The sequence below is a fragment of the Lepisosteus platostomus genome, chromosome 9, assembly GCF_059453375.1.
Source record: "Lepisosteus platostomus isolate fLepPlt1 chromosome 9, fLepPlt1.hap1, whole genome shotgun sequence".
NCBI lineage: Eukaryota > Metazoa > Chordata > Actinopteri > Semionotiformes > Lepisosteidae > Lepisosteus > Lepisosteus platostomus.
In genome coordinates, this window is record NC_142619.1 from 31,095,879 (window position 1) to 31,210,420 (window position 114,542).

General features: G+C 37.7%; 1 protein-coding gene across 2 annotated transcripts; it reads right to left on the reverse strand.

Moving 5' to 3' along the window:
* Positions 1 to 6,244: 6,244 nt before the first annotated feature.
* Positions 6,245 to 113,222, reverse strand: phf21b (PHD finger protein 21B). Of its 2 annotated transcripts, none has more exons than XM_088644703.1 (15): positions 112,729 to 113,222; positions 112,290 to 112,322; positions 111,954 to 112,019; positions 50,785 to 51,042; positions 25,793 to 25,885; positions 22,212 to 22,556; positions 20,925 to 21,056; positions 19,582 to 19,633; positions 18,374 to 18,450; positions 17,870 to 17,924; positions 16,482 to 16,504; positions 14,708 to 14,866; positions 13,252 to 13,324; positions 12,318 to 12,421; positions 6,245 to 11,419 (listed from the first exon to the last, which is right to left on the reverse strand). In XM_088644703.1, the coding sequence occupies exons 1-15, from the start codon at positions 112,780 to 112,782 to the stop codon at positions 11,165 to 11,167; spliced, it is 1,779 nt and encodes a 592-aa protein (XP_088500829.1). In that variant the 5' UTR covers positions 112,783 to 113,222; the 3' UTR covers positions 6,245 to 11,164. The 2 variants fall into 2 exon arrangements, 1 of the variants encoding a protein (XP_088500829.1); XR_015941142.1 differs by having other exon boundaries at positions 11,401 to 11,419; positions 12,967 to 13,324.
* Positions 113,223 to 114,542: the final 1,320 nt, after the last annotated feature.

Here is a 114,542-nt window from a genome sequence, read left to right on the forward strand (position 1 = left end):
CTCTGTAAAGAATGAGAAGTATGTATCATATCCCACATAAAATAAAGAGTAGCCTTTTTTCTCCTTGACATCTGGATACACAGATCCCACCCAAAACCAAAATAATCCAGGGCACTTTTACTTCACCATGACCTGATGAAACACTGGAAATAAGCTACTTTGGGAAAATGAGCACCTAATCCCCACATAATTTGTCTTCAAGTAACAACATTCAACATTAAAGCCTCTTGTATCTTGCTAGTCTAATATAATCTGTTGCTCTCCCTGTCTCCTTTTCAGTCATTTATTAACAATAAATCAAGTTCTGGAGTTCAAAATGTAATATTACATAGCTTCATATTTTCACTAGAATCTGACACATCTGCTGTGATTGCTCGATACGCAGTACTTGTTTTAGTCAAACATTTACAAATACGGGTGGCATGGTGGACAGTGGTTAGCACTGCTGCCTTGCAGCAATGGGGCCATGGGGTGCTATCAGCGTGGGGTTTGCATGTTCTCTCCATGTTCGTGTGGGCTTCTCCCAGGTGCTCTGATTTCCTCCCACAGTCCAAAGACATACTGCTAGGGAAATTGGCTTCTGGAAAAATTGGCCCTGGTGTGAGTGTGTGTGCCCTCCAATGGACTGGTGGCCCATCCAGGCTGTTACTTGCCAGGTTAGGTTACGATTCTCCATAACCCGGTACAAGATAAAGCAATTAAGAAAATGGATGGATGGATTTACTAAAGCCCTTCACCTTTACTAACACACTATCGACTTTCTTGAACATTTTATGAACAGTAGGTCTTTAAAAAGGAGAAAGGAATTCCATTAATGAATGTATGTGAATTATGATGAGATTGTCTATGCTTCATTCCATTTTCCACTTGAGTCAGCTAGAACACACCTTTCCTATCTAATAGACCCTTTAGATTCACAAACATTCCACACAAAATGAGGTGTTGTTTATCTCTAATGGAAATTCAAGCAGCCTGCAACTCACAACTGGCAACCCACTGAAGCTAAGGAGGTGTGAGCCTGGTCAGTACCTGGATGGGAGACCTCCTGGGAAAAAAAGGTTGCTGCTGGAAGAGGTGTTAGTGTGGCCAGCAGGGGGTGCTCACCCTGCGGTCTATGTGGGTCCTAGGTGGATGCTGCACATTGGTGGTGGTGGAGGGGAGTCCCCATTACCTGTAAAGCGCTTTGAGTGGAGTGTCCAGAAAAGCGCTATATAAGTGTAAGCAATTATTATTATAATTAATGCCCCCAGTATAGTGATGGGGACTCATCCTTTGGATAAAACTGAGGTCCTGACTCTCTGTGGTCATTAAAAATCCCAGGGCATTTCTCGAAAAGCTTAGAGGTATAACCCTGGCGTCCTGGTCAAATTTCCCATTAGCCTTTACCAATCATGGCCTCCTTATAACCCCCATCTATGAATTGGCTACATCACTCTGTTCTCCTCCTCACTAATAGCTGATGGGTGGTGAACGTTCTGGCGCACTATGGCTGCCATCGCATCATCCAGGTGGATGCTGCACATTGGTGGTGGTGGAGGGGAGTATCCATTACCTGTAAAGTGCTTTGAGTGGAGTGTCCAGAAAAGAGCTATATAAGTGTAAGCAATTATTATTATAAATGCCCTGAAGTTGCCTTACTAACTGAGCACATGCAAAAAAAAACAGCTATTAGAAAATGTTTGCCTAACAACCACTGAAGTTAAATATAACATTGTTCCATGTCATGTTAGATTGTACATGTATTAGAGGATAAAAATAAAATCAAGAAGTCATTTCATAAGTGAGCCTGCCAGTGATTCATATACATGAGCACAGTAAATGATTGCCTTGAAGTAAATGAATGCATTTGCTGTAAAATTGCATGCATGGAGTGCCAGGTGCTTATAGCTTTTTACTTTTGGGAAATAAACTGAATTCATCTAATCCCTTCTAACCTAAAGGTATTTTAAAATGATTAATATGTTCAATAGCAAAGTATGCATGGTCTTGGTATTTCTATATACAGTAAATAGGTTTGTCTATAAATATTCTTGCCTCTGCACACCGTAAGGAAACATTTAAATTATTGCATTAAAGTAATGTCATTTCCACTTTGGCCATAACTGTATATTAGACACTAAAGGACAGTACTGATGTGTAAAAATTGTGACATCAGTACATTTGTCAGTTCACATGAAAAGATTTCCTTTACAAATTAAATAGAATTTGTGTCCAGAAATGTGATATATAAGTATAAGGATTAAGATGGTTATTATACTATTTGAAATATTTCACTTTCGCTAACTAAAATGTAAATCTATTGTATTTCTCTTAGTTGAAAAGTTATAAAAAGATATAATGTAAGGCATATTAAATGTCCATAGTTTAATATTATATAGCATGTAATGATGTAAAGTAGTATAAGAGCACTTACTGTACAGACAAATACAGGAAATCGTCCCATGAAGGAAGCAAAGTAAGACCCAGGACTTGAGGTTAATATTGCTGAATGTTGCATCTCTTTTGTTTAAATATGGAACAAGAGCCACCTAGCTTGGTATTAACACTGCTTACAAAGAAGGCCTTAGTTATTAAAACACTGCCAGAGGCAAATGGACACCGACTTTATGTCACCAAAGACATAAAATGTATGCGTTGCACAGGACTTAATAACTGCCATCTTTCCCCACTTACCTTCTGGTTCCACATCAGAGGATTACAAGCACAGCTAGACCGTCACACAGCATTAGGAAGGCTACACCAGCACAGGCTCAGACAATTCAGTTCAGCGCAATAAAAAGAGGCTAAAGACTCTCGGTTATCCAGGACGTTGCCAATTGGCAAGTGAAACTGGAGGATGCGTCTCAAACAAAGTTATATATCACTCCCTTTCAGTGATGTCTCATTTTGTTCAAAACATAATATGGGGCACGCTGGTGCACCCTGCTGTGTTCACATGTCAATACCACCTGTTCATATACATACACACTGTTGTACTTTGAGGATGGACAGGTGTTTGTGCCCAAATTGAAATGATGAATAAAGTCAATGTTAAACTCAGCTAAATTGTTAACACTTGCTTTAAGGCAGCATTAAAATTGAATAGACTGAAAAAAAAAGATTGCAAAGATGGCATTTTGGCCCAATAACGGGAGCACGTGGCAACTTTAATTTGAGTCTAGAAAATAATTTTTAAAAAGGCTGGAAGACTAAACTACAGCTTCAAGCCCACAGACTTTGGGTTCTTCAGTTTGAAGATAAATCTGTATGCTCTTCACCTGGGGTATCAAGTTAAATTGGGTATTTCTAATCTCACTTATAGTGCCTTGGCAGCATGAGTGCCTTTGGCATATGCTGCATGATAGGGATATATGAGACATGGCACTCCTGTTTAGGCTGTTGGTGCCAGGATAATACGGCTTCATCATTAAATATTTCATGCGTGTCTGACACAAGAAGTTTTTGTGTTTCAGATATGTCCATATATTTAGTGCTAATACATGTCATAGGAGCACCTAATAAGTATCAGGTTCTATTTTGAATTCCCTTGCTTTATCAGATCTATGTGAGATATTTCGTGTGCAAGCTATCACCTGCACCAATAACTCAAATAGGTGTCTTATACTATGTGTACTCTGCTGTGCTGAAGTCATCTTTGTCACAATGACAATACATGTATATGTTGTGTATGTGTTATAGAATGTTTGTTATGAACACCAGTAATTTACTGAAAGCCTCAAATAGTTTTCTATCAGAGCAACATTAACTCTTATTACAACAGCTGGGTCTGGTTGAAAAGAAATCAAGCTTGCCATTTAGCGATTCTACATTTATTATTTGGCAAAAACACTTTATCAGAATCTTTGAAATTCTGATCACTGCAACTCAAGGTAAACTAAACATGAGCAGCCAATATTACATGGTGAGTCATTAATGAGTCAGATGTTCCTCATCATTATCATTATCATCAAAGCTATAAGGCTAGATTTTGTAAAAAAAAATACAGATCTTCTGGTAAACGTAAATAGGATTGTAAATGATCTTAAAATGGCTAAACTTTCATTAGAAAATTGATACCATAAAATTGTTTCTGCATAAAGAAAGAAAAAAAATTGAAAAATTAGAATAATGCAAAATGTCTAGGACATTTACACAGTAGTGTGGGTCAAAGGTGCTGATTTTATTTTACCGGGCACCGTACTTTAAATTAGGAAGAACAAAAATAAAAGTCATACATTTCAGGTTAGCACAGAATTCTTAAGTTATTGTAGAAATGTGTCCACATACTGTATAGTAAATGAACAAACGGTAAACTCTGAACTTCACTCTTAATTCAAGATGAAAAAGGATGTGTCTATTGGGAAGTACTATGCATTATTCCATACAACAGTCCGTTATCAGATTTCTGCCTATTCCTGGTACGAATCTCGGAAGTTCGGTATTGATCCCAGAAGCACAGGGAGCAAGGTGAGACTATGGATGCAGGATGAATTGCCATGACAGATCATGCATTATATTTATTTTTGTCAACATATTTTTAATTTTTTTAAATTCAAAATCCCTGTGCTAGAAGAATTAAATGTCTTTTGAAATCTTCTGAGCAGGCTGCAATGGCCTCTGGATTTTACTAATTGTCCTGTCGGTTGCTAATAGAAGAACAGTCTGGAGCAGTTGGTGAGATACTCTTGCTTTTAGTTCTGTTTAATTCACTGCATTAATTTGTGCATAGCTGTCTTTTTTTGTTTAACCGTAAAGTGCCTTGTATTATGAAATTGTTTAATAAACTATATATTGTCAAATAAATAAGGTGGGTAGCTGCATCAGCATGCGTAGTTTGCGAAGGAAAAAGTAATACAGTAGGATTAAATCATGCTGAAAAGTGAAGAGAAAAAACACAATGTTGTGTTCACACCTGAAGAAGGCTTCACAGCCGAAACATTGTGTTTTCTCTCTTTTCAGCATGGAATAAACCTATTACTTGTTCCTATATAAAATAAATATTATTGTTTAACAGTCAATGATTAGAAGCCTTGATATTACCTAGCCCTAAGCTTAAAGCTGCAGACATCTAATTTTTACATTCGGTCAACACTATCAAACTATTTGCTTGATTTTTAGACTGCTTAGCAGCCATATCACTCTCCAACTCTCAACTGACTACCCCTTGAAGCTAAGCAGGGTTGAGCCTGGTCAGTGCCTGGATGGGAGACCTCCTGGGACCCTATGGTTGCTGCTGGAAGTGGTGTTAGTGGGACCAGAGGGGGGCGCTCACCCTGCGGTCTGTGTGGGTCCTACTGCCCCAGTTTAGTGACAGGGACACTCTACTGTAGTGGGTGCCGTCTGTCGGATGAGACGTTAAACCGAGGTCCTGACTCTCAGTGGTCATTAAAGATCCCTGGGCATTTCTTGATAAGAGTAGGGAGTTATCCCAGTGTCCAGGCCAAATTTCCCCCCTTGGCCTTCAAATTGTCTACATGTAGGATTGGCTTGCACTTACCCTGCCTTGCCCTTGTTGCTTAGACTCTGGCTTCCCATGACACCGTATGGTATGAAGCGGTTTGGTAAATGACATGACATTATTTAGACTGACAGCACAAGTACAGTAGGTCATGTATCATGTTCTGATTTCTATTCAGCTTTGCCAACTTATAAATGAAAATGGAAGCTAAGGCTTTAAACCCGATTAGGGCTGCTCAGACGGGGAAAATTGTTATTTTCCTTTTGGTTTTATGAAAAACAAACAGCAATTTTAAGTTTTTCGTGTAAGGGGATTCCATTGATAACCTGTTCAACATTTTGTCTACATTTACCTAAAGCATGGAAAGTAATAAATGTCTTTAAAAGTGAAAACAGACATCGCCTCTCCACACGGTTTGAAGGCTTTCCTCAGATCTTTCTTCAAGGAGTTAAGATTATGTGAAGAAGTGTGCAATGTGTTTGTTTGCACACACAAATATCTGTTACAGTGGCTTAAATTGTTTAGTTTTGATAAGACAAAACAGGACAAACTGAGCAAAGATTTCACAGCAGGATGCTAAGCACAGATGTAAAAGCAAGGCAAATTTACTGAATAATGATTTTGTAGTTGTGCTCGTTGCAGCCTTAATACATGGTTTCTCAAAATAAAAAGCGAGCTGGGATAAAATGTGGATAACAATGTGTTTTTTAGCACACACATTTAAACTCCAAAATCTTCCAACGAAGGCGTTTTTTTATTTTTTTAAAGAACTTGGTACAAAAAAGTAAGACTACTCTTAACCAGTCACCAACTTCCATCAATCAATTTTAATGCATCATAAAGAAGAAAAACTACATTGGCATATGTAAGACAAACACTTTTTTTTCCTATACATACTATCCACTGGACAGTCCCCTTTTAGTTAAAAACAAAATAAAAAATAAAAAAAACTACTTTAACAGTCCCAAGACATTTTCATCTAAATTTTCAGTGTCATCTAATTCCATGTCTTTCTCCTCCACTACTTTTCATTTCATGGCAAAAAATACATTGAACATTGCAAGCCACGTCAGAATGCATAATTGGCAAACAATAACCATAGTATTTCAAATGTTTTTTTTTACCTTTTTTCTTTGTTCATTCATAAAAGAATATAAAAGAATTTTGTTCAACGTAGTGTCAAGTGTATTAAAATAGATCTGTATAGTACTGCACAGTTTCTCCCGGAGAATGCTGAAAATGGAGCTAAGAACTGGCCTCAGACAGACGATGCTTCAGGGCACATTCTCATTGTGACATGGAGCACTGATATGGTTACTTTGTTTTTATTGATGAATGGGCTCGCCTCATGTCACAGCAACCGGCGCTTCAGTAGGTCTGACTTTTGGAACCTATGCAGTATCCCTTTGATGGACTGTGTCAAGAGACCCTACTGCTGGCAAAGCATTCAAAACAGAAGCCAGTTCATCTTGAATCATCCTTGAATCAATGATATGTGCTGAGTACCCAATGCATCCCCCACATAAGCTTTGCCTCTGTCCCTACACCATCTGTTGGGACTCTGTTACAGTGGGCTAGAAAAAGTAGTATCCAGGACTGCGGTTTAATATTACTATGCAATACTGCTATGATTGAATACTATTGTGATGAAAAACGTACTGCCTGATTTGCACAGCATAAAGGCTGTGCCTGAAAGCTCCTTAAACCCATTTCTCACTGACTAGGCTGTTCCTGAACTTTTTCTCCAGTAGGTTTTGGGAATCTCTCAGGTAAGTAAAGATTTTCTCTCTTTGTTTAAAAATAGATCAATTCTTTGGATTCAGATTCCACTTTGTGCACGGCACCAGTGTCTGCTAACAGGTGCTAGAAGCAACACAGTTGAAAATGTATTGTCCAGCACAAAGTTTAATAGTCTTTCTGTAAGAGTCAGTCCTGTTAAAAAATGACAAACCTCTCTGCAGTAGAATAGTCTTAAGTCTTATATGGGAGTAATTTGTCACTGCAGACGTCACGTAGTGCCTGCTGGATATATGCAGTTATCCCTAATTATGAGCATATCAATAAGCCTATGAATGTGTGTTAGACACCAATTAAAATGAGGGAGTAAAATACCTATAATAGAAGTTTTTATAACATATTTATAAAGTTCTTTTCAGCAAAAACTGTTATTTTGATTTGAAAGTTGTATCACAAAATGGAAATCACAGGAAAAAAAAGGGTTTCACATTTTAAGACATTTATCACTCTTAAACCAGAAACGTTTTTCTTTTGGAAGACCAGAAATCCTCTAAAGCTCTGTAACATTATATATAAACCTGTAACTTTTGTCTACACATACTCCACTTTTAATTCAATCAGCTGTAAAGTCTTAATGCAACATAACAAAGGGGGGGATACATCTTTGTGAAGAGAAACCCACAACCTACTTCATTTACTGTGCCACAAACGTCTTTGTGGGTAATGGCTTAATGACAGTAAAGCTTTGAGAGATAACCCTGTGTGTTCAATTAATGCGCCCTTTCTTTGCATTGTTTCTCAGTGGTACTTAATGAGATCGATGCAGAAATGCCAAGGTACTTAGCTCTCTTTGGCAGTGATGTAGCCATTACTTAAGGTATATTGTATGTTGTCCCTCTAATTTAATCTTATTTCATTTATTGCATATCTGACCTGAAATTGTTTACTTGGAGTTATTTTAATTGTATGCATGTGACTTAGGTGTAACTGACTCCGTGTGGGTTCACTCCTCACAAGCACTGGAACAATCACGTCATGTTTCTGTTATAAAGAAGGAGATGCTGTATAAACAAATGATCTACATGAGAACTAATTAAACTTCTCAAAAAAATCAATATGTCTTAGCAGTCAGTGCAGCACCTACCCAAGAGTTCCTGTCTCACAACACACAGGTGAGCATATCTGCTTTTTCACGCCCTGACCTCCTTCTCTCCCAGAGAATGTTTAAGCTGAGTGTGATTTTCTTCTGTCACACACATCCCATAATATTTCAGTTGACTGCACCTACTACAGGGTGTCAGCCAGGTCAGTTCATGACTGAATTTAAACGCCAGCCAGTTGTGTCCAGCGTTATACATCCTCTTGGTATTAATAAAGCTTCTAAAGCAGTTTCCCTTTCTTAGTAGAATTCCAGTCAGATTTACAGGTGTTTTAACAACACTTTCCAAATATAAAGCAAGGTAATATGAAAATCACAATTATCACAGCAAAATTAAAACAAAATGGTATATATGCAATATGTGGTTCAAAACTGAATCTAATGGATATCTGTGAAGTACTGGCAAGGTCTATGTCTGTGTATGTACAGTACCTCATTCACACATATTCCTATACTTGGCATTGCTACATTCTGGTGGAATCTGTTGTCAGACAGGGATAAGTATCAGGAATGGCAATCATTACTACCATTAGAGAAGCAGTAAAGACTACCATTGTTTGTTAGTTTAGAAAAGTGAAACAATTTAACAGCAAGAACTACTCTATCTGCTCAGAAAGACAATTCTATAGAAAAAAGGTCGAAAATGAATGCTGTGCAGCAATATATGATAAATATATATACTAAGAGGCATTAAAAATTAAACAAATCAATACTCACTTGTTGTGTTTTTAATGTCTCTTATTATATATCTTTTATACGTGCACTGATCAGCCAAAAGATTAAATTCACTTTACAGCTGTTCAAGATAGGAAGCCTATCAATAAATCATACCTGCCAGCTTCCACAACAGTACAAACACAAAATAATGGTCTGAAATAACTCAAGAGTTAACTCTTCATTCTTGGCGCATATTCCAGTTTTCTCCACAGTACTTGACTCATTACACTTATCTTTTCTAAGGAAAGGCTGCATCGATTTCTCACAATAGCTTTAATTTCAATATAAATTCTTTATCCATTTATCTGTATATTTGAAGGAATGGGTGGATGTTTATAGATCCGAATATTCTTCTTAAAAAATGATGTATATACAAATGTCTATTTGAATCTATAATGTCCATTCCAACATCTACGGGACAGACAGACAAAGCTTTTGCAACAGAAGCATGATGGAGAAGATCACTGCATTTCTTTCTCTTGTGATATCTGTGTTCCTATACAGACTTCTCAAAGACAACTAAAATCACACAGGAGGGGTAAAATGATCCTGCGCAAGATGGCAGGATCTTTCTTTTTTTATTATTTTGCACCAAAAGGGATACTGCATTACCTTCATGTCTTCATAATAAATTAACAAGAAATCAACCAACAATATTGTTAAACAATTCCAGAAAGAAAAGAAATCATTACGACTTTAGATGTCTTAACACTCCCTGCCAAGACAGGCCCGGTGTAACACTGACAGGCTTTTTAGCAATACATGCCTGCAAAATAGAAAGGAAAACAGACTTGAGACCTATCGAGAGGCCAGTCAGTCCCTTTGTTTAGCAGGAAGACTAACTATTTAAATAGTGTTCACTCTTAAAACTGTCCCATCAAGAAGAAAGTAATCAGGTCTCTATTTGTCTGTGTAAAAAACTGATATAGTAACAAACCCTCAAAAATTCTACTTGAGGCAGTGGTTGTTTGTACTGTCTAGCCGATATACAGTATATATATAGTTCTTAACAAGTGGTTGTTCAGCACTAAAATGTTGAAGTCATATATTACATTTCCTTAAAAAAGCAAAAATGAGAAAAAGAAGAAGGAAGTCAAGACAGCAAATCCAGTACAAAAATGTAAGTTTTTTTGGCATATTTTCTATACTGGCAAAGAAAACAAGAAAATAGCAAAAAATGAAAGACCCATATTAAAAATAAATGGCCCTTGTAAAAAAAAAATCTACTTTTGGGTGCAACTGGAAACAAGAACATCACATTTATATGATTCAATAATAATAATAATTAATTTAAAAAAAGTAACAGCAAGAACCAGCAAGAACAGTAATACAACATCTGTACAGCCATCCCCCTTTAAATACTTCACTCCCCAGGCATCAGCATGAAAATACTTCATGTTGAACTAGAAATGGTAAATTCTGTAGTGTCATTTTAAATACTTTAAAGTTCTCAACAATAATACTGAAAAATTATTCTGTTTTGTTTGAAGGCTCAATAGATTCATACATACACACTGAAAGCGTTTCCTCATCCCACTTTCACCTGAATAAATATGGCGAACATTGTTCATAAGAGAATAATAACAATTCTACTCAGATATATCAATGTACAGTTGAAAATGTTCTTTCAGTTTTATATTTTAATACCTTTTGTAACTACTGCTACTAATCGCTAGTGTTGTTGCTTACTATATGCTGAACATTATTCTCCTCTAATTTTGCTTTAAAAAACATTATTAGGTTTTTCATTATTTTTTGGCCATATGCAATACTAGATTGTATTTCCATATCAGCCATTTTTTGTTTTTAATTCATAAATACATTAAGGCCAAGAATATTAATAAATAATAACAATTATAATTAAAAAAATCTCGTAAGCACTGAAGGTGTTGGGTTTACAAAATACTCATCACAAACTGCTTGTGGGATATCATTTTGCCACAGCAGATCTCCAAAAACTGCATTGGTTATATATTTTTTTTTTGTTTTAAATTTGTTTCGTAAGTTTCTATGGTATTCCGACTTATAAAAAAGTTTATTGTTCTGAAGAAGATGTGGAAGGTGTTCTGCACATTTGGCAGGTCGCAGGTTGGCTCAGTGTGGGGTGGTGGCGATCAGTTGTTGCCCTGGGCCTGAGACAGACCTTTCTGCACATGCGCGGAAGTACCAGCAGAGGGCGAGCTTGCGCTGCTGGGAGGTTTGATCCAGGGGAGGGTGAGAAGGGCGGCCCCTGTGGTTGTGGTGGCAGTCATGGTCACCTGAATCATCTGGTCCCTCTGGATGAGTCTGATCAAAGCCTTCAGTCGATCCAAGGCAGACTGAGTTTCCTTCTGCTTTCCCAAAAGGCTGTTTTTCAAATCTACACATTTCTGTGGAGAAGAAGAAATGGCCGTGTTGAGACTTTGTTGGTATGAAAGTTGAAGGAAAGTTAGAAGTACTTCTTAATTATTGAAAACCTGTGACTGAATGCTTTGCTTTGACATATTTCTACGATTACGAGACCAAAACTAAATCATACAATCTATGAGAACATTAAAAATGCAGCAATATCACTCTACACAGTCTTTTTTTATAATACAAATAGCAATGAAAAGAATATTAAAAAAACCTGAAGGGACATCCATATGCACTGTTTCAGGTCCTAAGAAATATAATATAACTGCCAAGAAATATTGCTTCCGGATTAATACTTTGTGTTGTAAAAATCTTTCACTAGGACCTCTGCACATTCTGTTCCTGAACAACACATTTTCACTTCATTGAAACAGTAGGGCGTATTTCTGCAGGAGAAGAGCCTGAGTATGAGCACTTTGTAATCTAAAGATATTTCATTACCTTAAGGCTGTACTGCTGTGATGTTTAACAAACTCAAGGACAGTTAAGAAAAGTAAGAACAACTAAAGGGGTACACAATAAAGAATATGCGTGTGAAAATAAAAACTGACACTGCTACTTTACATTACTCGTTTTCCTTATTGTGTTCCCTCTTTGAAGACAAACACCACAGAGGATTATGGGAAGGAAGCAAAGGAATGGCACTGCCTCCTTTTGTGTGGTGTTCAAGATCATTTGCACTAGGAAATATAGCACATATTCCATCTGGAAATATAACCTCAACCTTGTTGAGAACTCAAGGCTGGACCTATTCCAGAATACATTTTCTTGCAATACAGCAGGAGATACTCTCCTGTGTGCTTGCTGCAGGATATTTGTGCCAAAGGAAAACCACCTATTGGGTTTTAATGGAGCTGTGGCAGGGGATCGTACCGCCAGAGAATCACTCAGCTGCTGCTCCCTCTCCTCCAGCTGTGCGCGCTCACTCTTCAGCTCACTACTCCTCTTCAGCAGCTTCCTCTTCTCTTCCTCTTTCACTGTGCAACAAACGCAAATGGCATCACCACAGCGGCACGAGAAAGCTTCTCTAGTCTTCACCCCATTACATTTGAGAGAAATGAAACCGAGCTTTCGAGTATATGACATAATAACCTGATTTGTTACATCTGTTTCCACACTTATATGCTTGAAGTGCTCTAAACCGTCATTTACAGTCTTAGAGATCGTACAGTGACTTGGTTACAGGGAGTTCACGCTGAACCGGACACATCTGGAAGTACATGTTGTGTGAAATCCCTCACGGTACAAAAGATTCACTCCCGTCTATTGTGTAAGAGTAAAAATTCAATTTTTGACATTAGCACGACTTTCAGGTAAAACATGGTATTTTTGGTCAACTGCTTTATTCACGGCTCACAATCATTTCTTGCTTTCTCAACATCTCATTTCTCAACAGAAATTAATTTGTAGCCACTTGACTGTTTAAAGTTATATATTGACAGAATAAAGATTAAGTCTAGGAAATAATGAATCTCTTCACAATCGTGTGAAGCTTACAGGCACATTAGCTATTTAGAGTCACCTTAGTCTGTTTTTGTTCCCAGTAACTCATGTGACGATGATTGTTTTCCACTCCTCTCTCCTGGTTGAGCCAGATCCATGGTAGAGGCTGTCTATGCTGTAGTAAGACCAGCTAGGAGGCTCTTTGGGTCTCTCAGCAAGTGGTCAAACTTTAGAACGGTAGATATTTGACTGTTCTTTACTTTGCCATAAAAACCTTGTTTTGTTCAGTATGTGGCCAAAATGGCTTCTGAGTCACGAGTAGCTGTAGACAGCTGTAGACCTGCCATTTTTCACCAAGGCATACCTGTTTTGTGTGTTATGTAAGACTGGACAACAGCCAAGTTCTGAGGCCAGGACATGCTGTCTTTGTTTAGTACCTGGAAAAGAAAAAAACTTCATGTGTACATAACAAGTTGTGAACAGTCTTGTATTGCTCTACAGATTCTTCTTACAAGGAAAATATTTTTTTCTACCAACCTGCAATGCCAAAATGTATGATTTTATTTCAGCCACGACTGAGCACACAACACTATACCATAACACTGGAGTAAAGGGGGAATTTGCTTAATGGGGGATATGATAATACATTTTTCTAAACACTTATATATGTTCCTTAATTTTAAAATCTTAAATTGCTTGGTTTATGTTGATTTGAATAATAAAGACTCAAATAAATTTGACACATATACAATTTGTTTTACTAATTTGATCTCTTTAACAACAAAAATCACTTTAAATAAAAAGCTTTATTATTCACAATCTGATATCATCAAGAATAATATGGTATCTGCCTTTATTTCAGAGTATTTAAATACAAATGTGAAGAATATGCAAAATTTAGAAACACTTTATTTAATCATTGTTTTGACAATAAATTAAATATACTTAATAATCCCATATATTAAACATATTAAAAAGGTTACTGCACAACTTTCTCCCCTTTAAAAAGTTCATTTTAAAATAACAGACATGTAATATTGTGTTTCATTATCAAGGGTGCTATGCAACATTTTTGTTTGACAATACTTTATTGAAAACTTAAACTAGCAACCTTATAAAAGAAAAAGAAAAATTAATAAAAGAGTCTAGCTGATGCTAAATAACAATCTTGCAAAACAGCTGACAACATTATTTCACTTTTATTTTCTATATAATTACTTTAATTTTGTAAAAAGAAAATACATAATACTAAGAAAGAGACAAATGGGATTTACATACTGTACACAGCTGGAAACTGACCTATCATTAAATGTTTTGGGAAATTTATACTGACTGGTCTGTTCATCTCATTTTTGTGTATAATTGTCCTCAACTCTTGGTTAGGAGGAATAGTGCTTGCTGGGTAATAGCATCTTAAAGAGTTGTTATGAGGAGCTGGAATATGTTATAGTGACCAGGAACTACAGTACATACAGCAGGCTTGTGGTCATTATTGCTATGGGAAGAGCCATAGGCAGGAAGCAATAGGCTCTGCTAGGGCCTCCATAATCTAATTTTAACTGAGGGATTCCCTGCTTCCTGAACCAAACTCCTTTTCACTTCCATTTCCAGTCATTCCTGTTTTTGAAATTAGATGGTGTTTGTTCCTTTTTTTGTGTACGTGTGAACTACTTGCCAATAATAAGTAATCCTAAAAGGACAAATTGTTTAATGGCCTGAAGTTTGCTTGCGGGATGAAGATGGCGTGATGATACACAGGCAGCGTGCTGTACCACACCAGCACAGCAGTTTCTGGGCTCATGCCTTTTGAGCTCACTTACCTTCTTGTGGCACTTTGGGCACACCCACACTCCCTTGGGGGGGGTCTTTAGTGGGGTGTCGAGGCAGTCAGGGTGATAGGCCCGGGGACAGCTGTGACACCGCTGTAACTCTCCTCTTTCCTTGCATACAGCACAGTGCTCATCGTGTACGATGTCATCCTGAACGAGTACAGCAAACACACAGACACTCAGAAACCAGGACTCCTGCCGAGTGTACAGACATGCTCGTACTGAGGTTTCATGCTGTGATTCAGTCCTCGGCTACTGCAAACTTATTTTTGTTTTGGTCACTTGTCTTCATCTACTGGACTGGTACTGAAGAAGAATCCCTTCTAAGAGCAAAACAGATTATTTGAGCAGGAAGGAAAGACTTTTTGCTGTGACTCACAAAAGTATCTTTTCAAGTACAGTATGTATCGTATCACTGTCATCACACACACTAACATTATGTTACATTAAACACGTACCTTCTTTTACAACTAAGATCAAAACTAGCAAATAAATTATAAAGAATAAGAACTGAGGTTTGTATTTTCAGCTTTATATCCTATTTAACATATAGTGATCATGTGAATATGTTAAAACATCGTCAGCAATGCCCAGTACAGGCTTTTTGAGGTATGAAACCGACAGCACATCATGCACTTCTGCCTGCTGTATGTACATTTATCTATTACAAAAAAATATTAAAAGTGAATAAAAATAATTAGATTCTGGTGCATAACATATTGTGAAATTGAAAAAATGCATAACTAATTACAGCACTCATTTGAAATAAGTGCCTTAAGATGCGACACTTCAAAAGAGTTGCCTTTCAAAATGGTCCCTGACAAACAAGTTCTCAAGTTCTGATGGAGAAAGGAGCCAAAAAATAACAAATATTCAATCTATAAACTTTAAAAAGAAAATCTGTTTTGATCAGCCCACAGAAGGAAAAAAATAAACTTTTACTTTAGGGCAAGGTTGTGTTGTTCTTCCAAATTCTTAAGAGTTAAATATAGCAAAGATGTCTTATTATATAACGGTATGTTGGGCCTACAAGTGGAAACCAAGCAACAGCAGATTAAGGTCGGAGGGAGGGGCGCTTTTCACAATGAGCGTTTCTTTTATTTGAGGAAACCACTGACTCATACTGATAGTAGCAGTGTATTTGAAAATTTCATTTGGACTATTTTCAATCTAAAAAGAACACATAGACCTCAGAATAGCATTTGTAGTACTGGCACAAAATATGTCTTTGAGGAAAGCATCGATATCCAAACGGTTAAAAAATTAAATTAAAAATTAGCCAAAATTAGAACATTCCAGTTAGGTAAACCTTAGGTAAAAGTGCAGCTAATTATCATTAATTTAATTTTAAAACCAGATAATTGTGCTACCCAATGAACACAATCATGGCATAAACATTGCTCTTGATAAGTTTAGCACAATAATGGAAATGCAGCTGAATCTCACTCAGTGATCACTGCTACAACAGTGTGAAAGAATACATTAACAACCCCCTGATCAAAAACATCAAATCTATCATTTCTTAGGGACTGAACAGCTCTTTATCCATTTTCAAATTTACCTGGTAAATAAAACCCTAATTAGCTGCCAGTTATTTTCAGTTTCAACTGTGCAACCATTCAATAATTCTTTTAGTCACATCTCAACTGTGATTTATCTGGTCACTTTCCTCCATTTATACTGCAAAACATGCACCACCACAGGATAACTCCCATGGCAGCTCACAAATAATACCTTGAACAAGGACTAAAAACACTGAACATACCTTCCAACACAGGTCCTCATTGGCTAGCATGCAAACAGGAAGCAGAGAACATGTTAGTAGCCGGCATTAGGAAGTTGTTCAAAGGGAACAGAGCTATGGGTAAGTAATAGCCATGCACTAGGACCAATCAGGCATGAGACTGATTTTTAGAAGCCTCACAATATACAGTATGATGTCTTGAATTTGGTAGCCATGGGTATAAAACATAATTAATCTTTCCAAAAAATACATTTGGTTTTGTTTTAAAAAGTCTGGAGGTCATTTTCGTTCTCTCATGCATCATTTTTTAAGTGACCATGGTGATCAATTCAGGCTAGATAGTAAAGATGTCCATTAGTATTGTAACGCAACGGGGGCTCAGGCGGGCGCCCTTGCCGCATCTGGTCGGCCCCTGCACCCTCGGGGGCTCGAACCCGGGACTTCCGCGTCTCTCTGCAGCGACCTAGCCCCGTGAGCCAAAGAGAGATCTCTCCACAGCCCAGTAGCTGTGGTCCTGCTATCACAGGGAAGGGCGGTGACGTCACCCGCTCTGGTACGCCGGCTCTTACACAGCGCCCTGTCGGCCGTAAGCGTTACAGTATAAACAAAGAAAATATTCCTCAGTCCGTCTACATTTTGCATTCCTCGTTTAAACACATCTTGTTGTATGTATGTTTGGTGGGAAATAAACCTTGAGGCGCTGTGGTGTTCATTGTTAAGCAAAGCTTTGGTAAATTCTCTGGTATTAACACAGCTTAAATAAATGTTTTGCTCATGCTGGTTATATTAATGTGATGGTAGTATGCTGTAAAAAAAGGGCAGCCAAGGGCCACAAGACACATAACACATGATGAACTATCCACAAACTGGGCAGTAAAACAACCAAGGCATTTCTCCTGAGCTCGTGAAGACGTCATCTCTTTCACTAGCTTGGGGAATTGGGGGTGTTTGTTTCTTTGTCATTCTCACCTGTATCTGTTCACTCATAAACTGATCACCTATTAAGAGCTCTTTAGTCTGAAAGGAGGCAGCAACCTCTTCAAATCAGGATGAGGAACCTTAAAAATGATTTGTCCTGAAGCTGTACTCCTGAAAAGTTTTTGAAACTGGGGGCCTAGTGCAGAAACCACTACAAAGAGCAACAGATCAATTGATGTCATCTATTTTCTTAAGAGATTTACAGCTCATCTGGCACAAAAACCCGAAGACACATGGGAAGCCAGGGTGTAGTCCTGACTCGGCTCAGGGTGACCTTCCAAGAATGAAACCCTTGCTGAAAATGGATGGATGAGTGGATGTGATTTTGGTAAAAATCTTTCTCCAGAGAGGCTCTATTAATTTCCAATAACACACTGTCCTGCCTGTTGTGCTCAGCTCTAATTATGTTAAATCATAACAAACTGGTTTACCTCTTGCTGTCAGGAAAAGTGGATGATTTAGGTAATTTGATGCAAGTCGTTTGCGCTGGAAAGCAAAAGAAGAAGATATGATAAGTGCTTTCAGATAATCAGCTATTACTCAGTTCTGTATATTATTTGGTGATTTATTTAGAGATATAAACGACACAGAGCTACCAAATTTAAATACTGGTATGCCACGTTTACTCAACAGATATCCAGGCAACTGTATTTCAATTTTTTGCAAGCTAGTTTTTCATGGTTACATCAAATAAAGTGTATTCAGAATTTTAATACTCTGTTTTCCTATTTTCTATTCAAAGTGTAGTCTTCAAGAAAACATTATTTTTCTTACACCAGGTGTAATAAAATGCCTCAAACAACTCAAGTCACGGCTTTGAAAGTCCTTGTGAAAACAGAGGACGCAATCACAGGATCCATCTTTCATTTAGTAAGGAAGCAATTTCAAGCCTGACTACAGCTGCAGCCAATTCCACAAGTTGCTCTCCATCTTACCTCTGGCTCAAACAGTCCACTGTACGCTGGATTGGCTGTGCTTCGTCTCTTCCTTTCTTGACGTTTGCTCTGGATTTCTGTGGCCATGGGAATAAGTCACTTAGTGTTACATTCTGCAGGATATCTGCAGTGACAGATTCATTTGTATGTGCAAACAATCTTAACTAGATTGCAGAAACAACTCTTGGTAACTGCCTTGTAGTCTGAACCCTGAGCAATCTTAAGAACATCTAAACCTGTGGATAATCTGGGCCGGAGCTCCCAGTACTTCACAATTGGACGAGTACCTCTCTGTGACATGAAAAATTTAACATGTACATTTGCCATTTAAGAACCATTTTGGAGGTGCTCACTGTTTTACTGCATTAATTCCTTATTTACAGTTGGAAGGAAAAATCTTCCTATTATAGAACATCTTAAAAACATCATTAAAAAATGGAACAAGACGTGGAGCCTTGCACTTTACTGCTCTGTGCACACCCTGTCAGCAATAGAATGGGAATGACAGGAGACCGGTTTTGCATTCTAATGTTGCTTAAACATTTAACAACACATTTCCTCAGGAATCAGGAGAAAAGTGTTTGAGAGGATATGTTTTGAGAAGGTACAGGAGGTACGCTGCCTTCCTAAAATCTGGCGAATGCTAGTTAAGGGCTCGTACTTGGATCCACAAAGTGCCTTATTAGTGTTATGGGCCTGCTTGGAAAACAATAAAGAAGATGCTAATTTTATCACCAAAATAAACATTAATGGGGGTCATACCGTCAGATTTGGAAATCCTACAGATCAGACAACAGGTCCATCCGACTAGACGTGTTTCCATAATAGAGCACGCCTAATCGCATTTGATTGTGGTATTAAAATAACTAAATCAAAATGTTGTTTGGTCAACCTTTTTAGCTTGTTATCGACACCAGTGGCTTCGAATGTGTTAAGACGGTGTGTGTGTCATAGTTTTGCACTCCAGTACGCCGTACACACTGACCTCCATCACCTCGTCATGTACAAATTAAGCACCGATATCAACCTCGGCTCACTAATTATTGATTAAACTGTTTTTTTAGCAATGAAGCTGTGAAACAAGTTAACCTAGCTGAATCCCGTAAGTCACGGACAGCTGTCCTTCATCTTTGTCTAGCGAGATGCTGGATCTCTCGGGTTTGACTGAAGTCTGTCTCTTCACCGCAACTCACCAAGTGAGAACTCACCTTCCAAGTGCTCTGTTGTTACCAAGCCAAGGGCCACCATGAAGGCAATTTTCTGAGGGAAATGAAATAACCAGAAGGGATAAGATCAGTAAGGGAAGAAACAAGCCTTAAAACTATAACAATGTGACAGCTGTAAAAGGCTGTCAAAATTCCAATTTGGTTAAATATGAGACAGTGATCATTAGGTGTAAAAACAGGTACCTTCAATATGGCCCTAACATACTAAAACAGTCTGGGGTTTTTCATTAATTCCTTTTTTCTTTTGTTGCAGTGATGACACTAAAGGCCACCTAGATCTTTTGAGACAGATCTCTTTGCATGGAGACAGCTTTGCTTGAAAAGTTGAGCTTTAGGAGAGACTGAATAAATAACTTCACACAGTGTAGTTTATGAAGGTACATGCTTTTAAATAAGACTACAAGTGAGCACTTTTTTACCTTATTATTTCTATGACAGTTGTTTTGCATTTTATAACACTGGTATGAGTATTTCACCCTCTCTTTGTACATACTGTAAAAGGGATTCAAATCAGAAAATCCTGAATTCTCTAAAGAGACTGTACTAACAAGCAGAACCTCTGTATGTGTGAACAAAATACGATCAGGCCAGAGTATGAGCTGGGCTATGTAGTGAAGCAGTTTACTTCACATGACCCCACAAAGGCAGCTGGAGGTGGGGTTAACACACATATTAAAAGAATAGGAAAGATATTATTTTAAGCTGTGTAGTAAAAGTGCAGTTAGGGCTCTTGCCTCATCTGTGTGTTTCCTGTTTTTCCTTTATACTGTTCAATTACTGAAAAACAGAAAAGCTCAAGCTTTGAATTTTCTTTTGGAGAGGTGAGCCTGTGTGCTGCTAAACAAGACTTTTTGATATATTTGATAAATGGATTTCCGGGACCTTTACACAAGGGATAGCATTTGTCAGATGCTCAAATAAGGAAAAGGAGGGTGAAAGTTGAGGATGAGATGGGATAAACAGGGATTAGCTAGCAGGATAATGGGATCAGTTAAATGATTATGATGAGATGGCTCAGAGAGACATTTAACCGCTGTAGCTGTTAGCCTGATAAAGATTTTCATTAGCATTGCATAATACATAATTTTACATGAAAGCAGTTTTTTTTTTAATTAGTGGGATATGGGGGTTTTTATGTAATATTACATACAAATATTATATACAAAAATTCAGAGAAAGAAAGGACATACGAAACAGAAGGACATTCAAAAGGGAAATTTTCCACTTTCTAATGCTGATTCTTATACTGTCAGTGGAAAGGGGCTGAGAGACTACAATCCCAGCAGTGGGATAATTAACAACAAAGGTGCTCAGCACCTATTTACCTCAGGATCCTCTTCTCTCTTCTTTTTAACAGGAGCAGGCGATGTCAATACGGGTTCTTGGGATGGAGCCTCAGCCTTTGGTTCTGGCTGTTTTTGAGGGCCCGACTGAACCTGGGGCTGAATTATTATCACCTGACAGGGCAATGACACAACACCACAGATGGGGGGGAGAGGCAGTGATACAGACAGATTAGGTATTTGGTTTACTGTCAATCAACAAGTGATTTTAAAATCAAGCAAGGTACTGTACAAACCTGAAATTTTCCCACTTTTAGGGTCATGTTACTCTATCAAGTTTTGATAAAAAAAATTTAGGGCTAGTGGATGCAGTGTTTAAATTTCAGACCTTCTAACCTGGACATACTCAGATCTGAATTGTACACGTTTTTTATTTCCTTGCATTTTTCCTACAGGTATATGTTAGTCTTTTTAATTTAAAACCAGCGAATTATATATTGTTATACCCTCTCAATTAGAGCCCTCCAATTGTGTTTTTCACATCTTCACTCAGGGATATGAAGCCTGAGACCGCACACAGGGGAGAATGAGGAGGTACTGTATAGACGGACTCCTCTGACACAGCCACTTTTGAGCCACTGATTTAATAACATATTACAGCCGGAGGCTCTGCTCCAATTGGAGGAGAAGTTCATTCCTCACTAACAACACCACATGTCACATGTGCAGGGTCACCGTGTCAGAAAACTGGGTGAGTCCCAGCTGACTATTCCCACCCCAGCCTCAGCAGCGCTCAGCCGGTACTGCTCCACCACTTGGAGCATCCTGGTCACAGTCAGCTAGTGACAGGACCCAGACTCAAACCCGCAATGTCAGGATCACAGACCTCAACCCACACTGAGATGAGCACCTGAACCAGTTGACCCACACGGAACGACACTCGTATTTAGATCTTGAACCTGTTCTTTTTGGAATTTTTAGGTTAGAGTCATACCTGGCCTTTTTCCTTACCTTTCTAGCAAATTATGGAAGTTTTAGTACTGATACAGTGTACATTTAAAAATGACCAAATTTGAACCCTTAAGTGCAGTTCCATGACTTATAACATAGAAGCCATGACACACGAGTCGCCGAAATGTGAGTTCCTTATCAAACCTAATAAATCATGAAATATTGTCACCCAAAATGTAGTCCATGCACAGACTATCAAACCACTGAGGAACAACTGACTCTGATATAAATATTCAGGCCCTGACTGCCAGGACTGCGGAGACGAGAACAAAGGGAGTATCTGCGAGCCTGTCAGAGCGGCACAGGCAGGAGACCCACCTTGCTATCTGCACTGATGAGCAGCGGCTGCACTTTGATGGCCTCATTGACCACAGACACCGCGCTGCCAGAGCTGTTGCTGGGCGAAGTGGAGATAATGGCGTAGGCGACACCCGCCGTGCTGATGGCTGTGGAGACGGTCGGGGGCTCGGAGAGGCCCGGGGTGGCCGACTGGCCATTTGGCAGCTGGACATGACTGACGGTGTTGTTCGCTGTCGGGAGGGCGGGCCCAGGGTTCTTGATGCTGACCACTGTAGCTTTCTGGAGGCTCTGCGGCTGGCTGGACATCTGCTCTTGGCAGGGGCTGTGGGGAAGGCTGTCCGGGATCAGGGTCTTTGGCCTAACCTGGGGAAAACAGTCAAGCCCAGACGCTCAGGAAACACACATATCTAAGTCTAACGTCATCAAGTCCACTTTATTACCTGGAATATTATGGGGAGACAAATGGCCCATGAAAATTATTTTAAAAAAACAATCAAATAATTAAAAAAAACAATTTAATACTGAAAAATCACCCCAGCTGGCACTATGTCCAAACATAAATGTACTAAACAATTAAGAAATAAAGCACTTTTGAATAGTCTTTAAGAATATTATTATACAGATGATTTATATAGTTATTTTAAGAGTTTTTCATCTAATGTATCTATATAGAGGGATTATTTTTTATTTCATGTTTTATTTAAAGTGTGAAAGAAGCTGTGAAATGTTAATTTCAGACATGCTTTCTGCACTCTGACGAGCTACTGCTGTTGAGGTGTGGTGCTTGTAAAGGTGTAGGGTGCCATCCAGTGTTTGAAATAAGAACTGCACACACTCATCTTAGAATTTGAGGTAATTAAATGAAATGCAGTGCAGCAATTTCAGTAGTTTGAAAGCGCCCATGAAAACACATCAACACAAAAATGATTTTGTCAGATGGTATGTTTTCAATCCAGCAGACACTGGGTTATTTTAGGATTAAAGAATTAAGATTTCACAAACTGCTGAATAATACAACACTGTGAAACTGATTCTGTACTTCCACATTATACCTTGATAGATCATCAGATACTTTTTATACAGTATCTAAAAAATATAATGTTTTTCATATTAATGAAATAAAATAATGTACTTACAATCCCTCTATATTGAATATTGAATAAAAAGGGCTTGTTGTACTAATAATGTAGTGCAAGTAATGTGAAACATATTTTCAAATTAATTGGACTACACAGAAATGTGTTCCCTCAAATGGCAATCATGTATTCAAAATAAGATGGGCTACTCGTACAAAAGTTTTGTAAGCCTTACTTTGACACCTGAAAATATTTAATATGCAATAGAAATTCACAGGGAGACAGGTAAATTCTCCCATCTCCTCCAGTCATGAGCAATTCTTTTGTATTTGAAGCTGTCTCCTACTTAAATGTCTGGCATAATATCATATTTCCTGCATGGACACAATTAGTTAGAATTCAAATCTATGAGTGTTTTTAAAACAGGACCAACAGACACTGAAGTCCAGGCCCATATAGAACCATACACTATTAAAACACTGCATGAAAGACTTGGTACCAGCTGAAAGTAGAGAAAACAAGACTTTAGCAGAGCTACTGCATATTTACACGGTTAAGAAGTGTGTTCATTGACTTTTATTTACATTTCAGAATAGTCACTCGGAATGAGATGCCAGGTTTACACAGTAAAAATGATGTAATGGATAAAGGAACTGTACAGCAGTTAAGGGAGTGGCAAGTAAGACTCTGAAGCGATTGGGTAATTGATTTTAATACCAGGGGAACATCACCTTTAAGCTCAGTCATCCTAAAATTCAGCCCTCCATCATGGTTCACTTCCTCTGTTCGCCACATAAGAGTGCATTAGGGTGCAATCCGATGCTTCTGGCTCTGAGCTAGTGGCGTCACTGGATCCTGGCGGGGGAGGGGGGCTTAAGTGTCCAGGGAAAGATATGAGTGGAGGAAGGAGGGGGCTAGGTTACCACTCCCTTTGTTCGAGGTCTTCTGCACTGAATTTATAGTATACTTCTTGTCAGAGCTATCAAAAAGTGGGACTGAAGGAAACTGGACAGTACGGTTTCTTCTTGTAGCTTGACCGGCACACTACGAGCTTGGCCTGACCTTTGCCTTTTAATATCACAGCCTCCATCAAGTCAGACCCTTGAGTCATGTCTGTTCTGCTTTTGTGATATGATATGACGACTATACTCTGGGGCCTTATCTGCAAACACTAAACTGAGTTAACACTCTGTTTTACAAAGAAGCAAGTCCTCTTGGAGGCCAGTTTGCCTCCAGGTTGGGGGAAGGAGGTGTTATGTTTCTAGTGGAATTAGCAGAGCCCCGATAAAGTGGTAGATGGCAGCTATTAGTCCATTTTACCAACAGTTATCACTTCTGTGTTACAGTATGTAACTGTAAGCATTTCAGCCACAATCCTGTTGTATCCAAGTAAAAACATGGGTGTTAAAATCTGAACCACTTATTAAATACATAAAAGTTCACTCTCAGCTGGCTTTTGTAATGCTGAAACCAAAAGGGCTTTCAAAACTGGAGCAACAGACACCGAAATCTGGGCCCAAATAGGACTGCACATAATGAAAACACTACATGAATGATGAAGGCACTGGAAACTAAACATTACTTTGTTTAAAAACAAATTTAACGTTTAGCAAGGTGCTGGTTCAGTTACAGAATAAACTATGAACTATCAGAAAGACTCAAGAATGCTTTGACATTGAATGTGTGTTTAAGGTCATCGCAATGCCTGCAGATGAAGGATTGTTTCTGTATATGTTTTATATAACAGCTTGATCATCTGAAAATTATGGCAATTATTACACTTGAAACCTTTGCCCGTACTTGAAGCACCGATGTCCACACGTCTGTAAAAAGGTGATTATGTTTAAAACACTTCTTTTGTGAACATGTCCTTGTGAGTCTGATAATGCGCAGACTGCAGGTAGCTACAAAAAGTTTTTGATAACAGAAAGGTGAGACAGGAAAGTCAAACAGCTGCTGGGAGAGGGGCTGTGTGGGAATGAGAACTGTAACTTCTGTTATCTGTCTATAGAGAGAGCTCTGCCAGGGGAATGGGCAGAGAAAGAAAAAGGAGAGAAAACTTTTCCTCTCATGCTGCTGTATGATGCCTTAACTACAGCTGAAATAAAGGCCTGATGATCGTTTCACCTCTATCACCAGGACTCGTGATTCTCTTCCCGGTCTCCCGAAGAGGGATTACCCTCACCCATCTGCCTTCACAGAACAATATATTAAATTGTTGTTCTTTCAATTCCTAAAAGGGCCCAGGATTCCCAGAGTTCCCTGCTCCTCTACCTGCCTTTGTCTTTTTGAATTCTTGACAGGGGGGTAGTAACCATAAAGCCACCGGTCAGGCACACAACACTGGCTGGCAAAGAGTGCAGGAGTTCACATGCTAATGTTAAGACTTGGAAGGCAAAGCAAGCAGCCAGAGAATGGCACGAAAACCTGGGGGGAGGTGTAGACACTTGTGTTAAAGTGTCACCACCTCATTGCAGGGGTTGTCCGTGTGAATGCAGGTTGTATTGAAAGGTTTGTACCTACCTGAGGTAGCACTGTGGGAGCCTGTCCAGCCAGCCGGTGCAGCGAGCTGACCTGAGGCACCTTGATGGGCACGGCTGTGATAGTTCCCAACATCTGTGGAGGACAAACACAAGCAGTTCAACAAGCCATGTCCTCCAGAAGGATTGTGATTAAGTTTGAAAACCATTTGATACAAGACTTGCTATTACTTACTAATATTATAAAACCAGCTGTCATATGACATATATATATATTAATGAAAAATATTTTCTTCCTGTAGTTAGCATTGCTGCCTTTAAGTGCTGGGCCCCAGGGATGCTATCTGAGGGGAGTCTGTATGCTCTCCCTGGGTTCGCATGGATTTCCTCCAGCTGCTCCAGTTTCCTCCCACAGTCTAAAGACATACTGGTAGGTTCATTGGCTTCTGGGAAAACTGGCCCTGTTGGCTTCTGGGAAAACGTGTTTGTGTTTGTGTCTGTGTGTGCTCTGCAATGGACTGGCGTCCTGTCTAGGGTGTATCCCGCCTTATGCCTGTTGCTTGCCAGGTTAGGCTCCAGCTCCCCCACAACCTTGTACTGGATAAAGTGGTTATGAAATTGATGGATATATATAGTGTTCTTAAACCCTCATTTTATGAATTTCTGCTTAATGAATTCCATAGAAGTGAATACCCTTTTTCTGCTTTCTTTCACAAAATGGTGGGATTAGATCCAAGTAATTAGTGACTAGAAAAAAACTAAAAGGTTCAAATGGTCTCCTCTTGTTCGTGAATGTTCTGATGTTTATATGCTTAGTTTGAGATACAATATAAGCCGAAACAAGAAAAAAATAACTAAGAAATAATCAGCAAAGTAGCCCAGCATCCTTTAACGGCTGCAGGCTACACTTCAAAAGGCAGAAGTTGCTACTTTGTGCCCTGCACTTAGGAAATTAATAGGACTGCTATTGCTGTGTTGTCAGCTCTTCAGTAAGAACTACCTCAGCCTTGGAACATTTTTTTCCACATCAGACACACCATGTTACTAAAACAACAGCATGTCGACCAAAGTTCTTTGTGAAAAGTGACTCTTACTTTCACTGCCTCTATAACATATTATCATCATTAACCTGGCTTACAGAAGATTTTTTACAAACATTTCCAAATCTTGTTGAATTATTGGCTTAATTATCTTAGAGAAGGTATTTTACAAATTTTGGAATTCTACAAAGCTTGCATTTTTACAGCACAACCTCTGCCTGTTTCCTTGCAATGTGCATGCTGACACAGGTCCTCACTCTGACCTTTCACCAGAAATTCAGGCCATGTGCCAGGCTCTACAATGACACCTTATAATTGATGTTATTATTTCATTGGACATCCAAAGTGAAATGTCTACACATGGAGAAGCCACAGAGATTTTCTGACTCTTATTTCAAATTACTAAAAAGTAGGTCATAAAATGATTTGTTACCAAAAACAGATGAGCACAAAAGAGCTTATGTATATGTATATGAATGATTACATTTATTTTCCTTAAATACATGATAAGTTTCTCTGGAATACACAACAGGATTCCAGTCTCAATTTGATTCCCGAAAATGAAATCTTCCTACACCATCTGCGCATTCCTTTTCATAACTTGTCAAAGAAGACTTGATGTAAACTCCAGGCCTTTTTAAACAGCAATCCCGTTTTGAAGGTGTTATTTTTATCACTGGCAGTAGATATTGCTGTTCAGCTGGAAGCCACTTTATAGTTTGAGGAAAGCTAGGCCTCCCGGCTGGCAGCATACCTGAGGAGAAAATGTATTTAATTAAATCGTTCCCCGACTTCTGTGGGAGGAAAGGATATGTGCTCCAAAGTGCGTATCTGAAGGAGACGGGAAGAAGATCGTGTTCTTTTGCGCGAGAGGTTATCATGCCAAAAATGCTGATAAACGAGTATGTATACACTACAGGTCAAGTGATATACAGGAGGAATGGGGCTGAGAGCTGTCTCGTTCCTTGATTCAGACCCCCTTTTTGTTTTTACAACTTCTCAGTTGAGCATTTAATAATTTGGGAGGACAAACTCCATTTTATAATTTTTAATATTAACAGTAATTAAAAAATGGTCAGAAAGATATATCAAGTTGCCCAGGAGAAACTGCTTTTTTCCTGTAGATTAAAATATGGAGGCCTTCCCCTAACTACGGACCACTGAGGAACTCTACCACTAGAGCTTTAGGAAAAGTCCTCTGTAAGCCACGTGAACAGGACTGCTGTAAGCCATGCACCAAAGGGAAGCAAGCCCTTGCTACGCTTATGCATACATTTCTATATGTACATAATTATTATAATAAATGATGGAGAAGACCACAGAATAGGAACCACAGCAGTGAAAACAACAGTGTACAAATGATGAACGTCTCCTTAAACAAAAACATATCAGCAAGAAGGCTCCACAGCCGAAAAGTTGTGTTTCTTTTCTTCTCTTTTCAACGTGGAATAAACCTTTAACTTGTTCCTTTGCAGTCTATGCATGCTGACGCAGCTATCTACTTGAACTATATCAGCAATATGTTTATTTTCTGTAAAAACATATCAGTTTTTATGGAGACCAACATCAGAGGGAGGCTAGAAAACAGAGTGCAGGGAGACTTAGAATTACGCATACGAAGCACTTCTTTCCAGTGTCCTTTGGTTCTTAAAACAACAGACTAACAAAGATTATGAATGTAATGATCTCTCGTGGTTTTCTTCCATTCTTATTTTCCTCTGTCAGCAAGGAGCCCCTCTACTACCTCATTTGCAGCTCTGCCTATTGAAAATCTGTATGTATATGAAGCACATTACCTGAGAATCAAAACAATGGGCACACTTGTAGTTTATGCTGCATCCCTGGCTCCAGCAGCAAGGGCTTAGCTAAGTGATTTCTGCCCTAATCCAAACTTGTTTTATATGCCTCTAATGCAAGACTGAAAGGCGTTTGTGCTGCCCTGTATCATAAGCAGCAGAATTTTCCAAAGGCCTTTATTAAATTCCCAGCTGTTTGCAGAAACAGTGTAGATTTTGCTGCCGATTTTTCAATACTACAAACCTTGACAGAAACCGGTCAGACTGAAAGAAAATGCGGTCATTCCAGTATGCCAGTCTTGCACGACATGGTACCTGAGACATGAAAGTACCCAAGATTTATGAGCACACAATATTCAGATCAGACTTGGAGTACCATAACTAGAACAAAGCCCTACTAAACCTGCTGACAAGCTGCATGACTGCAGCGAGCAACACTGGCTCTAATGTGTATTTTATACAAATACTGATGCATGTCCTTGGGGCAATTTGTGTGGAGCAAGCTCTACAAAAATTAGAAGGAGACTGCTATAGTTAAATGTTTTATGAGTAGTACAGCATATGTTTTCTGTTTAACTAATGTACAAACCAGTGTTGGATATAAAATGCTGTACAGGGAATACCGAGCGACTGTATTAGAAGGCACTGTTGTTGACCTTGCCAAGGTGACTCTTCTGATTCTACCCTCTCCTGTGATAATTATATACAGCTATGGCCATTCCAGCACATCCTCACTCCAAACCCACTCCCTGGTTTCTCACCGCATACGAGGAGACAGTTACATGATGCCTGCCGCCTGCTCCTTCACTGGTTGTTACATCACATAATCGAAAGGTACCGATGAAAACGCACCAGGAGCTTACACTGCAAAGCGAGTTAAAATCCCAACCCCGAAGGAAGCGTGGCAAAAAATTCTTCAGACATTTTCCAGTTTATTTCTAAAGAACAACCTGTCCACGCTTTAGATTCGTAGCACTGTAGAAAAACACGGTCATCCTTATTAAATAGAAAATACTTAAGGAGGTGGTTTTAGCCTCTAGACACAGCTGGAGGTATAGCCTCTTACTTCGGTAACGTGGAGCTGTAGCTAAAAATAACAAAACGGCTACCGTATGTAGCCTTTTTCTGATAAAACAGATTAAAGAAACATTCAGCATCCAGGAACAGCAACTCTATAACAACAAAAAAGTTAGTGATTTCTTCCATGGATTTATGCTATCATTTCTTGTCACCAGAGAAATCCAATCCAGTTAGATGCCTTTCCAAACTCAGATAATCAGTTTATTCAGACAATTACTGTATGAATGCAGCCGAATGAAAGGCAGGTATGCCAGAGTATGACAATATAAGGGCCCAGGCAAGGGTTCTTTGAATTACATGGGATTTTTGACACGAAGTGGTGATACATGCAGTATCAGTACTTTGGTAATGGTGTTATACTTGATGGATTTTGCTGACAATGTTTTTTTGGTTAGCATCCACTTAATGCAAAAGGTAAGGTACAGTTAGAGAATGAAATTTCATACGGAATCAAAGGACTTAGCTATGTGAGTGTGCTACAACAACAGGGGTATCTTTTCAAACAAACTCTGTAAGCCCTTTTGAGAGAGTGAGTAATTCTTTAATAAAAATGTACACAGTCTATGGAGAAAAACATATTGCTGGCCAGTCAGGCGGTAGCTCACATACCCCATTGCTTTTAATATAGGTTTCATATAAAAATACTGACATAACAATTGACAGAGGAAATGGGTTTTAATATTATTCAAATAAAGTAGCCAAAGACCATGCATTGTTCAGAATAAAAAGTGAAATGAATGATAATGACCAAGGAAAAAACTGGAAAAATAAATGTAAAATGCCCTGGAAGACAAATTCTACACTTTTTGACTGGGGATAAATGATTTTCTTGGCTATTATTATGAGCTTCGTGCTAAAAAATAAATCAAACTTTTATTCTGTATGTAAACCCGATATCAATAAGATTTTTGCAGAGTGTGTAAATCCTGGAGTTCCATTGTGTGAGGGGAGGGAGAAAAGGGCCTGTTCCCATGGCAACGGCAAAGATAAAATTCTTACACTGAAAGGGCATTCATTTTAGTAATTGCTGCCTTTTTTAACCAAAGCACATTCATTTAGGCTCCTTGAATGCAACAAGCAACCTTGGCGTTGCCTTTTATAAATGCTATTCGCAGCTGAATGCAACTTTAGAGCTCATGTTGACTGCAGCACTTACTACCACCGATGGCAGCGTTGAAGTCTGTTTTCCAGCGCTCCAGTCTCCACAGAGCACACAGAATGCCAATTAGCATCCGCTCTCTTACCCTTTTTCAATAGAGAAGCCTGTTTGCACATGTTTTTTTGAGGGAGGGGGCTTGAAGCTGAGAATACCACGCCATTCAGAGAGTCTGTTAATTACTAGCATGGAAGAAAGTGTATTAATATTGCACTCTAGCCCAGCTTTTATCCATTTCACTTCAGCACTGGCAGTTTCTTTCATTTTCTTGAAAGGAATGCAGTGCCCAATCACGCTAAAAAGATGGTTAAAATGCCCATTTTCAAAACCGGCAACACATTTTGCGATTGATGGCATCTCAGCTACGAATCCTGCAGCACCTGGAAAGATATATACAGGAAACTGTGACAGGACTCAGCTGACTGACTGGCTACTTGAGGCTAACAAACTATATACAAGAGAAGAAAGCAAACAGACAGCATCCTCACAAACTGCGAAGAAACTACGTCCATCACAGAAAAATTCAAGGATTTACTGTAGTTTTCATATCTGCCTCTTCAAAAAATAATACACTGGGTGAAAATTCTAAGTACAAAACAGCATGTCACAAAGATATGTTTAAATTTGCAGAAAATAAAACTTTTCTAGCTACATTTGCAATCTACATCATCCTATTTGCAAAGAGCTGAGGTGCATTAGCTTGCTCATGGCTTAATTCAGAAGCATTTTCTGTGGAGTGGAGGTGCTGGTGATAATTGGGCTCCATTAGGCATGGCATGGATGGTACCGTCGGTACGCTGGGGCTCTGGGTTCAATTTCTGGAGTGCTATCTGTGTGGAGTGTGCATGTTCTCCCTGTGTTTGCATGGGTTTCCTGCAGGTGCTCTGGTTTCCTCACACAGTCCAAAGTTAACTGGTAGTTCACTGGCTTCTGGAGAAATTGTCCCTGGTGTGAGTGTGTCTGTGTTTGTGTCTGGGTCTAGCATGTATCCTTCTCCTGCCTAGTGCCCTTGCTTCCTGGGATAGGCTCCAGCTCCCCCTCAACCCTGTACTGGATTTTTTCTGGTTAGAAAATTAATGGATATATACAGTTATATAAAATTGTCATTTCATAAATGCTTGATTAATTAATTGTGTGTTAAAGGCTTTGAAAAATGAGTGCCCCTTTTCCAGTATGCATAATGAATTTTTGAATTTTGAATATTTCACTTGTTGTTATACTGGATCGTTTGTTGCACGATAGCCTTCTTACAGCTTTAGCCATCTGTGTGAGTTGTGAACCGAGACACCCAGTGACTCCTAAGTCATCTACCTTGGAAGGTCAGCCATCAATTTCTACCAGTGAATGAATCATCACCTGTCTATGTCAAATAACACTGCTTGCTTTTTCCATTTTTGGTCCTTTTTATCTTTGCATGTCAAGTGGGTTTAAATTAGCATTGTTCCGTAGCTTGGTGAAACTCTCCGTAATGGTGGGACTATAAGAACCCTGTTTTAATGAGGGATGAGTGAGGGAGCTGCTGTGGGGGAAAAGATGGATCAGAGAGGGATGGAAAAATTAAATATTCATTCTTAGATAGGCGGAAGTGGGATATTAGGGTTGGACCCCTTCCAAAAAAACTTTTGTTTTAAACTCCATTTATAATTGTGTGTACTAAAAGACTTACCATGCTTTACTGTTCTTAATATGTGTATTATCTCTAATTGATGTCTTTAATTAACAGGAAATTCTTTTTTATTTAAAGAACTACTTTTGGAGAACACATCCCTTTTGTAAAATGAGGAACTGGTGTAGTTAGCCAAAGCAGCAGATTCAAATAACGAGCCCTCGTTACAGTAGTGAACACTGTTCCTCAACTGTTGCAGAAGACTAACAGGACCTTATCAAGGCACTCAGCACAAACAGATAGTTGGTCGCTCTAGTAAAGTTCAAGCATTGGTGGAGGTTGGTCCAGATTGTCCAGACTGCTGTGTTCCATTAATAATGCACCCTGGAGCAGTGGAACTGCACTCTTTTGCACTCCCTCACCAATGAGTCACAGCAAAGTTATAATAACATAAGAAAAAATATAAGCAAGAGGAATCCTTTCAGCCTATCTATCTAATAATTTAATTATTTCATTACTAGTGATCTAAGTATCCCATTCAGCTGTTCCTTGAAGGAACCTTTGGTATCCGTCCCAGGCCCCTAGGACACTTTCTGTATAAATAAGCCTCTTGTTCTTGGCTTTAAAAGTGTTAAACATTTGAAAAAGCAATGGCAACATCCAAGTTCTGATTTCTGAGCATAACTCAGAATGATAACAACAGTATCGGAAAGATAAGAGGTTTGTTGATAATTCTGTCTTCGAGGGAAGCAGTTCAACTCCTCTAGCATGCCTCCTCCTGTCCACAGCTCAAGATTTTCAACCCCAAACAAACAATAAGAGTACACCCAAGGTATATAAGGTAAAAGGGAACAGGATGTGAGGAGTATAGTAGCAAAAATTGTATTCGGCTTTATTATGAACATTGTGCTTCCTCCCTAAAGAAAATAGATATGAATACAGTCATGGTTTGTAACATCCTTTAGAAAAATCACTGTACCTTATTGTTATTATGCTTATTATTCATTAAGTTGATTTATCCACGGTGGCTTAGAAGGGTTATAAATACTGAAATTCAATTTGTTGTATACACAAAACCTGACTAAACCTGATTGTCGGAGTCTAATGCTTTGCTGCTTTTCTTCACACTTTGGGGTCATGCTTACCTTCTGTTCTATATTCATAAAAAAGCTAGAAAAATAATGCTGACACCTGGAATTTTTGTGCAGTTTGGATTTTCAGGTAAAAAACACTGGCAACAAAAAAGCAGTGCAATGATCTGGCTTAACTATATTTCTTTGTTCTTACTCATCCAACCTTATTTATAAACAGCCCACTGAAGTGCATAACTCATCAAAAGCACTGTATGCTAATCTTACATTGTTAAAATTATTATTACAGTCTTACCCGGGTGCATTTGTGGGGATTGCAGCTGAGAGCCAAAAAATTGTGATTCCTGATTGGGTGAGTTAATCAGATAACATGCTTTTGCAATTAAAAAAAAAAAGGTTAACAAAAAAACATATTCTGAAAAAAAGTGATAAAACTAAGTCATAAGTGAAGGGACATTATTTTTTGTGAAGGTATAGCTATGGAATCATTCATACTTCATTGTGATTTCAAGTGAACCATTCCTGAACCCCACTGAACAAATCAGCAAGGGCAAATTCAAGAATTCTGCAACAGACCCACAATTTCTTTTAAATTGTGCTGTGATTTTAAACGCTTTTGTTTGTGGAATATTAAAAGTTCCTTTGACCCCATAAATATGCACAGATGCAGTGAGGAGAGCTGGAGAGGAGACAAGGTAACTAGGCTTAGGGAATGCTGGTGTCCACAAGCTATGATCAAACTAACATGCCATCTCCTCTGCTAGACCGTCCCTTCCTTTTTAAAAAAAAGAAAAACATACATACAGCAGGAAGAACTTATTCCAACAGCTGCAGATGTAGCCAGCTGCTGTTCCTCTAAACATAAAAAAGAGTTTCACGGTTCAGATTTATTTCCTTGATTCGAAACCATCCAAAAACTTTTTTTTAAGGGTTAATGTCCAAGCCAGGAGATTCTCCCGGTTATTTTTATGAACAAAAAAAAAGACCAAAAAAATGTTCCAAGGCTTTTCCATTAAATAATAAGAAATTAAACCCAGAATACATTCCAAACTGATTAAATACAAACGCTAAGTATAAAATAATAAGGCATAAATGCATTCTAAGATTTTTAGTTGTTTTTGTTGTTTAACTTTTGTTGCTAAAATTTGAATTTTACATTCTTATACTTAGAATGTCATTTAATCAGTCATTTTATCAAAGAAAGAACAACAAAATAATTAGGATTCCTATTGTAAATGAGACTAGTTCTTCTAGTGTTTTTTACATTTCCTTCCTGTGTTAATTTTACCTTTTCTTTGACTATCCACTCGCTTAGCTTATTTAATATAGCATAAAACATTGGCCTGAAGCACACAGAAGAGAGCAGTCTCCTATTTCCATTGTGAGGACTTTCTTGTGTGCGTTTGTCCTATTTTTTTTTTACTTTTAGGATCTCAACTTATTATAAACTGAAACCTATGCATTGCCCATGGATTGCTAGACCACGTTCAGACAGACGTTTCAGCTGACTGTCACAGCTCCCCGATTGCCAAGTATAGTTCAGATAATTAAACATTTCTCTTCAAAAGCATTTAATATCTTGCCTGAAGCAAGGTTACAGTAAATGCTGCGTGCATAGCATGAATTCTTTTCCCTCACTATTACATTTGTAGTTTGGCTACACATTATTTATTTAGATCATTTTGGACATTATCAAAGGGGACCATCTTTTTATGACCGTACAGTATAGCTGTAGTGTACCTTTCCATGCAATCAGGCGTTGACCATTGATACAGGACAGTAAATCCTGTATTCAGAAATGATGTGTCAACACAAACACCCAGACATAGCTTCTTCAAGCTAAAAAAAATCCTGATTTCTATCTCTAGTTGATATTTTTGCAACATAATGCATATAATTAATGCACATAATGTGATTATGTGCAATCAGATAATGCACATAATGCATGTAATTGTATTAAATGTATGTATATGTATTTGTCTACATTATGTACATAAACTTCATCTGCCAGGTGTTTGCCTTGTTGATCAGTTTTGAATTTCCCTTTTCAAAGTTCCTTTGAACTTTCTATAGTGTTAGCTATTTTTGGTATCATTTTCAAACTTCTGTAGTTCTGTAGAATCTAGGCAACGTTTCAGAAGGGACATGCCAAAAGTAAACTCATGCACTTGTTTTCACAGATTTGTGTGCAGTTGATACTTTTAAAATGTCAATAATAGCCCCATTGACATTTTGATTAATACAAATATTATTAAGTTAATATCTAATAGATAATAATAATTAGTAAATTAATTTCCATTTAGTGTGATCCTTTCCCCTGATTTACACATTTTACACTTTAAGCCCCTGTCAGTTGTTAACCAGCTAAGGGAAGGATAAAGAACAGACTTCATGTGTAAAAATATTTATTCACAGTGGTCTACTGATCCAAATGCTAATCAAAAATAAATAGGCATTTAATGATAAAGTGGGAGCTGTAATGAAATTCAAACATGTCCCTCAACAAAATGTAAGAAGTCTCTAGGTAGTTTTGTTAATATGCTACTGAAATTCCAAAAAAGTGAAAATCAAGAGAATATCAAACTTAAAGCCAACTTTACTGTGACACACTCCAAAATCCTCAGCACTCATCCAGTGAAACACTAAAAAATCCATGTCGCTGGTATCAAAGCTGTCTGATTGAACCAGAAAAGAAAACATCAGGCCAAAATGTTGGAAACCCTGAAAGCTGACAAAATGCAACCCAAATTTCAAGGTAGTTTCGACCTTGTTATTACATCAGAAAATAATTGCATCGAGATAGTGCACAAAGTATGCAAAAACCTTCCCAATGTTTGCCTTTACACTTAAGTGTGAAAAACGTTATCAGTGTCAAAAACAGCGAGCTTTCCTGTGAAAATAATAGGCTATTTCCACTAAAAAGGATGCAGTAATTAAACCAAGTGAATATATTTTTTTTCTACACCAAAGAGCTTTCATTGGATAGCATGTTGTAGAGAACAATAGAACAGTCACGTTTAGTTTGTAATGTTTTTTTTAACTTTTTTCTTTTGCTATTAGACTTAATACATGTTCCTTGTTCATTGCAAGTGCCAATAATACCATGCATGCCACAAGTTGCCAACCCCCCATCTAGTAGTTTGATATAAACAAAGTAGTGGTCCTAATACAGATTCCTCTTGTACTCCACAAATTAGCTTACTGCAATTCGAGCTTTCATCCCTCTGTACTCCGTTTTCTTCCCATTATCCATTCTCCATTCAAACTCACAGTTCTCACCTCTAATTTGTGAACTTTCCTTCTACCCTTTATCCTTATCAAAAGCCTTCTAGAAGTCTACATTTACCACATCATATGCTCCGTGCATGTATATTACTGTTTGTTTAAAACCTCCAACAAATCAGTTATCTTTTCTAAATCCATGTTGACTATGTCCTTGAATCCTCTTTCCATATAGATGACGTTCTACTTCAGTTCTAATTATTATCCACATAACCTTACAAGGAAAAGAAGTGAGAATTATTGCTCTATAATTACTTGGTTTTCATAACATTATACCACCATCTTTTTATGGGGATTGGTACTTAAATGTCAATTATCCAATCACTGAGAATATCTTTGAATAACATCTTTTCTTTCCTTAAAAACAATTGGTAGAATATCATCAAGGCCTGGGGATTTGTTCATTTTAAGTGCCTCTAGTTCCACTTCTGTCTTTTTAATGCTAATACAATTTAATGTCGATTTTTGTGTTTCCTCAGCCTGAGGCATTATGTTGGTTTCTCTTTCCTCTGCCTGAGGCATGCTGTTTATTTTTTCCTTGGTAAACACCTGAGTGAAATATTCATTTAATACATCGGCTATTTCCCTTCCATTGTCTAGATATTTCTCATTTTTATTTATTTTAGACTCCATCCAAGAGTGCAAAAACTTTCGTCTTTTCTAAAATCCTTTTTACCTGTGCTTGCAATTTCTTCTGTTCATTTTAACCTATGTCTTTAAAAGATCCTGTATTAGGCATTTTATAATCTGCCTTTTTATATTTTTTTCTCAATCAATTTGTTAAGGCATTTATATTGTAGAAAGTCACCACTCTCTAGCCCTTGATCTCCTTATTCCTGAGGTGTATACAGTATATATACTGTACTATACTTCAAGCAGAATGTCTTTTAACAGCTTCCCTTTTCTACTGATTCCACTTCTGCCGTGTGGGATACATTCTGCCTTTCTCAAACATCATATCCTGCTTTCCCAAAATGTTTAACCTTTGATGTTAACATCACCTGTACAGCTTCTAAGTATCCTTCAATGACTCCTACATTATGATCACAGATCCCTGATATTCTCTCACATCTATTTTCACTCCATCCTGATTGAGGAACACGTTCAATTTTCCCATCACAGCACATATCTTTGTCAAGGAACTCATGGACTGTTTATATGTCAAGTTTATATTGGACTGTTAATTTATTTATGACAATTAAATAATGACGAAACTTTGTCATAAATGTAAGTGGCAAACATGCTGTAGCTCACCTGTGTACTGCTGCAGGGTTCCTAAGCAGAGGAAAATTAAATGTATTCCTCAATGCTTTTCCTCACCTACTCCTTCCCTACAAAGCTTATGAATATAAAAGAAATATTAGTAATTTATTTCTTAGTTGTCAATGTTTTACTATTTAGGTAATATAGGCTACACAATTGATGCATTTTACTGAAAGAGCTGGGTATACCAACTTTATGTGTGCTTTTTCACAGTGATGACTCCAAGTAGTAAGAATATTGGAAATGCTGCTGTCTTTTTTTTCAAGGTTCCTTTTTTTCAGGTTCTTCTGCTCAACATTTCTATTCTGTTTGGAGATCGTATTTCATGATAAGGCAATTTAAAATGATTATGTTGTCTAATGCTTTTTAAACATGTAAACACTAGATTACCCAGATTTAAATGTCAATTTGTTGTTAAGTATCTATGAATAGCTCTTGTTAACTGTAGAGGAAATTGATATAATGACAAGAAAACATCTGTGAACCCCTGAGGATTGTCAAATATTTCACATACTTGAAACATACAAATGTATTAGATCTTAGAATCTAAGTGCTAATAATGGACAAAGCTAACCCAATGAAACAGGTCACAGAAAACATGATACGTTTTTAAAATATTTATGGTCAAATGATACAACATTCTATATCCATGTGTGACAAAGTATGTAAAGTATGTGAACTCTTAGATTGAGTAACTGGTTGCTCCTTCTTGAGCAGCAATAACTGCTAGAACCATATTGCATCTCTCATATTGGTTTTGAGGAGTTCTTGCCTTTTCTTCTTACAGAACTCCTTCAACTCTGTGACATTTGAGGGCTGCATTACATGGCCAGTTCACTTCAGGTCCTGCCACAACTTCTCGATTGTCACGGTTGTCCTGACTTCAGAGGCGTGGCTCTTCAGAAGGGGAGCTTCGGAGTAGAGACAAGATGATAAGACGTGGATTTTGTGCAGGCCATTGTAAAATGCCGAACTTCCTTCTTCTGCAGCCATTCTTTTGTAGATCTGCTTGTTGGTTTAGGATCATTGTCTTACTGTAAGATCCACTTTCGGTTCAGCTTCAGGTCACTGAGGGATGGCCGGACATTCTCCTTCATGTCAATGAACACAAGCCAGAACATCCAAGTCCAGAAGGCAGCCAAGCAGCCTCAAACATCACACTCCCGACATGCTTAAGAGTTGGGATCAGGTTCTTCTGTTCAAAATAAGTGCTTGTTTTTCGCCAAACATTATTTTTCTCATTGAAGTCAGAGTTCTATGTTTGACTCGCCTGTCCAGAGAACATTGCTCCAGAAGCTATGTAGATCGTCTATGTGCTCAGACAGACAGCAATCTTGTTATTGGAGAGCAAAGTTGTTCCCCTTGCTATCCTTCCATGAACACACTTCTTTTTCAGTCCTTTTCTGATAGTTGAGTCATAAACAGTCACATTAGACAAGGTGAGAGTAGCCTGCAGTTCCTTGAATGTAACTGATGAAAATGTTTTTTTTGTAACTTCCTTTACAATTTTCTGTTTTGTTCTTGGAGAGATTTAAGGATGATGACTGCTCCTTGGTAGAGCAACTGTGGTCTTCAACTCTCTCTACGTTGTAACAGTCTGACAGTGGTTGGCGGAGCCCCAGAAACTTAGAAATGGTTTTGTTACCCTTTCCAGGATGATGAGTATCAATAACTCTTTTTCTAAGGTCCTCAGAGATTTTCTTAGATTCCAGAAAGACTTCTTTCCACACATCTGTCTGGTTAAGGCCAAGCTCACCATGTTTCTGATATATATATGATCTGATATATATTTATATCAGATGGGACCTTTCAAACTTAGCCCCCAAGATCTACCCAACTATTTAAACAACTGATTTGAATCATTCCCTTAACTGAGCTGATGAAACGAGGGGTTCACATACCTTTTCACCTCTCTGTACCTTAAATTCTCATTGTATGCATAAACCTTATTTCAGACATTTCGAAACACTTTTTGTTCATCTGTCATATGTAAAATTAAATGTTTGTTAATTTTCTACAGTGCCTGAATAATTTCCTTACTAATTCATTTATGCTTAAGAAGTCCCATTTTCTTAAATTATGTTTGTCCTTTTTAAAGCCGGTAGAATCTGAGAAGGTGTAGACCTGGTTATCATAGCTGGTTTAAGTGCTCAGTTAGGCATTTAAGAATCGAATCTCTTATACTACACTAAATATTTGTGCTAACGATATCTGTTTATAAGCTGTTGTATTCTGGTAGTGTACTGTTTATTCTCAGTGCAGAGCCTCAGTGCAGGACTCTGTGCTGTAGTTTCTGTCTCTTTTTGTCTCTATTCTTTCTTTAAAACTAAATAAACATGACAGCCATTATTTCACAAATGGAGCTACTGTACCAAAATTTAACTGCAGCTTTATTTACGGACAATTTCATTAATATTCAGAAAACTTCTTTTTTCTACAACACAAAACAAAATCGTGTAATCAAGTATTGATTTTAATAAATCATTTCAGGTTTAAATTAGACATTTAGTGATTTACTCTTGACTCTTGTATATAGCCCTTGATGATAACTGTTGGAGCACTGTTTACTTTCAAAACAGATCTCACTGGTCTAGCCATCTCTGTCTTTTTTCTGTGAAACTAACTAAACATGACAACCATGAATTAAAAAAAAGGTACCAGGTTAGTCATGAATTAGCCATTAGTCTGCAAAAAGTTTCCAGTGTTTTGATATATTAGAAGGAAAAACAATTGGATTTTAGTTTCCACAAAAACACTAAGTTTTCCTAATGGTTTCATCAACAAATTGAATTAATTTTGTTCTATTGGTAGTACAAGTTTTTCAATGTAAATTATTTTACAAAACATTACATTCTGTAATTCTGTTTCCAAAACAAAAGAAGTCCAATTTTTTTACCAGGTCCTGTTTGAGATTTGCATTTAGCATGGAATTTGTCCTGATCAAGAGTGCTGAATTAAACCTCTAAGGTAGCATGAAGTGAAAAGGAGGCAAAAGCATTATTAGGTAATAGGGCATTGCAAATTATTTTTAGTTTTCCGAATGATCAATTTCATAGTCGAATTAGATAGACTACTATACCAGTGCAATTTTCCCAAACTAAAATCCACAATCTACAGTATTAAGCAAGTTGCTTTGTATGACTTGTTTTAATTGGCATTACACACTCTAATTTGAAGAAACTACATAGATGAAAAGATCTAACCCACAAAGAACCTAAAAAGACATCTAAATGGCTTGACGCATGATTGTTAATAAAGTTATATACTGTATGCTGCTGAGCTGGCTGGTTGATAGAACATGAGGTTTTTAATTTTAGTGCAGTGGGCTCAAGCCCCGTTCTGGGGGATCAATTACATGAAAGTGCATTTAAAACTAAGAACAGGCTAGTGGGAATCTGGAACAAGCTACTCCGTCATGTTGTTGAAGCTGAAACTCTGGCATCTTTCAAGAAAGGGCTGGATGAGATCCTTGGATCAATTAACTACTCACTACCAAAGAGGCTCCATGGGCCAAATGGCCTCATCTCATTTGTAACCTTACTTCTGCTGTGAATTTATTTAATGATTTAGGCAGTAGTTTGTTAGTACTTCAAACTAATTGCACAAAAAGTACATTAAATGTACTAGCATATTATTCATCCTTTACAAAGCAAGACATTTTTTTAATTTAATTTCTCTTTCTCTGCAGACTTCTATCTTTTCAATTAACCTTTTAATACAAAGAACTACATAGGCTGGAGAATACATTTCCAGAAAATGTAAATTAAAATATGTTCTAATACTGTGGCGTTCCATTTTTCAATGTTTGTAATATTTAAGTATTTGGGGAATATTTTGTATTTGTGAATTAAAATTACAAGTGTATATACATACTGTATTGTTTAGACTGACAGTCTGTGAACCAACTAGACATTGTGTACTAAGGTTAAAGAACAGCTGAAGTTAAACAATACAGTGAATAAAGGAGAAATGGCAAAAGAGGCTTTTAGTCATTTTTTGTTAAAAGAATCCAACATTCCTACTGTACAACTTGTCATTTTCAAGCAGATTACATATCAGCTATTTGGCATTTTTGGAATTAATCTACTTTTGGAAAAGAAAGCATATTCCTGGGTCCATCTGGGTCACACAGGTTCTTAGAGACAAAACATTAAAAACACAAATATGCCCAATAGTTTTAAACTGTAATCAGCAGTGGTATTATTAACAGGTTTCAACATCAATGCATTTTTCACACATATCACTTCAAATATCACTTTTGCCTTGTTTCATTTTTCAGTTTTATACTGCAACACATTAACATATCTCACTCAAAATTCCACCTCAGTCTGTTATTCTTTGAAGAATAACAAAGGTAATGCTTTTTAACAAATACCCTTGAGGAAGTTAGCTAAGCTGGTCTTACAAAAGAGAAGCTGTGGGTGTATTTGATAGCCACCCAGAACAAATGAAAGACAAAGAGCACTGCCTATCACCACCTCCCATCTCTGCGTAGCATCTAATGAATCCCAGGAATTGTAATGCTTTCCACATCCAGTTAGTGTATAGGGTTTAGAAGCTGAAATAACACTCAACAGGGATCATCAATGAATATCATGTATATATTGTTCTAACTTTATAAGCATTTTAGCATTCTGCTACATAGTGGTATTAGTCATTTAAAAACAATAGGAATGTCAAAACAAAACGAGAGCTCATACAAACCACGAAAGACAGTAACTAAAATATTCTGAGATAGAAAGGTTTTTTAGAAGCCTGTCAAACCTAAAGGCCGTGAAATGTACTTCATAACAAATTTAGTCCTCAGCTAACCACCTCACCCCCATACCACAGCCATCTCAAATAGCTGAGGCCTTTGTTTTCTTCTGCTCAGTCTGAAAAGATTTTATTGATAGTTGACACATAGAATATTAAGGAAAGACTCTATCGGTGTGGCCTTCAAACTAAATTTTAGATGAGTTAAGAAGCTATAACACAAAGGAAACAGACCATTTTTAGCAGAGCATGTCTTAAATAAGTTATTCAAATGTCATAGGTTAAAGTACTGTAGAATGTGTTGTGCCCATAACAGAAGACACATATCCCAACAGGTCTGGAATCAACAAAGGAATTTGTTTCATGCGTGTACAGGCGACTAAGAAGGAGTTAATTTTTCATGTTTTTGTTTGTTTGCAATATCTGGGCTCGGGCATGTCTCACTTCACCAAATGTTAGGAAAAAAACACAAAGTTTTACAGTTTAATTAACAATTAACTGTTGCCGCTGCTGTATCGGAAACAAGATAATTGAAAAACAATTGATAAATTGATAATTTGAAAAACAATTTCATTTAGCATTGCAAAGGTTATTCCAACAAAGCAGCAAAGTCAATGGTACAACCAAAGTGTCTTTTGTCAAATCCCCTTCAGGAAAAGGAATGGTGCAAACTAATACCGCATATAAAAATGTCAGGGAATCCTCCCCTCCTTCCATGTACACACACACATGGGTTTGTGTTTATCCACTTCCTCAGTAGCAGAGACCTGCTCAAACCCAGGGAGGGTGAAAGGGTCAATGACCAGACCTTTCACCTACAGGACCCTGAGGGGCAGGTCAAGCCAGCAGCCCAGCCTCAGCTGAGCATTGTGATGTAAATTTCTCAGCTCCAGCCCTTACTAAGAGGAAAGCAGTAAACACAGCAACCCCCAGGCCTTCCTCTCCTTCTAATGATGTACTGTTAGAATCCCACTGACAGGCACAAGAGGATGCTGGGAGGACAACGAGCAGGGCGTTGAAAAAGTGGTTCTGCGAGAACTGAGAAATGCCAGCTTCACAAGCTGGCAATCTTGGCGAAGCTTAACATGAGGAGATGCTCTAAAGAAAAATCTATTCATTATGCTCATGATTAGATTTTGGATGAATGTTTTTGTTGCTTTTTATTGTCACTTGCAAAGCCTAATGAGTGCCACGAGCCACCCTATATTTAATTTTTTTAAAGATTTTCCCATTAGAAAAGTGTGATACCCAAGATCAAAAAGCCATCACATAAATGGCTAAAATAGACAAGCAGGTACTCTGTCTGTGGTTCCTTCATCCTACCCCATTTAGGACATACAGACATTTATGATCTTCATTAATAATAGTGCTTGAAATAGGGGGTGAGATCCAACTTTCCATAGAAAAGATTTAAAAATATACAGTAGGACCAAGAAGAAGTTTATTCCACACTAAAAAAGAAAAATTAAAGAAGAAAAACTATGCTTCAGCAGTGGTGCCTTCTTCAGGCTTTTTCTTTTGGTAAATTGGTGTGTTTTTTTCTTTTTTTCTGCTTTCCAGAGTGGAATCTACTTACTCCTCTGTAACTTGCACAATGATGCAGTTTCCCACTCAGTCTTCCTTAAAAACAAAGAGTGTGTGAAGCTGAAGGTCATGTTAGAACAACACACTATATGTATATCATTTTCAAGCTGTTCTCGAAGCCCCATTAGCAAAAATATCAAGGAGTCTTTGTCATTTTGTCTTGGGCCCATTTCGGAAAGCATACTACCAGCACATTGGGAAACAGAAAATTGCCTCCCACAAGCATTAGGCATGCTCCCACCTATTCACAGGCACAGACACGAGTTATTATTCTCGGACGTACTTGTGTAACGAACAGTACATTTAGATTCAGATCCATACAACCATGAATCATGACAGAAGTTATATTTTTAGGTTTTTCCAAAACTAGAGCCAGTTAGAAAAAAGCCACGTCATGGCAGGTGATTAACAATACACCATTCCCTGCCATGGTGAGTATTAGCTTGTTTATGAGTTTTTTGTTGGGTGCTGGAGGATGCTGTTTTGGTTTTGTTTTTTCAGAAAGGCACAGAACCCATTTTCTTAGGGACTGTCTTTAAAATATATTCAGAAGTACTATAAGAATGAATACTAGTCCCTCAGATCTCCAAATATGGAACGTACGACCACACACATTTTTTTAAACTTAATAATGTTTGCCATATATGATTTATGCTTATGTTCAAAAAGATTATGTTTAAGGATGTATACGACCAGACGTCAATGGGTGTAACATGACATTTTGTAGAAGTCACATCAAGAGAAACTTTTGTAGAGTATTCAAAGCATAGAGTTGCATGTCTGGCGTATACACACAAGACAAAGATTGCCCCTTAAGACTGTTCATGGAAGAATCGCGCCTGGTGCGTGTCTGACAAAACCAAGAATGTCTGAGAGAGTGTTTCACTGTCATCCGTTCCTACCAGGATAAGGCGACTGCGCACTTTGAAGCAAATTCAGCTTAAACACTGAAACAAGTCTTGGGCAGTCTTGATCATAACATTAATAACAATGAGTTGGGGTTCAGTGACATGTACTGTGTGTGTGTGGGTGGGGGGTGAGCAACAAAATCTATATGTCTATGTAAGTGAGTGGTGGGAAAGAAAAGGCTGTGAAGGATTTGTCTATGTCTACATTTTCACTTTACAACTATGAACATCTTTGTAAAAGGATTCTTATGGATAGTTCTAATCCAGACGTTGGCAGCAGAAGGGGAAAACAGAAGCCCATGAAAGCCCAGTGAATTCCCACTGCCTGCGTAGACAGGAAATAGTGACACTGACGGCCTGAGAGCTTTCTGCTCTTCAGGGCAGAGAAAGGCAAACAGATACCTCTTTCACGCAGGTCGACAAGACCACACAGCCAATGAGAAAAAGAACCTCGGCTCTTGATCAAAATGTATTAAGACATCTTCACAATCTCGCAAAGTATCCCTAAAGGACTAAACAATTCAGCAGACAACACGCACAACAAACTTTGTCTTCAATGCAGCACACGGCTTAAAAAGTATCTTCATTAGCATGCTGTGTAACAGTTTTACCAGCTGACCGTGCTTGATCTTTATCGACAGTGGATGTTAGAAACACAGATATTAACAAGGCAAAAAAACACAACAAGGTTTATTTGAACATGAGTAGGCATAAAAAAAAACGATGGGACTTTAATGGATACATAGTAAGTTCCAGTGCTTTCGTAGCTACATTGCAACAAAGCTATAGGACGGCTTTAGAAACATTCAATACATTATTTTTTTTCATTCCAGGGGGTGAGTATATGGATGAGCTTTTATTTACAATTGTTTTTCTTTTGAAGAACTGTTTTGTGATAGCCATTACTCTGCAAGCCAGGAACATCCGGCCATTATCAGAAAGCCTGATATGAGCTGTTGGGAGAAGGTCAATGACTCTGGTCCTGGTCAAGTGTCTCAGAGTCTATCCCCATATGGCATATAAAAACTAGAGTGTATCCTGTGGTTGGACTCTCAAACAACACAGTCACAACACCATTAAACTAGTCTGTGTCTTTAGAATGTGAGAAAAACCAGAGCACCTGAAGAAAACCGACAGGGACATGGTGAGAACATGCAAACACCACACGGAAGGAGCCGCTGTCTGGAACTGAGCCCAAGGACACAACAGCTGTAAGTTTGCATTGCTAACCATCACACCACTCTGGCGCTCGCACATTATACACATTTCTGAAATAATTTTCTTCTAATTTTTTTTGTTTATGAAAACTACTTTGCTCAACTTAAAAAAGCTCAAAAAGAAAGAAATCACAGAAGTGGGACTAGGTAATATGACAAATTCTGGTTTAAGCTTAGGCCATGGTTATGAGGTAAATAAAGAACAGCTCAACAGATATTAAGGTTAACTTTTGATTTGTAACAGTTCTTAATATTGCCGAGTGCAATTGTCTTTGTTTCTTCGAGTCACATGCTTAGGTTTCATTACAATTTTATCCAATATATATCTCTAACAACTGACATGAAAGACCTAAAACGAACTGTCCTCCCAAAATCAATTTATATGGTCAGATTTGTTTTCCTGTAAGAATACAACGTATATACACACCAGCCAAGGTGGCACAACAGTATCACCAATGTTTTAATGTTTTCTCTACTAATCCATTCACAGGACCACAGTACCATTGCTGCTTTGTATTCAATTTCTGTATGGTGCCATAAATGAGCCAGCTGGAAGGAGCTGTTAAATTGTATGCCATACTAACCCCTTAGGATTTCACCCAGAAACAATAAAACAATAAAAACGGTAAAACAATAAAGTTGCTTGACCCTGTTTTGACTTGTCTTGACAATGATGGGTGGAGAAAGAGGGGGGAAAAATCTTTGAAGGGTCGCTGCTTGCAGGGATTGCAAACAGGCAGGCACCCTCAGCTCAGTGAGTTACAGGCTGATAAAACACTGAACAGGCACTTTATTCCATTCCCGCGGTAATGGAGTTCACTGTTGAAGCTTATGAAGCATGTCAGCTGGAGTTGGAGGGTAGGATTTCCAAGAGAAGGGGAGCCAAATAAAAAGGGTCATAATTCTGATTTCATAAAATCAAACGTGGTCGCTGGTGAAAAGCGCGGGCTGTCCCCAGGTTTGGATATGACGAGGGAGTAGTGAATGAAGAACGAAGGCCTAATGCTTCATGTGACCGCATAAGACAGTCTAAGACAAGACACGTCTTGTTGTTGTTTGGGAACAGGGGGGTTTCAATTAGAGAAGGTTCGATTAAACCCCTGGACAGAAACTGGAAATGGACACAGACATCTGTGAGCTCTACTAATGCCAAGCACTATGATACAATATAGGAATCAGCCGTAGTCAGAAACAACTGATTTGACTGATATTCCTGACTGTCCATCACAGTAAAATGGCAACACGTAGCATTCCCAGAATGCTGCAGGTAGTCATGTAATGGCTATAATTTCTTCAACACTGTTTTGTCCCACTGAATGGAGAGAGTGTTACCCATTTTACTGCATCTCTGTAGTGCCACAGAAGAGGAGATAACAAAGACACGGCACAGGGCATTCAGAAAAATGTTAGTTTGGAGAGAGGGGTTGCATAAACGATACTATAAATATATTTTAGTTTTCCATGTATTACCTTAACCTTCAACATCATCTTGGCTTTTTTTGTAACTGTACTTTAGTGACATAAACAGATCAGTACACAGTGTAAGAATGTTTTTTTTGCTGCCTAATTTGACAACCTACAGAATTACTGTATCTTAATGCTTTAAACAAATTCAGCAGGGGATTATCAGAAGTGAATCATCAATTAATCTCTTCTGGTGAAAATTTCCAAACAAAAATAGAAAAAAGCTAAAAATGCCTATTGGCTTCAATCACGATTGTAATTGTGGTGAGGAGAACAAAACATTAATCATTTTCTTTCTATATGTGGAATAGACAAAAAAAATCATTGAATAGCCAATGAAACAGAAATAACTGTTGTTTAAAAACATCTCCATCTGCCTGATTTCACTGTTTTATTTCAAAAGTTTGTGGAGCTGTCTGATACAACCCACAACAAAAACCAGAGCCAAAAAAATAACTTTCAAATGTGTCTTCTTCATTAAATGGCTTATAGTCATGAACTTTCTGAAAATCAATTTCAGAATTAAAATGGAAACCAAAAAAAAAGAGGAATTAACAGTAGAAATTAACTACAGTTAGGCTGTAGACATTGATAAATGTGTTCACAACCACAGACACACAAGACAAGGGACAAGAGTAGAAGGTAGAACAGATGAGGTATAAAACAAAACAGTATTTATGAAGTGTGTTGGTTCTGACCTCAATTCAGATTAAATTACATAATGAGGACTTGTGTGCCAATTACTGCTGAAACAAACAGCATTCTTTAGCAACCAATGCTCATGTATATATTCAGGTTGGTCTCTGTTTAATTTTTTATTTTCATACTTTTGCATTTGGTTTTAAATCTGTCACTCAAAAAGAACAGAAGCATGTAACCTTAAGCAATAAAGTGTGACGTGCAATGTTTATGCACCACGCAAAATCTGGTGTATGTTTGATGAGACTGACACTTTGAAGAAATACACCCACCCATCAGTAGTCTTAAAAAATGAGACGCAATACCGCATACTTAAAAATACAGAACACAAAGCTTTATCTACTGCATATATTATGGATGTGTGTGCGCATGTTTAAATAGAAAAAAAATACTTTTACTGTGTATATAATTTGGATAAATACACAGATTAAAATAATAACTAATTAAACCTATTATCAATTCTTTGATGGCTGAATGAATGTTGCTCCTTTCTTCCACTAGATATTCTAGCATTTAGCCAATGTCTGTGCACACATTTATTTTGTCATGGGCTCAATTTTAAGCATGGAAATCAAAGTCTAAAATTAATACTAGCTGACTTCACACCAAAGTATTAACTGATGGTCCTTAAGTACCCAGAACAGACCAGATCTCAGGCATTGCAACTCGATTAAAAAAGCATATCAGCTACAGCACTGACAGAGACACAGATGGAACAAACAGTAGCTGAGTGAGGCTGTGATCCAACAGCTACTGTCTGTGCTTGGAATGTTTTCAAGTGTGATAATGTAATAGTATGTGACGTATTTCAAACAAATGGGAAAAAAATAAAAGAATGAACTGGTTTGAAATGAAGCCAAATAAGATTGAAGATAATCTAATCTCTGTTGTTATTTGAGACCAAACATAAAATGCATTCAACATAAACTGCATTTATGTTGGCTTCTCTGTCTTGTAGCAAGCCACAGGATGCACACTTCAACTGAGCTGAAAATGAATGAAGGTGTGCAACGCAGTAAAGCAAATAAGCCATAACTGTTGTCTACCTCAATGTTACAAGAAACACAAAAATACATCCTTGGGAAAAGACACTGCTACAAACAATATATACCAATCTGGACAACAGGAAGAATTGAAAAAAATATTGCAAATTATGAAAACAAGAGTTTAAATCTGGCTATTAAGCACAACATTAGTTAAGTGGCTTCTAGAATCTGTAATTATTCTATATATAATTATAAGCCGTAACTTTGTGAGATTTTACCACTTTTATTTTGTTGAGTTAACTAATGAAGAAAAGTCTTTTCTGAAACATCAGGGCTTTATTTTTCTCAGATGTTTTTTTTTCAGTGACCTGCAATTGTGTCTGCATAAACTGAAAGGTCAATGGGCTGTGGAGTCTTCAAACAACAGTTGTGAGACACTTCTTTATGTGTTTTTCAATCCATTTTGTGATTGAAAAAAGTGAGTTTGAGGTTATAAGCAATCGCTCCAACTACTTGCTGGCACCACTGCCAATGTGGGACTTTACACTTTTCCAAACACTTCTGCCCCTTAGTTTATTAAGTAGGATTTCAACAAGCGTATGATATGGAAGGTCTGTAATGAAACAATGACAGAAACTGATCTGAATCAGTTCATGTAACATGTAATTCAAGTGTCAACTATAAGAATGAAAAATGACCTCAATAAATAAATAGGTTATTATCTACACAAAGAAATTAAAGATAGGCCCCACATCCTCTTTGAATTTCTTCACTGAGAAAATATTTAAAACTACTGCCAATTTGAGACTTTGAAAATTTGAAAAAGAGTGTGTTCCACATTTTACATATGCTAAGGGCATCCATTAAAGAGATTCTGAACCTTTTGAAACATCTTTTGAAATACAAAATACTTGCTGGTGCTGAAAACCTCCTTTTAGGTGAGAGAAGAAGAACACAAATTATCCTGATGTTCTCCAGTTAAGTACTTCCAAAACAAGTGTCAGAAAACGTGCTTTCACTGGCTTATATTCTGCAACAATCATCATGGTCTGTAACAACTTTTGTTAAACTGTAAAAAGTTGATAGAGCTGTAGTGCTTGTTCTCTACCTGTGAGTTTGGTATCTCTGCGACTCTCCTTCCCACGGAGTTTAGGCTGTTTCCCACCACTTTGTTTGCTGTTTGTAGGTTGATTGGGGCTGTCTGCAGTGGCTCAGTACTTGCTGCCTTTTGTCCGTTAATGTGTGCGGTAACCATGGAAACAGGATTCTTTGCCGGCACCACTGAAATTGCTATGCTCTGGTTGGGTGGCTTGATGAGAGAGATGGGTTTGGTGTTCCCAACAGGACAACTTCTTACTGCAAGCTTCTGTGAAAGAAAGCAAGAAAAAAAAAACCTGGTAAGGTTAAAAAATAAGGCCTATTTAACATCCCCAGTGTGAAACGTACGCTCAGAAAATGCAAACCGTGTAAAACCTTTTACGTTCCTGTGAAGGAGGGGCCGAACCTCCTCATTCAGCACACTTCAAAGATATCCAGCAGAGCTCCGCGTGCATTTTACACCATTTCTCGTTGTGGAACATAACTGGTTCAAGGACTCATGTGCATTGCAATTAGTTCTCTTTTATGACGGTAGGAATGGGAGGCACAAAGAGTGCATCAGGCACTGTGATACGTGCTAGGAACAGGCCTGTCATTTATCCACAAGTCGCTCCACTCATTTTTCTCCTCATCGGTGACTATCTGAGAGCGCTCTGTTCTGCAATCTGTAATCTAACGCTGAAAACAGATTCTTATCCAGCAGGAAAATAAATTACTGAATCGAAAAGGTTCAGCCTGTTTTTGCTAGTGTTTTGCCAAGCACAAAAGAAGCAGACAGAGCACTGCTGGAAAAGACCTTCTCAAACAAAAAGCTTGTTTATCCTGTTTGTCACATATCAGCGTCTTCCATCACGCTGAGTGTTACATTTCTCCAGCATCATCAAAGGGAAAAATGAATCCTGCAAACTTTTTTTTCTCTCTCCCTGTTGATTTGTGTTTATTCATCAGCACAAAATGTGCTCGTGTTCTAACCTGCTTAGTTCGCCTGCTGCAGAGTGAGGCTTATTATAGCTGTGCTTCAGAACAGGCCTAAGCACTGGCTCAATTTGACTGCTGCAGCACCCCACAGGCAAGAAGCAGCCTTTCATAAGGATGCTGGTCACACACATGCACACTCTTTGAAGAAAATGTATTTTGAAGCCGTGGTTAAGTACGGCTTGTTGGCACACAATTTAGTATCATAAAACACAAACATCCTGGCTAAAAATAAATAAAATTAACACTAAATAATTTATGGGTCAGTCCACGACTACTATTTTTTTTTCCCAGCCTTGCTCTGTGTGTACTACTGTGTGTCCTTTATGTACCCACAAAAGCTGTGTTTCTCGTCTAGGCAGTGAGTGTTGATGACAGGGTTTTCTTCTTTCTATTTCTCTATTTGTCTTGCTCGCTCCTTGAGAAGACATGACTGAAACAAAGGACATGGTCCGACAGGGTAAAAAGCTCTTCCAAAATTCAACCGCTGACCGTTGCTTAAACCTGGAGACATTAACATCAAACCACAGAATGAAAAAGAGACCAGAACAAAACTACAGCCATTTGCCTTCTAAAAAAGTATGCTTTTTATGAGAAAAAATGAAAGGAGAAAAGATGGTTGAAGAATGACATATTGAAAAAAATAGTAAGCATATATACAGTATACTGTATACGATATATTCAATCTAATTAATGACTGTATTTCAAAGGCAAGGGAAATACGGTAAAATCAAAGAGAACCCTTACAGGGCCATAATAGACAATCGTTAAAACCTTTTAGATTTTTGTAAACTAGCTATCACTAGCACAGCACACAGAGGCAATGTAAGTATCCATATTAATCATAAAGGAGCAACAAAAACAGAGGGGGTAGGGAGGTTAGTTTGAGATTAATTTAGAAGCTGCTGCCTGAGACGCTGCATATTTAATCAGCGGAGGAGCCTTCAACTGAGAGCTGTTTTTTTGTGTGTGTTTGGGGAGGGTGTCTGCACACTAATGTGGAGCAAATTTAAGGGATTACAGTTCGCAAAGGGAGGAGAATGGATGATGCGTATGGGGGGTGGGGAAGGGGGGGGGGGGGAGAGAATTGGGAGCATCTTCCTGGCATCTAAATTCCTGCTTTGTGATAAAATCTGTGATGTGTGCTACCGAGCAGGCAACTTAATTCCCTCTAAAAACATGTTAAACAAGCTGAGAAATGTAACACACAGAAGGTTACAGGCACACTCACCTCTCCCAAACCCACTTGCAAAGGAAACCCAAAAAATGCATAAGTGAAACAGTATCAAAGCGGGGTGAATTCATGTGGAAGTTGATTTGAAAATAAACCGATTTTTACAGAAACTAGAAACATTGAAGTGTAAAGAATATACCTTCATTAAATACAAAATAAATAGATTTTTTTCAGCACAAAGTTACATTCTTACATTAGAAGTTTCTTGTGGTTGTTTTCAGAAATGATTAAAGTAATTAATTCCTTTCAAACAGTATTACCAAAGACTGTCTTTTAATCGTAGGAAAATACCGTCTCTTTGTGCAGGTGAACTGATCTAGCAAAAGGAGCTGGTTTTAAGCTCTGAGGAATTCGGAAAATCCCATTGCACTGATGTACATAAGGGATGGAAATCAGACAATGACATTTAGGATACTTCAATGCTAAGCAAACACATTTTGCAAACGTCAAAAGATGAGAGAGGCATAATTTTCTTGTCATTTTGTATGGAATTGATCATCTGTCGATTTTTGTTTTCCGCAATTTTAAAATGAAACTGTGTTACAAATAAATTAAATGGATCACAGAATTAGTATAAAAGTTAATCTGTTTGCTCATTCTGATGATTGAAACATTAAGCAACCCAATCTAAATGCAAAATCGAAACGCTTACAGAAGTCTGTTTTAAGATTTTTTTTAAAATCAGAAGGCGACCAAACTTAAGGCGGAATTTCACAGCTGACTGGTTGAAGTGTTCTGTGTTTACTTCTTCACCTCTATTAATATAAAAGGGCTATAGCCACATAAAATGACAGACTCTGTTACGTAAAATAATCAAACGAAACAAAATAAATGCCTGACAATAATGCACGTTTAATTAACACTATTAATCTGTTATGAATACAACAGACCTTTTTCATTCATACAGGATTTAATCTCTCATATTTTCAGAGGATCAATGGAGGCCACTAGGTTTAGGACTACCAGAGAGCATCTGGACCATGATTATTGTTCAATAACAGGTTGCTTCCTTTTGTATAAAAGGTCACCTGTTAACATTTCCACTGAAAATGGCCAAAAGGCTCCAACTATTGCACAAATGGGAGGGGTTTTGGGTGTTACAGGGAGGGAATAAAAATACTCATTTATGCCAGGGTGCCAAAGGAACTCAGGTTGCTGTCCCCTAGACAGCTCACTTGAGTACAGGTTTTCAACCACTGTTAAATCATTTTTAATTCAAGAGAAAATAACATTTTCATATTTAAGTACATCACATTAATGAGGCACAGATTCAGCTCAATGCTACAGGAGTTGATGGTCAGCCAATAAAACTAAGAGAAAAAATGTTCAAAAAGAGATAGTTACAGCATATAAAAGCTTGCACTAGGATTAAACTTGAATAAACCCAGGTCATATATTACCCTTGGACCTTCTTGCTTGTGTAAACTTACAAATACAGTAGCAATACTAGCTACACGTAAAGGGCACTCTTTCTACTATCTTCACAGCTTACAAAAAGTAATTAAGCAGTCTTACCTTCTCATTTTATTTTAAATCAAATCTCAACAATAAAAAGAAAAGTTATTTCAGGAAATTCCTTCTTTGTAATATTTTTTTTTCAATTTAATACACATTCAAACACATAACGTATGTATTGCAGATATTTATCAGGAGCTATGCTGAAGAATGGTGTTAAGGTGTCAGCACAAACAGTAAGAACAGAATTAAAGAGGAGTTCAACTGTCAGGTTGCTAGCAAGAGGCTCTTTATCAGCACAGTTAACAAGAAGAAAAGATTGGGTTCTGAAAGATCTGTATTGTAATAACAAATTTCAACACTCACCGACAATAAAAGAAAAGCTAGGTTACCTATATATTCATTTGATATTAACCTTTAAAACTGTGCAAGTAATTACTGCTTCAATAATACGGAATGTTTGAAAATTGAAGGCTCAGGCACTGCTTTTTTCATCAACAGCTTTTCTTTCTTTTAAGCAGCAACACCGCTAAAGAAACAGCAGAACTTTGAATCGTAATTTGAAAGTTCTTGTGCAGCTTTGACTATGAATGAAACTATGAATGAAACAGAAAACTAATTTGCGTATAGAACCATAACTACCAGTTGTTCTGCACATTTAATAATAAAATGTCTTATAAATAATTAAATTTGTATTTAAATAAAAAAAACATATTTTCAGGGTGAGCAAGACTTCAAAGTATTATGAATAATAATGCATAACAGCAAAAACTCAAACATACAATCCGTATGAAAACTATTTTAAAAGGAAAATATTTTTCTGGACCAGCTTTTTTCTAATTATCTTAATTTCATATCATGGTTCCTTGGAGACAAATGGAGACCATTCATTCATCTTGGTGCTGAAGCCCTCAATATTGTAAGCTTACTCCAATCAGCGAACACATGGCATGCAGGTGTTGTTATGGTGATAAGTTGAAGTAACTGCAGCTGGGGACAACAACTCTGGTATATGTGAAAAAAATAAGGTTGTGAAGAATGCTATTTCTGACAAACCTATTATTTACTATCACTTTGTAGAAATGCTGAAGACATGGAGTGAAAAACAGGATGACAATTTAAGCACACAAACAGCAACACACTTTTAGGCCATGTTTAATCAGAACACTATTGTAATGGAGCTGTTGTTTCCTTCAACACTGATAGCATGACACAACTGTTTCACTCACAACACTGACTGAAAGATGATTTATCTAAAGTCTGTTTTTATGAAAATTTCTTTTTGTTTTCTGTATTTATCAACTGTAGTGTTTCAACAGAAAATAAATATTTACTGGATACTTACTTTATATGCATAGTATGTGGATGTAAAAGAGAATGGTATCCAAATTAAAACAGGTATAATTAGGAGATCTCAAAATTAAAATCAAAACAGTGATGCTTCAGCCTTTATTAATCACGCAGTGAAAATGAAGTTGCTAAAACTGTCCTGCTAATCTAGGGTTGTACTGAGTTTTTTCATTGCTTCTTAAGTACCTAGAGAATTCTTACTAAATCTGAAATGAACTGACATTGACTCCTAAAAATGCAGAATCTTGGGAATCCTCCCAAACTGCTCAGCAGGTAAAGCTCCCATAGTCCCGGGTTTGAGCATGTGATGGTGCATAATCGGTTGAGCACTGCAGAGGGTAGGGATTAGTTTTGATTAGTTGGCCAGGCCATTCTTGCCTTTCAGCAACACAGCAATTCCTGTAGGCTTGCATTGGTGTTGGTGAGGAACCTGAACCTCCAGTGTGTGTTAAAACACAAGTGGCTCTGGGTTAATAGTCCGCATACATTTCCTCCTTCTAAACAGTGTGCGGTGGCAGGGTTTGTAACTGTGAGTTGAGACACGAAAAACACATACTTGGCTAGTCCTAAATCGGGTGGGTACAGCAAAAACATAATTGGCATATCTTTCAAATTGTGAAAAAGACAATGGTAAAGCAACAATTACAATGATCCTTGGCTCTTCAGTGCTATCTGTTAGGTCATTGTAGGTCATTCAGCCTCCATTCCAGGCTTGGAAAACCCCTGTTGATAAAACTTGTTCACTTCTACTAAACAATTTCAAATCCCAGAAAATACTCAACTTATCCACACTATTATTTTTTCAATAATTTTGAAGATCATATCATAAAGCATCATGCCTCTGTAGTGAGAACATGTTGTTCGCCGCTGAACAGCATATTCGTCACCCACACAATTGCGTCTGCTTTCTAATGTCTGAGAACAGCAGGTTTAGGACAAATATGTAGGAAGAGAAAGTGAGAATTTGCTTGAGAAGATACGGCTGACCTGACATGTGAGAGACCACCTGCGCGACACGCCTGAGAAGTATCGTTTGGAGTCAAACTATTTCTATGCCTTTTCAAAACACCCTCACTACTTGTAATTTGTCGTCTTTTGAGACAATATTGGCAATGCGCTCACAACACATTACTGCTACAGGAGTGGGTCTTTACCAGAGTGATGGTCTAAGTAGGCAATGGATGTTACCACTGGATGTGAATAACAAGAAGGAAGTGAACAAGAAAAAGAATGAGGGTTTTGTATCTGGGATGTTACAAGCTGTGGGTTTCAACAGAGAACTCATGGGGGCTAGATTGTTTTCAGTGCCTGAAAGCTAACAGTGGGGAGAATCTCATGAGTGGCCCAATGGGTAAAGACATTTGTCAGAACAAGGGATGAGCTCTGTGATCGCAGGTTCGAGCCTGGGCCCTGTCACTAGCCAATCTAACCAGGATGCCCCAAGCGCTAGTGCATTATTGGCTGAGCACCACTGAGGGTGGCTTGGGAAGAGCCACAGCTCTTTCAGTCTTGAAAAAGCCACTTCAAGAAAGAAGGGTGTCTACTGTATATAGACCCATTTCATTTTCATGCTCTACACAAGGTGGGGAAGAACTTAAAAGGGCAAACAGTATATTGGGATATAGATGAAGGTGCATAATCTACATAAATGGGTGTTATGTTAAATTTGTGCAATGCACTAGTAAGACCTCCACCAGAATACTGTGTACAATTTTGGTCACCACCTTACAAAAAAACATGAGCAAACCCATTCTAAGGCATAGGGAATCTTCTGTCCTATACTGACAGACCAAAGGCACTGAACCTTTTTAGTCTTAGCGAAAATTATGAGGGGACATGATGTAAGCATTTAAAAAGTCAACCCACAGGATTTACTCAGGAGGATCAGTGAAACATGAACCGCAGGACACAAATACAAACTATGTTGAAGTGCATTTCAAACTGAGAATTCACTAGACACTTACTTACACAAAGGGATGCGAGAGTCTGGAACAAGCTACCAGACTGCATTGACAAAGCTGAGGTCCTGGCCCACATGAGCTCAATGGGTTGAAAAGCCTTACATCTCAGTTCCATCTGTTTAAAATAAAATGTTAACCTTCCTCCAACGTTGGAACGGGGTTTTAACCTCCCCTCTTTACAGGAAAAGGTCTACCTGCAACACTTTCCTCACAATTCAGTTTTTCCTAGACTGTCTTCCTCCAGGAGCTGCATAAGGCTGCTGAATGATTTTTAGGATCTGAGAAAATCAGCTCCAGTAAGACTTCAGGCTTCATCACCACTCTATAAGCATTTCTGAATTAATATGGCACATCACCATGGAGTCTTGTGTACAGAATAAATAGTTTAGCAAAGTGCACCGAAATCAAACCCTTAATAGATCTTTTTACATAGAGGAACATAATTAATATTTTTCTTCTGCCATCTATAGCTGCATAGTTACATTATATTAGCCATTCATTAGTATGTCTTGGAAACAGCAAACTGAAAATGGTCCTATGAAAACTCTGATTTACCAATGAAAGAAAAATATAAATTTAATTTCATCACCCAATTTTCTCATACAGAAAAAAACAAACAATTTTATTATGTGGCCAGTGCCCAGCATTCTGTCTGTAGACCATAAATCAATTTAAATGCAAATCATACACAAGGCCTAATTCTTCTGATATGTGAATTGTCTTATTGGAATGCCAGAAGAGACAAAGATAACTACTTTTTCTCCACAAGTCAGAAGTACAGAAGAGAAAAATAATAATAATAAAACAAAAGTTTTAGATAAATGAAGCAGCATTTTTGTCTTCATTTGATGTTTTGACAACATTTTGTGTCCAGATTTCTCATCAGATATATTTCCAGACGATTACAAATACCTCTTGGTTGCTCTGCTGGTCTGCATGTTTAAGAGAAAAGTGTCACAGCAGTGGACTTATTTTTTGGCCTTAAAACTACAGCAAAGTAGGAAAACATTAACATTAGATAACAGCTAAAAACAGAATTATCATCACACCTCTTTTGCACTCAAGTTGGCAGTGAATACAAGCTGATGACATCACTACAGCAACAAGCAATCAGCATGACTAATCCCTGCTTTAAGAGAGTTTTGCTTCCGGGCTCTGTAGCATTTGCATTTATTTTTCATACATTTTCACAGCAGTTTACACAGAAAATTACCAACACAAACGGGAAAGTGCATAACATCCATTCATGTTAGAAATGAGTCCAATAAAATCCTCTATAGTGATCAACAACTAAAAAAATAAAATATTGCTTTGTGAATGTCTCTGTTAACTTTTTCAATAATATCATGTTTACTGAGAACTCAGAACTCAACATTCACTTCTATAAAACTGGAGGATGTGTATTTACTGTCTAAACCAGAGCCTGTACACGTAACAACATTAACTAAACTGAGGTCTTGTCCAATTGACTGTACGCAGCATAAAAATCACTGCTAGGTGTTCATGGAGATTCTTTAAAGCAGTCACCCTGCAACCAGAGAAGATATCACACCTTTTGAAAATTGGAATTCTATACTTCAGTTGTACAGACTTTTTTTCTGCCCACTCTTACCTTAGACGTTCAGCTGTTTGATTTGTACCTCTACCAGTAAGAAAATGTAAGTTAGCCTTATGTAATGCATGAATATGGCACATTGTTTTTGCTGTTGTCTTCCTGGGGTCCATTATAATATTTTCTGCTGCTACATTCATGGGATCCGTTATAATATTTCATTTACCCAACTTATTTTTGATGTCACGACTCTGGTCTTTTCTTAATGACAATGCAAAACATAGGATGCAATTTAATCTCATTTTAATCCATCATAATTCGAAACTAGCACAATATTTAGAATAGCAATGCCTGCAATTGAACATCAGTTAGCTAAACTCTTGCCCCTATAAAAATACCAGTTCAGGTTCTTCTGAAATGTTGTAAAGACACCTTTTTACTGCCCATACTAAAAACTCAGAACTCTGTGATGCAAAACTTTACAAACAAAAAAGTTTTCTTTTTTAACGAATTGATTTAATTAAACTCTGTGTGGAATCTCTATCCTACAGACACACAAGGTCCTTTAGTTTCCAAGTTCCATATTATTAAATGGAATCAATTACTACTACTTGGCTACTATGAGGACACCTTTAAAACTCTGGGTTAGATGTGGGTTCTCTGGGAAGGAGACCAGGGTACAACAGGTAGTAGAAAACACATGGAAAACCTTCAGTAAATGAAGGACATAAAGTATACCAAAGGTAAAGGTTCCATGTGGGTGTGGCTAATTTTGTGTTAATTAAGCAAAACAACATCCTAGCATGCTTGGGGTCTTGTTTAAAAATGCTGGAGAAGCCTGGTTGCCTATAATGATGGCTACAAGAGGAGCTTCAGTGACCAAGACAGCTCAACCAGCTGATGTTTCATGAGTCGGCATGGAACTCCGAGGTAAGCAAAGATCAGCAAAGGGCAACACTGAGAGAAACACATACCCAAAGATCATGTTATCAGTGCTCAAACAGGTGACTGAATGCAAATTACAAGCAGTCAGTTTAATCAAAAAAGGTCTTTGGAGAACACCAGAAAGATGTGGGTTACCATAAGTCTAGTTGCTCATCACAGTGGGCACTGTATATCTGTGAGTACAGTGGTGTGATGAGGACAGGCAACCTGGACTACCGAGCAGTAGAGAAATGGGATAAGATCAGATGAATCACTCTTTACCATCTTCCCGACAACCAGATGAGTGCAGATGAGTGCACCAATCCAAAGACCTCTATAGCCCCCAGTGCTTAGTTCCAAAAGTGAAGGGTTCTTGAGCTTCTCAAAGTTGTGGCGTGCATTTCCCTGATATGATTTGGGTTCACTCACTTCCTTAGAAAGCTCAGTCAATGCTAATCAATGCTTAATGACACTGAGTGGTCATCTTCATCCCATCTTGCAGCATTTCATTCCTGTGGGGAGGGGTGTCGGCCTACTTTCATCCACAGAGTCCGTTTGGTAGCCCAGTGGTTTGATGGGCACTACATTGGTGTTACCTGTATGTAATGGTCTACTCAGGAAAGAGATGAACCCAACTGTACATTTAGCAGGATATTGTGGCAGAATTGATCAAACGGCTTCTGAAAGTCAGGCTTATTTGTTTTTCCAGCCACTTCCTAAATTTACTTGATTTATCTGTTTTTCACCTGTTTTGCCTTTGTATACCACTGCTAATAAAAACATCTAATATAATACCTCTGAAGAAATAAAATGAGTGAAAATCTGTCTGGATGCAAAAAAAATCATTTTTGAAGTAAACTAATTCATTAGAATTACAAAGCACACATACAAAACACTTTTTTTGGTTGCACAAAGCATTTGATTTAGAGCTACTCTTTCATATTAATCTGACATCCAGGATATGTCACTGGCAGTAAGTCTATTATTTCTTCTAACAGAACCTCAGATCTCAGTCTTTGTCTTCTTTGGCAGCAGCATATACAATGAATTTATAGTTTCTTATGTTTATGTTTTGACTGTGTGTTTTCCAGAGGACAGTGAATCCATTTAACAAGACTCTTAATATTTGTGGATTAAAATTTGGATCTGACAGAAACAAGAAGCTAGCACAGCTAAAAGCATGATTAAAGTTTAACTTACCTCTTTAACAGGAGGTGAAGGTCTAGCTGGTGTACAAAATTAAACAAGAGAACAAAGCAACAGCTTGTGCTGTAATAGATGCAAACAAGCATTGAAGGGCTCTTAATCCTAACATTACAGCATTACACATTAAAATACACTCTTTTATTAACACAGTCATATATTTTTCGCTCTTTTGAAGAGCAAAACAGAAATGCTTGCTCTGATAAAAAGCCTTGTCAAACTGTAAAACCATCAATATTTGGCTTCTGTGCCTTCTAAAATTTAATCAAAATAAAACATTACCAAGAAACATTTGAATTTCTTTTTTGTTATTCATCCTAAGGTTGAAACAAACAAGGTTTGCAACAGCGCCATTCATTGGTGTAAAAACCCCTTTTAAGATTCCGGTATCGATTCTGAGGTCTAAAATACCTGTAAATATCAACATTAAAATAGCAGTGCTAAAAATCTCACTCGTCTTAGAAAGACAAGACAGGACATCATTGCTTTTCCTGGGAAAACATGACCTGATGGAGGATAAAAGTTTTCCGCGGATGATGATTTTTATTATTGTTGTTGAAATTAAAAACTCACAAATATTAATCTGCATGTAGATATAGATATTTGAAAGACTGAAAAAAAAGGAATTTGTTCTACAGCCCAGGCTCTACATAAAATACATTTTGTGTTGGACAAAAGGCAATTTCAGAAGAACTGTCACAGTGCGACATCAGAAATTCTATTTCTCTCTTTCTTCCCACAGTTCTTGTAAGAAAAGGGCAAAGACAAAATGCCCCTCTTTATATTAGGGGGATTATGTCATCACTGTCGGTGGCAGTTGTTCTGGGAGGAGAGTGAAGCTTGTTACAACCAAGTCTAAACCTCCGACATAATCTATTACTTCAACATCCATTCCCTAACTAATGCTTGACAGATCTGTGGATAAGACAAGCCAGAATTTCCTGAAAGAAATCTCATTTTTCCCTGAGAAAGCAAACACATTTGCAAGAGCTTTAAGTTTGCTTTCTGATTTTAGCAACACAGAAGTGAGAATGTCAGTAGTTACAGAATGTTACTGAGCAGAAAATTGAGGAAAATGTAAAAAAAATCGTAGTGACTGGCTTTATAAAGTATATTGCTTCAGAGCATAACCAAATCAAGCTACAAAATTCTTTTTAAGAACACATTAAGACAGCACCTGGAGAATCCAGGATGCACACTTATGATTAAGAAAAGTAAGTAGAAAGTTCAGTGAAGAGATGAACACACAACAGCTACTGTTGTAAACTTCATGTGAATTGATATAAACTAACCAGTCAATAATTAAAAGCAATCACTTCCACTGTCATATAACACTGCCCAGAAATGCTGTCATTTTTCATTTCCTTAGCTGATCTTCAGACCCAATCATAATCTTAAACCCTAATTATCATATTTTATCAGGAAAACTGTTAAAATGACATGTTACTGCTTTAATGACACCATAATTCCAGTTTTACTGTACAGCTAATATACAGTGTGACCTTTACACAACATCCAGTTGTATCAATGTCATAAGCAGGTCTTCACTACTCAGGGCTCAGCCAAAAGACACTCATGTCAACATGATGCTTTAACATCAGGCCCTTACATTTTAAATAAATCAGTCTTTTTTGTTTGATCTACCATTCTCTCTCATGCAATGTTCTTATTTCTTAAAATGTAATATTTAGCCTCTCCTCATGCTAATTCACATCAAATTTTATTGCTTGAGGGAGAAAAAGAGAGAAAATACCTCAGTGGAGATCTACAGTCCCAAAGGACCACAGGCTTCAAGAAGAAATCCAAGTTTTTTTTAATTAATAACACATGCCTCTGTTTCAAAATGGCATTAAAAAGAAACTATCAAAACTTTCCAGAAGTATCTTCACTGCCACACTTTTTTGGAAACAACTTGTTTTATTAGGACTGCCCCTAAGTTCATATTCCATTCAATAAATATTTGTAGGGTTTCTGGTACCAGAAAAAGCAATCTCATCTGCATAAAGAAGATGATTTTTCCTCTTGTATTTGTTTTTTTTGTTGTTCTATAATTCTAATATTGAGTATGGTATACTTTGAATCCACATGTATGTATTGCTTTTTATTCTGTCTAATTGATTGCTAGTAGCCGTAAAAGTACTCTCGCAATTTACTGTTCCAGTTTCAAATTGTTCCAGTCAATTCAAACCATCACGTCACTGCAACTTCATAGAAGACTAGTCTTGTTTGCAGATGATAAGAAAATATATGAATTAGCAAATGCTGAAGAAATAACAGGAGAAAGTTAAAAACAATTAGAATTCAAGACTGGTTAAACACCTAGCAAATGATATTTAAAGTTGACAAGTGCAGAGTGTTTCATTCAGACAGCAAAAACATGAAGCAGAACTATATGTTATGTACAGTAAGTTGGGAAACTGATCTTGAAGAAGCTACTTAAGAAGGAGACATTTGGTGCCAACACATAATTTACAATTTCTACACATTGTAGGGAAGCAATACAAAACAGACATAATCTCAGGATATATACAGGCAAAAATAATGGAAAAATGACTCAATTTTGACAAATAATGTATTCCAGGTAGAACTCCTAACAACTCCTTATTAGTCAGGAAACATTAATAAATTGTCCACCTCCTGTAGTTACAAGTGAAGATTATAAATTAAGGAATGTTATAACAAAACTGACCTCTGTACTAATAAGATCTCATTAGTATTGTGAATAATTATGGTTTACACAAAAAATATTCAAATACATTTACTATGTGTAAAAGAATATCCTACAGTGATTAAAAGTTAAAAGTAAACTGTTTTTTTTTAGTCTTGAGAAGTCTCAGAGAAAACTATGGCAACTCGACTCAAACACTCAAACTGCTCAGAGGCACTGACAAAGCGAGCCTGGTGGTGGTCTTCTTAATCAGCAGTGAAATCAAACGAGAGGTCACACATGGGAACTATGGAGTACACTTAAAAATAAGACCAAGCAGTACTTCTTTACACAAAAGGTGGTGGAATTTGGAAAAAGCTATTTAGCCATATTATTGGAGCCAATACACTGGCTTTGTTTCAGAAACTGCTCGATGAGATCCTCAGAACCATTAGAGGAGTAGCAGAGTAGCCTGCTGTCCTTTGCCACCTTTCTTATTTTTTTCCAAAAGCATTACACAAAAAAAGTGGAACGTAGCATTCCCCCATGCGTTAAAATGGGATTATTTTAAGAAGTCAAGAAAATTAAGTATTTTGAAGGAGTTTTGTTTTGACCTTCAAAAGTGCCAGCTCTACATTGAGTTGCAAACTGTTCAAAACATACAGTTTTGATGGAACAAAGTATATTTTTTCAAAAGGGAATATTTGCCAGCTAGATCCAGGATGTCTCTGAACTTGACTGGCTTTTTGGAGACATAACGAGGTTTGCATTGTGAGAAAAGTGCAGCGATCAAAAAGGTAAAAGAGAAAGTGCTGCATCAGCACCCAGGAGCAAGTAGTTACTCAAACCCCAGCTAATCAAAAACCTGACTGCAACAGAAAAATAAAACTTAGCAAATGAACCCAACTATAAAACACTAGGGTGGAGGTAGTGGCTGAACTACCTTTCAAGAACTGACTTAGAAGCTACAAGTGCACAGCCAAACCACATAGCTTTGCAAAACATAAAAGGCAATTTTCAGGGCTTGTTTTTGTTCAAGTTAATCTTTTTTCAAACCACTACTACTGTCTGTGTTTGACTCTGAACAGCCAGGATGCCAAACCTGCACAATGAAAACTGATTCTCATTTAGTATTACTGACTCTGGGTGAAAGAAGTTTCAAAAATAAATATTTAAAAGCACCATTTTGTGTCAGAGAAGGAAATTGATCACCTGCATGCATGTTTTGCTTTGTTTTGTTTAAATCAAAAATGAATTTCAAGAAATGAATATCAAATCACCCTGTCCTACCTAATTGCCAGGAGTTATTTAACTGCAGTTTAAAAACAATTTCACGTTAAGATTGGCTCTCCTGTCCTTCTAGTATTGACAAAACCTCTAAGACCTATTACAGACTTTGCATTTCCAAATACAACCTAGGACTGTTGCAACACAGGTTATTAGGGATTTCGAACTTGATGGAATGTGAAAAATAAATTCAAATGTTGTCTGAAAAAGAAGAACTTCATTCTCGAGACATACAGTATTTACACTGCCCTTTGACAACCGATGACATCATTGTTAAAAACATCCTTTGTTTCTTTCTAGTGATTAGCAGTATAAGCAAGTGACTTCTGCGAAATCGCAAGCCATTTCCAAAAATCAAAGACAAGAGGCCGATCCACGGAAAACTTTCCTTTTTTTTTAGGAAAAATGAGAGGGACAGCTGGCTCCTGTACATATAGATCAGGAGGAGAGGGAGAGGGAGGTGCAGAGTTGGACTCGGCCTGTGTGTTTGCACACATGCATTCAGCACTGCAAGCTGTGGGGAGATTTAAGCTCGTGGAAAGCAGCAGATGGAACCCCACTGACAATAACCGGGGACAGATGCAACTACAAAGAGCAACACCAACAAGCGGCATCACGCAATGCTCCCTGAAGTTGTAAGCAAAGGAGAAAAAGTGGCTCTCAAAGGAAAGAAGACTGGAAGCAAGGACGTCTCAACACGTCTCGGCGGCCCAGTAACAAAACGTTCTGGAGCACGCGGGGAGCAGCGCGGCGCAGGAGGGGAGCAGGGCTGCGTTCATGAGCAGCTTTTCAGCACACAGGTCCAGGCCCCCCCTCTCACCAGCCATTCACATGCAAAAAAATCAATAACTCAGGCAGATAATTGTCAGTTATTTATATCTTATTATGTGCAAACGCATAAAGATATGCAATCCACACTTATTTGCATCTGAATGGAAACACTTGCCTTTTATTTACAACATGGGTTTTTTTTCTACCTCGTCTTCAAAGGCAGAGATGTGCTAAAATGCAGACTTAGTGTGAGTTAAAATGGAAAAGTTAAAATTACACAAGCACTGACTTTTCACAGAGGTATACGCCCAAATTTTCTATTTTTGGCTGCCTTTTCTGGACATTTTAACTGTCCCATCTGTTAATCCCTCTATTTAACTAAAGGTTATAGCTATATGTCTTTCGGTTAATGAAATGATCAGAATCCTGTCCTTTGCACAGTGGGCTACCTGGTTCTACAGTGAACCTTTACAATCTTTAGATTGTATCTACACAATTACCAGTGATAACTAGCTTGCAATTTCCAATCAAGCGGGGTACTGGCCTTTCCACATCACTGACGAAGGAGATGTGCTGTTCAAGTGGCGAGAACGATAAACAGCCCCCTCTCCCCCGGGTGTGCGGCCCCTCTGGCAGGCTGCACTGCTAAAGGGCAGCTTTAGCGAGGCTGTTTCGATTAACAGAACAGAGAAATTCAAATTCCAATGTACTTTTCCTGTGATTCTCCGCAACCAAAAATAATATCCGTTACAACAGTTTGAAAAGGATCTCATTTGTAAACTGTTTTGATCAACTGAAGGGACCGCAGGGTTAGAGCTACCCCGTCCCAGCTCATGGGTTGATTCTGATCTGGGGGGACCTTCCGTGTGGAGTTTGCATTTTTCACCATCGTCATCATCATCTTCTGAATCTTCTCCAGGTTCCCTGTTTTCCACCCATGTTGGACGGAAAATGGGGTTGCTCTGGCCCACAGCAGGACATGCAGCTTTCTGACAACAGATGGATGGATGAGAGGGACTTCTTGTGAGGAATAACTAGCGTTAAGCACAGTGCACGGCTTCGGCAGGCAGATAATTAGACGACCGAATCACAACAAAGCCGTAAGATATTAAAGGAGGGAGACTTGAAAGAACAGACCTTGTTACTCTGATGTTGTGGAAGGACCGGGATAAGATCAACAGCAGCTTCCAACATTCAATTGAAAACCTCTGTCTTAATCAGCGGAGTAGGCTTATCTCAATCGCCTGTTTCACACACAGTTATGCTGGCGGAGAACTGATACCTTCCACAAAGACCTAACGGTTCCTGTTCAGGGTACAGCATGTACACCTGCTACTACTCCTGCCCTGCTCACAGACCCTCTGCACAATATGTCTTTGTATTTATTCAATCTTATGAAAATGAAACAATTGTCAAAAAGTCAAATTAATATGTAAAGTTTAATCACTTTTTATAATGGTACAGAACAACTTCTCTGGTATGTCAAGGAATGCTGGGTATCAGTCCAGTAAATTAGGTCAGTTATATTTCTTATTTCTTAACTGGAGAAATTGATCTGTTTTTTTATAGGTAGTATACATAGCATAGGAGATATTTAACAACAGGACTTATAAAGCCCTATTGTACTGAAAGTACTAATTCTACTACTACTCCTGCTTTGGGCAGTAATAATTAGTAATGATGATTCAGAGGAAGATATTGCAATTACCAGTAGATGTATCCGTTTTTCCTAAAAAGCTGGGAAAGCCAAAAATTATCACTAGTTCAAACTACAAATAACATGCATTATCATAACCACAAAAAGTCTTTATAATATGTCTTTATAATGTTACTTGAATCCTGTATATATCCTTAGGCAGATTAATAGTACGCATAGAAGTCTTCTCCTTCAATTTAATGCAAAAAAGCTTTTGTGTTTTCCAGGTCTTGTTCATTGTAATTCAGTGTTAACTAGAGTTAAACAAACATGTTCTTAACAAGCTGCAGCATGTTCAAAACTCAGCTGCTCACATAACCAAAACCACAGTGCACACCTACGTATCTACAGTTTTAGCTTCCTCACACTCCAAATAAAATCTAAAATACTGCTGTTCGCCTTTTAGAGCTTGAACAGTTTGTCTTCTGACTACATCAGTAAACTGTTAATCCCCTGTACACACGGCTTGTGCTTTAAGGACCTGGGCCATCTTTCAGTTTCCTATACAAGGCACAAACTGTGCTTTCCGCTCTGCTGCTCCAAGACTGTGGGATGATCTCCCAGCCCATATCCATCCAATACTGCAGGGCAGTCAACACTTTCCAATCCCATCCTAAAACTCAGCCATTAGTTCTAATTTACCCATTAATTGGTGTACACCTATCTGTATTTCTTGTATCTTGTTATCTTATAAAGCACCCTAAAACGATGCCATGAAAGGCACTATAAGAAATAAAGATTATTATGACAGTTGCCCTTTTCCCTCACGCCGCAAGAGCACACCAGGAGGCCTGTGCTGGTGGTGATAAATCTCCTTTTAGTGGAGGACAGCTCAAGGAGTGACAGTGAGGGATCTCCTCCAGGATCCCCTGAGGCCTCATAAACTAGCGGCCCAGTACCACACTACTGTCAGTATACACTTCCAAATAGGTCACAATTCATGTCAGCTCTGCCCGGCCCAGGACAGCATTAAGGGAAAGCAACTGGGGCAGAAAAGGAGCAGAGACACTGCAGAAACACTGCCCTCCCACTTTCAAAACTTGGCAGCTTACATGTGAATTTGCTTTTTAGTGAAATGCTGTTTTTGGTTGAAATGCAGGACAGTGAGGTTTTGAATTCAGTCTGTGTTTTGGAAGTCAAACGACCACATTTGCACATTTATTTACACAGAAACAGTAAGGCAAATACAGAACCACATACTCACTGACAGTATAAATCATCTGCAGAGCTATAAATTAAATTATAATGACTCCAACACGATGTCTGAAATTTTCTATCTCATCAGAATATTTTCTTATGGATATATGTTGAATGTTGAATTTTGAAAGCCTAATTATACTTCCTCCAGGAAGAGTAGGCAAAAAATGGATGGAAGCAAGGATAATTGCACCCCGTGACATAAATTCAAACAGAAAAGCAGGTTTATGGCAAGCATAGTATGCTTACAATAAAATTCAAAACATTGTCTTGAAGATTCGGTTACATTCGGAGCCATTCGGTTTCAGAAGATCAGAATTTCTTCTGGCAGGAGGAACAAAGCTAGAGAGAGCCCTATAGATTTTCAGAGGCAAGGATTAAAATCTATATCTGATGAAAGCAAACTGCACTGATCATTTAAGTAATAAGCTGTATCTGAAGCAATCTACCTTCCCTTCTTACATATCCATTTATTAATACATTCCTTCAGGCTTTCCCACTTTAGACCCACAATCTTGCTACTTTGATTCATTTTCCTGCTCGGTATATAGAATCACAACAGAGAGAATCCAAACCAGGCAAAAATACTAAAGGTAAGAAAGCTTTCATATGGAGCACCTATAAATGGCTTCCAGAACAAAACAAGTTATTTCAATTTGAAAATCCTTTGAAAATAACTGCTATTAAGCACAAATGTTTCAAAACAGTAATGTTGCTTCGTGACATTGTTACTTCACAATACATCATGCATGACATGATTATGAAATTAATCAAGAGAAACAGCAGTTTCACCATGAAGTCATAAAAGGAACTGACAGCTAACTTTTCTGGAGCAATATCACATTTATACCTCTGATTTATTTTTTAACCTTGGAATATTTATAAACCCAATGTTTAGTTTGAAAGTACATTCTTAACAATGAGCTTTACTTCCTTGTGTAAGTGTTGTCAAAGAAGCAGAGATGAAACTGTTGCTTAAAAATCACCTTACTGATCTGAAGACAGCAAGGTCTGATCCCTGTTCATTTTTTTCTTTGAGCTGATTTCTGATTTGAGCTTTTTGTTCCTGACTACACAGAGTGTAGCTGCGGCTCTACCGCTGTGGCATTAGCCAGACCCTGGTGGTGAATATTGAGACTGTGGATTTCAATAAGAAACTCTCCTTTTCAAAGCTGCTGCTTCTACAACCCCCTGCTGTCTGAATTTGAGAAGGAGAATAATTTTGAGCATTTGGCTCCCATTAGACTCACAGCCTCCTTTCCATTTTCTGGATGTTGTGGAGATCCTTCCCCGATTTTCCTGTAACACTGGCCCAGAAAAGCCACAGGAATCCACTCAGATTAGGTATTTGTCTTACATTTGTCTTTTAGGCCCACTTGGTAAATCTCCAGTTTTGCCCAGCTTCTTCCATCTCTAAAACCTGCCAACTATGAGCCAGTTAGCTCTGTGCGTTGTTTCCCGAAACTCTCTGGTTCCCTGCTTTGACATCGAAAAAAGAATTAAAACTCAGGTAAATACCACAGGTAAAAACGTCAACAAGGTGTTTAGCAGAGACGAAATGGCTTCAACAATAAAATGCAGTTGGTCGCTATTGCCTGGCCTTTTCAACAACTAACAAAAAGCTAAATTTATCATTTAGGGCACTTAAAGAACGGCTCTCAGAAAAACCCTTTCAATTTACGGTTGAATGCCAAGTCATTCATTGTGTTTAGGTAGTTTCTTCTTGCTATCATCTCAAAGATTCAAACCTTTGGGCACAGTATGGAACAGACACACAGGCGTGCCTTTATGTTAGGAAATATACTGGTGAGGCCTGGCCTGAATCTTCTCAAATACTTTTCCATCATACCGTACATCAGAGTAAGACTGTCCAATCCTGATCTTGGAATTCCAAGTACAGATTTGCTGTCATGTCCAGCATTTCTTGTGCAAGTGTCATTGTGTAGAAGGGGATATATGCACGTGTGAAGATATATTGGGAGCAATTATAACTCACAAGTCTGGTACAGAATAGGTATACTATATATATATATCAATGGACTAGTATTGTCATATTTTCTCATATGTTTTCAATTTTCAGGAATGGCTGAAAGCAATGCTATGACCCTCACCAGGAGAGAAGTCAGATGGGTGAAATGGCTGGAGATTTCATATTGCTAAGGACTCCTTGAAAGACTCCTCACTGTCTTTCAAGTGTTACCTGCCTCTACGAAGGAAGAAAAAATATTATGAGATAAGACAAGCTACATTTTATCACTTCGGAAAACCTTCACTGATATGAAGTCAGATCAATCAGATTAAAAAAAAAAACTTCCTTGTTTTTAATTATGATCATATTTTCGCATCCCAAAGTAAACTATAAAGCTTTCATTACAGTATGGAGGCATAACTTGCCCTCAAAACAAAATGATGTGAAAAATGCATTTATCTGTAAAAAAAACATATATAATCTGGTATAATAACACTGATTATAAATATTTTTGGAATGTAAAATATAAAGCCATAGAAAGAAAAGAGACATAAATACTTTTCTAGTGAATGTTTCATAAAAAACAACAAATATGTTCCTTCCTTACAATTCAGAGTCATTCTATGACAGTCATAGTGATGCTGACTTATATAATTACTTTTGAACTACTTTGAAACAAAATAGCGCAAGATATGGCTGGCAAATAGTTAGTACTTAATTCACAGCTGTTTTACAGGAACAAAAATCAAAGGAAGAGGCTCTGGACAAAAATCTACAGAAACCAAAAGCCGTAATTAATTCTTTTTTACATGTGTAACATATTGGAAGCAGGAAGCTGGGCTCATACAAACAGTTTACTTAAGTGCCACTGAGTTTGGTTTGTGAATCCCCTTTCCAAGAATGATGACTCCCACTCTCTCTGGGCCTGTAGTCCACCAAGAGCCTGCTTCACCAATTATCCCACACTTAACTGTCATGACAGTAGAGATTAAATACACAGCCATTTTCTGCACCATTATGACTCCTCTATGATCATTTCAAATTAGATCCAGCAGTCAATAAAATAAGTCAATATTTAATTTACTCATTGCAGGTGGTGATTTAGTTCTGGCTATATCATGGTTTGCTGAAATGTATGTGTTCAGCAGATAGTTAAGTAGAAACTAGTCCCTTCAGCAGGACAGAGGAAAATATCACTTCTTATTCCCTGAAGACCACATTCCCAATGTGGAAAAACACTGACAAAATTAATAATCGGCAGTACAGATGCACTGCTAATAATCAGATACCAAGGATGATTTAAACTAAGCTGAACACCTTTAGTGTTTGTCCATCAGTCACTGAAGGAAACTTTGAGCTTTCAGATTATCTATTTTTAAATAACCTGTAGCTGCAAAGTATATTGAATATAACTAAGAATTATGCAATATGTAAGCTGCATGGAAGAACACACCGTTTCAGAACAAAATAATGCGCGTTTCATAACCCATTCAGTCAACTGAGATAAACAGACATCAATATTGGATCTACAGCAGTGCTGTGATACACTGCACTCAGCTGGTATCTGGAGAGGAAGTCACACATGCAAGATGTCGCAAAAGGCAACAGGAGGACTTGGGAAGTGGTCAAATCACTAATACTTCCTATATCTTTTGCATATTGTTACGGTAGCAAATCTGATCCATATCAGTACATGAACAGTGCTTTTTGTGAATTTAGCTGGATTTCATTCCTTTTTCTTCTTTCCTTCATGCATAAAAGACAAAATGGCTGCCTGCAGTAACTTCAAAACTACACTGAACTGCACTGTGACTTTTTTGCATCCCTGCACTTCATAATTCCTTCTAGTGCCACATGTCACCTTCCTTCTTGTGTTCAGAACATGGAAATATCTCAGAATGAACTCTTAGGGCCTCCCAAGGCTGATTAATAAAAAGAGATGCGCTATAATGCTCCTGCTATTCATCATTGACCCTCTGACTACCATAAGGTTAATTAACTTGAGACACAGTAATAAACAATGACCAGGAAGTATTTCTTTTTTAGCCAGCTGAAGGACTGAGCAGACAGAATTGAATCAAGGATTGTATGTTCCCACACTTCAACTTTGTGTAATGTAAAAATTTAACCTTTCATTTACCAATCAAAGAAGTCTACAAGGGTTGTCACTAATGGGCTTCACACAAATATACTAATTTGCCATATCTGCTCTAAGATGACACAGAAGTTTCTCGTACGCAGTCGTTAATCACAGAAGAGGAAGTAAACGAAACATTTTATTTAATTTAACAACTTTTCTGCAACTTTTTGCATTTTTTGGTTTTAACAACTGTAAAGTGGAGGTACTACCTTTGGAGTGCTGCGTAATTTTAAATTGTTTTGGATGAGAACACTGCCTTCAGATTTTGGATTTGTTTCATTGCACTTGACCACTTTATAAAACCAACAATGCTCTTCTTGAAGGTTCAAGCTGTGACAGGGTGTGGTGGCTGAAAGAGGAACAAGCAGAGGTTACACACTGAAAACCTAGTAAGTTGTTTTTGTACAGACACAAGCTCGGGTGTGAGCTCATATTGTGGCCTCAAAATCTCCAGATCTTACCAGTGCATTCTACAATTGTAACAAACACCTCAGCACTTGCACTGTACCTATACTTCTTAAAATGTGTAGCTTTTTATTGCTGTCTCACAATGTCAATAATTACATTAAACATATCTGTCAGAATAAACATATAAGCCTTTTCATAGATAACTTGTGTTGTTCATAGAATATAAGGACCTTCTAAGAACCACCAACCTCTGTCAGATGTTTCCATGTGTAACTCAGTGAATTACAATAGTGATTTTTCATTTTGATTTTTCCCATACCATTGGAAGAGTATGACAGTGAAACTCCACTCCTCTGTAGATAAAATCAGAATAGCACTGCATTCTGAAGAGTGCTCTTTGAAAGCCACTAACACATACCTACAGTAATTGACAGTTACACTGCTAATACTTCACAATGCCACCAGGATATAAAATTGTAAAGGACGTTTCCAGGAGGTAGATTTACTCAGCCAAGCCTACTCATACGTAAATAAGAATCCAGTTTCTTCAAAGCAATCTCGATACACCTTTCAGGAGGTGACCCTGTATAACATAATCGAAAATAAATTTATTCTCAATTACTCAAGCGGATAGTTCTCTCCAATTATGTACCGATCATAAGACAGGAAGTTAATTTTAATTATCATTTGTCAGTAGCTCTGTAGAGCCTGCTCGCCAGCAAGGATGAAAACAAAAGGAAAGAAGAAAGTAAGCCCAAAAGAATCTCGTGCAGAAATAAACTGAAATCGCATTACAACACAAAGAATGACTTCTTCAAGCTGAAAGTGAACAGAACATGCACTAGAAGATTACTGGAACGGCAAAGTCAAAATGTATTTTAGTTGTGCAGTCATCAAAAATTTACATTTGTTATTATGAGTTAAATATGAATGTCAGGTACAACTAAAAGTCCATACAATACATTTGATTATATTAGAACAAAAAACTGCTCTGTATTCAGCCCAGTAAATTCCTTAAGTGACCTTAAGAACTGAAGTAACAGTCACATCAAGCAAATTACACAAGTGTTTAACTATTTGGCTCCAAAAACCATTTGAGGCAATACCTTGTGAAGTGTGCAATAACTATGACCCACTGACCGAATCATTTGAGATGCTTTGTCAAGCCTAACGCAGCCACCTTGAGCTCTTTTCTATGCTTGGGGCGTTCTGACTTCATTTGTTTTGTTCAGCATGTAACGTGCATGTTCATCCATCCATCGTCTAACCGCTTGACCCAATACAGGGTCACAGGGGAGCCAGAGCCTATCCCAGCAAGCAAAGGGGTACAAGACATCATACACCCTTTTAGGGACGTCCATTAGAAGGGAGACACAGACACAAAGATGCACACACTCGCACCAGGGCCAATCTTCCCAGAAGTCAATTAATCTACCATTACTGTATGTGTTTGGACTGTAGGAAACTTTCACGCTTAATTGTATCTACATCTGGAAATTGACTTTGCCAATATAAGATATTTGTGGTTTTTTTTTTTTAATTTAGTGGGTGTCCTGATAGTTCATTCCTCCTTTTTTGTCAGTCTTTGGTTACATAAGTACACAAAATGTTTCTGCAGACTGTTGAATTCTTTGTGCAATTGCCATCACTAGTTTTAACACCAGTAGCATTGGGTGATTTTGTGTTGCCCATTTTCTTTGCTATGATTCTGACTGAGTTTTGCTTTTGACTTCGGACTCAAACTCCAAATTCCACTAAAGTAAAAGCAAGACCAGACGACGGGCACTCATAAATGGGCAGTGTACTTACCTCACAATAAACACTTAAAAAGAGGCACGTAATGTTCCAACATGTCTGCTGCTTCAAAGACACTCAACACTATCAATTTGTTTAACTGACCCAAGAGAGTAAAACTAAATTGTCTTTCTGAAAAAAGATGTAGAAGTTGTACTTATCAGTCATGGTTGTTGCAAAAGCAATTGTAACTATTAGAGCTCACAGTAAAAATCACAGCTCAGGCCTGAGGGTACTGTACGTAGAGGAACGAAAATTTTGTTGCACAGACATCAGAATGACCTGAGAGCTGCAGAGCACTGTGGAGTGTATGTATATGTGATATTAAATATACTGTATGGAGGATCAGTCACATTTTCTTTTTAACAAGATGACGTACTTGAATACATGGAAATCTTTTCTACTAAAGCTAACTGAGTTACAGTCATTCGGTTCAAGTTGTGAATCTACTGTTCCACAGTTCAAAAGAAAAAAAATGCATGCTGTCCTGATCCCAACCTTCGCAAAACAAGCAGTCTGGGATATTTATTTTTCATCAGCACATACTTAGCTAAGACCTGTAGCCTTAGTGCAACTTGTGTCTTGGTATCCATTAACTGACTATTCAGTCCCTTTTCTAATAAGGGGATCGTACAATCTCAGATGCTGCTGATTTACTATCCAAGCATGATGCTGGAAAGACAGCTTGTCCTCCACTCTACCCCACTGAGAGGAGGATTGGATTCAGTGTAGTGTAGGCCATTTCCTCTTTTAATTTGATGTGAAATTAAGCAATTGAGAAGCACACCATAAACAATTTAGGCATTGTTCAGCGCTGAATTGTTGTCTATAAATGGTTTACGTGTGAATTATTTTAATGGCTGTGTTTCACTACCTGTTAATTATGACTCAACCACTGAGAAAACTAAAACAATCTTTTTTGTTTAATTCATAAACAGAGGTACCTTACCCATGCTTTTCTTTCATTGAACGAAAGATGCTCGTCATTTTTATGTATAATCGCTGTACCAACAGAAAGCTCTTTTAGCTGTCTGTACAGAAGAAGCTAAATGAAAATGTCTTACCATTTACTCTGCTCTGAAATTTGTGCTGAACAGGTGACATGTAAACTTTATACTCCTTTACACAGATAACTGTAGTATCCTGTGTTAAGAACATTATAGTGCGGTTCTGTCTGCCCTGGTTTCCTCTTCACTCTGATGGGACTTAGTGATAGCAAAATAAATAAATAAACAAATAATGTTCTGGAAGACAGCTTCATTTTATATGCATTACTTTCCACGCAGGGGAAATTTATAAGCTGAAAGCTGATAGTTACTAAATCAGCTTGACTGAAGAACAGTGGAAAGTATTGAGAAGACAACCCCGCAAAGACTAACCTTTTTCATAATGTCTAATTTTTCTTTTCGGACAACCCACCTAATAGCACAGGCTCCACAGCTAAAATGTTGTGTTTCCTTTCTTCTCTTCTCAGCATGGAATAAACGCTTTACTTGTTCCAAAGTAACAGGGCGCAATCTCTGCTTCCTGTTTATTTTTCACCATTTAATTTAATTTACTACATTAGAAGAAAGAGTGCAAATACTCTTTTACACACACAACTCATAGTCAGGAAATTATGAATGACAGAAACTACCCTGTCAATGTCCCAGAACATTTCTACATTACTTTTACAATTTTTACTTTTACCTTTGTGAAGCTCATTTAGTAGAGTCTGAGGAAAGGGGACTGTGATTCTAATGTCCAAGATAGAGTACCCATAACTAGGCATTACGGGAAGTTTGTTAATATAACAAGAAGTCTGACAAGCGTATTTCAATATACTGTACACCAAAAGTTTTCTCAACCCACTTCATTCTCATCTTTTCTTTACCTACTGAAGGAGTGTCTCTGAATAATTAATAATACTTTCTTGCACCTGCCTGGGTGATGGGTGGTGAGCCATTCCAGCCACACTACACCGCAGATCAGGGCAAGAAGTGAGAAATGACTTCACCAGCTGAATTAAGTTAGACCAGGTTATGAAGGCTGGAAGTGGAATTGAGCTCTAGCACTAGGATAACACCCTTCCTCTAACAAACAGTGCCATGTGATCTTTAATGATCTTTAATGATCTTTAATTTTATAGTCATTATCAGGACACATCGGAATGTAGGTTCCTAAAATGTTACCGGACAAGGCGTTAGACTGAGGAGTTAGAAAAGCAAGGGCATAGCTTTCATGAAGTCCAAACCAAAGCCCAAACCAAAGGTCACAAGTGGAAACTATGTGCATCTAAGGTGCATTTACATCTGGTAACAGGAGGCATGTCTTTACCTAAAGGGTCATGGGGTCCTGGAACAAGCAGCCCAGCCATGTAGCTGAAGACGACACTCTTGATTCTTTCGAGAAACGGCTACATGAGGACCTCAATTCAATTAGCTGCTAACTGCCAACGGGCTAAATGACCTCCTCTGGCTTGGAAATTGTCTTATTTTCTTATATGTCAGCGCCCACAGTTATCCCCACATCACTAGCAGTTACAATACCTGGGTTTGAAGGCATACAGAAACAAGCTACCCAACCATTGGGTGACACCCAAAACCTGGCTGTTCTTTGGATCCATTCATTACAATTCGACCAAACTGGCCAGACCTGTCATTTTTAAGCTCATATACTAGAACTATTTGAACTAGACAGCTTCCTATTCTTTAAAAGCAGATGTAAACAATTCAATTCCTAGCTTAATTTGTGATTATAAACCAAGACTATTAATTAGTGCATTTTTTCATGTTTTTTTTATCAGCAACAACAGGACCCTTGAGCATTCCTAGGTCCCAGTTTGACAACTGCTGTGCAAGAGAACAAAAATTACAAGGGATGATTTTTTTACATCAGTCAGTGCAACACATTTCTATATACTGAGGTCACATGGGACAGAATGTTACTGGATGGAAAGTTGAATTCCCCTGACACTTAAAAAAAAAAATTAAAGTGTTTCCAAGAAGCATAAAAGCTGTAATTCAATTAAAGCCTAAATAGACTAAAACAACTCCTAATTTTAATCTGGAATGTAAAAGGCCTTTAAGCATTTTTGTCTTTTGTTAAATCATTTCTTTTTATAAAGAAACGTATAACATAACATTTAATTTTTTTATAAACGTAAAACATCTTAAGCAGACTACCAGTACATTAGAATATATAATCATATTTCTATTTTTTAATTGTTACCACAGGACTGGACATACACTAATTAAAGCTGATGTGACAGACAAATGTAGGTCTGCACCTTGTATTTTTACTTAAGCATGAACCAAAATAGCACAGCAGTAACTTACTATTTGGTCTGATTAATTTTCATTTAAACCACTAAACAACTGTGTGACCATTTTAAAAAGCCAGTGAAAAATATATTTTTAAAAATGTCACATAGGTTAGCTGTCCTTGGCTTTCATGGTGACTTGGTGACTATAACTAACATTTCTATTATATGACTCACCTCATCTAAAACAACAGTAGAAAACACTCAGTGTGGCATAACTGAACAGAAGGTGCAGAATTCTTCTTTCATTAAACTATAATGAGAGAATTTAATACTCATCCATTTCAATACTTAATTAAATAAAGGCAGTGATGGGTTAATTACAGACGAATAAGGTATTTAATCTGAAAAAGAGCACACATCCTACGTTATACTTTTTTCTAAAGACTGTAAGTGCAAACTCAGTATAGGGCTGTAAAGTACTAGGTTTAGGCTGAATGTGACAGTGTAAGTCCAGACTGAGTTTATAAAAAGCAAGTGAAAACCTGCACACACTAGTAAGTTAATCAGAATAACATATCAATGAGGTGCACTGTGCCCATGGATAGATCTCATGTTTTAATTGTGATCCTGAACTGTGGTAAATGTTTCAAGACAACACAGTATCGTAGGCACTTGGTGTTACATACTGAAAATAAAGCTTTCTTAACAGACATGAAGAAGTTGCAAAAACCAACACCCAGAAGTCCAGTGGTACTGAAGGTTGATTGAGCACTCTGGTGCAGTATGGCTTGAGTCTATGAGCAAGCACAGCTATAAGCAGATCCATTTTCATAGGGAGACAAGACAGATGATTGTTTCTAGGTCTGAACCATCCTCTCCATCTCATACTGTTATCACTAGGAAAACTGCCATTTCATTAGAGCGACAAAATGCAATTTTCTTTGCATGCATGACACCTACTCTTAGACAAACTGTGTAATACACTCCTAAACTGATTTCACCTTGACATTTAATACAAGTCTTGGCCCATTTATGCAAATTCCTACTATTAAGGATATTCCCACAAAACAAGGAGATGTTACATAAAGCATGTGAATATCCCATGCTCATCACATGTAAAATGATCAATGTTTATCCTACGTTTATATAATTACAAACTTAACAATGGTATCTTCATATTATTGTTTCGCAGGCTCTTGAAAGTGTGCTCCACACCTTCCTTCTCCAGTGAACGAAGCTCCTGGCCTCATGTGTATCTTACAAATAAAAACCTTTCGAGAAAATGTTTTTATAATATATATTTATTTAATATTTTAGTTGTAGAGTTTAGTTTTTCTAAGTCATTTTGGCTGCTTTTCTTAACTGAAAAAAATGGAATTTCAAAAAGGAACTCCTCTTCCCACAGTAATCTCAAATAATATAGATTTAATGAAACGTTTTGGAGAATTTTTCCTACCCATCTTTTGCAGTGCAATTGGAAAAAGGGCTACTGTTGTCTTGAAATGGAAAAATAAAACTGCACAGGATCTCGCTAAAGGCACCCCTCCCCCACCAAGGCTGATCCCTGTAAATGGATTTTTTAATTTGACTTTCGGCAGGGGGTACAGGCTGGGCTCCTGAAAGGCCTACTTGTGAAGTGCTGTCGCTCCTCTGAGGCATTTCTCAAACTGGCCTTATCATTATTATTTCATCCAACGCACGCAGTTTATTCAGCCGGTGTTGATAGATTTCTTAGTGTCACATCAATAACTAAGAACAAAACACCTTCCAACTCTCCAGAATTCAATTTTAGAGAGCTTTATTCATTGACTTTCGGAATCCATTTTGAATACATCTTCCATGTTAAATTTTCCCCCTGAAACTCAAAGATTCAAAGATGATAAAATGTATTTTAGATCAAGCAGACTAACTTATTTCAAATGAAAAATACAAGTTACAAAAATGTGAAAGTGAAAATTAATTCAAACAAATTACATCTCAAAATGATAAGTAGTTCAACTACAAAGTAACCACACTGATGCTAAACAAAAACCTAATGTCAAGTGATTAATATTAAGCAACTTGTAACTTAACTGGCTTGATAAATATATCGACACCCACTTTAGAACAGATATTGAAGAGAAAAACACACACGTCTTATGGAAGATTGTCCTAGCAAGAGGTTTTTACCGGCTGAGGGTTTCCCATTGTAGAAGAGAACTCAAGAAAAAGGAAATTGGTTTGTTAGATAAAATAAACATTTTACTGACTTTTGTCAGATGAACTGGTGCTCTACAAGTACCGTCCAATCTAAAACTATCTACGTACAGTAGATCATGCTGAGGCACGTACTGTGAAACAAATACTGTCTTCAATAAAAAGGAGAAGCGATGGAGTTCACAGCTGTCTACTGATTGCCCCCAAAACACTCTTTTTGTTAGCCTCACAGGCATCACAACAGCAGCATGTGTGGTGGCGAGTACTGATGGGAACTGCCTTTGTTAACATATGATACTGCACTACTGTAATCATTGCTCGGAGTAGAAACAATTTCTGTCTGGACCTCATGTAGAGTTTCTCAATGATTTAGGACTGATAGCACTCAGCTTTGTTTTTTTTTACATTTACCTCTCCACCCTGATTCTGTTATTTTATTGTCCTTTTTTTCCCAGAAACCTCCGAACACCATGAGCAGCCTCTAAAACAAAGAGCAGGAACGAGCTTTCCTTCACAGTATCGAGACGATAAAGCTCTCTGATTTTTTTAGGTTTCCTAGGTGTCGCTTTTCCTTTTAACAGAACGTTTTAACGGCTCAGTATTGGCGTGTTCCTTTATGAAATACAGGAAGAAAAGCAGCTGTCGAGTTGAGCCCCCCCTGATGTGAAGCATTTTGCCTCTGAAGTACCTCTGCAGTCCAAGCCAACTAAGCACTATTCAGTGCACTGGACGCATCGTGCATTCTGACTGCCAACATCTTTCAAAGAGCAGGAGAGGGTCAAAACCCAGGGTGGGATGTGCCAGCCCTGTGCAGGTGTGCTCTGTTGAAGGGAACAAGTTCCTCCCTCATTGCGACACGGCAAGAGAGCCTCTTTTTCACTTACAATCGATCCTGGCAGCAAAGCCACACAAGGTGCAAGAGAATGGGGAGGGGAGGTCTGACACAAGTTTTCCCCAGCTGCCACAAAGAACCTCACTGAAACAGAAATAGGAGCAGCTTCGCACACTGTCAAAAGCGATCTTTTGTTCTTCTGGTGCCTCCTTCTCTTGACACAGATAAAGCGTTATCTATTCACCTCAAATATTGCTTCTGTAATACAATGTAGATGCAATAAAGCTTCAACATTACACAGCTCTGGCAAGTAATATACATAGATGAATACAGAAAAATCAGATTTCACTACTTCTTTTAACAATCTATAAAAATTATGCAGCGACTCGTATGCTTTTGTAAACATAAATGTTCTACCTCATAAAGCCTGCTGTATGTGGTATTCCAAAGGCAAAGCTCATTATTATTCAATTGTTGGCACTTTCATTCTTCTGTCAGGGTGACAGATGTAATGAATCGCACTATTCGAAGTTCACTACAAATAAAACAATTGAGATGATGAATGTTCTCAGGCTTAGAAAGAACTTTATTATACTAAACTGAGTTTTTTTTTTTACCACTGTACAAATAAAAGATTGATTACTGTTCTAACAAGTGTGTTCCAATAGCAACAACAGTATATTCTATTTATTATACACTTTTCATCACAAATAAAGTTTGAGAAGTGCAAGGGAAAATAACATTTTTAAAGCTTTTTTAAAAAAATAAACATGGTTTGTGGAAAACAGCCACAGTTTATCTGAAATTCTTCACTGGATCAATAAGATTTGAGAATTGCCTGTGTTGCTAACTGTATCAGAATTTCGAGTACTGGGCAGTATCGCTCCATGAGTCTCAAAACACATGACATCCTGCAACCAAATTCATTACTGCAATGGAGCTTTAACTTATTCTTCACGAGGCAGGAACAAAACGAAATAGAGAATCTGCCCTCTGTGACCCCAACCAACAATCACGAGGAAAAATAATAGAAACAGAAGCAGAACTAATCCGTCCAAAAAATGAATAATAACAATGTTAAAGATCCACTCATCCACTTACAATAAAACCCAGTACAGTGAGCCAGAGCCTAACCTGGTGGAAAACGGGCACATGGTCATTTTTTACCAATCCTGATTATAGACACTTAGGCAGACAGTTAGAAACTCTTCAGGGAACAGCTTCTCAAAAATCCTTCCATGGAATACCTGAATATTGTGTGTCTCATGGAGGGCAAGCTGGGGCATGCGAAAAGACAAATTCCTAATGCAAGAAATTGTAAAGGGTTAAAAAAGTGATGTTATTATTAAAAAATATGATTTTACTTCTTCAGAACAACTGGACACGACAAGGTAATCTGCCACAAAAGTATTTTGTCACTCACCAACTGCAAAAGCTTATGGTTTTGGTTTTCCTTTTAGTAATGCTATAGCCCAAAAAAGGAAAGAAAAAGATACAACTATCTTTTAGTGTTGACGAGAGGTAGAACTGCCCTCTAAACAACTGGGATTTTCCAAGAAGACGGCTACCCAGATGGCTACTGCAGAGCAGTGTACAATTTCTTACAAAGTGGTCCTGTTGATTATCAGCTGTCAACACTCAGCTGTGTTAAAGTATAGATACAGTAGCAGCTCCCTAGAGTGCCATGATATATTAATTTAACTTTCTGCATGATTTTGTACAACAGCAGAAGAAAAATCTAGGGACGTCTGTGCTTGCATGTCAAGTCAGCGTTCATCACCTCACAAGCCGTATTAATTAAAATGTCTCACTGTACACATCTGATTAAAAGAAGAAATTTTTTGTCAGGTATAAGCACAGCCATTGTATTAACTGTGCTGTGCTGAATGTAACTCCCTAAAGACTTCGAATGGCATTTCAAAGAACACATTATTTTTAGTATAGGTGTAAATACTTCACAAAGGGGGTGTCAAGTTTTAGTCCACTTGTTTCCTTTGGTAATTTAAGAAACTCTGTCTCCCTTTCGTTTTTAATGTGAACCCTGAAAGCTTCGATAACCATGGCTAATACAAGAAAGCAAAGGCCAGTTACTGGAACAAAACGAACATCAGGGTGACTTCAGGGTGGGTATGTGTCACTGCTCAGCAGAAGACTGGACAACACACAGCAAGTGCTCATCTCCAGCAGCCGCAGCTCTGAATGGCAGCTGAGAGTCTGTAACAGGCAACTTTCAGAGGCCTTTTTATAACTGTAGTACAGGAGACTTCCATTGCTCCCAAAGAGCAGAATGTTATTGTGGAGTTTTGTTGGATATCATGGATCTCTGTAAGACTTTAGGCTTCACTAAGGGGGTGTAAAGCCCAAATATTATTAATTTCTCCCATTGACATTAAGCATTGGAATAGGAAATAGGACACAATTCATAATTCAAATTAAAAATCTCCCATCACAAAGGTATCCATAATTCACAGCAGATTTCCATGTAGAAGTCAATAATCTCGGGCAAACAGCAAGCAGAAGTCCCAAAGTCCTCTGCAAAAAAGGGCTTAGACTGTTTCTGATCATTTGCAGAACATTTTTCTGACCTTGCTAATGCTAATTTTTAAAAATGTTTTTGAGTAACAAGGCACTCCACCCTAAGCAACAGGTATGGTGATTGGTTTATCACAGTAGGAAAAATAGTTTAGATTCTGGTGGGGTTTTATTTAATCAGCAGAGAGCTTTGCTGAATAGTACATCACTTCTGAGACTCAAAAATTCATTTTAAATGAAATTCGAGATTGTAACAGCATGTAAGATTGTAACAGCATGTAAGTAAAACTCCCTTTTCAAATACATTTTAAACAAATATACAGTATTTTATATATACATGTAAGATATATATATCAAATTCATATATAATATATTCTCTACAAAATGATTATACTGATTCACAGTTATAAGTAGTCTTAATATATATAAGTAAGAATAAATTAATTACAAATCTTAATAATAACCTTAATTTTGAACACTGGGTAAGTGGCATAGCCTGAGAACCTCTGTCCTGTGATTTCAGGCCATGTGCATGGGCACCTTTCATCATAATAGCAACTAAGGAGCTTTGAGATCTACAGTATTTAACCTTATATCCCAGTACTGCAACCCAGGACCATCGCTAGACTCCTATCATCAATCCTGTATTTTCCCAAGATCACGTTACCAGATTCCTTTAATTTCACTTCCAAACGAAGATATAAGGTGATAAAGAACGAAGCAAAGAAGCAGGGCCTATACGAGCACTGTATCCTATCCACACTCTCAAAATGCAATATTACACATGCTGGCATTCACAACATACTGACATAACAGTTTTTATATGGTCGCCCATCTTGATTCCTGGCTTGCTGTCAAAAACACACCCACTGGAGACTGAAGATTGAATGCCACAAAAGCTTTGTTGCCTGTCTTACTTTTTTAGCATTATGGAAAACACGTCTTTCTAGAACAAAAACCAAAATCTTCTGTTAAACAAGGGAATCCCGATCTACTACACCTCTGTACTTCCAGGAAACAACGTTTGTGACCCCATGATCCCCGCAGCCAATAATGCTCAGAGTGGACATCTCATAATAAAACAGTGCTTGTCAAAATTAATACCTTAACTATCTGTGCACGTACCCCACAGAGCTGTATATAGAAAAATAATTTGCCTCTTTCATTTAACATTTCAAAGGGCAAAAGACAAGTTAGGAAAAGCTATCAAATGCAGTGCTTAATAAAATACAATATTTATACTAAATGGGGTTCAACAAACTTTAAATTGAATTAACAGGTACACTTACATTATGTGTGTATTGTACTTCACTCTGTACTGAAGGGTTATTATCGATTCCATTAAGGTTTCCATCCTCTGAGATTTATGATACCACTGTCAAGCTGAATTTAGATGGAGGAAGGGACGCAATTCCTTTCGTACTTCTTTTAAAGCTACTTCTTCTACATTGAGTCTGAAATGTATTCATTTCAAGTATTAAATTAGGAAACCCTAAGGTCAGAGGGGTAGTGCTTGCCCAGAAGAAAGCAAACTGGATTGTTCAAAGCAGTTGTTTCTATTATGATAATTTTCTGCTTGCCTGAGTAGAAATATCTCTTACTTCATAATTCAATTAGGGGCAGGCTTTTTCACTGGGCACTTCCCAGAGCTGTAACAGAAACCTTTGCTCTGGCAGCAGCTTCAAGAACGAAATTTTCTTGTTGAAGCGGTGGAACACAAAATTAGACGGAAACTTCTATTTTGACCTTGCTATAGAGGCAAAAATGTCAGAGTGGCACTCTCGGGTTTTTCTTGTTTGAGACCCCGTGTCAGGCCATTATTATCCTAGCCAGAAGAGCTAATGGGAAAAGCCCCAGTGATCAAACTAAAGGCTCTGTGTTGCTGGAAGGCCCCTCCAAATGTCCCGCCGGCCTCTACCCAGCTCACCCTGACAGCAAATGCGCTTCTCCTTGCACTTCAGTTTCATGTAGCGCGCTGCTGATCGTGACACTGAAATGACATGTACAAGACTCTGTGCTCGATGACAGCCACCGGAGGAGCTCGCGTTTGCAAAGCTGCGGAAAAGAAGCACACCTAACAAAAATGCCAGACTCAATCAATTCAGAGATCTTTAAAGGGCAGGAGCTTGGAAACGAGAACGTGACTTGTTCACGCACTTGGAAGGACAGCGGGGAGAAGGGAAGACGGAGGCGCTGAAGGCAAGGGATCCACCAGGGAGCTCTCTAGCCCCTGTCCCAGCTCCACGACAGCCCCCCAGAACAGAACGAATCAGTTTTCCTTCCGCACATGGAAATTAGCTTTCCTCATTTTGGTCAGGTCCAAGGCTTTCTCAAAACCCACGTTTCGCACGCCTGTTGATGTACAAGACGACTTTCTATACGGAGCTGGAGCTTCAGCAGAGCAAGAAGAAAATGCTTGGCCGATCCATCTTTCCTCTGTTGCCTGATTTACCGCTGCAACTGTTCGGCTTCATCTCTCCTGCTTGTTCTTCCTGCCCAGCGCTCGGTGGATTGCTGTTTTTTTTTCTAGCTCAGCAAGGTTCCCAAAAAGGTTAAGCAGTCCTGTCTCGCCAACATTACTTGAAGTGGAATCATTCCCATTAGAAGGTCCCCTTATGTTCCAGCTCCGAGTCAAAGTGCACTGCTCGCACTCTGTTCTCAAATTTGCTGCATACAACTTAGCAGAAAACACAGGGGGAAATAACATTCCGAACAGCTTGCAAGTACTGATTACTTTGAACAGACGTAGTCAAGAGAATATATTATAAATGCTCGTTACAATGTTAGAGTTATGGGAAATGTGATTTTTTTCTTTTTGCGTAAGAACAATGTGATCAGCCATGTGTAACACCAGGTACTGTCATCGAAGCAGCGTTTCGCTTTTTGCTATGTAGTTGCAATCAGAAGTTATTTTTGCTTGCTGATGTCAGGTCACAACGTGACTGGTTTTCTCTTAGGTCTGAAATGCGGGAACATTATACACAAATGCTACACCTATCATGTTCCTGGAAACGTTTCCAGTGGACAGAAGCAAAAACTCAACAGCAAGGCTTAATAATTCCCCCAATGCAGGCACTCTGAACAAGCATTTACAGATTTACAGACTAAATTAAACAAGCACATCTCATGCCTCTCTCTAACTGCATCACTCAGCAGCCTTCTGCTGCCAGTCAACATGACCTTGCCACTGAATCCCAATTAAAATCCCATTCATTACAGTATGCTCTTCATTATAATACACATGCGTGCCACTGCACAAGGACAGCTTTTCCTAGCCTGGTTATTTCTTTTTTTTTTTCTCCACCTGGCTCCCTCAAGCAAGGATGACCAAAAGAATAGTACGTTCTGTTTCTCTCCTTTCTTATTGCGGTAAAACATTTCTGCAGGTTTCAAAGGCAAGGGGGAAAAAAAGTACACAAGTTCCAAAAGGAGATACCAACATTTGTCAAAATTCAAACCAATATGCTTTCGAGACCAAAACACATATGTGTCAAAGGTAAAGAAGAAACACATCCTTCTACAATGGTGCATAACACTGCCTCTTATAGGATTCAGCAAGCTGTTTTTCTCTGTGCACACTTTGTACACTCCACCAAAAACAGTAAAAGAGGTCAAGATACAGAACATCTTTGACGTGCACTTTTAACAATGCAAACTGTCATAATAACTCCCTAGTACCAACCAAGATTTGTGGATTAGATTACCAACCCATAAGACACTTTCAGTACTTTGTGTACTGTATCCTATCACTTGAAGGCCATATAGCCAAAGGGTTACCCAGACCATTATTATAGAGTGACAGTTCATTTCGGTCCAAGGTAATTCTTTTGAGTCTTCACTGAACACTCTTTGGAAGGATCAAAAGAGGGACTTATTTTTCATTTGATGGCAATGCGCCATTTTCTTAGGCTCAATGTGGGTGATCTAGATAAAATAAAAAAGTGTAAGAAGACAATGGCATGATACTATTTTCACCTGAGTCCAGTTAATCATCTGGATCTTTCTAAAGTTTATTTTTGCATGCTGCTGTACAAACTGTTTACATCTTTAAGGATGTGAACCAGTTAACCTTGAAGGATTCTGAAACTTGACCTTTGTCTATCTGATGTTGTCACATGGCCATTATTCACATGTCTTAATGCATAGGGGGAACTGTGCTGTAGAATACTAGAGTTACAAGCAAAAACTCTAATAAAAGGAAAATCGATGAAATGTCACAGATCGTTTTACATTCCTATACACTGCATGTACAGGTACTTACTTACGCACAGTGTGTTTATAAATCTAGTTAACCAGCAGTAGAATTAATACAGGTATCAGATATGAAACAATCACAGATCCTTGACATCTGTTATTCTACCTTAGTTACAGGCTTTCAAAGCATTTTCTGAGAAGATATAAATGAGGTTATTTACAGCACTCACACATATGGAGGCAGCTATCATAAAAACAGCATGAAGACAAAGCATTAGAAGGAAAAAGGTAGAGGATCATTTCAAAAATGAACATTTGGTCCATAACTCGCAGCTATGAACCTGCCTCTCATATTTGCCATTAACACCTTCTCAGTGTTCAAACATTCAGAGATTCCTTAAACATGTTGCAAGTTCATGAAGCTTTTTTCAAATCGGTCTGATGATACTCAAGTGGAATTCTAGGACAACCAGTGTACTGTTGTGGTGATCTGTAAGCCTTCACTAATGAATTCTCCAAGCAGTGCATTGCACTGTGATTTTACATTACATAAAACAAAAGCTACCACAATGGCAAAATATTCCCAATTTCCCCACTTTAAAAAAAACTAATTTCTTGATAGAATTCACCAGCAGATCTTCTATTACTTTATCTGTGTAAAAGCTCAGTAATCTCAAGGAAAAATTTTACATCTATATGCCGGAAAATAAATATAGGTTTCCCTCATCCACAATGTAATTCACTGGTTTCAATATTGAACATCAGTCAATATTGAGCTCCTCTTGAAACTTTTAAAAAGCATGTGCAGTAGCTTCTCCACCAACACCTAACTCCTATTATCTTATCTCCGGAGCGCACCACGCCTCTCTCCGCTCAGCTAGGCGTTCGGTTGTGTATTATTTACATTAGCGTCCACATATGATTTCACTGCTGTCTTAAGTATATTCAATTCTCTTGCCCTTGTTAAGTGTCAGGATTCAACATAAATCACATTCCATTCTACTATTAACAGTTTAATAGTAAATAGTTTATTACCTCAATATCCATCCATCCATTTTCTACTTTTAGGAGACTGACACATAAGATATGTGACTAAAGAGAAGCTGAAAATGAATGAAAAGTGATTAACTGAATCTAGGTTTGTCTCTCCCCTTATAAAAAACTTACAGTGCTAAACGTTGCACATAACTATCTGTGTGGGAAAGTGTTCTTAAAAAAGTAGGTTAGGGGCAAAATGCCTAATTATACTGGAAAACTCTTACAGGCTTCTACAGTATAAACAGTATCATAAACAAATATAGTTTTAAACCCCTCTCTCCACTGTCCTAAGGAATAAAATATTGACGTTGGCTCTGTGGCTAAGGATCTGTGGCTCTGGCTGGAAGGTTGCCAGTTCGAATCCCGCGTCGAGCAGAAGGAATCATACTCTGTTGGGCCCTTGACCCCAGCTGCTCCAGGGGTGCTGTATAAATGGCTGACCCTACACTCTGACCCCAAGCTTCTCTCCCTGTCTGTGTGTCTCATGGAGAGCAAGTTTGGGTTTGCGAAAAGACAAATTCCTCATACAAAAAATTGTATATGGCCAATAGAGTGATCTTATTCTGTTCTTTCAGCCTAGAGTCTGCTGCACTCTGCATAGAAATGTTCTGTACTCTAAAATACTGTATCTGTTTATCATCATAATAGCATCATCTCTGTTGGCTTCACAGCTACATATATTCTCCATTTCTTTCCGCAAGCTGCGGCAGGAGTAGAGTTTAAATCTGTTTCCTCTGATTACTTCACTTCACAAGGTCTTGTTCAGCTCCTCAATGTTACAGCAGATGGTGGCATAAAATATCAGTATGTAAGTGGACCTCTCCATCTTCCTTAAGCTCAGCTGATCTGACCCCTCTGCTACCCAAGTTTCTGTCACCCATTCTGCTATATCTCCTTATATATGGGACATAGCACCCTGATAGGGAAACAGCAAACAACAAATGCTCTGGTTTTGTCAATGCCATGGGAGGTTTGCTTTGTGTTCCCTGAGAAGCTGTTAAACTGACTATAAAGCCCTTTTTACTCCACTTTTATGGCAAATCATTTTAAATAAATTACTTTGTTCATGAGCATGTATAATTATGAATCGGAGTTTAAAATAAATATCACTGACCCCTGTCAGGTTAGAGAAAATGGCAACTACTATCCACACTCCGTTACTGGATTAAAGAATAATACTTAAGTTCTAAATGAAATATCCTCATTTCTTAGAAAATTAACTGCCCAAGAAGTGTATATCCCCTTTGTTTAATAACTCTTTTAATTTGGCTGCTATGCACACTCCTACTGGATTGAGATTTATTGAGATTTATTAGTGTGTAAAATCCCTCACTAAAATTATGCTGTCCTCTGCAGCTTTGTACTGTACATTTAGCATCTAGTAGAAACCTGAGCTACATTAATACGGTACACTGTTCCTTCTCACTTAAAAATCACTGATATAATAACAGACTAAAAAACGGATACCTCACAGTGAATAGAAAAAAAAATCATCACAGCTCTGTTTTTACAGTATTTAAAAGAAAACTGTCATCAATATCAAATAATCATGGAGGAAATCCGCTAACAGCCCCTATGAAACTGTTGGAAAAGATGTTTGGGCGTGGAGACAGCTGCTTTGTGTTGTCAATCCATCCAGCCCTCTTAGTCAAAAATAAAAGGAGCAAGGCCTAAGCTGACATTTTTTGCAAAGTTCCCTCACCACTGAATTTAAAATGTCTTTGGAAAACAGAGAGCATTAGGAAAGGAACATACATATATTTAACTGATCTGAGAGGTCTTTGCGATGGGATGACTTCACACTGAAGAAACAGTACAGTCTGTTTTCATTTTACAGGGGTACAGGAGTTTATTCACACCAAGTTACTTCACCTCTTCTTTTCCAGCTCTGTGCTTAAAACCATATTAAGGCTATTAATAGCATCTCAGCCTGATCTCTTATTAGAGAGAAGACTGCATACAAACCATGCCATCTTCTGGCGCTATGCTGCAGCCGTTGTGTTCCCTGTCAGTTCCTTTTTTAGTAATGGCTGTGAGCTTAGATTGCATGAAAAGACACTGGAATCGTAAATAAATGCAGATGTATCACCTTGGCACTGATCAGAACTCCTGAGCGTTATGTTTAAGCAAAAATGTTCTTTTTTTATCAAACCAACACCAAACAAGACCTCTTGGGAGCTTCGGCAGAAAACTGGCTATTTCAGTTCGGACGAAGATGCACATCTCAAGTTGTAATGGCTTCAATGTTTTAAGTGGAATGTAAGACACCGGACACACGGACAAAGAATATCCACCACCCCTTCGCAGCCTTTTATCCCACCTTCTGCAGATGAAAACTGTGAATAGCTATACTTTTGTTCTAGTTTTCTAAGGTAATATTCCATGTAACAATCTGAAAAAAGTAAAACGACAAGGATTCATTAAAGGAGGATTTGTAGTGTACTGCAAATAAAACTCTAGGTGTATTCAAAGCACTTGTCCTCACTGTTATGGGAATCTGGGAGCAACATACAGTAACAAGCACAAACCAAAATAGTGACTAAACATTCACTTCTCAGAATTCAGACAAAACATTACACTAAAACATTTGCAATGTTAGAGCTATTTACTATTTACTTATATTATCTATGCTACCGTTTATAAAAAAATCTATTTATACCCATTTCCTACTATATAAGTATAAGAGTTGGCAGTAATGGCCACTGTACATTATAGATCAAATCATGCTTGGTGGGCACATTTTATTAGAGCCACAAAAAGGCAAATCTGAAAATTCTAACTCTTACAGGCATAAAGGCAAGATTGTACAAGTCTAGACTTTTGCTAGACTTTTCTGCCAGATTTGCACATTAATTCCTTGAGTTTTACAGCCTTTGGGTACGACAAAAGTTTGCAAGTTTATTTCTCATTTGTCACTTCCTTACTCAGGGGCCAAACATCATTCATTAATTTACAAGCACTTCAAAGTCTGTCCAGTCTTGCAGAGCAACTGCTCAAGACAACTCCAGAGGAAAAATGACATACGTGACAGCTCTACAAGCGTACTGATAGTGGAGGCGTCAGGGGTCGTGTTATGCATTGCATGTAGCACTATTAGTTCAGTAAGTTCAACAGGTCTTAAACTGAACAAATCTTTTTTAAAGTCTACCATACTGTATATCAAAGCTTTATAATTTCACAATACTGAGAAAGAAGGATACATCCTGCAGCCCTGAACACATCTGACTTATATTTAACATACTCTGTACAACATTACAACTAAGAGTGCATTTTAATACATTAACCTGGCACATCAGAAAATAACTGCACAAGGACATCAACTGAAGCCACACATATACTGTAGTATCTTCATGAGCATTTTATTGCCTGTTTTTTAATTACAAATAGTTTTTGCAGACTTCTCGTCTGTCTTTTTTGACAAGTTCTGGAGCTCTCAGAGGAATAGCAGGAAAGAGTATATCTTCAATATGATTTTTACTTAAATGTTTGTGTTCACGGCATTTTGAGAAAGACAGCTATTGTAGTTTCCACCACATTTACTAGTTATTGTTTATGCAATCTTCACTAGAAATACCTGGTTAAAGACAAGAATAGATCACAACATGGGCTGCTTTCCTTCAGCAATTGGTTTAATATGATTAACGTAATTAATTACCGCTCATTGTTGGCTTGTCCCAGTGAAAGCTGAAAAGCTTTACAAATTATGAAAAAAACTCGTGAGAATTTTGCCTCCTATTTACATCCACACAAATCCCTTTGTCACTGTGACATTTATTGTTGTTTTTTTTTTACTGAACAGCAAAAATATTCAAGGTTAATGTGTCAAAGTGTTTTCTCAAACACGCCGGGACTTTTTTAGTTTGATAAATCATTTAGAAAACAACGTATTGATGAAAGATGCAATTATTTCCCATGCTGTAAAAACCCTCTTGAAAAACTTCAAATAACCTTAATACATTACTTATTATTGTAATGAGGATACTAATTAATAATAATAAGAATAATAATAGTAATTATTATTATTATTATTATTATTGCTTACACTTTTATAGCGCTTTTCAATTAATTGGAACAAAAGGGCATGAGGTACAGGTATTATGTTGGCTTCTAGGTTTCTTCTTGTATTCATGTTAAAGATGGTAAATCACTGCCTTCACCCTGGGCATGACTCATTGGTCATACTAAAGACAGACATTAAAATGGCAAAGCAGTTAAATATAAGAATCAGCAGGTGTTAAATGTCTTGCAGAAAAACTCGTCCAGAGAGACTATAGTACAAATTACAGTAAAACAGCTTTTTACCTACAGCTACGTTGAAAACAGCAGGGGAAAAGGCACTCAAAGTAAAGGCACAGCACCTGTTGCTAAACATGGTACTGAAAGTAAAAAGCAAAACCTGTGCTTGTTAAGGTTTGGTTATTGCATTAATAGATCATATTTTCAAGGGTGGATTAACTCATTAAACAATTTTCTCAAAGTTTTATTTTTGGGCTACAGTTTTCTTGCCAGTAATCATCATCCACAACATCAGGCAATGTCACTTTTGTCTCTTCTTTTTTCAATACAAATGAATATACATATGGGTAGCAAGCACATTTAAAACAAGCTAAAGATGGCACTCTTAACAAAACTTTTAATAACACCATCTTCAACAAGTAATGACTTAAAACTCATTTGACTCTTGTCAAGAGCAATCTATCAAGATTACTGTTATCTGTTTTTTTAACAAAGGTGGTCAGCCTTGTATAGAACTCCAGAGCACAGCACCAGTGAGCCCACCTAAGATCTGAACCTATAGCCCTGCATTCAGGAGCCTAGAGCCCTAAATGCGTCTCCACACTGCTGCCCTAACCTGAGGATGAGCTGTAGGTACAGTTAGCAGGAACCAGAGCCTACCCCAACAAGCAACGGGTGCAAGGCAAGATTTTTCCAGTATGGCTTTGGACTGGGAGGAAACAGGAGCACATACAAGCACAGGGACAACATGCAAACTCCACACCCAAGGCCCCAGTGCTGTGAGGCAACTGATAACCACTGCGCCAGTATGCTGCCCTATTTTTAACACTCAACACTGTTGGATTAAACTTTGGAATACACTTTGTCCCTAAATTATCTCCCCCTGGTAACTGTTTGCTTAAGAAAGGATGTTTTTGCTGCCAATTCAGAAACTGTCTCATTTTAAGACAAAACATTGTTCATTTTCAACTTGAAGTACGTGAACAAAGGTGTTAGAATATGCCAAAAGGGCATTATTAGAATATTAGAGAGTGTGCAGCTGGGTTGGTTGTTTTCAGTAACTTATTAGGGGTTTTTTTTTGTAACTTCTTGGTTACTTTAGTAACTTTAGTAGCCAAAAGAAAGATAATAAACTGCCAGAAAAGAAAGCACAAGTTTACCACTATTTAGACAATACAAGGAAGCAGACAGGAAAATAAGGAGACATTTTATATTTGATAATGGTTTTGTTTACTTCAATCTAAATTGACCTCCTCAACCCAGGAGGTTTTACCAGGCCTCTTGTTTACTTATCACAATATGCTGATTTGTGAACCTGGACTGTTTGCCATTTTATTTTCTGATAAAAGGCTCTAAAATAATATAGAGTTGGTTACTACACAGTGTATTTGTTGTGCATTTGTGTTTTGAGAAAACTGAGTGTTGGAGTTGTGTTGATGGAAGGATCTGAGATATAGAGGCACATAAAGCTCTGTATGTCTTACATAAAATCTCAATGCAATGTGACTGGAGTTATTTAAGCTCTTGGTAAAAGTCTTACATCAAAATACAACAATTATAACATTTATATTTAATAATACTAAACTGTGGTGCTGCAGAAATCAAATGCAATTCTTTAATTCAGGCAAGAATCAGAACAACATTCTTGAAAGTCAAGACAACATTTTGATCTGCTACCTCTTTTTCCTGGCCAAATCCACGACAAAATGCCAAACAATTCATGGAGAAATGGAAAGCAGAGTCTCACTAACAAACTTGGGTTTTCTACCACAGCATCACAGCTGTGAGAACTCATGGGCTGTAGATATTTAAGGTCAGGATTTCTGGTTCTTTGTCAATTTAATCCCTCCCTGTAGGACTGTTTCAGCAGCATTTGCAAGATTCAAAGATTCAGTCTGGATGCTCTGCAGTCCCTCTGTTGGCCGGTTCTAGGGTTCCCAGAATAGTTCAATGTGTTTCAAGAGAGAATGTGATCTGCCAGCTGCAACACCTGAAACTGAAATGGAAAGCCTCCACAACAGCCAGGATGTCACAGGATAAAGGTGAACAGATAAAACACACCATCCACAATGTGTCAGTGAAGAGCCGACAACAGGCTTTCATATTGTGGATGACGGCAAGCTAATCAAGGTGAAGAATAATACTACCACAACTTATAAATAATAATAAGATTAAGGACAGACCTGCTTTTGAAATAACATACTATGGAGTTTTACATCTGAGCTGGCAGAGAATGTCATTCATCTGATTTGTCAATACTGGAGTCTGCCAGAGAAATTTATTAAGGTTAACCTTTAAGTGTCTGGGTGCAATGACTCATGAAAGTAATTGAAAATGACTTCTTTTAATGCCCTAGAATAAATCCCCAATATGCGCTTATTTTGCTTCATCCATCTGGCATTTGCATTCTTTTATTACACAAAGAAGAATCTGAATGCTGTCAACACCATCTATCTTCATTCTCTTTTTCATGGTGCCTGTTTCCTGAACACTTCAAAAGTGGCACCCACCAAAAACAGAGCTTTTAGATTTACTTCTGTCAATTTTACCAATGAGGATGAACTTCCCTTGTTTCACAGTGAACAAACAGGGCAAGTTGCCTGCTTCATAATAACTGAATTAGGTGAGCAGTGTGCCCTCAGACTGCCAGCAAAGTAAAATCGGGACACACATCTTTTAGGTTCACCATACACACGTCGGCACAACAGAGATGTAGCTTTCCCTTCTAGCTTCATTTTCATTGTGTCTGATAGAATATGTTTCAAATATCTTTATTACTGTGAAGCACTGCACTGGAGTATCCATTTCCTCCAGGCAAAGCTACAATTTAAAGCAACAAACACTGAAATACAGATTGGAAATCTAACAAAGGTACTCCCACTAAGGTTTTACATAAGAAATGGTTACAAATAACTGGAGGACATCAAACTTGTGTATTTGCTTGTAACTAATTGAGACTATGATCTCATTTAGCTTTTTTTTTATAGATCCTAAGGAATCAGCTTTAACCACATGGCTGAATAGCGTGTTCCAGATTCCTTTTTTTTGTATAATTAAGAAAATGTTACTGTCACATTCTCTTTTTTATGCAAAAAAAAAACTATGCAAAACCACATCATTTGAAAACGTGCCTTAAAACTCAGATTTACAGTAATTCCTGTATTTTGAAAGAGAGCGTGTTATTGTTACATTCAAACTACAGTGATAAAAGTTGTCCTGGTTCCATTAAAAACAGAGAGATAAGTTCCTGTTTGGATTATTTCCCTTCCTTCTAATTTCTGGCATGAAGAAAGCTACAATAATTGATTACAAAGACTTGTGAATGGCACTGCTCCCAGGATGAGGAGGATCTACAACAGTATGCTAATCTGCAGGCAGCTACAAAGCTTCTTAGAGAAGCAGCACACTCTTTGCCTAAATTAGACACACAGCACGGACCCCCTCATTACCTCCAGGCCAAAGAAAAAGCAGCTGAACAAAGTTCATTAACTGTTCCACTTTACCCATAATCCCTTGGATGTTCTACTACGAATGCCTTTTCCATTATTATTACTATGATTATTCTTGGCGTTATGATAATCATTATTATTAGCACCACTATTACTTTAGACCGTGTATTTGCCTGGAAAGGACATGGTTGTACTTCATTTTCTCCAAATACACAGGACAGCACCAAGGTTTGGGCGAGCAGGAGAGTAGCAGTGCACGTAAGAACAAGCATAATAACAAAGCTTAACCCACTTATCTCCCCCTGAAATGTCCCTCTCTCTCCTTCTCAAGCTCTTTCTCTCTTTTAAGGCACGATCTGTGGTAAAACAACATAAATAACAGGAAATATTTTCTTGCTTCATAGTAGGCATGCATAAAAGCAGAGGGGAAAATGCATTCTTTTTTCATCATGTATTTAAAAAGCTGCAACACGGTGACTGACAATTGTTTGCAACTACAGAAAGGAAATCCTTGAACCACACAACAGCACCCACATGCTCACATGTATATAATAGGAAGCAGAAAGTGCTCTGAAAGCATGCCTCATCGAAAGAGGAAGAGACTTTAAACAATGTGAAAATGATTCAAAGGTTTACTAATCATTCACATAATCAATGCACTGCGGTAAGTGCAATGCAACTGTACGCTAAAATTGGAATAAAAAACACTAGAACACTGGCATAGCAGAAATGGTCTGCAAATAATAACATCTGTAATTTTTAGCCACAGTTGAATACATCTTACATTTGTTCTACTTATTTCCAGCCTTCCACCATTTCACTCCTTTCACTAACTACCCCAAAATATTAATGATGCAATTTCATTTCACGCTCACAGACAATTACAGCTCACACTTCTACTAGATACTAGTCTTGAAAGACATAGGCGAAACTAAAACAGGGATCCCATGTTAACTCTTGACACAATCGGCTGGCTGACCATGTCTAAAGTCTTTCCCCCTTTGTGCTGCAATGTGTCCGAAAGCAGCAGATATTATTTCTACTAAATTTTCTGATCTGCCAAAATACGATATAGATAGCATGATCTCCAACCAAGGTTTCAAATCACATATGACTTGACCCAAAGATCACCGATCACTCGGAAAACAAACCGACTTTGACAAAATCTTGACAATTACTGAAACATTGGTAGGATATGAAACAACTAACAGTCTAGAACCAGTCTTTTCTGCCTTTTTCTATCTCCATGTACAGTAAATTCCAACTAAAGGTTCAACAATATGTCTGCAAGAAACCATTATTCTTTTATTTTTTTACAGCTACTAGATTTGCTTTTGTTCAATTTTTGAACAATTATTAATTACAGTTAAACCTGCTTAATATCATTCACATTAATGTCAACATCTACTTTTTATTAAGAAATTGAAATTTCTCCAGTTCAGAGGTCAATGGAATCCTAACTCCTGATAATATCAGTTTGATTGCTGTCAGACTCCTATTAATAGCAATCTCATTTATCAGCAAAATTGATTTCCAGCCTCCTTTCACTTCAGACTGATGCTGTATATTTCACTTTTGGGACAACCTGTACATTTCCGCCAGTTAGTAATCTTGGAAACTTAACATTTCTAGCATGAGTCCTCAGGTATTGAGCTGCAATAAAGTAGCACTTTTTACGTTTTCTTTACACCCGAAATGCTCTTAATAACAAAACAATTAGTAGCACAGTTCTTAAATCCTTGGACCAAACTTACATCACTAAGAAAAGCATTTAGCACTTGATTACCAAGTCAGATTTGAATGGCAATACTTTTTCCTTTTCAGCATTATTGCTAGTTAATTATGGGGTTTATTATGGGGTCTAAAACTCAATATTTAACCAGTCATGATTATATTATTCAAGTACTGAGACTAATCAAAATTATTAAATAGTTTTAAGAAGAAGACACTACCATAGCATTTGCTGATCGAATCATTAAGGCAAGTCCATCTTCAAAGACAAGGTTCTTTTTCAATTAAATAACCTGCAAGTAATATATTCAAAAAGAACAAGTGGAGTTTTTTTTCCATGCTGAAAAGAGTCTGATTATTAATTCTGATTATTGAATTTCTATTTATTTAGCAAGTACAACTTGGTCAATAATAGGTCAACTGATTTGTTCGTTCAGCATTTGACTGGAAAGTGTTACAATTGTTGAAGTACAATTTCACAGCAGAAATGCTTTTTTTTTTACTTGAAGAAATCCAGGTGTCTCATCTGAGGTGTGAAAAAAATTCTAGACGAAGACTAAACAAATGTTTAATTAAGGTTTTTGTAATGTGTCAATAAGAAAGGATTCCTAGCTAACCTGACTAATAAAAGATAAGTCAAACTAAATTTGCTAAATAAATAGCAAATGTTACAGAACTGCAACTTGAACTGCAGCTTAAAAATTGGAAGAGTTTAGGATCACGCCCAAAAGAAAATCTGTAGTGATCTGACTCTTCATGCATGGAGCTCCTCATTAATGTTTGAAGTTGGAGCCTTGAAATCTCTAGTTACCCTGTGCTCTCTGAGTTGAGCTTTTTCTGTGTGCTGATTATGCACGGAAGAAACATCATCTGGTAATCTGCTGACCAAGGATTTCTACAGCCAGCATAGGTGAACTGGTTAACCAGCATAGTGTGCTGCTAAAAGACATTTTGTCAAGCAAGTTTTTAAATTGAATGAGATATTTCATTCTGTGAGCACTAACAACCTTCCCCCACCTCTGTGGCCTTTTACTCAAGGGAACAGCAAATAAGTGCTCAGTAGCACTTTGTTGCTATAACCAGCTTTATGTAGTTTCATTTAGCAAAAAAATGTGCAGGTGGAACTACAAATAATGGCCAACTTATTTGGCTTTTTCCCCCCCACAAAATCAATGAACAGATTGAGCACAAACTGAATATTAGCAGTGCTTGTTCACTGCTAATGGAATGAAGTGGAATGGAGAAAGATTATTGCTTGAAACAGCCAGTGAGAACTTAGAGTTCAGTTAATAAACTAATGACTTCTTTAAAAAATGTAAACAGATATTTTATTCTCTAAAACAGATACCAAAACCCTGAAGACACTTGCGCTTGAGAGGTTGTTCTTGCAAATATGATGTGTACGCACAATGTGGACAGGGTGGACAGTTTTAATCACATTACAATGATGCCACAGCTCACTTAAGGAGATGATATAACTATGGAAATGTTGCTGCCAAGAAACGCCAACAATGCAAAGACACAAAAGAACTGAAGAGTCCTCCACCCATTATTGCTATGTTTCAGCAGCACTACTAGAGCAACAACAATCTCTTTCCCACATGAGCAAATATCCATGAACAATTTCTTCATCATTTTTGGTTACAGCTCATGCACTGGCCTGTTGTACCATCAGAACTTAGCCCACACGACAACACCTTTTAGAACAATTTGGTGCTCATGTGCATCAACTTCATGCACTCAATTACTACATGTGAATTGGACAAAGACTAAGTCAAAAACCTTAAACGTAAAATCACAACCAACTTTACAAAACAAATCTTGAATATCCTGAACAGGGCTCCACATTTCTACAATGCTTCAGAATATTTTAAATATTTTCTCTGGTAGAAGAAAACACAAATTAAAAAGTTTTCTTAGTTTGTGTGTTTCATACATCCGTCATCAAAATCCTTTAAATAGGAGAAGATCATGTCATGTGATGATAACATAGTACACAATGATTACAATTTGCTTAAACTGGTGACCCATCTCAATCAGGCATAGTAAGATGCATGAATATCAGCAAACTTGAAAGCTTCGTGGACATTGATTTTTAACTTGGAGTAAGAGCTAAAAAAAATGGCAGAGTTTGTGCGTCTATGTTGCCTTTTTCAAGCAACCCTCTTGTTCACTAGAGCAGTACTGAGTGTTAAAAGGTAAAAGCCTTTTAAGCAGTGTATAATGGTGAATGAATTATTGTATATATTCTTTTGAAATAATTCAATTATCCTTTGTATTAGTCTTTGTGTATTTTACTTTTTTGTCAAATTTAAGCTAGTTATTGTTGTTGCTGCTAGTGGTGCTTTATCAAAAACCTCATTTAGAAAAAATGTAAAAAGTTCATTAGCATTAGACAGCTATAAACTACACACACAGATCAGTAGAGAATAAGTATTAAGATGTCAAGTGGCCAGAGGATCTTTAAGAGTCATATGTGACTGAAAGGAATGAGCAAAGGAAGAAAGAACAAAATAAAAATGGGAAAATAAATGACTTTGTGCTACTCAATGTACATATGGCTTCTCCTGAGCTGGTATGTAATAAAATGTGTTGCTAAGATACATGCTACTAAGGAAGTTCATTAAAGGAAGCTTTGAACAAAGCTGCCAGGCTTCTCTTCCTTTTAAAGACCACTATCACTTGGTGCTGTCCCTTGTGCTCATAATTAGATTCCTCTATGTACGATGTGGCACTCCATCCAATTGACTAATAAAACACAAAAGTCCTTCTCCTGGGGCTCGAGTCATGTTTTTAATTTTCTATGTCTCTAAACAAATTTGATGATTCAGGTTTTTGTCCACATTCTAACAGATCACTCCATTGTGCCACATATTTTTATTTTATTGTAGCAGTTAGGTTTTCATCCCTTAAATCATCTTATTTCCATGTCAACAATTATTGTCCTATATTTTAAGATGTAGCGATAAAAAGATTTCAAAATATCTAATTCTGTGTTTTACAGTATGTGAGGCATTCACGCAAATAAAGTATCAGCATTTTGAAACAATACAACTGTCTTTGCTCCAGTCAGTGTAAAAATATGCAACTCTAAACGCAGAAATATAGTAATTTTGAGGTAACTTTATAACATAACTTTAAGGTGATTTTTAGAGCCCCTTACGAGGACATTAGAGAGACTCAGATTAACTATATAGAAAAGTATTTTACAACTAAGATAAAACAGATCTGAAACATTTTGTGTGAAAAAAAAAATGATTTGGAATTATTCCCTTTCAATACGCCTCTGTGTCTGTTACTGCTTTACTCAGAAATAGAAGAGGAACAGCTGACAGAGGAGGAGACAGACTTGGACCACCTCACCTCTCATTAGAAGAAACAGAAAATAGAAGATTAACTGGTTATCAAGCACAAAACATACTGAGAATTTCTTTGAAAGTAAAAATCTTGCTCACTGATTACTGTCCACATGGAGAATAAGTGCTTTTCCATGTAGTCCTCGCCCCTGCTAAGGAAACATTCACATGGCCACAACTTCAAAAGACAAAAATCTATTTGTCGAGAAAACCATTGAGCAGTTCCAGATAACCTACCTGGCTGGCCTAAAGAAACCTTAATCCTCTGCATTCACTTACTAATACAAACACATTTTCTACCCCTAAAAAGAAAAAAAATACTGTAATATACAAAATAATATACTTCTTACATAAAATATTCATTGTGACTTATATCCGATAAGTGAATCTTTTGTACAAAATCAGTTTTTGTACAAAAGGAGCCCTTAGGTCCCAATTCAAGCTACTGTACTATACTACATGATTCCACATTATATTCACTGAGCGGAAGTCCTATGCTGCTGATGTTAAGAGAAAACATTTTTCCAAAGCATCACATTGTCTGAAAAAAAAAACAGAAATCGTGAAACTCTCTTGGTTTTTTCCCCAGTTTCATTGGTTACTATTTTTATGACTGCATTTATCTGCTAATGCATCAGTTAATCTATAGTACCAAACTGTTAAACACAAAAACACCCTGTTATTATTACCATCATCGCTAGGAACAGAAGGAAAGAGAAGCCAACACGAAGAAGAAAAACAACTGTGCTTTCCAGGACACCATTTCCTTATGATGTTAGAAAAAGCTCTTTGCTTACAGTTTTCCGCTGGCTGCCAGGCACTGTAGTTTGAATCAAGCCACATCAGCACTTCTGCATGACACTCTGGAAATTGCTACTGTACAACTATAACTAGCCATTAGAAGAAATTAAGCGAAAGGTTAAGGAGTATCGGTTTTTATCATAACAACATATTGTCGTTTTACTATAATTCAATAACTTGAAAAATATCCTGAAGGGCTCAAAGAAAAATATTTTGCAACAAAACCGATTTCATTTTTAAAACCATGGCCTGCGTTAAAGCAAACCTTCAGCCCTTCCCCCGATGCTAAATTACAAAACCAGTACTTGACGACAGCTGCTGATTTCTTCTGTCTGTCCAGGGGAAGACTGCCGTTAAACACTGACTTTGTCGTTCTTTCTTGCAAGCCAACAAATCTTTCCAATGGGTTTGCTCATTTCATGTGAGCAATTTGGGACTAACACTATTTAGTTGGTTTTTGGTGTCTTTGTTGTTTTGCAAGTTTTGTAATTACTGAGCAATGCAAAGCAAAGAGACAATGGTTCATTACTTTAAATGAAGTTTTTGCCTCTTCATATTAAAACTACAATCTGCAGTAAACTTCCCTCCACGTGAGGCCTAAATGGACAAAGCAAGAGAAAAGTGTGTCTGCTTGCCTCTCATCCTCCATCTCAGTTCTAGGCCTTGAAATGAGGACATCAGAAGCTGCACTTAGTTGGTGATGCTTGTCTGTGCCTCCTTTGCTGCACAAAACCTCACCTCTGGCCAGTGGCAAACTGTTTAGCACAGGCAGTGTGCCTCAGTTCGACAATAAGCAAATCAGTTGCACACAGAAAGCACAGCAGCTTGGTGAATCCACAGCAAGGAGCTCTGGTGAAGCCTGAAAAATATGGACCACATAACGATACCTAGCTCCACACAAAGGCAGCGACTGCACACCACTCAGCAGGCTTGAAAAAACATATCAATAGGTACAGCTGAGGCAAAGTCTTCAGTGACCATTTCCCATACCACAGGGGACCACACATCTCCCGTGAATGAGCGACTCTCTTCATTGAAGCATTTCCATCAGTCCCAAAACAAAGCACCAAAACACTAGACAGTTTCAGTAAAGTTCTACAGGGCAAGCAGCCAGAGGAGAAAAAGAAAAATGAGTTCTGGAGACATCACTTATTTTCCATTTACAGATGAAGCAATATTAAAAGACACATCATTTAAAAAGTGTGTCCAATTTTATCTTCTACTGCCACTGTATCGGATCCCTTCAATAAAGTGGTACCGCTTTTCACTTCATTGCAAAGTTCCACAATTTTCTTCTGCCTATTTTGCTTTGTCTTGTTTTGCGATAATAAATGTCTAAAATACAGCTTGTAAATAAGATGCACTCAGTAACCAATAATGAGCTTTTAAAGGGTTATACCACACATTTCCTGCTCTGGCTGTTTGGGATTTTTACTATATTTGTGTGCTCTTGTAAAAACATCTAGATACACAATTACCTACTGAATTAATACAATTAAATATCAAAATCTCACACAAAGCTTTAGAATAAAATAAGATAATGTTTTATATTACTATGATACATGTTTACATATCTGTTATACATATGAATACTCTTGCACCCATTCATTTTTCAGGAGAACATCAATCAAACTATAGACTACATCACAACGGAAAGAACTATAATTCAAAAGCACATTGTAGAAATGTGTTCTAGATTCTATTTATCTATATCTAAAGAATTCACATTTCTGAAAACACTTTATTACAATCAGAAATGGCAATGATAAAGTTGAATATAACTGTTTAATGAGGGTAATAAAGTGTTTGTGAACTAAACAGTACGACAAAACAATGGGACAGATGAACCTTCAACAACAACAGCTGTTCAGTTCTATTGTTTTGTTTCTCATGGCCAAATTTAGAAGACTGAAAAGAAATTAGACTCAGTACACAACATGTTCAAGACAGAATCCTGAGCATGCGTGTGTATATGCAGATGTAAAAACAGATAATTCTAAGAAAGTTTCAAATAAATGAATATATGAAGAGCGACAACAAAATGGGGCAGCCTTTATAATTAATCCTTTGCTTGAAAGACAAATATATGTTAGCAAAACTTTCTAAACCTTGAGGATAATCATCTCAGCCAGCCTTTCTAATGAGGCATCATGGGATTACAGGACTTAATAGGAAGCTTGCTTGGTGATGAAATACACAGTCAATTACAATCAGTTTTACAGTACTGACAGCAGGTGTCTTAACTGCCTGTAAAATCAAAAGGCAATGTTTAATGAAGGTTAACCTCAACATTTGGAGGACTTCTTCAGCTTGAATCATTACTAGTTTACACCAAGAAAGTCTTTCAAGATGAGGGCAAGGAATATACTACTATATCTGTACACAGTGCAAACACTACTACACCTCATGAGCTGGACTCCTGCAGGCTTTACAGGTATTTTTCAACTAGCTGAAGATTCAGACCTAACATAAAACATGGGATTGTATTTCTTATTCAAATAATTAGCTCACTTAAGCTATGGAGGTTGGGGTGAATGAAAATATTCAGGTTTCTTGTGCACTCCTAGATTGCAGCTGCTCATAACTGCCCTTTCTCATCACATTGTGCTGGACTGTGACAGAGTTTTCTCCTCAGAAGGAAACTATCAGTTAATCAGAATGCAGGTAGTATGCATTTGTAAAATAAGGAACAGGGTGTTTATTATTTGTGCTTCACTCATGATGGTTGCAGGTGAGTCTCCTCTCTCGCCTATCAATGGAAAAGTTCATTCTGACCAAACTTTTGAACAGCAAAAAAGTTGTCAAGCAACAGAAACCAACACCTGGTTATAAACTGTTTTATGAATCCCAAGCACCTCAAAACAACTTCAGCAGCACATACTGAAACTACTTAACTCATTCACTAATTTTTTTAATGGATTTTGATGGTGTTGTACAGTTTTTATTTTGTTGTTGTTTGGGCATCACTAAATCCTTGAAGCACTTTAACAACACCTAAAATATCATGTGAGGCATCTGGTATTTGCTGGTAGTGGCCAGGTGGAAATTGTGGGCCAAAATCTGAAAAAAGGCAGAGCCATCTTAATTATTTTACATGAAGACAACAGGGTAGGCTTTACCCAAACTAAAGAAGGATGTCTGAAAATAACTGTAATATAAATTGGAACTTTCTTCTCCTACATTTGAGATGCCAAATCTATACCGAAAGGGAAAGTAATAGTCATCTGCATTATATCATCTGTTAATATTATAAGAAGGATTATAAACAAGGGGGGGCTACTTGGTAGTTCATAATTGATCCAAGGATCTCATCCAGCTGTTCCTTCAAAGACACCAGGATATCAACATCCATATAATGACGGAGCAGCTTGTTCCATACTCCCACAACTCTTTGGGTAAAGAAGTGCCTCCTGTTCTCAGTTTTAAACGCACTTCCACATGCAGTAGCTTATACGTGTGCCTTCTGCTTCATGTTTCACTGTTCATTCTGAAAAAAACCCACTGGGCTCAAAATGTGTTGTAAATGTCTTTGTAAACAAATGAACAAAAGGCTGTAAACTTTTTTTGTGTTAAGCAAATCAAATGTTAGGTCCCCTTGGCATTTTCCTTCAAACTCCAGAAAACTGGCTGGTTTTCAAGAGACGTAAATGAATAATATTGCAACATCAAAATGAAACTGGAAAAAAACGTTTAATGAAAACAGAGCATTTAAAAAAAGAAAGGATTTTAGAAAGCTAATGCTAATGTCTTTTTATTTTGTAGATACATAAATAATTTCAGAAACAAACATGATTCCAGTGCTTATAACCTTAGTTTCCTGTACTTAGCAAGCTATCTTCTAATACTAGAGACTTTTAAAATCTGTGAACTACAGAAAACTGAGCTCCAAAAGGCACAAGAAAAAAAAGGAAAATATACAGGGATGGTGTGTATTTCGGGTAGCCATAAGACCTTTAAGCATTATGACACTAATATCTATTTTAAGAGGTAAAAATGCGATACATAAACCTTTAAAAAAAGACATTGTGAACTTGCCCTTACAAAGAAAGTGAAAATATACCAAAAACCTGGGTACTGTCTCTACTTCAGACCCTCTCAGTTCACCATCAGGCAGACTGAATGTATCCTAACTGCAGTGTAAAAACCCTGAAGTGTGCTGCCATCACAAAAACCTGGACTCACATGCCTTCGCCCTGTCAGAACCAGAGTTCAAATTCGAAGTGATGATTAAAGAACTCTTTTTCACAGATATGAACATTGCTTGAATAACTTTACAACACAAACGGCTCTCTTCAGCTTTGATCTTTAATCCTGGTCTACAAGCTGTAGTGCCTTTGAACTAGAATGCTGGTGTACTGCTTCTCAAAGGCATCCTCCAGAAATAAGTTATGGGTGCCTTTGTTATTTCTCCGTGAGCTCCCTACTAGATGCTTGGCACCCACTACTTTGGTTATCTGAATTAATTGGTAGTGAGCCAAGAATGTTGCCGTGCCAGTGTTAAGAAAATAATAAGCTGCACCTGAATCGGTAGGTATCTTAAACTGGTTACCTATATGAAGTTTTCTGGGTCATCCATTTTAGAAACACAAAACCTGAGTAATTATGTTTGCATTTTATGTACCTTTTTATGATAATGCTTACTAAGAACAAACTCAGTACAAGCCTTCCCAGTAAACTTCCTTTTTAAAGAACTTGGCTTTTCAAAATGGTTAAGAGTAGAGTACACATATTACAGTTAACTGCTCCTGTACTATCTACATTAGCCACTGCATGGCTGCACAGATTCCTCCACCCAGGATGCCCTGAATGTTCGTGAATCCATATCTGCGTGATGTACGTGCCACAGGTAAACATGTTTAGGCAGCTGTTTGACCCTGTGGATGCATTTTTGTAAACAGATTCAAGTAAATCAGTCTTGACAGGATGCTGAATTGCTCCTGAGCAAAGACATACTCAGCTACTGGGTTATTCTGCATCTCTCTCCCTCTCGATCCCTCTCCATCTACGTGGATGTTTGACACAGGATCATTTTTTAACAAGCACAAAAAAAAGTTCTCGCGAGGCCATAAACACAGCAAGACAAACACAAATCACTTTACTGTTGTTTTTTCTATCTCAATGAGTAAATAAGTATGTTTATTTTCACCACCATGCTATTTGGTGAGCAGCTGGTCTAATTCAATAAGAGAGCTATGTTAGTGAAGGCAGAATCCAGAGAGGTGATGTACTTAATCTGCTTACAGGGAGCCCAGACAAGACGACAACTTAATGAGGAAGATATGTGATTTACACTTTTGAAAGAGAAAGGAATCCGAGGAGTTCTTTGTACAAAAACGTCTTCTAAGAAAGAGAGGACAATGATTTTTAGCACAAATAATTAAAACTCTCCACTACATTAGATCGTGTAGGTACAGGGGTAAATGCAACGGCTCTATCCAGCCACCAAAATCTCTGGCCTTGTAACAGCGCAGTCAGTTATAAATAATAAAGTAAAAGAAGGGAAATCCAGCTCAAGAGAAAAACAACAGCTATAGAGCAATGGGGGAACGAAAAAGCATATGAATTAAACACCAGATAGATGGTAGAAACACTAGATATAGCAGTAAAAATAATAAAAACTATTTCACCCACACAGCCATGGCCAAGCTCCTACAAAGGGATTAGGGAGTTTTGCATATCTCCCTACTTAGCAGAATATGTGTGTTTGCGGCATCCTAGATTAGACAACGTTGATAACTGTGACTAAAATATTTTCAGAGAAGCCTTTGAGGCCCCCAAGCAGAGAGGGGATAATGTAAACTGGTTTCATTGTGCAACGAGATAATTTACATTTTGTTCAAATATTTTTTCGCCACATTAATTTCCATGGTTATGGGCACTTTGTGTGAGTGTGCATTCTCATTATGAAAGTTTCGAAATGTAAAATGTCTTCACTACATTACATGGAGCATGACACTAATAATGCACAAACAAGCATTTTTATTTCTTCATACAGGTTCATTGCATGAATAATAATGATAATAATATAGAAACATCTCCAATCCCTACTAAGCAATTAGGCTAAATAAGTATTAAAATGTCTGACTATGTGTAAAGCAACATAAGATAACATAAATAGATATTACTTCTCAAAGTGGTAATGAACTAGAATGAAGTCTACTTTAATCCAACCAACATCTTCAGGTCCTGAAGGCAGATGCTCGAGTTAATGAAGCCACAATACATCCATCCATTTTGTTTCGTCCAATGCATGGTCAGGGAGAGCCAGAGCCTATCCCAGCAAGCAACGAGTGCAAGGCAGGATAAACCCTAGATGGGATCCCAGTCTATCACAGGGCACACACAGACACGCTGACATGTCTGATGTGGACCAGTGATGATTTTCCCAAAAGCCACTTAACCTCACCACTCTGTGGGAGGAAACCTGTTGCACCTGGTGAAAATGCACACAAAGATGGAGGTAGCATACACATTCAGCACAGATAGCAGATTTACAACTAAACCACAACTGAACCCAGGGCTCCAGCACTGCGAGGCACCAATGCTAACCACTGCTCCATCATGTCGCTCCAAAGGAGCCACTGCGATATATCTCCATTCACACTCCATCAGTGATGCCTGGCTCACAGCAATCCAAATGGATTCTTCTGGTCAGCAAGAAACTTTTCAGGCTTGTCTCTGTACACTTACATCTTGTTTGTTCACATATCACAATACTGTACCCTTGTGAGCTCATGTTCCAGATTTCTGCTAGCCATTCTGTGGCTGATTGGCTGTCATACTGACAGTGATTTTTTTTTTTCCCTTTTAGAAATGTTTTAAATGGATCTGGGTAACAACCTGGGCATATCTGTTTATTTGCACTTCGCAAAAACCAACACGCGTCACTTTTGGAATACCAAACACTTTTCCATCATTCCCTGCCTTCTTTGTTCCATTAGGATTTAATTATTTTATTATTACACATTGTGGAAGTAATATTCTTGATATGTACAGCCGATGTGTGTTCTTTTTAAAGTTTTAAAGTTTGGGCTACATTGTTTCCTAACTGAATGTATGGCTTTAGTATGGTTTATACCAATGGAGAACTGACATTGTCTGTGACTTTAGGAATGTAAAAGAAAAAAAAAACTTTTTAGTTCACTGCCATGTCTAGGAAAGAAAATATTCAAATATGACATACAAATATATATTATAAATTCTTAGAATAATGCTTTCAGTACCATAATATCATCATTTTATTTTTTAACCAATGAACATAAAATAAGCACATTCTGTAGGCCAGAACCATTTAAGTATGGTTGCTTTGCCTTTAGTTTAGTCCTGGGCATAACTTGCCACAGTTTAGCAATCCAAACATTGAGGAACGAATTCATGCAAAATTACCTCATATGTCTTTCTTATTAAATTAATTTGCATTTGTAACACGTCCGGTTTTTTTTTATACTGGCATCAGACACACTAAAGGAGTATTTGTTAAGCACAATAAGAAATCGATATAACACAAACACACACATATATAATGTATAAAATCTTCAGGGCCTCGGGTGTCAGTGACCTCTGGCGCACAAATTTGAAGAGAATCGTTGTATCGTTGTAAACTCAACAGCTTGCTCTTCTGTGTAAATGCAAACGCACAGAAAGTAAAGGTCATATTTTGTTAAAAAAGGGACCTGATTTGGTTCTGCCCAATGATTAAACATCCCTGCGCTGTGCTGACTCGGGTTTTCTCTCCATCACCCCTCCCCTCCCCCTCATCCTCCAAAAACAGCATCAAAGCAATCAAAATGGTAATGTTCAGCATGAATGGGGCCCCATCCCCCACCATGAAACTCTGCAGACTTTTCTCCATGTTAGGAAGAAACCAACACCCCTTCTCTCACAAAATGGAAGCTTCCACTATCAAAGTGGAGTGCTTTACAAAAACAGCAGAGAAAATACCGTCCAAACACTGTCCCCCCTCGCAAAACCTTGAAAACTACGAAAAACAAAACCACATGTCAATCCCTGTGCCTGTCCCTGAAACGCCACTTCATTCAGTCTTAAAGACGTTTAATTGCTACTGAAAAAAATCAAGGCGCTGTTCCAAGTGCTGAAAACTGCATTCCAAAGGAAACGCGATCGATTAAACTTAGGGAAAGGCCAATGCATTACACTCGATATTCCAGGAAAATACTGATTCTCAACGCGTTTGTATTTTTGTTAAATTCTGTTTTACTTATGTCTTTGTCGCCCCGTGCCTTCGCTAAGCTAACTTTATTAATTCAGCAGGCAGGGCAAACTAAGCGAGTGACTGCTGTGTGAGTATTGTGACTTCAGCCTTCAATGGCATCTGTTCGTGGTGCTGAAAAATAGCTCCTCTTGTACAGAGCGGTAACGCTTATTATTACCGGCCACTCTCAGCTGGTTTTAGGCAACATTATTTACGTCTCTTGAAAGATAACGTTTGGGTATCGTTAGCATTAAAAATAAAGTTAATCTTGTGCACCGATTGATACGAGATTATAAAAAGTGAAAGTGTGCAAGGGAAGTCGAATCAAATGCTAACACGTCAGATGTGACCAAGAAGAAATAATATCTAAAGACTATAAAGTAATCAATAAAGTCCAGTTAGATACGCAAAATAAAACATTATTGCAAGTCTATTAAATAACTCTTCTCTTTCATTTTCTCACTGTGTTTGGTATGTATAAGTGGAAGCAGGTTATTGGAAGACCCTTCCTTTCGCACACTCTAGAAACATGTCGACCTACTCAAAATGGACGCTAAATTTTTCAACATTTCATGTTACACAACTTAAGAGTGGAGCAAAACAAAATCACAATATCGACAAAAGACTTATTGAACGCTGTTAGCAAAGTAATTTGGATTATGAATACATTCGATTACTTTTTACGTGTATAAAATACCATTCGTGTCTAACTTAACGGTGTAGTACAACGTTACACCGTGACATTAAAAATAAAGACATTTTGGCAAAATAAAACCCCTACATATTCAATCTTACTTGTTTCTCGCTAAGAGCTGTTATTCTTGTTTGCCTTTCGTGGAGTTGTTTCTTAAGCTCTCCGTTCTAAAAAGAAACAAAAAGCCCCACCGTCAGTCTATTAAAAACAGTTGAAAAACAAAACAAAGCATGCCAGTGGTGATCAAAAAACTTGAATTACTACGATGCGGATTTCTGCAAAGTCACATTAAGGACAAAGCACGGAAACCACTACTGAGTTTAATAGGGAAATAAGCTAAAAAAAAAAGATGCCTGCTGATAAAGTTTTTCACTCACTCCGAATACAACTGCCCTATTCAAAAAAGCAATAACGATACTTTAGGAATTTACATTTACCTGTGGGTCCTGCTTCATCTGTGCAACTAGTTTCTAAAGAGAAAAAGCATAAAACAAGAATTACAAAAGTGTTTCAAGTTAGTATATAAGGGAGGAACAAAGCGCCGAGGATACACTGCGAGTCAGTTTTCTTGCAGCTCATAAATATTCAAGTCTCGTCCTAATCTCTACACAGAACCACCGCATTATTACTCCAAATCCTTGTTGCTCTAAAAAGACTCACGAAATTCCCAAACAACTCTAAAAAGTGCAAAAACCTTTCCTCCTTAAACGGTATGTTCTGCCCATTACTCGACATTAGATCAAAACAATAAAGATTACACACTTATTTGCTAAGAATGTAAACCTCTCACGTTTGATCCCATCCGATCATTTTTCCTCTCGCTCTCATTCGTTCAAAAGACCAATAAGGATGCAATAATAAGATTTTTTTGTATACCTGATGACACTGGATTTCCACTTTCAACGCCTCTTGCAGGCCCTGTAGTTCCATGTTGTGACTTTCAAAGCACTTTTCTTGCACTTTCGAAGCAATCGCGACGAAGTTTCCAAAAATAAGGAAATTTTAAAAAGCGACAATAACAATCGAAAGAAGAACTACTCAGTCTGCAAAGCAAGTTCTTGCCTCTTTACTGGGAATAGGACTCATCACTCACTTTACGCCACTGTGTAAAGTCTTCCAAAGACGGCGCAAACACTTCAGCACTTGGACAGATCCACTTCTAAAATATCCTCGCGGTGTTGTGCCCAATTCGGGAGATCATTATTGTCCTCTTTCTGTAATTTTAAGTTGTAATTGGCGGACTATATTTTGTCCGAGTCCGCGGCTTGATTTCACTTTGCCTCGGGAAAAGTTGCGCTTCGGCTGTCAATGCTAATTCGAAAGTTCCCGGATGGAGCAGTGAAAGAAGAACAGAACTCTCCCCTTGTCTGTCTTTCTCTCTCTGCCTCTCACAAACATACACATGCACACGCTCAGTCATGCGCACTCTCCGAAATCTACACAGGCAGCTAATAATATTGCCAGCGAAACTATTTAAAAAACTCTGAGGGTGTTCAGATGCTTTTCTCTTTTTGTTGTTGATTTTTTTTTACAAAGAAGAAAAAAAACTAACCGATTAAATAAAAGACCTCAGCTACAGTCTTTCAAGATGTCTTCCGTCAAAGACTTTGATTTTCAGTTTACTGCCAGTCTGTGTTTTGATGTGGGAGAGATGGAAGTGATCTTTTCATGGGTTTTGCAGATACGTAGGTGATTGCTGGTGGTATTAGTAACGCATGTTGTTCTGATAGAAAAGGTTAAGGAAAAACAATAACTGTTCTGCAGACAAGCCTTGTTATTAGCAGTAGTGTGGAGTACTGACTGGGAGGCTCTGCTAGAGAGGTGGTGAGTTCCAGGAGTGGCATTGTTCTTTTAACCTTCAGCAAGGTACTTTGTTGAGACTGGTTCAGTATAATTCCCACCTGCATATACTGTATGGGCCCTGTAAATTGCTCTAGTTTGAAGCATAAGTCACTTTAATAACAAAAATAACGGATGGTCACTGTGTTATTATTGAGCTGCATTTTTAGTAAATCAGTCATGTTTTGCTCTCCTGGCCTATTAGGAATTTAAACAAAATAACAATCCTTTGATATAGTTAAAAGTGCCTCCTCTGTAAAAAAAAATACAATATAACAGCTAAGATTTCAAAAACAGACACACATTGAAGCAAAAATAAAATAAAGTGATGCAAAGGCAATGTTTGCTAACATCATTGTGTAAGGAAAACCTATAATTATTTTGCTCATTGTTCCCTCAAGGAAACAGTTCACACTTGCACACAAGCAACTTCTGTTACTCTAAATGAACTACTGCACTGTGGTTAGCCAATGATCTTACAAAGTTTAGTTTCTGAAAAGAGTGGAGACAAAGGCTGTGCAGAACAAATTGAATTAAACTGGAGATGTCTTCAGTGTTAATTTTTTGGGGGGAGGGGTAGAGGATCTGATATTTTACCTAACTGGAATTCAGAGTTTATACTGCAGAGAATGGCCAAAAGTCAAGGCCATCATATTTTTTTAATAATAACATTGTATCCTATGTTCACTTTCTGATAGTACACACTTAGTCACAGCTAATAGGAGTAAAAAAAATATTTTAAGTTTATATTTGAAGTATTTGAAGATAAATTAATGACGGGTTTATGTCCCTTGGCAAAAAAGTTAAACAGCAAAGTACAAAAATATTAAAATTGGACTATTAACAACATG

Coding starts and splice junctions, on each gene's coding strand:
- phf21b (XM_088644703.1), bottom strand. CDS start 112,782: ATGGAACTACAGGGCCTGCAAGAGGCGTTGAAAGTGGAAATCCAGTGT. Junction 16,505..17,869: donor ACTTTTCCTGACAGCAAGAG/GTAAACCAGTTT, acceptor TTTGCATGCTAG/CCAATGAGGACCTGTGTTGG. Junction 11,420..12,317: donor AGCTGAGTGATTCTCTGGCG/GTACGATCCCCT, acceptor TCTTCTCCACAG/AAATGTGTAGATTTGAAAAA.